Genomic DNA, 144,179 nt, shown 5'->3' with positions numbered 1-144,179 from the left:
CTTAGATGGATTTTCTTGGAACAAATTTCCTCAGTAGCTTTGAAAAAGGAGACAATGAATTACTTAAAAAAAGGGATACTGGTTACCTCATCCAATTATATTAATTAAATTCCGGTATACTTTTGACTTGCAAATAAACTAACTAGGTACCATTTTCCTCAAATGATGCCAAGTCAGTTATAAACAGAGCTATTGTTTATTTCTTTGACTATATTAGATTTTATGTTGGGGATAATTTAGCAGAAGAGTCAAAGAGACCACATTTGATTTGAAAAATAATTAGGCCATTTTTTCATTATGTTTGTAGAATCTAGCAATGATACATTAGAAAAGAGACTTGGGTAATGTCTATTTCATTAACTCTCCAAATAAACGATTGAGGCCGTGGCTCCGAGAAGATCAGGGAGCAGTTGGCATGAAAATCCTCATGAAAGTTTTATATCTAGTTAGGCAGCCCAAATGGGGTTGAGTCGGCCGGAAGACGGTATATTCCTGACTGAAACGTCAAGTGGCAACATGCGATATTCGATGTCGAGCTCCCTGAAAACTTTGATCATCTCTTGCACGACGACCTCCCTCCTCGTCCATCTCTCTCCCATGTTCTGGTGATTCATTCGGTGTTGCAGCCACACCGACACCTTCAGCCTGTTCATGTCCTCCACATCCCTCAACACCACCGTCGGATTTGGGTACCAATGCTCCTTCTTACCCTCCACAAACCTGCGTAGACCAACAATCATCACCATTATAATCAGACCGTCAACATAATTTCATTCAATGACATTCAGATTAATATTTATCGGTTTCTGTTTTTTTTCGTCTCCGCTACGCCAAAGGTTTCCCCCATGTCAATCGTCATTTCATGATATTCAAAATTTATTTCGCCCGGGTTTTTCTTGTTTTGGATCATCCGATGTGCTCTTATCTAAATCTTGGATATAAGTTCATGTTAGACGGTGATTATAACTACTGAGAAATATAATATGGGCTCGGAAAAAAAGTTACGCTTTTATCCTCTCTTTCATGGCGGCCACCTTCTCCACGGGCGTAGAGACGTGGACGCAGAAGTCGATTGAGTCGCCCATGTCCGGACTTCGGTAATAGTTGCTGATCGGCTTGGTGGAGAGAACGCTGTTAGGGTAGGCTATTTTCTGGTTATCATACCTCAAGAACACCGTCGTCAAGATGTTCATCTCCTCCACGATCATCTGAAAAATATACGAATCAGATCTAAGATTTCAGTTCATCTTTCATATTCAATTTTGAATTCACTCACATATTCATGTAAAGTCTATCACCCTGTCCATGTTCATGTTCATGTTCATTCGCATGCTCATGTCCATGTCAGTGTTCAGGCTAATGCGGGTGTTGATTTTCGTGTCCAAGGTCTTTTTATGATTATGCTCAAGGTTATGGTAATGTCGCCGTTCACGGTGGGTTTCTCTTTCATGGTGATGTTTACATGTCTATGTTGATGTTAACTTTATCATCTTGACTCGCGGGTGTTCATGATCGTTTTCATGCAAATGCTCATGAGCATATTCATGTTCTTGTTCACGTTAATGCTGAATTTGATTGTCTTGTTCGTACGAATGCTCATGCCCATGTTGATGTTCGCACCTTGTTCATGGTCACATTCTCTTTCATCTTCATACTTAAGTCGATGTTCATGATAACATGTAGTGTTCGCAATCATTTTCATTTTCGTGCTCATGCAGGTGACCAAGATCATTGTAACCGTTCATGCTCATATTCATGTTCATTTACATATTCATGCCGATATTGATGTTCGTGTCCAAGCTCATGTTCATGCTTTTACGCATGTTCATGTTCATATTCATGTTATTATCACCGTTCATGGCCACGTTCTCTTTCATGTTGATGTTCATTTTATCATGTTCGTGTTGACGTTCATTTTCCTTTTCGTGCTATCATGTTCGCAATGCTGATGCTTATGTTGATGCAGGAGTTCATGCAGATATTCGAATTCATGTTCATGTTCATGGGAAATCATGGTAACCTGAACTCCATCGACTTCGCAGCGATCGCCGACGTCGAAAGGGTGCATGATAAAGAGGAAGATGATGGCCTCGAACGTGGTTTTACAGGTGTTGCCGAAGACAAAGACCACGAGCAATAGCTGGGAGCTGATGAGAACCAGGAAATGGACGGTGGCGATGCCAAGGATGAGCATCCAGATGACGATCACTATGATCCCCACGACCACGTTGACCATTTGATGGAGCTTGTTCACGGCTGTTTTTGTGTCATTCAGCGTCAAGGAGAGAGCCCTCCGCTCCCTGAACGCATTTACCTGAATAGTATCAAAGAACAATAAATATTTACGGAAATAACAAGGTTATAAAACGCCACATAAGATTCAATGGCTGAAAAACTACCCGGAAAATAAGACTATGGAAACACGGGATTATTAAGATAAGAAGTTTAAATGAACGAATAAGTTTCTATAGTCAGAAAAGGAAAAGATTTATTACTCTCCTTCTCTGTTTTTACAGCGCAACCATTAAACACCAATCCTAATTTAGTTCTTTAAAAAAACTTAAATGTTGACTCAAGATTGAAGTTTTTTAGCTAATTCAATTGAAGAATAGACCTAATTTTGACATTTCAACACCGTCATTTTGTAGTTTGTTCCCTCGTGTATATCAGTCGTAATTACTGACTAACATATTACAGATTTATTTTTAATTTTTTTCACTCCAATAAGAAAACTAAATGATAAGAATGGCTGCAAAGAAAAAGATGCATTTCACTTACCACCCAGTCCTTGAGGCACCTCCTGCTAACTCTCTTGCTCTCTTGAGCTCCTTCAAAGAGGCTGAGAGTTTTATATGCTTCTTCTTCCCCCATGAAACGCATCAGGTCTACCAAATAAATGTACCTGGCCAGCAAGTTTTATCGAACCCATACATGAAACAACAGTTAAACGTGACGAACATCGTTAACTTCAGCAATGCCATTATTTCTTCGTCACCGTCAAGATCACCTCCATCATTATCATCGTCCATATCGTCATGATCACCACAATCGTCACCATGATCTTCATTGCCTTCTTCCTCATCGTCATACTCACCATCCTCATCATCGGCACAATCTTCTTCGCCATGATCACCATCATCGTCATCGCGGCAATAATCAATATTGATCATCATCATCGACGGTGACTTTCTGTGATTGGTGCGGTGAAAATGAAAAGGGGGATACAAGGAGGACGAAGAAGATAATTACAACGACAAGGGTGGTGATTACGACGACGGGAAAGAAGATTACGAAGATGAAGTGATAATGGTGATCATCATCATCAACAACGGACTATTCGATTTACGTCGATTTAAACGGTGCAACTCTAGAGAAAAGGGAGGTCGGCATACAACAATGACGAAGAAGAAAACGATGATGATAGGGGCAATGATTACGTCGATTTGGAAGAAGAGAACGAAGATAATGGTGATGATAGTGATCATCGTCATCATCATGAAAAACACAACAGCTAGTATCCGTAAGTGGAGCAAGTCCAGAGAAGGTAGAGGAACACATACTTAGACCCGGGCTTGGCAACGTTGGTGAAGATCTTCTTGGCGGCGGCCTTGGCCTCATACTCGCTGCAAATCTGAGTGGAAGACTCATCCTCGCCACCCGAATCAGTGATGCGCTCGTCCAGCGTGCACAGATTCCCATACCTTACCATGTTCATCAACCTCTTCATATTCCACGCAGAGACGTTCTTCTGGTTAAGCCGATGCAAATGATCAACAGTTATCGCCTCTTCCATCTGCTTACTCGCGTCCTTCCTCGACACAGCATGAGGAAACCGGGTACTCCTCAAGCTCTTCGCCGGCATGGCAGCCGCCCTTAACTCCGGCGGCAGCGCCGCCCCCGCCTCTCTAAACCTCCTCAAATCCGCCATTATCTTCTCCTCCTCCTCCTTCGCGCTCTGCATCTCTATCACCGGCGGACCCGACAACGTCTCGATGACGTACTGGTTAAACAGCGATTCCTGAATCCTGTCGAAGTACGTGCTAACGTGGAAGGACGAGGCCAAGACCTTCACCAGCAGCGTCTTCGCTAACCTCATCGCCGTGCCCACCAGGAGACAGATTAAGACCTTGGTAACGTAGTCCAGCGGCTTCCTCTCCCCCGCCTGCCGCTGCATCTTCCGATCGAAGATGCAGTACCAGGCGATGAGGACGAGCCCAAGCCAGAGGCAGTTCTGGACGGCCCGGCGGACGCCGTAGACGAAGTAGAGGACGCGTTTGCGGAGGAGGAAGTTGCGTTCCACGAAGAAGACGACAACGCGGATGACGCAGCCGGAGGCGAGGCGGCCGCAGATGAGAACGAGGACGAGGAGCTCCCAGCGCCAGAGATGGAGGTTAAGGAAGGTGTGCCGGCGGAGCTGGGGAACGGTGAGGCTGCAGGCGAGCGCGGTTGAGATGAGGACGAGGCTGGCGAATTGGGCGACGGTGACGGGGTCGGATCGCATGGAACGGTATCCATCGGGGATGTCCTCGTCGGCGAACGGGTCGTCGTCTTCGTCGTCCGTTCGTTGGGGGCCGGAGCGAGGAACCTTGCCGGACCGGCGGTCGGGCTCGGCGGGGGCCGGGGCCGGGGCCGGTGGCGGGTCCACGAGTCGGGACCGGGTCTTGGTCCGTAGCACGCTGCGGCTGTGGGCGAAGGAGAAGTTGGAGGTGCATTTGAGGACTTCGGAAGAAGAAGAAGAAGAGGAGGGGTCTTGAAAGGAGACGCGGAGCTCCTTTGACGGGTATTTTGGAGGTTTGGCCTCGGCCGAGTCGATGTTCACGGCGATCATCGGCGGTGGAGGAGCGTCGGAGCGGTTGAAGAGGATGGGCTGCTCTTCCTGCGGGGGGGAGAGTTTCATGGAGCCCTGGGGCTTGAAGGGCCGCCTCAGGGTCCCCATTTTCTTCTTCTTCTTCTTCCTTTTCTCCTTCTCTTTTCTCGCTCTTGTTCTTCCTGTTCTTCTTCTTCTTCTTCTTCTTCTTCTTCTTCTTCTTCTTCTTATTCTACGTATTCTGCGAATTTCTTGTGGCTTCTTCTTCTTCTACGTATTCTGCTAATGTCGTTGTCTCCAAATGGTGACGCAGAACCCAGGAAGAGGGAGATGGGCCTTACTTTCGCCGTCTTTTCTGAGCTTTTCGACGCGTGTTGGTAAATGAAAGGACGGGCTGGCGATCGATTTGAGAGCCCCGATCTTGGATTAATCGGACGATCAGGCCGATCAGGTTGGCCAATCGAACGAGTCTGACCCTTAAGAGTATTATACTTGTCCCATACAGGATACTTGGGTTTTTAATACATTTTTAATTAATAAGTTCCCAAGATTTGAATAGTTTTACTTACTTAACTTAGCCTTGATTCCAGATTTTTTAAAACTATAAATGATACCCAAAATAGTATAGTTGGTGCTATGTAAGTAGAGAACGTCACATCCCTTATGTGACTTATGGGTAGGGAACGGCATGGTCAGGATGTGACGGCCCGGATGTGACGGGACGGATGACGTGTGGTGATGGGTGGAGACGAGACGAGAAGTTCATCGCATCGCCTGTCCTGTCACACGTCCCAGGATTTTGGAAAAATCTGTCACATTTGCATCACGTGTCACCGACTCCATCTTCCCGTCTTTGTCTCATCACCGGACGGCGTCACTGCACATGTGACGGAAATATCTGATCTGAAATTAAAACCCAACTTAAAAAGACCAAATGCTTGGATAGAGAAGCCCAGAACGAAAAGGATGTGGATATCTTAACAGAGTGCTAGATACAGAAACCCAGGTCAAAATCAATCGCTCTGACCTGATGAAGTGATGTTGGTAGGGACAAAATTTAGGCGTCCTCCTGATTCATTCTGCTCCTCACCAAAATGAAGATTATCTTCTTTGAGGAGTAAGGTTTATTCATTTTCAGCCAACAGAAGACGCAGACTGCCGCCAAGGGGACACCATGATTCTGGCCATATCCCCACTATAGCCACAAAATCACCCTTCGATGCCGGCCTTATTGACCGGTTCCATATCTCTCCTGATAACACACTATTGGGCTTGCAAATAAGCCACTGCCTGCAATTATCTGGCTCACTCTATAATCTCAATATCCTTCCTGGTATAAGTATCCCCACACAAGCTGTGGTGGAACAACAAGGAGAGAGAGAGAGACAGAGAGACAGACAGAGACAGAGAAAGAGAGAGAGAGAGAGAGTAATGTAAGAACGAAACAAGAACTGAATAAACGTTAACAATATACCTCGGGTTGGGTGAGTGTTTCCCAAACTGGAAGACCGTTTCGGGAAAGGAAGACCCCCAGAAGGACCAAATATTCCAGAGCAGATCTGGTTCCTGATAAGGAAGCTGACACAGAAGCAACGGTCGACCTCATTCAAAGACTGGAGGACCGTTGCTCCCTACAGATTGCTATTTCAAAAGAGGGCTACAACAGCAACTACTGCTATTTCAACAGAAGAACAACGGTTGGCAAGGAACCAACAATTCAACGGACATATTGATGCACATAAATACCCGTGTAATACCTCAGTTCATTGAGGCTTTTCTTTCTATTATGTCTCCTAGGGCGGCGGCTCCGCCCGTCGCCCTGTCCATCCTCTAATCTCTATCTATCTTCTCTTCAGTTATGCAGCCTGAATGGCTTTTGAGTTAGGATTGTGAGATTGCCCCTCTACCTTCTTCTCTCTTCTTCTCAACTTCCCTCTTCTGGAATACATGGCATCTCACTCTCCTTAACATGGTATCAGAGACACTAGAAGGCCTTAACGCTGACAAGACATAGAAGCTTCCAGAAGAACGTACGGACGCCGCCAACAACGTTAAAATGACACCGCGTCAATATCTGACACGATATTCTCCAGCCTGTGTTGCACTCTCCCAAGACGACAGAAGGCGGCGACGTAGACCTGGCGAAATGCTGGACCTAATTTTCTTTCTGCCGTCTGGATCGACAATGAACCTACGGACAAGGCTGGTCTGTCCAGTCTGCAGCAGTTTGGTGAGCTACGGCACAAAGTCTCAAGCCACAGCAGTTTTCCTTCATCAATATCAACTCTAATCGCCGTAGCTGCATCTGACGACCCCAGCAGAAGTAATATATTGAAGGCTCTCTCTTTATTCGACTAATTCTTTGTGTAGCTCAAATATCGACCTCTCTTCCCTAGCAAGCCCAATGATTATTTCAATCATGGTCTTGAGGGGGTGATAAGGAAGCGACACGATAAGCAGTCGACCTCATTCAAAGACTGGAGGACCGTTGCTCCTACAGATTGCTATTTCAAAAGAGGGCTACAACAGCAACTACTGCTATTTCAACAGAAGAACAACGGTTGGCAAGGAACCAACAATTCAACGGACATATTGATGCACATAAATACCCGTGTAATACCTCAGTTCATTGAGGCTTTTCTTTCTATTATGTCTCCTAGGCGGCGGCTCCGCACGCCGCCCTGTCCATCCTCTAATCTCTATCTATCTTCTCTTCAGTTATGCAGCCTGAATGGCTTTTGAGTTAGGATTGTGAGATTGCCCTCTACCTTCTTCTCTCTTCTTCTCAACTTCCTCTTCTGGAATACATGGCATCTCACTCTCCTTAACATGGTATCAGAGACACTAGAAGGCCTTAACGCTGACAAGACATAGAAGCTTCCAGAAGAACGCATTTGACGCCGCCAACAACGTTAAAATGACACCGTCAATATCTGACACGATATTCTCCAGCCTGTGTTGCACTCTCCCAAGACGCAAGGCGGCGGCGTAGACCTGGCGAAATGCTGGACCTAATTTTCTTTCTGCCGCCTGGATCGACAATGAACCTACGGACAAGGCTGGTCTGTCCAGTCTGCAGCAGTTTGGTGAGCTACGGCACAAAGTCTCGAAGCCACAGCAGTTTTCCTTCATCAATATCAACTCTAACTGCCGTAGCTGCATCTGCGACGACCCCAGCAGAAGTAATATATTGAAGGCTCTCTCTTTTATTCGACTAATTCTTTGTGTAGCTCAAATATCGACCTCTCTTCCCTAGCAAGCCCAATGATTATTTCAATCATGGTCTTGAGGGGGGGTGATAAGGAAGCTGACACAGAAGCAACGGTCGACCTCATTCAAAGACTGGAGGACCGTTGCTCCCTACAGATTGCTATTTCAAAAGAGGGCTACAACAGCAACTACTGCTATTTCAACAGAAGAACAACGGTTGGCAAGGAACCAACAATTCAACGGACATATTGATGCACATAAATACCCGTGTAATACCTCAGTTCATTGAGGCTTTTCTTTCTATTATGTCTCCTAGGGCGGCGGCTCCGCACGTCGCCCTGTCCATCCTCTAATCTCTATCTATCTTCTCTTCAGTTATGCAGCCTGAATGGCTTTTGAGTTAGGATTGTGAGATTGCCCCTCTACCTTCTTCTCTCTTCTTCTCAACTTCCCTCTTCTGGAATACATGGCATCTCACTCTCCTTAACATGGTATCAGAGACACTAGAAGGCCTTAACGCTGACAAGACATAGAAGCTTCCAGAAGAACGTACGGACGCCGCCAACAACGTTAAAATGACACCGCGTCAATATCTGACACGATATTCTCCAGCCTGTGTTGCACTCTCCCAAGACGACAGAAGGCGGCGACGTAGACCTGGCGAAATGCTGGACCTAATTTTCTTTCTGCCGTCTGGATCGACAATGAACCTACGGACAAGGCTGGTCTGTCCAGTCTGCAGCAGTTTGGTGAGCTACGGCACAAAGTCTCGAAGCCACAGCAGTTTTCCTTCATCAATATCAACTCTAACTGCCGTAGCTGCATCTGCGACGACCCCAGCAGAAGTAATATATTGAAGGCTCTCTCTTTTATTCGACTAATTCTTTGTGTAGCTCAAATATCGACCTCTCTTCCCTAGCAAGCCCAATGATTATTTCAATCATGGTCTTGAGGGGGGGTGATAAGGAAGCTGACACAGAAGCAACGGTCGACCTCATTCAAAGACTGGAGGACCGTTGCTCCCTACAGATTGCTATTTCAAAAGAGGGCTACAACAGCAACTACTGCTATTTCAACAGAAGAACAACGGTTGGCAAGGAACCAACAATTCAACGGACATATTGATGCACATAAATACCCGTGTAATACCTCAGTTCATTGAGGCTTTTCTTTCTATTATGTCTCCTAGGGCGGCGGCTCCGCCCGTCGCCCTGTCCATCCTCTAATCTCTATCTATCTTCTCTTCAGTTATGCAGCCTGAATGGCTTTTGAGTTAGGATTGTGAGATTGCCCCTCTACCTTCTTCTCTCTTCTTCTCAACTTCCCTCTTCTGGAATACATGGCATCTCACTTTCCTTAACATTTCCCGCCCATGGTCAGATGACTTCGGGTAGATTTCGTTGACACAACGCAAGGTGGTCTTTCGGATGAGCCGAGCGAAGAACAACGATAGAGAGAAACGCTAGAGAAATGCTAGGAAGGAGAGGACGGACCGTTAGAGAGAAGAAACCATACGATACTTCCAAAAAGTAATCTCCCATTCATCCCCGTTGCCAGAGATATTTAAAGAAGAAGCAAAAATAAAAGTGTAAACAACCGTCTTAAATACTAACCTACTAAGCATGGGGACTTACCAACCGGTAAGGCCCCCATGTAGAGCCTTAGCTCTAGCCGTCTGCGGCGTGTGCGTCACACGCAATATATCAGAGAGAGAGAGGGAGGGAGAGAGAGGAAGGGTGTAAGAGAGAGAGAGAGCAAGAGAGCCAGGCCAAGTTTCTATGGAAGCTGCGTCCATCGTGTTTGCCGCCAAGCCGGCTCCTTTGCTGAGTTATAAGACTCAATGCCCCCCCCCCAACTCTGCAGTAGTCTGCAACAATCGCCCCTCGATGGAAAAATCCCAACCTGAAACAGAGACAAGGCCCAAAACAGAGACAAGGCCGAAAAAATTATTCTCTCCTTTTTCTACTTTCTTCATGCTTTAAAATTTTCATCACAAATTCATCCATGACGTCTGTCCCATCACGTCACACATCCTAGACCCTCTGTCACCATCACATCACCTGTCACGGGCATTCCATCACCGACACCGTCACTATCACGGGACAAACAAACGTCATTTGTCACCATCATGTCATCTGTCACGGATCCATCACCATGACGAATGAAGTGACGGATGACGTTCTTTGTTCCCTACTTACAAGATGTGACAAATGATGAGGATTGCTGACAGATAGAACTTATATAGTTCATCGAGTCCCCTGTCCCATCAAAAAATCCCTGCTTTTTAGAAATCCTTCTCAGTTGAGACACCCATCACAGGCCCCTACGTCCCGTCCTCGTCTTGTCACTAAACGGTGTTCCTATCAATAAGTATATGAATCAGGAGGGAGTGAGAGCAGGAGAGGGTGTGAGGGAGGGATTGTGAGAGGGAGAGGAGAAGATATACAAGTGAGAAGGTGATGCTCAAAGGAGAGAGTGAGAGAGGGATGGACTACAAGAGGGAGAGAGGGAGAGAGACAAAGAGAGATAGAGGGAGAAAGAGAGGAAGGGGAGGCATGACATCTTACAGAGTTGGGCAGTGGCAGTGGAAGTGACTGGCTGCGGTGGTGGCAGTGGTGGTGTTGGTAGTGGGAATCGATTGACAATGGGGGAGAGGAATGGTGTGCAGCATGCATATTGGCTGACCCATTCTTCTCCCACCACGTCATATTAATAATATATATCAAATATATGAACATTCTTCTGTCTGGTTCGACATGCGAACCTGAATTGGACCAAATATCTGGTCAGCCCTACTAAGGCTACGCGACGGACCAGTTTTGTCAGCACCGAACCACTTAGAGAGAGGAAATGAAATGATTTAGAATGTATCACAAATAATAGGAATCCTAAACAAATTCTGTTCAATATCGTCCTTTTTTTCAAACTGTTAACCTTATGAATGAATCTTTTTATTTGCGTGTATATAATTTCAGAAGTCAATCTTTTGCTTTCAATTAAACTCAGTTTTATGATTTCTCGGACGATTTAACTTCTAGGATTTATATAGAGGGATTTCTCTGAGACATAATTTACACCTTGGGCTTTATATAAAGGGATTTTTGCGAGCAAGATGGTCTCTAGTTTGTTTGCATTCTCTCTTGACTAATTGATATCATCATGCAATTTTTTCTCTTGTATTTGTGATATTGAAAAATTTTGTATATATCTTTTTAATTATGAGATATGGTCCACTTATCCCAATCAATGTTGAATTTGACGTGCCCCTTTTTCCTCTTGAAGAAAAAAAGAGAAGAGTCTAGTCTTATGATCTGTAAGTTTCATTAAAAGTATTCCTTTATGTTGGGCAACGTGCATCCTATTAATTATTATTATTATTTTAAACATGTCTTTGATTATTAGGATGCAGATCTGTGCCATTAGTTATTGCCTTAAATTTACATGTTTACTTATTTCATTATGTATTTTATGGTTCACATGGGAATCTGCACCATTATTTATTACCTTTTAAATTGTGTTTCTCCTTATTTCATTTTGTATCTCATTATAAACATGTAATTTGAGAGGAAGTATAGAATAAGTAGTAGTGGTACGATGAAGATTGTAATCACAAATACAAATAACAACTATTTAATAAAAATAAGATGATTCTTACATGAGCGGTAGATATTGGATTGTGAATGAAGCGAGTGAAAATGAGAGGTCAAGCGAGAAACTTAAATTTAAGGGTAAAAATTATGTAGTTGCAAAATTGAGTTTAATAAATAATAATTTTTAAACCTTTACTCATAAAAATAATTTCACTAGTTGGTGATGAGCAATGGTTGTCTCCATAGGGAACGGATGTAAGGGAAGTAGCTCCTCTATAGGGTGAATTTTAGATGACGGGAAGGGATACATATAATGTAAGGCATAGCAGTTGGAGGAAGATAGTGATCAAATATAGGGATAGAAGTAATTTAAGAAGAATGGGAAAACTATCATACGAGTAATGAATCGTGATTGAAGAGAGTGAAAATGAGAGAGAAGGATGAAGAAAGCCGTGATGAAGTATCAGTTTGACTAAATGAGAACTAATATAACGAGAGTCCAACTTAGGGTTTTATAATTTAGATTTTAACATATAAGAGGATGTGAAGGCGAGATGGGATGAAGATGATGGTGTGGGACATAGCGATGAAGGTAGTGAAATAGAAGATGAGTGAAATGAGGGAGGATAGTGATTTAGGTTTTATTAGACAAAAGGATAGGGGAAACATGATGAGATCATGACGTTATAGGTGATTCGTGAGGTGGACGGTAGAGGATGATAGATAGGGATGATGATGGATGTAGACGGATCTGGATGATGGATGATCTACCTAATTGTGAAAAAAAATAACCAAGAGGCCAACTTTAGATCCTTATGTTCCACTAGGATCAAGGCATTTTCCTGATGTAGATTAGCCTTCCCACATCTATGTTGATCTTCTCCAAGCAATCAGATACTGATAAAATAACACACTTGATGAACCTTCAAAACTTCACTTTCTTTCAATCTACCTCTATCGGAGGAAGTGAGCTTGAATATGTTTTTACAAATATCAGGAGGTCAATTTATAGATCCCGCATATGGATGGATAAGATGACATAAAGACGAAGCTACCCTTAAATTTTCAGCTCAATCAGAGGTCTGGAGAGTCAAATATCAAGACTAGAAGTTGGATGATTTCTGGCCTTTGATTTAATCAATTTCTCTCTCCTCGTCCTCGCCAGTTCTGTCATATCATTCTGTTAGGGTTTTTTCCCATCATGGAATTTAATATGATGATTGAATTTGTCCTTGTCATTCATGATGAACGGATCTTGTTGTGCCACTTGTGTCATGTTGGAAAAAAAAACAAAAGAAGTAAATTTTAACTATTTAATATAACGACCCCGCTACGCGAGCAACGGGTTACCCCCGTCGAATCTCGGGCAACCCGTGGAATCTCGCATAGCAGGGTCATTTTTTGTATTTGAAAAAAATGAGGGGCCAGACGTTATTTGTTTCGACATTTTTTCCTCGACGGAGGGAGGCGGCCAGAGGGCGAGGGAGGGAGGGAGGGAGGCGAGGCGACCAGAAGGCGAGGGAGGGAGGGAGGGAGGCGAGGCGACCAGAAGGCGAGGGAGGGAGGGAGGCGAGCAGTGGGCGAGGGAGGGAGGGAGGGCGTGTCCAATTCTTTTTTCCCGCTGTCTTGGTCTGCAATTTGAAGAGCGTGGCGCGCGGAGAAATCTTCTACACTGCACTGCTGTTCTTCGGTAGAGTTGATGGAGTTCAGAGATTCAGAAATCAGCCGCAGGTTTTCGAAGAGGAAGGCTCTGGGCGACGTCAGTAACACGGTTCTTCCTAGATCTATCTCCGTTCCTTGCAGAAATTTCAAAGTAAAGAAGGAAGTGAAGCAAAAACTGTGCGCCGCCACCGCCAACGATGGAGCAGAGGGTAGCATCGTTCCACCGCCAACGAGGAACCCCCCCCCCCTCAATTTCTATCTCAACAGACCCCAAAATTGCCTTAACAGACGCTATTACCATGACGGAAGGAGAAGATTTGCCCCGACCCACTTCGAATTTCTTCCTATTTCTTCAACCCTTTTCATCTTTCTGCGAATCTCCCACCATTCAATGGCTTACCCAGCTTCGTCCACCCAACTCCGCTATGCCCACAATCCCACTTTGCCGGCAAGAACATAGCCAAAATCCCACCAACCCACAAAGCCGGGGCTTCGATTGTATCAAAGAAACCGTCGTCGTCGACGTCGATCGGGATGAAGGTCGTCCTCTCAACGTCGCTCTGAAGGCGCCCTTCAAAATTGGGCCTTTCGAGATGAAGAAATGGGGCAATTTGGCCGCCCGGCGCCGCCTGCGCCGCCCTCGCCGCCTCGTCTCCGGCGCCGCTTGGTTGCGCCCTTGAGCATATCTCTGGGCTTCTTCTTGCCCATTGCTTCGCCACTGTGAGAATAGATCTTCAACTCCTACGATCAGTTCTCCTTTGTTTTGTTCCAATTTCCTTCGTTATTCTTATTAGAACTATGGGATATTTGAATTCTGGGATCATTTTTCTCTATTTAGATATCTTAGATTCCTGGTACAATTCGACTATTTTTTGTTAGTTTTCCTTCGTGGTCCTTATTGGTAGTATATGTCATTTGAATTCTAGGATAATTTTGTTTTTAAAGTCGTTTTCAAGTCTCAAGTCATGTTCGCCTTTGTTTGTTTGAGTTCCCTTCATGGCTTTACTAAAATTTGGTGTCATTTGATTTCCGAGATCATCTTTCTGTATTTAGACGCCTTCGATTCCTAATAGCATTCGCCGTTATGTATTTGAATTTCCCTCTTTTTTTCTTATTGAAAGCATATCATTCAAATTGTAGGAAAATTTATTCATTTAGGCATCTTCAACTCCTAAGATAAATTGAAATTCAAATAAACAAAGGCGAATTTTATAAAGGCATTCTTACTCTTATGCTGGAGTCAGTGGCAATGGCAAGGCCAAGTCAAATTATAAAGTTGTAAGAGACCTTCCTTGTTTGCTCTGAGGCTCATTTCTTGTTCTAAGATTTCTTACCTGAACAAATGCTAAATAATAATTCGTCTTTCATGTTCCAATGTTTATATGTATCCAACTGTGGAAGCCAAAGTCCACGATCTTAATATTGTTGGTTTAAAACATTTTGCTCATTAGGGAAAGATAGGCATTTTTCCGTATTGACCACTGTCACTCTCATATTGCCTTTTAAGACGTTTTGGAAATAAGTTGGATATACAGTAGATAGAGCAAACACAGATGGTAGACAACCGTGGATTTAGGCAGATACACATACCTAATATGTTATTGTTTCAGAAATAATCATTATCTCCTAGAGTGAGAGCATTATAGATTCTAAATACATGATTGTTTCGTATCCGATCACTGATTTCTTGCCTCCATCGAGCAGAGGCTCCCGGAGTCACAGACGAAGCCTGTGAAGTCAGGGATGGAGGTGCCAAAGGAGCAGCTAGAAGACGAGGATGGTGTAGACGAAGCTGAGGATGAGGACGAGGATGGCGAGCATGGGGACACTCTTTGCGGTGACTGTGGCGAGGGCTGCGCAACTTGTCCTCCGTCCTTCGCCTTATGAATGTGGTTTATTTGACTCATCTAGCTCAATGACTGACTCCCACATCCTGTTTGGTTCTGCATTGTCTGCTGACCAATATTCTCGTTGTGAAGTTTTTATCGGTGTTTCAGAAAAAAAAATTTATGTGTGATAAATGAAATTTCAAATATTAAATCTCCGATTGATAATCAGAAAGAGACCGTATCTTGTGCCCCTACAAAAATCTGAATCATGGAAGTAGTTTTACAGAAGATGGATAGGGCATAGGATTCAGGAATCATGAAAGTTGGTTATACTTTGTGAGTACCCTGTGCTTGATTTCTTATAGCTAACGCAAATCCACCAAGGCCTCGTTTCTCAATCTCAACTTATAAGGAAGCTGAGCCCATATAGAGAGAGAGAGAGTTCAAAGATAGAGATGGAGAGAGAGTTTAAAGATAGAGATGGAGCCCATATATTTGATCTCATCAACATCCAAACATATATAACAAATGACCCACTAACATGTGGATCAATTCTACACCCAATTACAACCCAAAATATAATCATCTACAGGTCCATATAGCCCACCAATGCGCTGGCAGCGTTGCCGGTCGAAGACAGCCCGGAGGGATTCGTGTTGGCGCGAGTGTGGTCGAGAAAGAGAGATTTATTCCTCTTCTTGTTGACTCCACTTCGCTCCATCTCAGAAGCCGAATCATCTGGCTTGTGTGGATTGGATTCTGCAGCAGGAAAATTTGCTCAATATAGTAAAAACTTTTTAGGGAGGGAAAGGGAGTGAGAGAGAGCAGACCAGGTTATAGCCTGCGCCCAGGCCAGTGACCAATGTGCAAGCAGACTTGTCCGTGGACGCTCTAATTGAAAACCCTTTCTTCTCAACCTGAAAGGAATGACATGCACTGAAGTTTAGACAGAGAAACATAAATATGAATGAGATAGAAATAGATTAAAATAGAGATATAGAGAGAGAGGAGTCACCTGAGCAGCCCACATAACACATATATGGAGAGAGTGTGTTTAAAGATAAAGGTAGAGAGAGATGAGTAACCTGCTCAGTCTTTCTGACTTCAAGCTGTAGATAGAAGGATAAGATGGATTCATTGTAGGAATTCAGAATATTTATGCAAGTAAGATGGATGCAGAGATAGGAAAATAACAGAGATTACCTCTATCTATTCGACGGAGTTGAACCGAATGCAATCAAATTTTTTACATGTCCTGGCATTGTGCCTTTGCTCGCCGCAGCTAGAGCACGTGACACCCCTCTGCTTATTTTTACTTTGCATCTGTTGTGCCATGCTTTTGTAGCGCTTGTTCCCTACCTTTGGTCGTCCTTTGCAGCGAGCTGTCAACGGATTCCTAACAAAGTCTTCCTCCAGATCAGATAATGCACGGTGCGATGTCTGTATGTGTCTTTCAATAGTTTCCCCTAGAACAGTCATTGATTCCTTGTACAAGTGGAATGTGCTCTCGGTTCCAATTGCTCGTCGTAAAATAGGCTTCGTCAGAGCCGTTAGTTCAGAGAGTCGTTGATCTTCAGACATACCTTCGGAATTGGGTCGCATAGCCAATGCAGTATCGATGAAGACTGACTGATTGTCCACAGTTTCGCAGACCTTTTTCCAGCGACGATTAAACATTGACATAGGGCATGAAAAAATGTTATTGTGGCGAAAACAACACAGCATGTGTCTGCATACAATACCGAGCCAAATCGCCTTCCTGCAGGAGCACGTGCTTTGCTCAATGGTGCCAATGGATAGCCGGCCAACACGAAACTTCTGTGAGAAATCTTTATGACTGACCAAGAAATATCCCTCATCTTTGGAAGCATCTCCAACACAGACATATGAAAGGGACATGCCTGATTCGGCTTTGAGAAGAACCTGGGCATAATTTGTCAGCGTATGAAGGGCGTCATTAATTAGAGGGTCCATTGATGCAAGGGCAAACTTGGTGGAGAGGCTAGCTTGGGACAACTTATCTCGTGATCGTGTTTCGACAGCATCAAAACCATCAATAATACGCAATAGGGACGAAGTCGATAATAACGCGGATTTGATCTGCCCATTGACCATCTCCTGGCGTTGCGTAGAAGACACACCTGCGACGAAGTTGTTATGGGTGTAGGCGAATGCCCACTGCTTCTTTTTTGCCTCGAGAGCTCAAAGATACGATTCTGCCGCTTGCCATTTTGTCTTCAATGTCGAAAATTCCATCTCGAATACATCAATTTCTTCAATAGAGCCGACCCTCCAGAATTCATTCATGAATTCGCTAAGATTGGCCCTCAAAGAGCCAGCTAGAGCACGTGTGATGCTCTGGGAAATGTGGAAGCGGCACAGTAGATGGATTGCATTGGGCCAAATGACCTTAATAGCTCGGGCCAATTCCATATCGCCATCTGTAAACAGGACAATGGGATCGCGATTTGTGTAGTATCGAAATTGCTGAAGCGCCCACGAGTAAGAATCAGACTGATCATTAGACAAGAGACATCCAACGCTCAATACTGTTAATCCGTGGTTATCGATCACTGTGAACAACACCAGCGGCATGCCAAAGCGATTCGTCTTGTATGTAGCATCGATTTGTAAAACATCGTTGAACTGCACATACTTCTCTTTGCCATTAGGTGAAATCCAGAAAACTCGCTCTAGGCGAAGTGTGTCATCGTTCAATTGGAAATTGAAGAACCAACCGTGTTTGGACTTCTCTTTCAATAATTTGACAAAGTCGTTAGTCTCGCGAGATTTGACAGAGGACTTCAGTAACAAATTCTGAACATCTCGTAGTGTCCACGTAACGGCCACATCTGGGAAATGCTCCTGCTCTATCAATGTCTTGATTTGAGAGCAGCTGAGCATGCCAATTTCATTTAACTCTAGCATTTTTTATCGCACTTTGTCCGGAATGAAGCGATTTTTCGACATTTGAGCCAACTCAGCTACAGTAAAAAGGTCGTGATTGTGATGATTATTCATTTGATACACTTCATAGACGCCCGATGCTTGATTCCTCTGCAGCTTAATTACGAACGGACATTGACATTTCAATGTCCGCTTCTCTCTTTGGAACTCTATAGGAACGGATGACTGCTTCGGTAATGCCTGACCACCGCGAAAACAAAGAAATCTAATGAATTGCAACTGTTTCGAACTCTTCTGTCCAAGGGGGCAGTTGGCGTACGCGGTACACTTCTCACCTGCTTCATCGAGTGTTTCAAAGATATCTCCAACGCATACTTTTTCAGTACATGTAACAGCAGTAGACGATGCATGCCAATCACGAGCAATCGATGATTCGCCTATGGGAGCAACATCTAATACTCCCGTGCCAGCACTTGCGTCTTCTGATGTCGTAGCAACCCCAGCCTCAGACCCCTTCATGCTGCAATGTTATATAGTCAATCGTAATCATGTTGGCCTAAGATTGTAGCCCCATTCCAGCAAATTATTACGTTCCACATATACATTCTTCTACTTGAAGAGAAAGGCGAGCAGGGTAAAGATACGAAGGTAGGGAAATCAAATTTGCAATTCTACTTTGGGAATCTTCCAATGAGAGAGATCGATATCGAGATGAGATGGGAGGAACATAATAGAAGAGGCTGCAAAGCTGATGATAACTATACCATTCAGCCAATTTATAAAGGCATAACTAAGAAGTGCGTTCATTTCATATTATGTCAGTCAAAAACGGTGATCCATATTTCTTTTGAATATATATCGGCGATAGTTTTTTTTCAGAAAATGGATGTCAAGTGTTTGTGGATGACATGTTTTCTAATCACTGTCCAAAAAAATTTCGGATTAGTTCATTTGAAGGTACGGTGAAATCCACCATGACCACCAATCTTCAAGTAATGGGGTTCCTGTAGAATCTTTGGTGTAAGTTAGGATGAAGCAGGCAGGATGGACAGCGCTTGAGTTCATGGGGACTCCAAGGCTGTCTTATGGATATCTTTGTTGTGCATCCCTATCTGATAATATCCCAACTTCGAGTCCAAATTAGAAAAATCAGTCATACCATGGACCTTTTCAAATAATTCCTCTACTATGGGAATGGGATGATAATTTGGCATTGTACGCAACTCAAAGCTCTAGAGTCAATGCACGTTCTGAATCCTCCATCTCTCTTTTTGATAATAAAGCAGGTCTAGAAAAGTAGGTGTTAAATGGTCTACAAATATGAGAATCCGGCAGTTCTTGAGTCAGACATTCTATAATGTCTTTATGATCCTGTGAATAACGATAAGGTTGTATGTTGACCGATTGGGTAAGAGAGTGAGAAATAAGATTTGTTAGGGGTCTACAATGAATATAGCTGGATATATGATGGCTATATGCTCTTAATGCCTCGAAGCAATTACGAAATTATAACAGAGAATGGAAGTGCAATTTAGGCCTTGGGAATGATGAGGGGATGAGAAGAGTGTATCACAAATGATGAATACCCTCTTTCTTTGGTGATGCTCCCAAACCCTAATCTCACTTCGTGAGCCCATACATTTTGCATGGGGCTAGGTGTGTTGCAAATGACATAAGGATTGAACATGAGAGGGAAGGAACTCATTTTTTGAGAAGAAAGATATCATAAATTTGGCATTCCAAATGTCTTGTTTCATAATCCTTAGGGTAAGGAGACGAAGTGAAGTACAATAATTTTACGACCTCCGGGTTTATAGTGGCCTCCTATCATATGGACGGGTGGGGAGAGAGGAAAGTGCCAAAAAAAGTACAGCCACAAACTCCCATGGGATGAAGAATCACGGCCGTTGTAAAAAATGTGTCTTTATGTTAGTAGTATTCTAAAGAAAACATGAAAAACCTTTACTCATGTACTTACAAATTTAATAAGATCCAAACAGCAAATCCATTGCGCATGTCCTCCACATGAATAAGTTTTAAGCTACGAAATTTAGAACGAATGCAAGGAACTTCGAAGACACATACTATGAAAATTACCAACACCCCAACTTTGTCAACATGAAACGATCTAAGATTTTGAAATCCATTTTAAGCAAACTGGCAGGCCGAAGACATAAATGGACTTCAGAGTTACTTGCACTATACAATATAAGATTTGTCAAATACCTGGTAGAAGTAGAGCTAGCTGCTCATCAGACACTGCAACTTCAGAATGCACTCCAACTGCCTCAGCAAGCCTTGCAACTAAATGGTGCTTGCTCTGAGAAGAGCAAAAGAAAGGAAAATTGTAGGAGCTTAAAAATCGATCAAAGAAGAACACGCGTACAGAACTTACAAAAAGCTCTTCGCCTCTGTTCACGATGTCATAAAGGAACGAATAACACGTACAATAATCCTCAGGATCGCATATATACTCCTCTTTCCTCCTAGATTCTCTGACGAAATAGCAAGTCAGGTCAATTGCTTTTGAAAAAAAAATCAAAATCATGTCAACAGAAAGGTCTACGCTTCGAAATATCACAAAATCTACATCCTAGTACAAATCTAATCCGATAGGTCGACATCCCGGAATTGTATTCGAACATAAGAAAACCAAAAAATAAGCTGATTATTCTGGAAATGTCTTCGGGCATGAGAACCCCGAAACTAAGATAATCACTCAGAACCACAAGTCAAAACCATCTGAAATAGGAAATATCAGCAAAAACTCAGCCGATGTGATACTTCTCGAGTCTATAATTAAGGCCAGAAACGCTAAATTTTGGAGAAAATAATGAAATCATGAGGCTCATCTTAAGAAATCCCGGCTGTGTAGTTTTCTGAAATAGGAATCACAACTCATAATCATCGGTAAGAATCACAACTCATAATCATCTGAAATAGGAAATATCAGCTAAAACTCCACCGATCTGATAACTCTCGAGGCCAAAATTAAGTCCTAGAACGCTAAAGTTAGCGGAAAATAATGAAATGCCAATCATTTATTGTGAATTAAGGCTACATTTATAAACTAGAGACTGTGGCGTTGTTCCAATACTTGATGATCAAGTTGATGTTTCGAATCTATAATGCCGTTGACAGTTAAGTTAACCTTTTATTGAGCACCCATATTCAGATTATGAAGCTGTTTATGCGACAGGACTAGCCATTCAAGAAATGACGAGGGAATACCAGCTAAAACTCTGCCAATCTGGCGATTTGGGGCACACCTCCGCCATTCTAGAGAATGACGATAGAAATGCACACCTCCGGCGATTTGGGGCAACCGATTTGGATCAACTCCGCCAATCTGATAACTTTCGAAACGCAAACTAGGTTCAGAAACGCCACATTTAGGGGAAAAGATTGAAATGCACACCAGGAAGAGCGAGAGAGGACCCGAGAAGAGCGACCAGCGTAGAGAACCCCGTAGCGTCGAGAACAGATTTGTCAACCCCACAGCTTTCTATCTCAATCTCTCAGTGGAACCTCATTTCGTTGGATTGAAACATGCTTTGGAGGTCGGATCGCCGCAAAAGTTGCCGTCACAGGGTTGATCCAAATCTGCGTAGCTGTGGCCGGGAAAAGAGTGCGCGGGCAAAAATGGCGTAGCGGGACCGCGAAATATTTTGTTTCAAAAAAAACGAAAACCGGTTGCCCCAGATTCGACGGGGGCAACCGGTTGTCTGCGTACCTGTGTCCTTAATATAATTATATTGATCCAGATTTTCAAGTTTGGCGTGGCAACATGTCAGCGCACACCACGCCAATGCACTGCCTTTAAAAATCCATAAGAGGATGACCCGTGTGTGCCATGTGTACACATGCGCGCCATGTGTACATGGGGTCCAATGTGTCTCGTGAGATGTGGGATGAGCCACGGTATTTGACTGGTCAAGGTGTTTAAGAAATCATTTTTTAAAATTTTGAACCTCGGCTTTCACATGGCATTTAATGCAAAAAAATCTCATATTTTTTTCATTGGCCCACGCCACCCTGTGAAAATAAAAAGAGGAGATATTAACAGTTAGTCATAAATGCCATTATGGCCTTTCTAATCGTGATACCATAACGGGTTACATTAATGATTTTTGACGCCAATCATTACTAGGTTTAGCGATTGGTTCTCACCAATCATTAGCCTTGGCCTTTAGTGTATGTTAATCGATGAATCAGACGGTGACAAGTGGCATTGTGGAAATAAAAACCCAAAAAATAAATTAAAAGTCTTATAAAATTAAAGATGGACCCAAAAAATATAAAGAAATATTGATTTCTACTTAGAAAAGTAATATTTTTAGGATTATAATGTCAAAAATTCATGAAAATTCATATTTTGGCTCAAAAATCTTCCAAAATAATATGTAAAAATATGTAAAATTTATAACGTCACTCTAAAAATGAAATTGATAATTTTATGTTTGATAACATGCATTTATAACTGATTTAATGCAAGTAAACATGTAATATGATCAGATTAACTAACTAAAAATGTGTGTTATCATTAAGATGAATAATGGCATGAAGAGGTGACATTAAGACGAGCTTCGAGCTAAGGGGAAATGATGGAATAAAATATGTGATTTAGTTTTAATACTTAAATTGCAGTTTAATATAAGATAGGAGGGTTTGAAGGTGAGATCTGATAAAGTTAACATGATTAGACGTGGTGATGAAGGTTGTGGAAGTAGGAGTTGAGTGATGAATGAGATGGAGGAATATAGTGTATTAGGTTTTCACTAGACAAATAGAGAGTATCATGATGAAGTAGATGATACATGACATGTTGATGATGGATGATGATATATGGTGACTGATTGTTTGTTTAATTGGCTAGGGAATAACAAAAGAGGGGGGGTGAATTAGGTTCTCTATCTATATTATTTTTTTATTTCTAATTCATCTTTGCGTTTTCTACCCGTAGAGGTTACTCTCTCGGTTCCCGCTATCACTGCTGTCCCACAGCCCCACATACTGAGACCATGGATCATCTTTTCTTTCATAGTGAGACATCACTTGAATGCTGGCGCCAAATCACACACCATTGGCGCCCACTAGCTCATGCTACATTGACCCCGTTCGAGAGTTTTGGCAGGGTGTTTCTCTCGCCAACCTACTCTAAATGGAGCCCCATTGAGGAACAATAATTTTTTTTAGACAGCTTAGGAAAATCCTTAATATTGTTCGGAGGTATCTGTCCAGAGGTGATGATGTGCCCTAACCGTGTTTGTGTGAATGGCCCAAAAGCAAATCACTTGGAAATAGGACTGAACAAGGATACCAAGAAAATGAAAAAATCAATGAAGCTTTGTCGTCCTCAACCCCCAAGGCTTCCAGAGAATGACATCACTTGATCTACTTCAACTTGGCCCCCAAATATTCTTCTTATTATCCCCAAAGCCTTAACCTCACTAACCACAAAGATCTATAAATAACAATATATTTCTGAAAAATAAATTTTCCTCAAAAGCACTATGAAAACTCCTTACATAGTATTCAAGACAAGGACCAGTTTCGTGTACTTCAACAAGAATATTTTTAGGTCAGAAATTTATTAATTCAGTTATAAAAATTCATAAATGTAACTATGACTTCCTTGGATTAATACAGCTCTGTTAGTGTTCATTCTTGCTTCAAGTCCTCTTTTCCTCCACATTTTTTATTTGGATGAAATTTCTTGATTTGCATTTGGCCTTTGGTGCTTAAAACTCAAATATCTTTTTGATTCCTGCATCAAACACAATGATCCTACCTGAAACGATTTTGTAACACACTTTCGCACAATCATTATGTCACACAAAGTGTTCAAAATCAAAACAGATAAATCTCCAGAGATCACTCTTTCCACGTTCTTAGTTTACCATTGGATTCCTCTGTGTCCAACTTCAAACCCCTATAACTCTTTTAAAGCTCAACCAAATGATGCAATTTTAAGTGTCTTGGTTTTGCATGGATATTATCAATGATTTGTATGTTGAAAAAAATCTCAAAATCATTATAAAAGTAATGCTAAAGATTGTAAACTTATCACAAGTTTGAGGATGTGTGAATCTCAGAGGCCAGCCTTATTTCCTCTGAATCTTGAGACACCCTGCACCAAAAATCATGATTCCAAGTTATTTGGACTTGGATTGATTTCTAAGTCCATATATACCCTGCACCAAAAACCATAATGCCAAAAAATTCAGCAAAAATCATATTTAGACTCAAAAAATTATATTATTTCAGAATATGGTGTCACAAATTAAAACTATTAAATAATTTATCAAATTCAAAAACAAATTTAATATAATCAAGTTAATCATTTAATATCATCCTAAAAACAAATTTAATCATTTTAGGCTTCATAACACGCGTATATAATCAAGTTAATGTGTATAAACATGTAAATAAGGTCATATAAATCTACCAAAAATGCATACTGCATGAGTCAAAGAATGAGGGTAGCACACTCGATTTAACCTATCATATGATGAGTATCGTTCATGTTTTTAATTATCTTTGCAAGATGGTTTGAAGTAGATAGGCATTTAAATTTTATTGATCATTGAAGAGGGCACTGAGGCACTTAATGGTCCTTCATGTCCACGCACATATCATTTGGGCCAGCTACTCTAGTGCATTAGACAAGTAATCACTTTGATGAAAAAACTATGTAGAATCTTGAAATCTAAAGTAATATGTGAAGACAGCTGGAGCTACATAACTGAAACAGGCTAAAGGTAGCCACTCAGACCAGATGGAAGTCAATGTTGGAGATGTTAGTCAGCGTCAATGCATAAGTGGGTACATAACAAAATTATAGAGGATTCTGAAAGACACATAATAAGAATTATTCCTTGAGAAGAGAAGGCTGAGATCTGGTAAAATATTATTTTAACTATTGATTTATTAAATATTGATGGCTCCATCATCTATGTACTTGAAAATATTTTTTATCATCAATTGCATATGCCAACCCAGTTTGTTGACCAGGGATATGTGCACATTGTGACATGCATCGTGCACAGTAGGGTGTTACTAATGATATTCGTATGCGTTATTCGTAATCGGATACTGTGTTATCCATAGGCAAAAAAATGTAGAAAGCGGACGACATCAGTATTGGATATCGATAACGGATATTGTTATCAATTACTGAATGGATAACGGTTTCGATGTTGACTAGGATATCATAACGGGTAACAGATTACAAACATGGGGCACGGGCCTTAGTAATATTTATTTTATGAAGTTTTATCCAATATCCACTGTAACTTCCTCGATCTTAAAGTTTCACCAATTGTTGCCCATAAGAGCAAGGTGCACCTGTTTGTTTGAGGGCATCTGGAAAATGGCATCCATCAATATTTTTCTGCAGCTTCAGAGGACTTATGACATTTTTTTTCTATTTTCCATTATTTTTATTCCTAATGCTTGGTTATATTTTGCTACTTTTACACTCAGATTTTTTTTCTGAGGCCACAGTAAACAAGCACAAAGGAATATTTCTACAAAATCATACTAAATGTGGAAGTATGAAAGCCATCCTCGAGTTTGAGATGATTTTTAGAAAGTCGTAGACTGCTTGTTGCAGATAATTGATTACAGAACGGTAATGGCCGACGCACAATATAATCATTGATGATCAGTAAATAACTAAACATAAGAAACATCAATGGCTTTCATTTCACAAGCCATCTGTTTCTCCCGTTGTCACTTTTCGGTTATGGCTGTTACCTTTTATAGAGGCTATGGGCAACTTGAAACTCGACAAATTTAATCATTGATGGGGTGAATTTGTAGTGGGTCCAATAGGAGTGGTCAGCCCATGGCTTAGAAAAGGTATCACGACTCACCGGGATGTGTGGCTCTGATATGGGCTCAGTTGGAGTGAAGTACGGGCTTACAAGGATTTGTATCAAACTGGCATCAATAAATTCAATTTGCTCCGATGAGAATTGAGGGGCATTGATAGTGTTGTCTCGATAATTTATACCAAGCCTTCCATTAATATCGCCATCACCTTTAGAGTCAAAGCTGATGATGTGCACAGTTGAGTCTTGTGATTTCTTCGTCAAGCATTGAAGGAGTAGTCGCATACTCCGATGTGGTAGGTGTCAATGTTGTGTTGCTGGTTCATCACCTAACGTCATGGCACCTGTCATAGTCTATATGGGGTGTAATACTCAAATATAAAGTAAGAAGTATCATATGTCAAACAAGTTGCAGACAATGTACTTGTAGTAAGAAAAGAGTTCTGAAAAAAAAGTGTTCTTCATGTTTGGAAAAAGGTTAGATTCATTCACAATGCATCACATACTTTATCTTAAATCCCATGTGATGCAGCATCATAGGCGTCCTACAGCTCCGAAGCTACTGCGACATCTGAAATAAAAGCCATGTCACTTTACCATCCATATGTGTAACATAACTAAAGATAAATTAGAATCATACCTGGTATATCTAGGTCAACATCAATGTCATCGTCAAGATAAATGTTGTACCATTAGTTTTTCCTCCTCTATACCAACACTTTACACAGATAATTGCCTTAGTACTTATCCCCTCCAAACGCGATCTCACGCAAGTGACAATTGCTCTCCCAGCGGAGAACAACCGTTCTGAGGGAGCACTTGTAGCAGACATTGATAAAAATCACGTGCAATTTTTGATAATGCTAGATAGACAAGAACACCCTTAGTACCTCAGCAGGCACGCGCGGAATCTCCCCCTCCTTGGAATGTTGTACATAGGAATGTCTCCAATTCCTCTAAAGGGGAAGCTAGTGAGGTTGTTCTTATGGATGGTTGACTGACCCAAGCCATTGATGGTTGTCGTTGTTGAGGCATGGTTGTGTCGCGTCGGTCATGGGAAGATGCTGATGTAGTAGGGAGAATTCCTTAAACAAAGGATACGGCCTTCAAATAGGATGCGTTGTCTAACATTGACCCCTTGTGAAATGGATCAAGTAATGAGGCAGCTAGGACAATATCATTGTTTTGTCTAGTTTTGACTGCATGGTGACAACTGCATGCAGCAATGATGCTCGTTCATCATGTGTCAGTCTCTTGCCAGTGAACAGCATGGACTCAGCAATCTGCTTCATGATGTCCTCCATGTTGTGCTAATGTACGCATGGAATGTGTCACCTAGCACTGAACCCTATGCTCCTTCCACACAGTCTTCTTCCTAACATGGTCATCATTCTTTTGTTTCTTGATGCATTATCAGTAGTAACCACCCATAACTGCAATGGAAAGCACATTAAACATCACAGCCTACATTGAAAAGTATTAAATACAATAGTCTTAGCATTACTCACCGTCAAGTCGAGTCCATACTCTTCAAGCACCTCTGCAAGGATTTCCGCATAGACTCCCCGTCATGCTTCCCATAGAGCTAGTAAATAGTGTGGACAAGTTCATGATACATCCAAGGAGTGTTGATCTAATGAACTGTTATGCCCAAAAGTCCACAGCCATTTTTTGTCGTCCAACCATTGGTTGTTACTGCCACACAGTTGACATCTATTAATGTGTGAATGATCTCCGCCTTCGTCCTCTCAAATAACTTCATCATCCATGCCTTGATGACTCAGGCACTCAGCGAGGGTACCTCACTCTATGTCGCAAATTGCCATGTATCCTTCCAAGCATCTGTATTAACCCAACGCCATGGCAAGTCTGTGTGACAGAATATCCGACTTATGACATCCTTGGTCTCTTCTGGTGTTCGACTCCTCAATGTCACCTTCCGCCAAAAATATCTGATGTCCCATCATCTGCTAAGTCATCTATACATTGTTGCGTACTTGTGTTGCCCATCAGCCCATCATGTTCTTTTGGATGAATGAATTTGAAATGGCACCAAACGATGCTTGTACTACTGTTTATTGGGCGCTTCAGATGGACCCCCTTTGTCGCATTCTTCGTGTGATAAATTTCACACTCGTATGTTGAATCCTCAACAATTATGAAGTATTTTAATATGGGTGACCATTATGCTCATCCACGGGGCTCTGACGCATTAGCAATATGCTCTGTTAGTAATTCCTCAAATGCCAATTCCTCATCTATTTGGGGCAAAGCTCTCTCCGCCGTTGACATGGTAGCTGCTTGGGTGAAGTGTAAGGTGTATGTGTAATGTACAGATGTTTAAAAAAGGACCCTAAATAGTATTTGAAAAATAAAATATCACCATAAATAAGATTACAAAAATAACATAGACGGTCTACTAATTCCAATGATAACTTCATGTTTGTTTTTAATATGACTTGGACTTTGGAATTTGATGACAGAGCAATCACACCAAAAAATAGATGATGCGTCAACTGTACATAAACATGTATGGACTTTATAGAAAGCTGTGTCAATTGATGGACAAATAGATCATGTGGTATATAGGTACGTAGGGAAGAGGGAGAGATTGTGAATGAATGAAATGGAAAGAATGAGAAATTGCAAGATGAATAGATGATAGAGAGAGAAGCAATGAAAGAGAGTGAGAATGAGAGAGGGAAATGGTGAGAAGGAATGGGACAGTGAAAGATAGAGAGGGAAAGAGTGAGAACTGAGAAGGAAAGAGAGAATGGGTAAGTGAGAGATTGAGAGAGCGAGAAGGTTAAAAGGTTAAAAGGTCTAAACACCTTGTTATGACGAGTCAGTGCTAAAAATATTTACTAAATCAGGTTGTTCAATAGATACAATGTGCCTGATGAATATAACTTTAACGGTTGTGTGATATATACATTCATTAAATAAACTAGTTAAATAACTTTTGAAGATGCACCATAAATCACATGCTCTGCATATAAATCACACCAAGAGTATGAGAGCTCAATCTCAAGAGATTGCGAGAGTCTTTACCAGCTCACGCGGGAGCATGCAATGCAGCATTATGAATAATAAAAAAGATATATAAATAAATACAGATCGATGCATGTTGAACCCTTGTTGAGTGGAGAACATACCTAAAGCAAAGTAGAACCCTACTCGTGGTATTGGTCGGCTCCAACATCTTCAACAGCTCCAACAATTGTCTTCAATAAGAGATCTTCAGCTGCAACACTTCAAGCCCCCAATCTCAACCCTAAATCACAGCTCCTCCAACCCCAACTCGCAGCCCTAAATCACAGCTCCTCCAACCCCAACTCGCAGTCCTAAATCGCAGCTCCTCCAACCCCAAATGGCAGCTCCTGGCATCTAGCTCCAGCTCCTCCACCTTAAAGGCTTAGGCGCACATACTGGGCCAACAAAACATAAAAAACTTTGTTGGTCCATTATGAATATTTTTACCGTTATCCAATATCTGTACATGATATCGGATAACGAAATAATGAAAACTATAATTTCGTTGAATGGAGACAGATAACAGAACCGTAACGGATAATGTCCAGAATTTTTTCTGTATCCAACATTAGAATCCGATAACGGATATCGAATATCGATTACAATAATGTGGATAACGAACAAACGATGAATGAAACAAGATGCGTATTCGGATACCAATGCCCAGTTTCATATCCGTTATCTGCACAGTCACACCCTAATGCATAGGGTCTACGCAACATGTGCATGACCATTGTACCTTCTGCACATGCATATGTGTTTGTATGTCATGGGTATACGTGATATGACATTTAAAATCTATGTTACCTTTTTTCCCTTCCACTATGGATTTTAGGATTTTGTGTGATGTGTAAGAGCATTGGTTTAGGAAGTGAGGATGTCCACAAGATCTAATACCTAGTTTTAGATCATCTCCCTTATTTGTCATTGATGCCTCCAATGCTCTGATGTCTCCAAGTTCCATCAAGATATTCCATATTTTTTCCCTTCTCTAGTTGAATTCCAATTTCAACCAAGTAAACATGATTGTACTAGCTATATCTGTGTTCGCCTTGTTTTTAATATCAAACCCTTTGATTTAGCTCACTGTAATGTGGTGTGACCTTTTTATTTAACTTTTTCATTTAATTAATATAGTTTAATATCATTCATTTTTTTCATAGGTGTACATCTCTGATCATTATTTTAAGTTTGTGTCATCCACCCATAGATTCTACATAATCTTTGATAACACACTCTTTAGTCGGCTAATATGAGCATATTTACATGCTTACTTGTATTCAAATGTTTATGTATTCATGTTATCAATCATAAAACGATTAAATTTATTTTTAGAATTATTTTGGGATTTTTGAATTTTTAGGGAACTTTGACATCATATTCTGAAAGAAAAAAATTGAGGCAGAATATAATTTTTAAGAATTTTTTGACATTAAATTCATAAAGATATAATTTCTAAATCAGAAAATATATTTGGATTGTGTATGATATTTAAAAATTAATTAACATTTTTAGGTTTGATATTCTCACCCTGCCATAGGTCACCATTTAGTTTGTCAAATGGTGACCAATCATCATCTTCTGCAATGATTAACACAGCTAATCATTGCTAAAAGATGTCATTATGTCAACACAAATCCCGATGCCATAATGCTCAATATTTACTATGGTTACCTTAATTTTTTCAGTCACAAGAGTGATGTGGACCAATGAAGAAAAACTACGATAAATGCATTCATGATCACTGGTACATCTTTATTTGAATAATAATGACTTAAATATTTTTTAATCCGTTGAATGCCCAACAATTGGATCACCAACCATGTGGCACACAGAGAGTGCCTCCGCGTATACACACGTCATGCACGTGGACATATAACATCCATGTCTCCATGCATGGATGGCAGATGAGAAGAAATGTGTGTACATTACACACACTAATGTGTTTCAATGTCACACGCTAAATAATTATGTAATTGTACGTCTTTGTCTTTTTTGTGTAGGGACATGTGGCGTTTTGTTAATTGTTGATCAAGAATGGAAAATGACATCAGTGACAATCATTATGGAATAGCAGAGAGGCTTAGTGACAAAACCTGACCTGATACAACAACAACAGCAAGGATGAAGAGAGAGAGAAATATTAGCTCAGTTAAACAAGTAGAATTTGTCCAAATTCAGGGCTTTGTATATGATGATCATGATGGTTGATCGAGCTAAAATTTAAAGGGTATTTTTTTTATTTCTCCGATCTATTTATCCGTGTGAAAAAATTAGATATGTAAGAGTGCTCCCCTATCATTATAAAAATTATCTTTGAACTTACTTCCTACCTTGGTTAGCTGATTAAAAGAAAGTGAGGTTTTAAAGATCCATCAAGTCTTTATTGGAGTCTTGAGTGCATGGAGAAGGTCAACAGAGAAGAGGAGAGGTTTTCTTCAGAAGGAAAATTCTGTGGTCCTGTCAGAATGTAAGGACTTATCATAAGTTCTCTCACCTTACATAAGTTCATCTTTCTATTCATATTCCATTTCACTATCAGCACCATGCCACATTCCATCATTGTCATCTCAGATTGCCATTTTGATCTTCACTCACTCATTAGCCCTAATTCAACCATTTCTTCACTTTCATCCCTCATTCATCTTCACTTCTTGTCATTACGTCTTAATGTTTGCTTCCAGTGTACTCTACTATTTTCAGATGCATTGTTCACATCACTCTATCTGCTACTTGTATTAATATTAATTATGTTATTATTAAATATTACCTATCATCTTTAATTTTCACCATTTCCATCACCTCACTAGCTCCTATTTATATGTACCCCCTCTCATCCCTCATAAATTGGCATTTAGATAGCTTTAAATCCCTAATCATTTTTCCATGTGAAGACTATTTGTATGCATTACTTGATATAGTTATTGTGTATCACTTTTCATAAATTTATTGAAACTCAAAACAATAAGACAATTCACCATAACTGTATGTACTCTAATTATTTTGACAGTAGCCTCATGGTTTGCCAAATATTGCAATGGTATCAATGCACCCCCCTTAGAGATCATCCATCATAATCTTTTCCCAAAAAAATCTTTAGAATGGTTCCGCTGAATATAAATAATTTCATTTTCCTTACCACATCACACATAGTTCTTGATCAAGTGAGTGGATAAATAATAAAAACTTAGGGGTTTGTGCCTTCGTTATAATTTAGACTTAAGAAACAATATTTCATAATAATATTTCCACTTAATAATATAAAAAGAATATAGGGAAAGGAATTGATCTTCTGGGAAGCATTAATCAAATTTCTGAACTTTTTAACTTCTTAAATAAAATAAATAATATCAAAAGTCAAAAATTTTTCAGAATTTATTTTTGAGCAGAAAGGTAAGAAAATTATTAAAATATTTAATATTGAGATTAATAATTCAAATAATTTATTCTTTGTTTAATTTTATAAAGGAGAAAAGCCCATTTTTTGATATTTAGATTAATTTATATAATTAAATTAAATTAAAAAATAATCAATGATCATAAATATTGTATAGATTTTTCTAGGATGTATTGGACTGCTAAAATGCTAGACATTATGTATTTTTTGTTTTTCATTTATTTATGAATGCTAAAAATAAATAAAAATATTTACGGTTTAGGAATGGGCACTAGGTCAAAACAATCCCTTAGAAAAATCCAGACTTGGCCAAATTTTTACCACGCAGGATAACAGCACTGGTACCCTTAACACAAAATAAAATTTGAATGGGATTTGACCATGACTGGGACTGGATTTGAACAGAGATCAAAATGTGATGCAAATTTTGAAGGTTAAATGGATGAATGTTTAATGATACTAGATATAGTGTGTTAGGTTTAGAGTGATGAACTATTGAAATATAGAGAGAGAAAATGGTGGAAAATGGGAAGATAGAAAGAGAAAGTGATGTAAAATAGGATTTGACGGTCTTGCTCTGGTCCTACTTTTTAGCAAAGACCTGAACCTCACCTAAATTTTGGTCTGGTTCTGGTCCATTCATGTACGGTCGCAACTCGGTTCAGACTTGGTCCCAATATGGCCAGGTTGACTAGTAAATGGCAAACTTAAAATATAAAATTTATCTCGATGGTTATGTTGACTATCAACATAACCACCTTTAGAACCAACCGTAAGAATGCCCCTTCGCCTCTCTTACCTTCTTTCCTCCCTCATTCTCAATCTCCCTCTGGGTCTTTCTTCCTATATACCTCTCTTTCTTCATGGAGAATTGTCGGGGTGAATAGAGAAGGAAGAAACATTTAATAGTGAAAGAGGTTTTGATGGGCTCTTGCAGGTCACCTTAGAAGAAGAACTCTTCATCTAGTGGTTGCATGTAGACAGTCAAATATGTTGCAGTTATGTTGAGCTCAATATAGACCTCTCCAACAAGTTGGATTAATATTTTTTAGAATTTTTTAAAGAATAAATAAATATTTAATAATTTACTTCTGGTTCCAGTCTAGTTTGACCCTTGGATCTAAATTTTTCCTACCACCCAATCCACCCTCAAATGGAGGACCTACGGTCACAGTTCAGTCCAACCTGATATGTCCTCAGTCCTAAATGTCCAACCCCCATGTATAATGAAGGAAAAATATAGGAAATGAATGGAATGATCGTGAAAATTTAGATCTAGGTCGAGAAAGTGTTGACCCTCTTGATTTAATCCGCCAATACATCTTCCTAAATTTGTATCCTTAATATTTTTTCCATTATCATGCATTTTTCTATGCAAGAAAAAAGATGAGCCAATGTAAAAGACTTCAAAAATTGCTTCAAACAATTTGAAAAACAAAGATCCTAGAGATCCTTATTCCTTGGGCTACCCATTGCTAGAGCATGTACATAATAAGGTAAATAAAGCAATATACTATTTATGCATAGGGCATGATCTTAAATGCCCTCCTATTTTTTCTCAGTTTTATCTCCATACCGTCCACTTTTCCCATTAGTTGAATTTGAAATTCTAGAACTCCTGCATTTTAAATTCATGATCCTTGTGAAAATGTAAATTAGGGGGAATTTCAGAGGGATCCAGGATGTGGTGCATGATAAACCAGAAATTAGAGTTAAATATGTCATTTAAGGCTTCTAGTTTGTACAACATTTATAATTTTCTTACGAGTATAAAATTAGTAAGGGTCCAATCAACATGGAGCAAGTATTGAATAAGTGAATTCGATCTTTTATTTCTATTTTTTAGCTTTTATATTTATTTTTTAGAATTACATTTAATTTAAAGAAATCAAAGTAGGGAAAAATAATCCAAAATAATTATAGGAAGGTCAAAAAATGTTATTCCTATTTAACCTATTGAAATATTATAGAATAATTTTGAGAAATTTAGTATAATTTTATGATAGAGAACTACCAATTAATTATAAATAAATTTATACGACGGTACTTCTGCAGCACTAGGTGATGATTGATGATGATGTATGTAAGTGGAGTGGAGCGGATGAAACAAATAAAACCACGCATTGCAATGGAGATGATAGTTGATACACTTTGACAAGCGGCACAGGGGGAGCAAGTGATGAGGATTTTATCGTCTCTGGTGTGACGGAGATGGAGGCAGATATGCACCAAAGAATGGTGAAGTTAGAGATGGTGTTTATGATAGTAGAAACATATCCTATGGGTGATGATAACCTAGGAAAAAGAATGAAGAGGTGAGTTGGAAAAAGACAAAGATCATACTAACCTCATCCTCACGTACTCAATAGGTCCAATGGAGCCTTTTATTTACATGTTTTTATATAAATGTCACTCATTTAATCATTTGCTTTTGGAGTACAAGAACATACCTGAATGAGATTTTGAATGAATATATCACTCTGCAAATCATAATTAGGAACAAAATCCAAGGGTTCCCTTTTACAGAGATGGGGAGATCCAAGTTTGGTGGATGAATAGAGGAGGAAAATATGGAACTAGCCTAAAGATTTCAGCCCGAAACTCCTCTGGATCATTAGATATCATCGCCTCAATTTAGAGCAATCTAAGCCATTTGATTTTCTACCTCGTACTTGTATAGAAAATTGTCCATGTGGCACAAACTTCTAATTAGTCGGAGAAGTCAATTAATTCATTGAAAATATTTAAATAAATTTAATTTATATTTTCTGACTTACAAAATTATTTTATTTATGAATTTAACTTGAGAAAATTATATAAAGATACTAGAAAATCCAGAAAAATTATAATATTATTTTAAAATATAATAAATCCCTTAAAATTTTTAAATAAATCTAATTAATTATTTTCTTGTATATAAAATTATTTTATTCTTGAAATATATGTCAAGAAATAGGAATAGGAAGTACATGGATTTATGATGATTTCAATAAAAATAAGCACAAATGTACTTGAAATTATACCTAAACCTAACATGTAATTTACTGTTATTAACACACAGCTCTTTAATTGCTCCTTTGAAGCCAACTGAAACTGCTCCAATTTCGCCCGATAAACAAAATAAATAGCTCTAAAAATCACATGGGATGATCTAACCAATTGATCCTCGTCCAATTTAAGTTTCAATAAATCTCTAGACATATGAATTGAAAATATTGATTGTTAATAAAAACTGCTCGAAATGGAAGCAATCAAGTTAGTTTAAAATGCCCAAAATGTGCATAAGGTGATGTTTATGGAATTTTTCATAAAATATTCATATAATATACTAAATAAAATGAAAAATTGAGTATTAAATGCTTTAAATCATACAAAATCACATAACTATAGATACATTTATCATTTTATCAGTGATCGTCGTATCTTTGAAGTAATGTCCTTCTTATTGAAACCTAACTCTTGTTTTTTAAAAAAAATTATTTAGGAGGAAAAACTATCCTTGATTTACTCCACAACAAACATGCATTGTCGTCACTTCCTCCATAAGTCTTATGATATTTGGCCTTCATTCAATAATAATCATACATCCTATCAAAACTCTGATCCTAATCCCTTAAATTGGTTTTACTCATTGAGTTGTGTATCCATTATACATCTAACTTTTGAATACAAAACCATAAATACAGTCTCTATAGATTTCACATTTTTTGAAGATGCTCACTTCTTTGTTCCCTCCTGACCATTACCATCTCAATCTCCTTACCATTATTTTTTGCCTCCCATCTCTAAAAAAAATTCCATCCTTAGTTTTTTTAAATTTCCATTTCTTATCCTATATTATAATTATGATAAATCATTGAACCAGACAATAAGGTCCTCAACTTTGTCTTAAAGTTTGGAATCAACTACCTCCACAATTCCTATCAACTTTCATCTTCATGTACTCATAATGATTACATATATGTTTGTCTTCTATAATAATGTCCATCTGATATATATATAGCAAATTTTCCTCACCCATTAGCATTGACTCAACCCCAAAGTCATATCACGTAGCTATTCATGTGCACTAACGAAATGTAATGATAGATCAGAAATTCAAGACATTGTGGATCATCACACGTTGGAGTTGGTTCCTCATTCATCTAGTGTAAACATTATTAGTTGTAGATAGGTGTTCATGTTGAGCTATTTATGCATGAATGATAATCCAAAACAATGGTCACATTACCTTGGGTAGAAAAAAAAATTTGTAACAAATTCTAGTAAATAACTTTACGGTACTAATAATATTCATTGATGAATCTCATTTATTAAATATATCAATAAGTAGATTATTAAATTAATGATTATTCAGCCCATTTGGTTGGTTCATAAGTAAACCCCAGGAATGTGCACTAAAATACATAGTGGAGAATATCAACTCCATCATGGAACATTTACCATCACGGGTTATCATGTATGTATACTCCTCTACACAAAGCATTCGAATGACCTAAGGTGTGGCAAATTGATAACTTGAAAGTTATAATATAAAAATAGATGAATTTTACATAAATATATGTGTTCTATTGGCCATATTTGCATGTTATCATAATCAAATGGTCATAATTAGATGGTTTCATGATATGTTTATATTTTTTGAGTATTTTTACATGAGATCTTTAACTTAGTGCATTGAAAGATTAATTTTTTTAGGGCATAAAATTCTGGGCTAAAGGCTGTTAAGGCATTTACTAATTTTTCTGGAATTTTTTATATTTTTTATAATTTTCTGACCAGTATTTAGCCAAGAAATATTTTTTTGAATTAATAGAATATATTTCATGATTTATTTGGCATTTAATAATGCATTATACTGAATTTATGTAAATATCCACGTCAGTTCGCAATATTTGGGTGAATGATTTGCTGCTCCAATCATTTGCAATAGGATACATATGGCATCGTATGTGGCGAATAATGATGATCCTAGGTGGCACGAGGTCCTTTCTGTTTTCTTTTTTATGCAATAAATGCACGCCGCTTCTCGTGACATGTGCGCATTTAAATAAAAATTATGAAGCAGCTCTGATTCATATTGAGCGACATGGGCCTCTCCTAGCCGTTCAAAAGGTATTTCTTTCTCTCTCGTCTAACGTCCAATGATTGTGTTATTTTTTGCGCACAGGCAAAGTGGTTGCATGTGATCCGATGGCAGAGAAAACAAGAAACCTGCTTGGAGGAGAGATAAAAATTGAACCAAGGGCTGAGAATAATTGACATTAAAATGGCTATATCTTGAGATCTACCCATCCGATTGCGCCCAAATTTTGAGGGTAGGTTTGTCTTTTCACCCTCTACGATCCATATGATTGGATTATTAAATAGAGGTCAGGAAAAAGGTTGAAAATACCAAGGAAGCTCTCTCCCAACTAGTTTGGCCAGGAAGGACACATGATCTGCTTCTAAAGTTGACAGTTCTTGATTCAATGATCAAAATTATTAGTTTCTTCACTATTTGAACAACTTCTTGAATGATTTCAAAATGCCAAGGCATGGGCAAAATGTACATGTCCTTGGAAGTGAATTGAATGGTGATTACCATTGCATTTCAGTTTTGATTTAAGATGTTAGTTTAAATTTCCATTTCTAAGTTGTTTCTGACACTATCTGAGACCTTAAATCAATAGATCAAAGTTCAATTTCACCTACAACTACTTTTCCCCAATTTTCCCATTTTCTCTCTATATATTTGGAGATTGATTGTTGAAAAATTCAATTCCATATCTATCATACCTAAATCCAAAATTTCACACAAAAATTCATCCATCTTTAAGTCCAATTTATAAATCAATTGCTTTGCTTAATAAATCCCAATTTAAATACATAAAACATTTTCTTGATAAATCACATTTCATGGCATTATAGTGTTTCAATTTTTTTGACATAGGTACAAAAATAATCATCTCTGTAGTACTCTGACCAAAAATATAAATATCAATATTAAGAGTATAAATGCCTTTTAGTAATCACAAGACAAAATAAAACATAACTAGGGCTCACTAAGTCCCTAATTAATTCATTCTCAAAAATAATTCATAAAAAAATAGAAGGTAAATTTTTTGAGAAGTGCCTCCCTGTGGTTCGACCTCTTTCTCATCCCATACTTTATAATTGTGACTAAGGATAATTAGTACAAATTTATTGTATAAGCCTAATTTGAATTACATTATTAACTGAAATTTATTAGTCAATTTTAGGCTTATCACAAATCATTTGACCCTAATCATTCATTCTACTTAGTTCTAATGCATAATAGTAATCATTGGAGAACATCTTATATAACATATCCACTAACCTGGAAAGGGAATTTAATATGTTAAGTCCATTTCATCTAATACTAAGGATGTACAATGCCATCTCAATCACCTAGTCATCTTCATTGACTCTTTCTCTATTAAACATAAGACTAATTTGAATCATGTGATTAGGAATTTGTTAGACATAATCAACATAAAATCACCCATCCATAAATTGTCTTTGATTTATGGATTTTGAGGATAATTTGTATGATGTTGGAGTGAATCAACATCACTTATAATTGGTATAATGGCATTGAGAGATTCATAATAATCCATTAATTACTTTGTATCCTTACATTAATATCCGTAGGATCTGCCATAATCATCATATAAATGGATTTATTGATGAACTCAAAATTAGGGGTAAAATTATGTTGTTGTGAAGTTGAGTTTAATCAATAACATTTATAAACCTTTACTCATAAAAAATTTAATTAGATCATGATGAGAAAGGGTCTCCACTTGGAACGGATCTTTGGAAAATAGCTATTTCGAAGGATGAATTTCGGAAGGTGAGAAGGATTACTAATAGTGTAAGAGATAGTGAAGGGGCGAAGGTAGTAATAACGATAGGGTAGTAGTAATTAGAGAAGATGAGATGAGTATCATACTAGTAATTGATCGTTATCAAGCGAGTAGGACTAGAGCTTATGGTGAAGGAAGACATGAACAATGGCAGTGAGATGAGATGAGAGTTAACGATAAGACGTAGTTGATTTGGGGTTTACTATTTTAGGGTTTAATGTAATATAAGAGAGTGGGAAGATGAGAGGGGATGAAGATGATGGTGTAAGACATGGTGATGGAGGTAGTGAAAACAAGGTAGAATGAGGAGTGAAATGGGAGAATGTGATTTAGGTTTTCTTCAACAAGTAGGAAGGAGACACATTATGGGATCATGATGGTTTAGGTGACACGTGAATTGGATGATAGATGATGATAGATAGGGATGATAATGGATGAGGATGGATGTTGATGATTGACGGAAGTAATGGATGTTCATGATAGATGGAAGTGATGGATGTTGATCATAGATGAGCTACCTAAATGTGTTGAAAAATGAGCAATGTAAGGCAAGAGGCTAACTTTAGATCCCTTTGTTCTGCCAGGATCAAGGCATTTTCCTGATGCAAATCAGCCTCCCCACTTCTATATTAACTGATAAGTCCAAATTTAGGGGTTTTATGTCGTTGTTTTGATTCAGACTTAGCCAACAATATTTATGAAAATTTTCCACTTAACTACTCCATAATTAATATAGGGCAAGTAAGGGGTTGATCCACAGAGAGGCAGAAATTTAATTTCAGAATTCTTTCTCAAGCTTGGGATGAAGAAAACGATTTTAAACGTGAAAAATACAATTTTTTTGGGATGTTTCTAGATTTTTAGGTAATTTTCATAATTCCGTATGATTAAAATTAAGCCAAAGTACCAGGAGAAACAAAAAATCATATTTTGAAACTAATTTTTCTATTTTCTCTTAGCAAATTAATCAGAAATAAATATTTTTAGAATTTTCTGGAATTAATTTACATAAAAAAACAACTATAAGTATTAAAAATGAGAAATAGAGATTTTTTTTGAAATATTTTAGGTTTCAAAAAGACTTTAAATAGATTATATGACTTTTCTAGATTTTTCCCAAATTTTTTCGGATTTTTTCAATGCAGAAAATAATTTTTCCAATTTTTCTGAATTTTTTTCTATTTTTTACATAATTTTAAATACAAAAATATGAAATTTACCTACTCCGGCGGCGGTGGCGGAGCAGCGGCGGAGCGGAGTGGCGGCGGTGGCGAAGCAGCGGCGGAGCGGAGCGGCGACGGCGGAGGGAAGCGGCGTCGGCGGCGGCGGCAAGCCAAATGGGCCGGCGGACCTGGGTTGGCCCGTAGAGGGCTGGCCTTAGTGGGTCAGCCCACTAAGGTAAGCCCAATTTGGCTAAGTCAAGACTTAGCCAAATTGGGCTTAATCCTTATTGGGCTTAACCCAATGGCCAGGACTTAGCCGATTTGGCTAAGTCCTGCACAGGGTACCCTGTGCCCTGCGGTCCTGTGCGCTGGCTGCGCGCGGACCGGCGGCCAAAGGGCTGCCTCTGCCGCACAGGCACCACACGGCACCGCACGGCACCACACGGTGGCGGCTAGAAGACAGAACTTGTGCTTTGAAAAGATCAAAAAATGATATTTTAATGCGATTTTTTTTTGGGATTCGAAGTAGGGAATGCTTGAGGATCTAGAGAGACATAGGGAGATATTTTAGAGTGAGAAATTTTTTTTCTAGAGAGATAAAATTTCAAAATGAGAGGATAGAGAGAGAAAATGAGGAGATAGAGAGAGAAAATGAAGAGATAGTGTAGAGGGAGTTTGAGAGGGAATTTGAAGGTGCAGATGAAGGAGATTTTTTATGAAATTTTGAGGTGATGAACTGTGGATATGGATGGAGGTCTAGAGAGAGTAAGAACATATTCTAGAGAGAGAAAGGGCCGAAATTAGGAGATAGAGAGAGAAAATGAAGAGAGAGTGTAGAAGGACTTTGAGATAGAATTTGGATATGCAAATGAAGAAGATTTTTTATGAAATTTTTAGGGGAGTAACTATGGATAAAGATGAAGGTCTAGTGAGAGAAAAAAACCTATTTTAGAGAGAGAAAGTAGAGAAAATGAGTGTTTAGAGTGGGAAAGTGATAGATTTTAAGGGTAAATGGATGGGAAATGATGGAAAAGGTAGAAATCTAAGATCCTAAAATCTCAATGCAAGTTTACTGAGCCCTCAATGCTTCCTCTCAAGTATGGATCCTTATTTTTCTCCAGGATCAGGCGTTTTTCAATGCAAACAAGAGACGAGATTAAGAGAAAACTTCAATAAACTTACATTAAGCAGGTTGAACAACCTGGATTCTGAAGAATGCCTTGTCCTGCTGGCCAGCCACTTGCTAGAGCACGTCCAGAATGAGGGAAAATGAGGGAGAAAAAGTATATTTATACATTGTGAGAATTACTAAAAATACCCCTTTGGGCATTATCTATTCTCTTTTCTTGCCATTTTGCCTCTTTTTCTCCATGGGTTGAGAGCTTTGGCTTGATAATTTCCAGTTTGTTTCTTTTGTAATGTGTTTGCAGGCCCAATAGGTAGGTCAGGTCGTGGTCCAAGCCCCTCTGATCTCTCCTTTAAAAGCCCACAATATCGTTTCATCTTTTGCAGCCCATTTTGATAATCACTAAGCTCCCAAAAATCCTCTAATTTTTCTCAGAATGATATCTTCTAATTCCCGTAAATTTCTGCACATTTGTAACAATATAATACTCATCAGTAATCAAACTGATTGACTCCATAGAAGTCAATGAAGTTAGTGAAAAATAATCATATTGTGCAAAAGTTGGAATTATTAGCGAATGCATAACTATTTGGTTAACTCAAACAATAACATGATAAATTATAAATTAATAATACTAAAAGCATCTAAAATGTATACAAATATAGGTTCATTTAGCATGTTATCATTGACCCTCTCTACGCACTCAGAACATCAAGAACACACTTGATGGACCTTCAAAACTTCACTTTCTTTTAGTCTACCTCTCTAGGACAAAGTGAGCTTAAAGATATTTATACAAATTTCGGGGGCTCAATTTATAGATCTAACAATGTGGATGGATAGATGACATACAGAATAATCTACGTTTGAAATTTCATCCCAATAAGTTTGGAAGTTGCATGACTCCTAGTCGTATTGATTTAATCTATCATCCTTGTTAATGTAGTCATGTCGTTACGTTAGGGTTTTGTCTCATCGTTGCATTAAATGCAGTCACTAGCTTGGATTGCCCCGTGTCATTCTCGATCGATGGCTCTTGTTGTGGTATGTGTTGCTTCTGGAAAAGAGAAACATAAAAGGATAATTGTTTAATATTAGCATATACATATTACTAAAGTACTATAGTGTCACATCAGCGTCTAACATGGTGTCACATCAGCAAATCCCACGTCAGCACTTCCTTTAAACTCAATGAAAGAGATACACATATACGCCACATGTACATGTGCACGCCATGTGTACACTTTGTGCGGTGTGGATATTTGGCGCCACGTGCACACATGTAAACCTGTCTCCCGACACATACGACATGGCATTACTTTTTGACCAGTCAACATATTTAAAAAATCAAAATTTTGAATTTTTGGGCCTTGATCTCCGCATCACAATTATTGCAAAAAAGAGTTCATTTTTTATTGGGCCACATCACTCCTGTGATTAAAATGCCATTATGATATCATAAATCTTGATGGCACAACAGCCTGCAATTTATGAATTGTTATCACCAATCATTAAGCTTAATCATTGGTTGGTATGCATTTGACAAATCAAATAGTGACACGTGGCATTGCGGAAAAAAATTCCCAAAAATATTTCACAATTCATATGAAATTAAATATAATCCCAAAAAGATAAAAATAAATATGCATTTTGACTTGGAAAAATCGTATCTTTGCAAATACAATATCAAAAAAAATGGAAAAAATTATATTCTGACTCAAAAAATTATGTTAGTTTCGAATTTGATGTCAAAAATTCATTAAAAGAACTTAAAATTTCATAAAATTCAAAATATCATTCAAAAAATAAATTTTAATCATTTTAAGCTAGATAACACACATATATAAACAACTTAATGCAAAATAAACAAGTAAATTTTTTCAGATTAACCTACTATAAATATGTGCTATTTGTATTCAAGGGCTTCATTATTAACATCACATGAGAATAAAAATGAAGAGGTATTTATTTGAATGAACTTAAATGATACATAGAATTGTGATTGGCTCACAAACCATGCAATATCCATCAGTTCACCCTCTATTATGATTTGAACAACATTGTGAGCAAGGAAAAATCTTGCTCGATTGCTTAGAGGTTCAAAAGATATAGGGTGTATACTATAAATCATACTTGAAGTCATTCTTTGGGATAGAGTTTACATATTTAGGAGGATTATGTAAAAAATATTTAGGAGGAAATCAGTCATCTAGTTAGAAATGAAAAACCCTGGTTTGGGTTACTACTTGAAAAATATCAGCAGTGTGAACATCTATTGGTAAGCTGGAATATTTGATTGTCCAATTGGCCAAAATCATCCACATTATTATAGAGTTTTATGTGTTAGATTTAACAAAATGCTCACCTATAGACGATGCTTATTCTGATTTTCTCTATGCTAGTGATAGAGGCAATCCAAATCCTACTTCTGGATATTATACAAATGTCAATTGAAGCCTCGTTGCCAGCTGTAGCAACAAGCATAATGTGTTGTCTCCATCTACTGTAGAAGTTGAATATTGAACCATGGATGCTACCACATGTTATAGTATATGGACTTAGTCTCTCTTCTTATATAATTGATTATCTTAATGTATTACAATTATTATCATTTGGGGAGCTCATTCACTTTGTGTAATGAGCCCCCCAAGCCTTTCATGGACGCCACATGTCATCCCATCTAAGGAGATTGTCAACATCTTTACCAAAGGCTTGAGTGGATCATCATATGATTTTCTATGCAAGAAGCTCAAAATGTTCAATATACATGCTCTAGCTTCAGGGGGATTGTGACAAGATATCCCTGCATGTTACCCACAAATGCCAAGATCCAATGGCACGGATATTGTGGCATTTTCATGATTTGTAGTTTATCCTCTCCCTTTATTATATAAGGGCACGAGTCCATTATATGTTTCTTGAGATCTTGTGATGATTGAGTTCCATACAGGTCATTAAATTTATACTTGTGGGGGGAAGTCAAGGACCACAATAAAAAAGGCAGTTTTCCTCTTGTCAAAGATACTAGTTTAATATTTTTTATCTTTTCTTTAGTGGTTCCTTAAGCTGTTGGAAATTCTCACAGTTTACATAACATTCATTAGGGCAAAAAATGCAACTACCTGTAAATACATGCATATTAATTCTCTACTATTAGATAAAAATATGTATCTTTCATTAAATAATAGAGAGAAATGAGTGTAACGTTATGAAACAAATTAACCAGCCTTTGGTATGGCATGTGTGCGTGACAAATGCACACAATAGTGCTCAGAAAACCTGCATGCACACCCCTCCCAAGACCTACCATTCTACCCTTGGTGGAGCTTTCAGGAAATGGGACCTCATGCGCAAAGAAAGATGGAGATATGGAATTGTTCAATGTGTCCATGTTTGCAAGAGAACCAAATGAGGATTGTGCAAGACGATGTTATGAGGCATCGTGTTGGTCTGATGACTCAGACACAGAGAGACACGGAGAGAGAGAGAGAGAGGGAAAGAGAGAGAGAGCCTGAGCTCCGGCCACTCAAATTGTCGGTTTTTACCGTTTCACGAAGGGAACATCGTACACTAAAAATTGTCGGAATTTGTTTTTTGATTTTGTCGAAATACGGAAGAGGAGCAACATTGTCCCACACGGAAAAGTTTAAAACATGGCGACGCGCATTGACCTATTTAATCGATTTTGAAGGACGAAAACCATATCTTTGCGCTTGGGGCAATGACGCAGGCAGTGAGGTTATAACCGAGTCGCGTCTATTGCTGGTTGAAAACTATTTCCAAACCCCCTCCTCGGCCCTTCACGGGGCCGTCGAGAATTTCTGGAAGGGCCCCCTCTAACCCAGGGTTAAGGCCTTACAATTCAATTCCCAAAGTTAACAATCAACATTTGTTTATAAATTTGATTTAAACTGTGATAAAAAAAACCTTGTCTTTCTTTGATAGAAAAAAGAAGGGAACGCCAACAACACTGATAACACTTCTGTTTATAAGAGACCCAACAACTCTGTTTATAAAATATTTGGTTAAAAAACCGTTCATATCTTTCTAATAAGGCTCAACACTGGATGGTACTCGTTGAGCCCTACAATTCAATTTCCCATATAATTTGTTGAAGTTTCAAGACATCCGTCCATCGTTCGGGAAAATGACGGCGTCGATTTCATATGAAAAAGGCGACCAAAAAATTGAGTTCTTAAAAGATGTTTTCCGACATGGTTTTTAAGATTGGACACTATAGCCGATATGCCCGATTTTAAAAATCCGACTACTGCTCGAATATTATTTCTAGTAGAGTTACGAACCTGTTACATTACTATATTTAAGAGCATGGAATGTGTGTTATGAATACATTTCTTTTACATGATTTGGGATTTCAATTGTAAGGCCTTAACCCTGGGTTAGAGGGGGCCCTTCCAGAAATTCTCGACGGCCCCGTGAAGGGCCGAGGAGGGGGTTTGGAAATAGTTTTCAACCAGCAATAGACGCGACTCGGTTAAAACCTCACTGCCTGCGTCATTGCCCCAAGCGCAAAGATACTTTGGTCGGCGGCCGAAGAATTCTTTATATTGCCTATCGGTTTGTTGATTCTAAATCCTTCCATATGGGACAATAATAAAACTACAGACAAAAGTGGTGAACCACGACAGTCTTACTGGGCCGGCCCATTCCATTCCGAATAAGAAAGACGGACGGTTTACTGGGCCGGGCCAGTCCATTCCAAATAAGAAAGATGGTCGTTAGTCTTTTCACTGCAATACTTTGGAATTCGCATAAAGAAGAAGATTTCCATGCTGTTCAAACATTTAGTTTGCAGAAACAGTAGCTTTCATCTTGAATCAGCTTGGAGCAAATGAGGAGATTGAAAAAACAAGAAATTACCTGGATAAAAAAGTTAAACCAAGTCTTCTCTCTCTCTCTCCCCCCCCCCTCTCTCTCCCCCCCTCTCTCTCTCTCTCTCTCTCTCTCTCTCTCTCTCTCTCTCTCTCTCTCTCTCTCTCTCTCTCTCTCTCTCTCTCTCTCTCTCTCTCTCTCTCTCTCCCCTCTCTCTCTCTCTCTCTCTCTCTCTCTCTCTCTCTCTCTCTCTCTCTCTCTCTCTCTCTCTCTCTCTCTCTCCCTCTCTCTCTCTCTCTCTCTCTCTCTCTCTCTCTCTCTCTCTATCTCTCTCTCTCTCTCTCTCTCTCTCTCTCTCTCTCTCTCTCTCTCTCTCTCTCTCTCTCTCTCTCTCTCTCTCTCTCTCTCTCTCTCTCTCTCTCTCTCTCCCCCTCTCTCTCTCTCTCTCTCCCTCTCTCCCCCCCCCTCTCTCTCTCTCTCTCTCTCTCTCTCTCTCTCTCTCTCTCTCTGCGCTAGTCTTCGCCTGTTAGAGCCCGATATTGGTTGACAATATCGGGAAGGATGTTGTACCGGACATCTGAAATCTGATATCTGTCTTTACCGATATCTAGATATCATCTGATGATGGTATCATACATTTGTTGCTACAGTACGGATATCTGTTTCTGTTATCCCTCGTGATATCAGCCTCTGTATTTGTCTGAGTTGGACAAAAATTCTGGATATCTGTGTTGGATTTTGGGTTTCTGATATCTGACATATATAGTTTAAACAAACTATCATTTTATTATGAGACATTTAAATATGAAATTAAGCCATAGAAGGCATATTAAACATTGCAGTTGAATTTAATCCATTAATAGTTAAGATAGGCATTCTGACCTTTGTTGACATACAAGTTTGATTATTCTGGCGCGTCTTGTCTATTGTAGTGATTGTCCAACCGATATCCGTCAGATATCCGACATCGGACAACCGATATCTGGGAAAAAACGAAATAGTGTCTGATATCGAATATCGGTCGATATCCGTCCTTTAGGTCTAGACCGATATCGATGACAGATATCGTGGGATATCGGTATCTGGATATCGATATCCGGTATCGACAGGAAAAAATAAATATAATCATCAAATTCAATGACTAATGTACATCGATCGTATGCTTTTGATGTATTTTCAACCTCAGTTAATATGTAGAGTGCAAGAATTTTATTTTCTTCCATGTGGGATAACAGGATTCGGAGTTTACATTAAACTCTGAATCCTGTTATCCCACATGGAAGAAATTATAAAATTTGCTGATGTATATATTAAATGAGTCGGACTATACATTAAATGATACAATAACATTTTAATCTATAGTCGCTATATTTAAAGCTCCTTATATATGTTTGTTATTCAATATATTAACACATCATCCAATAAAGGATTCAAAGTTTGATGTTAAACTCCGAATCCTGTTATCCCATATGGAAGAAATTGAAAAGATTCAGCTGTGTATATTAAACAAGCCACTTAATCAATAAAAAGCTCCCCAATTACCCTTTTTCCCATGTTGATCCATTATAACAGCTGAATAATTATGGTTTAATTATATTTTTAAATATCCTCTTTAACTTGGATATTGAAATCGGATATCCACACCCGATATCTGATATCATCATCCTACTCGAGAGACAAAGGCGGATGATGACATCGAGACGGATACCGATATCAGATATCGGTACTGTAGCAACCGATATCCGATATCGGTATCCGATATCCGGATATCAAAAAAATGGATACCGAAAATTTATTTTCGGTGTCCAGTACAGCATCCGTCCTGATACCGTAATCCGATACCGGTATCGGGACGGGCAAACCCTAATCTATTGTCCTGATACTTTCACGACACATTTTCATTTTAAACTATTTATACTGTTGTTTTTATTTTTATTTTTTCTGTATAGGAGATTTGGTCCTTTGACTTCAAACTGATATCTAGATACCAATTTTTGGTGTGGATTTTGATATCCTAAATCCTTCACTTTGATATCCAATATCCGCCACGTCCTGATCCCTTCAGTCTCCATCTTGGTATCTGATATCGTGTGGATATTCGAAATCCAGTGTCTGGTATCTAAAACCTTCTTGATTTCGTCCCCCTTTCTCTTACTCCTGCTTTCTCGGATGTCACTCCTCTATTTCTTTCTTTCTCTTCTGTTTCTCTATCTCACTTTCTCTCTCCCTTCATCCCTCTCTCTCTTCCCCCCCTATGTCTAAACTCTCTCTCGTCTGCTCTCTGTTGAGTCTTTCTCTCTCTCATTCTCTCTCTCTCCCTTCACCCCTCTTGCTGCTCTCTCTCTCTCTCCCCTCCCCCCTCTTTTTGATGAAGCAATAACCACTAGATGAAATGTATTTTTACAAGATGGCCGGCACTTTAAGAAAAGAAAAGAGAAATTACAAGATGGGCCTCTATCTATCTCGCTTTCTCTCTCTATCTCTAAATACAGTTTTGCAGAAACAGTAAACTAATATTGGAAGATGAATGGACAAATTGATGTATGACCCCAAAATGTAAAATATGTCTCGCTCTATCTCTGGAGACCCATTTCACAGAAACGAACTTCAATTTGTAGGAGAATGGCAAAACTAAGCGCTAATCAATTAATGTGAAATCAAATATGTTGCCTCTCAAGCTCTAAGACCCGTTTTGCAGAAACAGTATCTGAACTTAATTCTGCTTGGGAACTAAAATCTTTCGGTCAGTCTGTCACATATCCTATCTTGAAAAACCCACGTCGCATAACAGTAAATACTATCTTTTTTAAGCATGGGAGGTATTTAGAAAAAAGTGTTCTGGGATCTTTACACTGTCTGTATCTCACCATTTTGCATACTCTTTCACACTTTCTGTCTCCTTACAAACCCACGTCGGAAAAACAGGAAATATATTATGTTAACCTTGGGAATTAAAATTAGGAAGAGAGTGACAAAACTGAGGAGGAACCTGTAAAAAAATCATATGGGATATTTACTATATCTGTCCTTCACCCTTTCTCTCAATCATTCACACACACTCTCTAGAAAGCCATTTAACAGAAACAGTAAATATCTGATATTTATTAATCTTGGGAGGCAAAATATGGAAGAGAATAACATATTTGAGCAAAAACCAAAAAAAAAAGATGTCCAGGGAGCAGAGGTTACATGGAAAGGGGCAGAAGCATCCTCCTCTTGCTCTTCCGGTTCTGCCTCACCCGCTTCACCACTCTCATGGCTGCATACACGAGCACCGCGCCACATAAGAGAAAGAAAGATGCCCAGATGTAGCCCAGATAATACGAGATGCCCGAGAAGATCAAGAATGCAAACATCCACAGCTCCAAGAGCACTGAAATCACCACATCCGACCTGAAATCATCCATTCAAAGCCCCATCACATTTCTCAGAGTCAAACAGAACCAGTTTATTCACTTTTTAGAAGTAAGAATATTATAGTAATATATCTTTCTTAAAGTTCCTATCCCTATAATATGGTAGAAAAATTGAGTTCAGTTTTGTTCTCAATTCTCCCTCTGCCCGACTACCATCTCCTGCTCTATCTTCTCCTATTTCTCTCTCTTCTACACTGGTGTTCTTTGTCAATAATGATGATGATAAGTCATCATTGCACCTGTCCTTCGTCCTCACCAGGATAACGATGGCAATGATGAAATCATCATCGTCTCTTTACCACAGGTAGGATGTCGGTGGCAATGATGATGATGATTATGTTTCGTCATCACATGTAGTTACTCTCTCTCTCTCTCTCTTCACCTCATTCAGATGACGAGATGATAACAAAATCATAATTGTCAATCTGCGACTACGATTATAGTGATGATGATGAAATCATCATAGTCACTCAAGCTGTGGACGATGCCAGGTTCTGGATGACCTGCACCTGAAAATACTATTTCACAATGTATCTACTCGCCATGGAGTTCAGCAGTAAATACAGTTTGGGTTTTCTTGTAATTACAATAGAAAAGAAAACGAAGATGACCTGGTTTGTACCCCCAGAGAAAGAAGAAAAGAGCAAAGCTTGCCATAGGTTGAGAATGATTTGGCAACAGAAGATAGAGAAGAAGAGAGAGAGTGTGAGATGATCATAAATATGAAATGGTGAAATAATCATATTTGATGGCTTCATCTGTCATTTGGGGACGAAAAGAAAGGTTAGGCTTTTCCCTTTGGGTGACTCGAAGTCAGGTTAGATCTTTCCGATTTAGGATTTCTCACAAAGACACAAGAATCTCAAAGTTTAGATCTTCGTTACAGAAGAAGAACACATGAGAATTCACGGCAAAAAAAACCCCAGTGAATATTTCCATAATAATGCCCGACCTCATGTCAGTTTAAATTTCTTCTTCTGATTCTTTCCCATAGCGGAAATTTGAAGTCTGAGGAAGTCTAAATTTAAAATCAGGGACCGGCATTTTTCAGGATAAATTCGGAGCCATGATAAACCAATGAACTATGTAACGATAGAGGATGTCAAAAAATCTTGATGAGAATCCTTTTGAGAAATTCATTTCTCGACACTACATCGTAATGATTTATTTGTTCCTGTAAAATTCAATCTAAAGCGAGAATAACCCAGCGGATCACGGGATTGAGATGATCGGAGATTTGATGCGGAATCAAGAGCGAAAAAACAACAAAAAAAAGACGATCATTGGGTTGCCGCGGAGAATTACTTCGACGGAGCGGTGGCGGCGGTGGAGGAGAAGAAGGAGAAGGAAGCCCAATCGTGCTTGGACCGAATTTGGTACTCCCGCAGTTGCTCTGCCAGATTCGAACGCGTAATCATCTCCGCAATTCCCGCCCCTCTTTTGCGCTCCAAATTCTTCCCCCCGCTTGCCAAGGGGAACGCAGAAGAACACAAGGAACTCCCCGATCTGAAAGATTGTTCATTCCATTGACAGTATGACACCTTCGCGCTGAAAATCAGAACCCCGAGAACGAGAGAAAAAGTTGAATTGAAACTAATAAACAATCAAAAAAGGAAGCTTGATTCCATTAACACTCTTTAAATCGATCGAACTAACTAGATCTAGATCGGACCGAGTCGTTAGATCTGATCAAGAGAACCGTTCGACGATCGATTGGCCGAAACTACTAATCTGATTGATCTGTTTGATCGGATCGGCCCGTTGAGTGGACTGGCCTGATGGGCCCTATTATACCAGTAACATTTCGGTTGCTGATAAATACTGAAAAAATACAAATCTTATGGTAGTATCACTGGTGAATCATTGTGTCATAAACATGGGTAATCATACTAATTGGTTAGATATTTGACTTATAACTTTTGCATGGAAAAAAATTCATTCACCCGTCTAAACTGCCATTAAGAATGGAAAACAAAACTTGGACTGGAGCACACATTGAAATGGAGTGTCCTTGTCAGCCATGGACCGACACGCATATTCCACATCTATAGATTAAAAAAATCTTGTACATTTTTAAACATGTCAGGCTTATCAGATATTGACTTTTCATGTTGACTGACCTATTATGACATTGATGACCTAGTCAAAGAACAAAAAACCATTTTGATGAAAATAATATTTGCGACAAGATAGAGCGCTTCAAGATTATATGATTGGTCCAAAGCGTTCAATTTCAATGGCCAGGATAGATAAACTACATTCCTCAAGTAAATGAAATAAATAAATCATGGAATTGAATCAAGGAGATTTCAGGAAAATCTAATCCAGAGAATGTGATGATTTTCTATAATCAGAAACCCTCAAATTTCTATGAAAAGGTGAAAAGCCTCGTGGGAGAAATTGTAGAACAAAATCTCAAGCCAGAATTTGTAAATGAAATCTCAATAACTGAGATGGAAGATGGGATAGGTGTGGAATATTATCTTTTTCAATGATTTTTCAATGAACTCCTGATTTTTCTTGATTTTATGGTATTTTAACAGAATTTTATGACATTAACTTCATGAATAAAATGATTGTGTAAGTCAAAAAATATTTATTTATATCTATTTTGATGTTTTAAGGCATTTATTAAACTTTTTGAATGATATTCTGATTTTTTGATTTTTTGGTTATTAATGAGATTTCCTATCATTAAATTCATAAAGAAAACTTTATTCTGAATTTATTTTAACAATTTATTGACTTTATTCTCCTAGAGTTGCATAGTATGCTGGCAATCTGACACACAAATCAGAGGAGAGACAAAATTGGATGGCTCAAATTTCTTGAACTTCAAACAATGATATCTAATGATCTAGAAGAAGTTTCAGGTTGAAAATTCGAGGGTAGTTCTATATTTCCCCCTTCTATTCATACACCATCTTATATCTTTAAATAGATCCCCCATCCTTGAAAAAAGGCACATTTGGACTTTTTTGCTAATTACAATTAACATAGTGATTTGTTCATTCCAAATCTCAGTTGGGCCTGTTCTTGCATTGCAATAACGTAGGATTGAAGGAGTGACATTAAGATCAATACACAAAGGCACAGCTAGACTTGTTGGGGATGTGACAACATGGTTAGTGTGATTTTAGTTTTTGTCCAACTCACATAAGTCCCTTTTTGTAGATTATCATCGCCGATAGCCTAGGTTTTGGCTGTCAGACAAGCCACCTCAATATCCGCTGCTCATTGGCACACATCTGCATCCATCTCCATCACAAAGGCCATGGTAAAATCACCATCACTCGCCCTTGTTCGGTTGCTTGTCAACGTGTATCCGCAGTCATCTAGGTTGCAATCAGCAGCATTATCTGTTTCATCCGCTCCATACCACTCACATCCATCACCATCAAACATGACCCAGCGCTCCCAAAGTAATAGCTACAAAATTTTAACTATAATTTCTTTAGTATTTTCAATTATAAGTATTTATACAAAATTCTAAACGTATTCTATAAATTCTGGATAAATTAGGTTGAATAGGATTAATATTTTCTAAATTTCTGAGAAATTAATATTTTCAAATATTCTATACTCGTTTTCTATGAATTTGACCGTTACATGTTCTATGTTCATAAGGAAAAATATAAATTTTCTTATAAACCAGAAGCCTTAAATGATGTATTTAACCCTATTTTATGGTTCCTCAGGTGCTCAAAGATTATTTACTCTTGGGGCTTGTCCACTTTTATGTGAAAAATATAGTCAGAAACATAAATTAGTCATTTTTGAAAAATAAATAAATAGAAATTACTTAACAAATATAATTATGTAAATAAAAAATAAGCTCATTGTAATCCATATATAATATTCTTTACACCTGTCTAAGTTTGCATCCAACACTTTAGTTTAAAAAACATCTCAATGTTTTTGTGTCTAAGTAATTTTATAAGGTAATGATCCCATGTTCTGTAGGGATGAGCCACTCATATGGTGTTTTTCCTGGACATGTTCACATGAAAACATTTTCACTCATTACTGGATTTGAAAAAGAAAATCATTTATATGCATGTGGCAGCACAATGTATATTATTTCTTGTAAGATAAAACTTAAGTAGCTCTTTGACTTCTAACAGGGAGAAACTCCAATCCTCTAAGGCTGTGATGACATCTAAGCCTCAAAAACTGCAGTCAAGAAGTCCATAAATGATGATCAAGGAGTCAGTAATGTTTCTGGTCAAGACATTCTTTCTTGAATGACAATGATGGTTGTCTCTAGATCACCAAGATCACCAAAAGAAATAAAAGATTGGATGAACCACCAACTAGTAGATGGGGCTTATTTTCATACTATGGATTGAGTTGTTGATATTTTCAAGTGTTGATGCATCACCATTCCATATTTTGATTGAATTTGAAATATTAGTTTTCTTTTAAATCTCTATTGGATAATCCATACTTATGATAGTCATGGTTACTTTAGTTTGTATCAAAATGCCATAAAGTTCAAATATTAACGTGTATGTCTCAAGTTACCTCCGAAAACTAGGGGCATGAAGCTTCTTGGAAGATTGGATGCCACTTTTTACTGGTCTCTGGTGAGCTTTCTAAAAATCCTTATTTGCGAGCCCTAGATAAATTCCTCAATTTCCAAAAATTCTTATTTCATAAGAGAATATTGTCTACATTTGATGTTTAGAAGATAAGAATATTGTAAATCTGAGTCAAATATTCCTCAAGCTTATTCTAAACGTAAAGACTAATCCATTTCCATCAAATCACTTCCATCCAAACTTTGAGCTGAAATATATTTTCTTTAAAATTTGGAGTGTAAACTCTTTACATTCAAGTAAATGACAGTATGTGCTCAAATGGTTATGATTTTCATCAATGGAATATTCAGAAGACATTATATTTATCAACATATTTCTATCCATTATAATGTTTTTTTAGTTTGATCTTTGAGTTGAAACATATAATTGTCTGAAGATTGAGTTTAGAAGTAGGCATATACCATATTACATACATTTTTACTATTCAATTGTGATACGTCAGATCAATCTTTAAAAATAAGTGATGTCGGACGTCGTCTCAACGGCGTCCGACCGTCACCGAGGGTAGGGACTCGGTGTCGTATCACTAACTAATCGGGTTACGTCCACGACGTCAACCGATGGATATGCGGAGAACAGAAATACATGTATGACGATAACGAGGACGATGGTTCTACGATGGTACGTGCAATGCGCCGACAAGCTATGAGAGCCAACCCGGAGCGGGGACGGGGTCGCCAAGCTGGGTCGAACCAGCCCTCCAAGTCGTCCGAGGTGGGTCGAGGGCGCGCACGCCGTCGAATGGGGTAACTCCCACTGGAATGCTCACACGCGTCGGGGCGTCCCGACTCGTACCGGACAGGTAAGACGCTCGTCTTTGTTTCGTCGTTCTCTCAATCTGTCCCACTCACCTATCTAACCCGAGCGCGGTGGAGGCAATACGAAAGAATACTGAAGGAAATAAATGACGTAAAGAGGCGAGGGAAAGCAGAGTACCTTCGTCGCGCTGGCGACGGGATCTTCGTACCAACTGGTTCCGGAGGAGGGAGTTGTCGGGTGCGCCGGAGGTTGACTGGTGCGGAGGGGCGGTTGCGCGCAGTCGGCGCGGAGCGGTGCAGGGAGGCGTGGTCGACGGCGAGCAGTGCGGTGGGACGACGTCGCGAGCACGGCGGCGATGTTGCCGCGGTCGGACGACGGCGGTCACGGCTAGCGCGACCCGGAGCGACAGCTTGGTGGCGTGGCGGAAGCGGCGCGGCAGCGGCGGCAGCGGCGGCGGGCGCGGCGCGGCGACGAGGCGGCACGGCGGCAGCGCGGACGGCACGGCGGCGGTGCGGGCGGCGCGGTGACGAGCACGCAGCGGCGCGGCGGCGGCGCGCGGCGCGCGGCGGCGGGCGCGCGGCCGCAGCGGGCGCGTGGTTGGTGCGCGGCGGGCGCGCGGCGCGCGCGCGGTACGCGTCGGCGCGCGGCGGGCGCTGGCGGCGTAGGCGCAGCGCGCGGCGGCAGCAGCGGCAGCGACGACGCAGCGACGGGCGCGACGGCGGCGCGCGGCGGCGGCGCGGCGGCGCGGCGGCGGCGTGGCGCGGCGCGCGGCGCGGGCGCGCGCGGCGCGGCGCGGCGCGCTGGCGGCGGGCGCGGAAGCGGCGGCGGCGCTCCTTCCTCCTTCCTCTCCTTTCTCCTCTTCCTCTCTTCTTCTTCTTCTTTCTCCTCTTCTTCTTCTTTCTTCTATTCTTCTCCACGACCTGACCCTTCTTTCTCAAAATGCCATTCTTCAAAAATTTAGGTCAAGGTAAGGGAAGAGCCCACCTCTTCCCTTATATATGGGTGAAGATGGCCCTTCCTTAAGTCCCATAACACAAAATAAAAGGAGAGAAAATAAGCAAGAAAATAGGAAAGCAGGCTTGTCAGGCCCAACATAAAAAAGGGGAAAGGGTTCCTCCATGGGCCCTTCCCGCTACGACAATACGAATAAAGGGAAAACTATAAGATAAAGTAACTGACTGTAACGGTGTGCTCCGGTGGTCGGCGTCCGCGTCATGCCGAGTAACGGAATGCGGGATCCCGTGTTGCTGCGGCGGCTCGTCGTGGTGGCTGGACTCATCTCGGTGGCGAGCTGGGTAGTGCCGGCTCCTCGGGTGCTGGGTCGGGGAAGTCCTGCTGCTCCTCTGCTGCTGGCTCGATGACGTCCGGTGGTGACGCGCCATCAATAAGACATCTAAGTTTCAGATTTATTATTTGTGGATTTATCAACTGTTATTACGATCTTGTTTGCAACCATCTGAAAATCTATTATGATCTGATTGATCTCCTTCCAACCCCGTTCTTTCTAATATATAAAAAAGAAAGTAACAAAAGGGCTTTTATTTGGTAATTATCCTGTAGTTTTGTTCCTTGAATACAATTTATAAATTCTATAACAATTGTCCCTTTTTAGTTTCACTGAGATATTATTCCTTAAATGTACTAAGCCATGTCGAACTTTTTAGTTGTGAATTTTTTGATACTCAAATAGGCTGGCTATTGAGGAACTGTTAAATCATTTTGGAAAAGTATTGTCATTATGTGAATTAACATTTACCTTGAGATTGACCTGAAGATAACAATAAAAAATGAAAACTGTTGAAACTAAAATGTAATTCATTTTGGAATAGTAATCTCATTAATTTGAATTAAGATTTCCCTGTAGACTCACCTGCATTTGAAGAGGGAAAAAAAAATAGTGTTAGAGAGAGGACAACGTATCATAATTTAAGAGGAAAAATTGGACATTCATCTCCTCATGAAAAAAAAGGAAAAATATTTCCATCTTCAGTAAAAAAGCCCATCAAGACAAAGAAAAGTAGGAAGGAAAAATTATCTTCACTACCCTGCAGACCTTGACAGCAGAGGTCAAGGGGACATTGATTGCGAAGATCAGAAGAGCCAATAATAGAGCAAAAGGTGTGAAGAGTTGTACATATTCTAAGATGGAAGCCATTGAAGCTGACGGATTGTATGATGATGCAACAATCATTGTGAAAAACCTTTGTGAGATAACAAGGGTGTGTGAAAAAAAAGCCTAAGTCAACATGGTTGATACCATAGGTTCCCCCAATGTAATTTATGTACTTGGTGAATGAGAATTTGAGAAGAATATTGCCGAGTCATTTCCCAAACCAAGATAACAATGCATGTGTTACAATATTTGTCCTCTACGTTAATTATTAGATGTTAAAACATAAGCTCATAATAAATTAAAATTAAAAATTTGAAAACCTCATTCAAAACCCCTTCTTAGATGAATCCTTAACCATATAAACTAGTATAGACTATTTTGGTGGAGAGGGATCTTGGATGTTCGTGACCGCAAAGTCATGGTTTTACTTGAGCATCATTATTTCGTCGTATGACTTTATCATTTGCATCTCACAATGAGTAGATCAATGTGTTTCTGTGGGCTTTATTAAATGTCCAAATTTCATAGGCAGAGGAAGTTAACAAAATCAAATCTGACTAAACTATAAAACTAAATATGATCTCATTGATAATGCACTAATCAATAGATTAATATCATGACTTTATATATTTATTTATAATTAAATGATTATATATGCATTTTATCAGGCTTAAAATGATTAAATCTATTCTAATATTCACCAAGAAAATAACTTGAATTTTGAAGAAGATTCTGATAAAAAATAGGAAGACATACTATTTTTAAGTCAAATTATATATATTTTAATAATTTTATGAATTTAAATATATTTTTTGAATAATCTAATGCATGCTACAAATTTTTATGGATTTCTAAAATTTTCGCACCATGCTAGTTATTCAAATAGTGAAAATGGCATGGATGAGATTGTTTCAACTTTAAATTGCAATATCTATCGATCCATTTTGATTTTTGGTCAGAAAATTCGAGCCTAACTTAATCCTTTTGTCCTCTGTCCATCCATATGGTTGGATATACAAATAAACATTCAATTGCTGTACAAATCATCTCAAAATTACTCTTACTTCTAGTAGGCTGAGTGGAAGAAAGTAATTTCATGATCTACTAGGTTGTCTTTACATTCTTTGTTGACTGAGGTTAGAAAGTGAAGGAGAAGTTGACGTAGGACGACTACGGGGTAGGCGAGGAAGGGCGGGACGACAGGATGTACGGGCTAAGGGTAGGATGGGTGTGTGAGGGATAAAACAATCCACAGAAATTCACGGCCGGATTCAGATTTAAAACCGATGAAAATCTGGTGGTGCAGCTCTGACCCTTTCGAGAGCGGGAGTACTGTCTTCCCCCACCGCGACGATGCCTAAGCACTGAAATCAATATCCGAATTCGCGTCGCGAGGAAACACTCGAGAAAGAGGGAGAAGAATTAGAAAATTCAAACCAAATCTAATTCTAACGGCGGTGGAAACTTCTCGAGAAAACACTGAACGAGGAACACTTCGACACCAAAGAGTTCAGGCGTACCTCGACACCGTAGTGCGTGAAGAGGTTGCGGGAAATTCTGATCATGACGAAGCTGGGTGAATTTGGGCGTTGAGCGGCCCACTGGACGAGGGCGATGCTGGGCGTTTCGGGCGTTGAACGGCCCTGGTTGAATGCATATGTCGTGGTCGTAGAGTCAAGCGTGGGCGAACACCCACACACGGAGCGCGCGGAGTGCGCGGAGTGCGCGGAGTGCGCGGAGTGCGGCGGAGTACACCCAGAGCGCGCAGAGCGCGCGCAGCCCAAAACGTCAGACAGCACCGACGACGACCGTCGGCATGGGACGCTCTAGGGGCGGCCTGGGGCGACCTTGGCGGGGCGGCCCTGGGTGGACCTGGCGGTCTGGCTGGACGGCCCCTGGGCGGCCCGTGAGAGCGGCCAAGGGGGCAGCCTAGGGCGCCCTTGGGTGAGAGGGCGGCCCTTGGGCAACCTGGATGGGCGGCCCCTGGTCGGCCTTGGAGTGCGGCCAAGGGGTGGTCACGGGGGCGGCCTTGAGCGGCCAAGGATGGCGGCCTGGTAGGGCGACCACGGGGCAGGTCTGGGGCGACCCTTGAGGGCGAGAACAAGAGAGAGAGGGAAATGGAAGGGAGGGAAGAGGGAGAACGAAATGGAAGAGGGGGAAGAGGCGGTGACCGGCGACACGACGACGGCGACGGTGGTGGCGGCGGCGACGACGACGACGGAGGATAGGGTTTGAAGGTAGAGGATAAGGGAGGCTGGGCAATCCTCCAAGAAGAGTTAAACAAAAACTCGATTCTTGAATTATGATTGCCTAAAAGTTTCTTGAAAACAATGGCCTTTATATAGGCCTTGGAGGAAAGAGAAATTGACGAGAAAGTAAAGACGAGAAAATAAAGACGTGCGCCGTGTCACGCCAAAGGGCAGTTGTGGATCTGCCTTTGGCGTCGTGTCATGACGCGCGTAGAGGCGTGCGCGGGTGGAGACGTGCAAGTTGGCGGTTGTGGCGTGTCGGCTTTAGGGTTGACTCCGGTTGACCGTGGCGAGCTGACTTTGGTTGACTCTGGTTGATCGTGGTCCAAAGCATGCGTGTTGACTCCGGTTGACCGTGGTGACGCGTTCGTCGATGAGATGTTGGCGTCCTCGCCATCAGAAGTGGAGGGCCTCTCTTGCTTTCGCAAAGTGCTTTGATACATGGATGTATGGTGAGTCTTCTTTCACTTACTTTGTCATATTCTTCTCTATGTTGTCCACATTTATTCATCACATCCATTCATCCACATCCATTCATCCACATCCATCACATCACATCCACCCATACTCTTCTATATCCATCTCACCAATAACATCCATACACGCCATCCATCCATATCTAATAATCTGTGATCATCTTTTTCTGGGCCCACTAATTTCATTCATTTAGATCCATACATAATTACTATATATCTATCTTTAATCATCACCCTTCTCATTTCACATTATTCTTATTAGTAAAAAGATATTTTATCATCACCTAAGCACAAAATATATGTTCCAAGTGGAGACAACCTTGCTCATCATTAAATAGTTGGATTGTTTTATGAGTCAAGGTTTTTTAAATTTTCACAGTTTGACTCAAACAATAAATTATTGCCCTAAAATTGAGTTCATTAATCATCACCTCATGTGAAACTGACTTGGTTCACACTTTGCTACTTGGAAGAGTACCATGAAGTCGTTCACATGTCCATACTCCAGAAGTATCCAAGCGATAGTTGTATCTATGAATCTCGCGTTTAACTTCTTTCATTATCCTTGAAGACCTAATCGATCTTCTCAAGTCTCATTAGAAGAGGGAGAAATTTGAGAAAGGGAGAAGACAATTGGGTTGTTTTCCTTATCATCTTCAATTTACGTATATCCATCAACGTTTATGGATTTTGTGTGTAACCGGTTTGGCCTGCGTATCATTTTAATTAATAACTTTAATAGGCCAATAATATTTATTTGCAGACCTTATCAATTAACTATATTAAAATATAGATAAATTAATCAAGGACCCATTTAGCCCAATTGATAGGTTAAGTTTTCCACTAGCGGGATGCCAAGCTACACTTTGTGATACATTGGATTAACATATAGCACAATTCTTTGTTTGTGTGAGTCTCTCGAATGACTTTGGGCATGGTAACCATCAAATCTGTCCTTGCAAGAATTTTGAATGACTTGGGGTATGGTTATGGCTAGAAATCTGCACTGCACACCGAACAAAGAAGAAGAAAAGAAGAATAAAATGAAAAGAAGATGCAAAATATAATAGGAATGAAGAAAATAAAAAAGAAACCAAGAAATCATGATCAAGAAAAAGAAGTGGAGGAACAAAGAGATGAAGAAAAGAAGATCCGATGAGGGTTGATACGGCATTGACTAGGATCCATTATGTGAGGGAGAAGTTGGCAGCGAGATTGGACAGCTCAAATGACCAGAGGTTGGTGGAGAGGATCCAATCTTAGGGGACCTAGTTGGTGTACTCATACTTATATTGTTGGACTGTGATACATCGCTCAGAGGTATCTCGTCCACAGATCGGGACTCAATCTGGTTTGAACAGGTCTTGGATTACTGTCCCCTCGACTAGGAACTCCAATATACACAAAATATGGAAGCATACACTATTGAAGTTGTGGGGTGTGGATCTCCACCATGGCCTCACCAGAATTGCAGTCACCAGAATTGCGGCGTGGATCTTTTCAAAACCACAACTTTACAAACAACACAAAGGCCTATGCGGTGTGCAATTCAACATCACACCACTCTGTGCTTTGATCAAGAAACCACACATCTTACAAAAAAAATCATCCCTCATTTCATGAAATATGATCACAAAATGAAGCACAAAAAACCCGCACTTCTTCAATAAAGTCATGTAATGATGCCATTGTCTCTAAAAAAATTGACCAACTGTTATTTTTTCTTCGCCAAAGCTATGATAGGAGAGACTGTGGAGTATTCCTACAGATTGTATATGCTCCAAGGTGTTTTAATTATCTGGGTTTTTGAAAGGAAACTCATCTATGTTTATATGTTAAGAGTGACTACTTTAGAGAGGAACTAAGAATTTAGAAATTCCAAAGACTTACTGATAGTTGTCAGTTCACTTAAGTGGGGGCAGTGATAACATGATAAATGGACATATATTTTCATACATTTTAGATGTTTTAGTATTATTAATTTATAATTTATCATGTTATTATTTGAATTAACCAAATATTTATGCATTAGCTAGAAATTCCAACTTCTGCACATTATGATTATTTTTCACTATATTCATTGACTTCTATGGAGTCAATCAGTTTGATTACTGATGAGTATTATATTGTTCCAAATGTGCAGAAATTTATGGGAATTAGAAGATACAATTCATAGGAAATTGGAGGATTTTTTGGAGTTTAGTGATTATCAAAATGGGCTGCAAATGATGAAACGGTGTTGTGGGTTTTTAAAGGAGAGATCAGAGGGGCTTGGGCCACGACCTGACCTACCTATTGGGCCTTCAAAAACCTTACAAAAGAAAAAAACTGAAAATTACAAGGCAAAGCTCTCAACCAATGGAGAAAAAGAGGAAAAAATGGCAAGAAAAGAGAATAGATAATGCCCAAAGGGGTATTTTAGTAATTATCCCAATGTATAAATAGACTTTTTCTCCCTCATTTTCCCTCATTCTGGACGTGCTCTAGCAAGTGGCTGGCCAGCAGGACAAGGCATTTTTCAGAATCCAGGTTGTTCAACCTACTTAATGTAAGTTTATTGAAGTTCCCATCCATATACTTTATTGAAATTCCCATCATAAATGTAAGTATACTTGCATTGAGGCCTTAGGATCTTAGATATATACTTTCTCCATCATTTCCCATCCATTTACCCTTAAAATCCATCACTTTCTCACTCTAAACACTCATTTTCTCTACTTTCTCTCTCTAAAATAGGTTTTTTCTCTCATTAGACCTTAATATATATCCCTAGTTACTCCCCTAAAAATTTCATAAAAAATCTTCTTCCTTTGCACATTCAAATTCTATCGCAAACTCCTTCTACATTCTCACTTCATTTTCTCTCTCTATCTCCTCATTTCGGCCCTTTCTCTCCCTAGAATCTGTTCTTTCTCTCTCTAGACCTTCATCCATATCCACAGTTCATCCCCTCAAAATTTCATAAAAAGTATCCTTCATCTACACCTTCAAATTCCCTCTCAAACTCTCTCTACACCATCTCTTCATTTTCTCTCTCTATCTCTTCATTTCCTATCTCTATCCTCTCATTTCGACATTTTATCTCTCTAAAAACATTTATTTCTCCCTCGAAAATATCTCCCTACCTCTCTCTAGATCCTCAAGCATTCCCTACTTCAAATTCCAAAAAAAAATGGCATTAAAATATCATTTTTATCCTTTCAAAACTCAAATTTTCTGTCCTCTAGCCACCACTGTGCAGTGCCCGTGCACAACCAGAGCACACGACCGCAGGGCACAGGGTGGACCTGTGCAGGACTTAGCCAAATCAGCTAAGACCTGACCATTGGGTTAAGCCCAATAAGGCTTAAGCCCATTTGCCTAAGTCTTCACTAAGCCAAATTGGGCTAACCTTAGTGGGCTGACCCACTAAGGCCAGCCCTATACAGGCCACACCAGGCCCACCGGCCCATGTGGCCTGCCGCCGCTGCCCCCGCCGCTCTGCCGCCGCCGCTCCGGCGATCGCCGGAGTAGATAAATACCATATTTTTAGTATTTAAAAATTATTAAACAAATAGAAAAAATCAGAAAAATCAGAAAAATTATTTTCTGCATTTACAAATTCGGAAAAATTAGGAAAACCCCAGAAAATTCATATAATCAATTTACAGTCATTTTAATATTTATAGTGGTTTTTGGTGTAAATTTAATTCCAGAAATTCTAAAAATATTTATTCCTGATTTATTTTGTCAAGAGAAAATAGAAAAAATTAGAGTAAAAATATTATTTTGTGTGTTTCTTTGTATTTTGGCTTCAACTTAAATCATAGGGAATTATGAAAATTACCTAAAAATCTATAAAAATCCCAAAATTGTATTGTTTTACTTTTAAAATCATTGTCTTCACCCCAAGCTTGAGAAAAAATTCTGAAATTTAATTTCTGCCTCTCTGTGGATCAACCCCTTACTTTCCCTATATTAACTATAGAGTATTTAAGTGGAAAAACTTCATAAATATTGTTGTTTAAGTCTGAATCAAAACGGCGACATAAACTCCTAAAGTTGGACTTATTAGGCAGAGAATGAGGGAATGAAGTCATTAACTTTATCAATTGGGTCCTTGCTATTGAACAATAGTGAACAAATACATGAGTGAGCATTAAAGACCAAAAACATGTCCCTATGATGCAAAAGAAAATCAAACATTCACAAACATAATGCGATGAATAAGTTCCTTATCCAGTTGTAAAGGATAAAACCACACCATTTACCTTGGGAAATAGGGCCGAGCTCTTTAGATTGATGTATGGAGATAGGTAACAACAGATAGATATAGAGAGATTAAGCAATTTTATAAATTAGAACTATACATCACATTCCATACATGTAAACATTAAGAGAGAGCATCAATTTTGTAACGATGGCGTTTCTAATTTTTTTGATCGATATTTATCAATCAAAGGATCGTTCTGGCAGAAATCCTGATTGGCAAAAGATAGATTGATCCAGCTTTTACATCGATAAAAATAATAGTTGAAATCAGATTGATCTGAGAATGCAATCTATCCAGTCGATTGAGCAAGATCACGCGGACCAGAAGAAGTGGGCAGAAAGAAAACATTTGCTATTAAAATAAGAATAAACAATACACCGAAAAAATAGAAGAAAACTGCAATAATTACTATCTACAGGGGCGTAAAAACGAAGGAGGGATTAAAAAATGGGGACTGGGTTAAACCCAAGGAAGTGTTGGGGGGAGTCAAGTGTTGACCTCATCAGCAGCAGCAGCGGCGGCGGGTGGAAGAAGGGATAAGGTCAATGCAGAGTAAGGGCGTGGCCATGGCTCGGAGCTCTACCTCGTTGGGGACACGCTCCAGCCCGTCATGGCGAGAGCAGCAGAAGAAGTGGAGATTTCCCCATATGCCTCGGTTGAATGGGTGCACATTTTCTGGCACTTTCCTGCACCGAGAAGACGAAATTCAAACTCAGTAAGATATAAATATTAGAAGAGAGTGAGGGAGAGAGATGCTGGCACATGACAGAATAAGAGAGTTGACTCAGAGAAGCTTCTGAGTGAGAGAGAGAGTTGGTGCAGAAGAGAACTTGTGAGAGTGCTCAGCCAGATCAGAATAATGGAAAGAACAATGACGGAAGGGTCAGCTGGTCGCGGCACACGGGAGAGAAGAAGGGTACAGAGAGAGATTAGGATAATGAAATAAAGAAAGAGAGAGAGGAGGAGAGAGAGAGATTGAGAGAGATGGAGGAGAGAGATTTTAAGAGAATGAGAGATAAAGAGGGAGAGAGAGATTTTAAGAGAGTGAGAGATAAAGAGGGAAAGTGAGGGAGAGATAAATTGAGATAGAGCAAGACCAAGAGAGAGATTTGACTCACTCAAGATATGGGATTCTTCGCCGTCTCACTAGCTCGTAAGTAGTTTGATTTGTCATTAGTAGGTAGCTGCACAGGGAAGAGAGAGAGACTGAGAAGATCAAATGCGCCAAAACCAAAGACTATTATGAAGTTAAAAAAATCGCAATAAGAAAGATCTTGACCTGTGAAATAGCAACAGGAGGAGGAGGAAAATAAAACAAACAACCAAGACGGCGAGGAAGATGATAGCAATTCCCTCCGCCCACCTAAGAACAAATTTCAGGAAAATAGAAACAATGTAGCAGTTAAGGTATAACTTCGTACTCCACTAAATGAAGGTTTTCAAGAGTAAGCACATCCGCCAATGAAATTTCGTACCAAGCCTTTTGGATTTTGGATGTCAGAAAAAAACAGTACAAGACGACCGTCCATGTGCAAAGAACTGTTTCTTCAAAGATATACCACCTACGATACAGCTTCAAAGATTGAAATTTGAAGGAAATTATCTATGACCAGGCTTTTCATGCGTAAAAATGAGAAAATTGCCGAGTACGGAGAAATAGATACCCCGTTTCCCGTTATTAGTTGCTAGTACTCTCTAGCACTTTGGCAATGAATATGCGGCGTACAGAGATTCAAAAGTAGGTGATTCTTCAAAGATTAGGATTCAGCGATCCCATCCAAATGGTTGAATGATAGATCAGCTTGCCGATTCGATTGATCGCTGATTGGTCTTTACCCACATTTGATCCGATGATCAATGGGTCTAGAGATTCAAACTGATTGAATAGGCGGGCCCACTACATTTACAGACATTCGTCACTATCTATCTCCCTCTCTCCATCAACATCTCCATCAATATTGGACTCATCAGCTCATTCACTTAATGGACCGCTTAGGTATGGCTATTCAGATTGGCTGATTGATCATCAAAAACTTCTCTTGATTGGATCAGATCAGCCGGGTCATATCGATCCAATCATCGATCAGGCCCAGCGATCAATTGAATATTTTTAACAAAGCCAACCCCGTCCGTTCTAAATGCTTAATCCTATATATCAAGGATAATTAACCTAGGGATAATGGAATTGGCAAAAAATCGAACCCGAAAGAAAAGAAATATCTAATTCTGTGGTTACTGTTGCAGGAACTATACATGAATGAGAACGAGAAGAAGAGCTTACCAGAAACGACAATGATTCCTAAGACCGATGCAGGTACCTAGCCACAAGCAATGATGGTCGAACTGGAGAACACACTTGTTGCAATCATGACAGTGCTTGGATCGCGGAGGCTGGAAAGTTTACGAATTTTAAATATCTTATCCATAGGTAAGGAAAAAAGGTATATATTTTGAAAGAAAAATAAATCGGCAAATGCAGGTTGAAACATGAGGGCTGCCAATTCATTGTAGGATAATCGAAGTCTGAAATAACATAATTCAACTACAGATGGCCATGAGCATGAATTTTTTGCCAGAAACGCAACTACTGATAGAGTTGTGAGAGTATCACTCTCGAATCTAGCTTTATTTTCAAAATTTTGTCCTCTAGGGGCACTTTCCGTCATTTCATAATTTAGGGAGTGACCCCCTTTACTTGGGATGGCAGCCAAGAAGTAAATCAAAATGTTTTTGGCTCCCGAATCTCTCTCCCATGCGATGCCCATTCTGCTGTTATATCTCTGGTGATCTTTCCGGTTTTCTCCCCCTCCCTCTGAGTTCCTGGCAACAATATTACCGCCGACTCTCCTCCTCTTTCCCTATATTTCCCAATAATAACTCAAGTAATAGTTCTTATCATGTACATTTATTACAGATGTGTATAAGTGAACTAGACCAACGACAAAAAAATTCATTTTGATATACCAACACCACAAATAACTACTGAAATAAACAGAAATCTAGGCAAGTTCTGAAAAATAGGATTGGAAATTTACATGAAAACCCGCAAAGTTTCTGTATTATGAAGTCACTTCATTAATACTTTTTAACATCGTATCATTGTCGATAGAATATTGCATGCATTGAAATCTGGAATATGTATACCTGCACAATGCCACAATGCGCACACGTCCAATGCCTAGCATTATAAGTGAAAATTACCCACATTATTCAGTTTGTAGTTATAGAAGTAAGGAAATGGAATAAGCGTTTCACTAAACAAAATATTCAGATTATACAGGATACCCGATATTTGAAGAGGGGACTACGTATACCAAAGAAAATATGGCTGGATTGCATCACAAAGATGATCTTCCTTAAGGATTTGTGGAGACATACGGATTTGTGAAAATAGGAAACCAGAGGGAAGAGACAAAATTATGAGAAAAAATCAACAGAAAAATACAATCACTAATAGCATTACATAAAATATCCGTCTTCTGTTCATACTTCAACCTTTTGCACAGGAAAGACTCAGGTGTAGTACAGCACATTATTGTCCAAAGGATTATTTGAAACTTTGGGTCTTCCTTCCACACCAAGTTTATATCAAGAAGTTATCAAATATTAATAAGGTATGAAAGAACTACTTTATTGTCACCTGCTCGATACCCAAGGGGGGTAGAGGTCTGCCACTAATTTCGCCCATGCAGAAGAATTCATTCGTGATATGCTCTTCCTCAGATGATAGGACTCTGTTGGAGAAACTGAGCTGGGAGCAGCTTGCCTTTACTTGATCATCGTAATAAAAATGTAGAGATCATAAATAAAAGTATAACAGTGAAATTCTTTCAAATATCATGTTACCAGAAAATCATATACGGGCATTACATTGAGCTCCTACTGGTTGAAATCATAGAGCGGCTTTCACTTCCTGCCTTAATTGCATCAAGCACATACCTGCATTTAAAATGACAAATAGGTCGTTCAAGATCCAGTATCATCTGAAAAATATTTGGCATCTGAAAAAGAGAGTTTCCCCGCCATCGATTACAATGACGGAAATAGAGAATGCATAAAAGAACATTTTTTCTATAACTATTTTAGACTTTGGAATTAGGAATTTTCAGCTAATTGAATTTGAAACTCAAGTCCAACTTGAAATCGAAAAGAAAGAAAACAAGATCAAAGACAAGGGAACGTCTGGATTAGGCTAGAAATGTCAACACATCATTAATTCAACCATTTTCGTTATAACATTCCATAATTAGCATACTAGTTTATCAATATCGTCTTCATCCGATATACTTTTGGTCCGATACAAGAGAACGACTTAAAAAAACAAGCGATAAATCTTCAACGGGAGAAAAGATGTACCCTGGTGAGGAGCCCGCTGTATAAATATATTGAATGAAGACCACCACAAATAGCACAATGTAAGAAAGACTGCACCTGAAACAGTACCAAATGAAGATTTGAAAACAAAATGTGAATCAAGAAAAATGAAGAAACACAGATTTTGAAAGTCTCCCACTTCTTAACGTCGCGTTACTACTAACAAGATCACACTCAGAGAACACGAGGACGAGAAAAAAACAGTGACAAGACAGAAAATTGAACAAAAGAGAAGATAACAGCCTTCAAGAAAGATTAAGTACAAAGGAAATGAACTCATAATTACAAAACCCGTAACAAAATAGAGATAGAGTCATTATGATCGGCAGCGTCCGCATTCTACCAACTGATATACAATCATGTTTAAAGCAGTTAGCGCGTACCAGGCCATCGACCGCGTGCTTCGAAACAATTCTCCATCGACGGCAAACAGAAATCCGACGACGAGCAAATGTATAGACACAAGGGCCAGCTTGAGGATCAGCGAGGATCTCCTCGCTGCACGCAAACAACAAATCAAAGAGAAAGTAATCCCCAAAGATCAAAATTCACCGCAAAACCAACACATTGCGAATTGAAAACGACATATTACCAGGATCGGAGAGGCAAGGGAGGAGATCAGCGCATCGCTCTTCGAGCTGCAAGCGAGGCCACCAGCCGTCCAGCGTCGTCATCGGATGACGCTTACTGCTCTCTGCCGTCCCCCTCCAATGGCGTTAGCGCGACTATGATGAGAGCGTTGAATGGCAGCCCAGGCGGACCGGTCGGTAGTAGGGTTACTCCGCAGGTACAGTGTACCGCCGCCGCTTACAATATCTCGCCGGTCAGCTTACCGCCCTTCGCAATACCCAGCTAGGTACAGCCCACACCGCCCCTTAATGGGCCGACTTCGTCTGGCAGGTTAACCGCACCGCCCTAACGGCTAAGTCACTGTGACAGCGACACGTCAGCCGAAACCTATAAATACCCCCCAAATTGGCGGGAAGACAACAAAGATGGTTGCCGGATTCCGCCGCTCTATCTCCCTCCCCGGCCACAAGGATGGTGCCGCCGCCGCCAAAGTCTTCCCACAGACGGCGAAGCCGCCTCCGGAGCGCTCTGCCAGCCTCCCTTGCCATGCTCACCGTCCCGCCGTCGCCAGGCTCGAGGCGGAGTTCGTCGTCGCCGCCGCTTCGCGCCCCTCGAGCGAGGACCTCCCCGCCAGACTCGCCCACCTTGACAGCCTCCACCAAGCCCTTGCTGAATTCCTCCGCCTCCCGCAGACCCAGGACTCCCTCCGCTGCGGCGGCGCCACCGGCCCTGCCCACTACCTGCTTGATGATTTGCTAGTCTTCGCCGACGCCCTCGGCTCCTTCCGCCTCACCCTCGTTGCTCTCCGGCAGCTGCAGGCGGAGGTGCTCACTGCACTCCGATGGTGCCGCGATGCTGAATTCATCGCCACCTTGGCCCAGTCGCTGCGCCGAGTCGAGAAGGAGCTCGCCGCCACGGCCGCCGCCCTGGAGAAGGTGCAGCCTAAGCCAATTCTCTTGGATTCTGGTTTGGAGCTGGCGGCGATGGTAGGGGAGGCGAGGGCGGTGATGGCAGCAGTGTTCAGGAGCATGGCAGCCGTTGTGGCGCTGGCGGCCGCTGTGGTTGGTTGCAAGTCCTCGTCTTGGAGGAGTTTGAAAAGGAAGCTGCCGCCGAAGGATGCCTCCGTCAAGGGGGGCGATGTGGCGGTACTGGTGATGTTGGGAGAGTGTTTGGTGGCGCTGGAGAGCCCAGCTGATAAGACTTTCAGGAGCGTGGTCAATGCCAGAGTGGCCGTCCTCAACATCTTGACTCCAACATACAATTCTACCCCCTCTTGGACAAGAATTCCATATAAATTATGCGGTTTCTTTAATTTAATTTAACTAATTAACTTTGATCAACATTTAGAAAACCAATGAAATCCTTTTCATTTCTTTATCCTCTTGGGAAATGGAGTACAAAGTTAAGACAGGAGGCAGGGTTTAAAATATCAGCACCTTGACTTTTCCCATAAAGAAATCAAAATAATCTGAACGGCTTTCTTGAATTCAACGCCCCCCAACTAAAATTGATCATAATTCAGAAAACCGATCAAATTCTTTCCATTTCTCTATCCTCTTGGGAAATGGAGTAAAAAGTTAAGCCAGGAGGCATGGTTTAAAATATCAGCACCTTGACTTTTCCCATAAAGGAATCAAAATAATTTTATGGGCTTTCTTGAATTCAACGGCCCCCAACTAAAATTGATCATGATTCATAAAAACGATCAAATTCTTTCCATTTCTCTATCCTCTTGGGAAATGGAGTAAAAAGTTAAGCCAGGAGGCATGGTTTAAAATATCAGCACCTTGACTTTTCCAGTAAATAAATCAAAATAATTTAATGGGCTTTCTTGAATTCAACGCCCGCCCAACTAAAATTGATCATAATTCAGAAAACCGGTCAAATTCTTTCCATTTCTCTATCCTCTTGGGAAATGGGAATAAAAAGTCAACCCGAGAGGCTCAATAAAAAAATCAGTGCGTTGACTTCTCCCTTAAGACATAAGGTGGGAAAGTCAATGCCAAGTGGGAAATCACGATAGTTTATAATCGAGATATGTGGAAAAATCCCATTGAGTCCATGCCAAGTTTACCAAACACATGGCAGATGCTGAGTGAGTCAACGCCAAGTTGTGATGGGCTGCATTTCAATGGATGTGACTACCAAGGCCCACATTTCTCTAGGAATGGAGAACACTCATGCTAAGGCCCAAAACAAGGAAGCTGAAACCCGCCTCATAAATTAAAAAAGATAAGGGTCACACTTCAACTTAACTCCCTTCTTTCAATTGAATTTATGCTGTAAAAGTTTTGACTGCATACAATGTTCATTCTTTTAAATATTTACCTTAGTTTATATACTTATTCTAAGGTTTTGTGCAATTTGATATATTGTAAAATATAAAAATAGATAACCTCTTAATATTGAGTCTTCTGATTTCAAAATTCTTAACCAAATATACAGAATCTCTGGTTTAAACAAAATCTTCATTTCATTGATTTATAATTTATGAATATACTGAGGGGATATCATGTGAATACACTTGACACTTTATTTCCCTCGATAAGAAAGTTCAGTTGGAAATTCCATTGACAACTATAGACACTATCATTTTAGAATGTTTAGATGTACTTAATGACTCAAACTGGAGATAAATATTTACTCAAACAACAAAATTTTAACATTGGACGATGCTAATACACCTGACTTCTACATAAGTCTATCTCCTTTTTATTAACATTTCCACATTTGCACTTATTATATTAGGCATGAATTCTAGGGGACGTGAACAATTCATTTATACCTTTTTCTCTAATTGAGAACCTTAGATTCAAATGTTTCATGTCTGGCTTATTTTTCAGATATTATCCCAAGTCAAAAGTGCATAATAAAGAGCATAATGTACTATGAGAATAAATCACAATTTGAATAGAAATGTATTTTTTTTACTTATCTGAAAGGTATCATATCTACTAAAAGTATGAACTCACATTGAGATACATTGATCTATGACATATAAACTATAGTAGCTGAACCAAATGCTTTAATTCAACAAATAACTATCTATAATTTGTGAAATATAACTTAGAACAAGAGAGTAAAAGTCAATGGCATCAAAAATATGATTACTGGTGATCTGGTGAGATGAAGATAATATTCACAAGAAATAACCTAAATTGATGCAAACTAGTATCTACTAAAAGTATCATATCTACTAAAAGTATGAACTCACATTGAGATACATTGATCTATGACATATAAACTATAGTAGCTGAACCAAATGCTTTAATTCAACAAATAACTATCTATAATTTGTGAAATATAACTTAGAAAAAGAGAGTAAAAGTCAATGGCATCAAAAATATGATTACTGGTGATCTGGTGAGATGAAGATAATATTCACAAGAAATAACCTAAATTGATGCAAAATTGACGCTCCGATATTGACCATTCAATCATCTTAGTGAACTTCTTGATTTACTCGGACTAAAACCATTTAGAATCTCATGATTTAGACTCGTTGGCCATAGTCAAAGTACAACCGTTCGTCCACAAGACGTCTTTTGTGTCTCAAGTCTAAGGACCACTTAAACAACCATGACATGAATTGACCTGATTGACAGTTTGGTATAATACCATTCAGGGATTCATATAGTTCAATTCAGTGAACTCTTTCCACTAAAAATCACCCACTATCTATCCTTAGTGTCTCCACACTAATGGCTACAAGGCCGACCATACTCATCATATGAATGAGGCTAGAGAGTGTTATTCTATCCGGATACTTTGATGTACTTCTCATGTATCCTTCAAATAGGAATGTTTAGAACACATGCTTAAAGACTAGTGATCTCCATATTATGATCTCATTATAATTCACTAAGTCTGATCATGTATTCATGGACTTCATTATAAGCATCACACATGCACCATAATGAATATGTTCTACTAATGAACATCAAACGAGATGTGGAATATGTGATTGGCTTGCCGGCCACACATATTTCCACCAATTCATATTCCACGTCACATCGTCTTATGTGCTCACACCCTTCAAAGTTGCCATATCTGCTTCTAGGAAAAAAGACAAAACAACCTTCTTCATTTATTAATTGATTCTACCATGATGGGGTGTCGCGTTGCCACACGGCATCATGTCATTGAATATTCTCTTTTTATCCTTTTAATAGAATGGCGCACTGACATGTGTCATTCACCTCAGAAAAAAGAAGCAATATTTCCTTGCTGGAGTCTAACGTGGCACATGTTTCTGCCTGTCGCATCTGCAGTTTGTTTGCTTTTTTCTAGTTTTTAATTATTTGCCATGTTACGCATGCATCCTATGTGTATCGCCACAACTTTTGACTTTTCTTTTCTTAATTTTTCCACTTTTTCTTTTGTCGATTCTTATTAACTTTTATTCTATTCCGAATAGGTCATTTTTTTAATTGGTCCACGTCGCCCCCTATGAAAGAATGTCAACCTGTTAGATAAGGACTAGCGGATTATGGCATCGGGATCTGCGATGCCATATTTGCATCATTTCGCAATGATTAGTGCCATTCAACAAATCAAACAGTAACACCTGCGGGGGCATTTTAAATCCAACAAACGGTTAAAATAAATCATTCTTATAAAAGTTCAAAGACATAAAACTATAATAAATATACATTTCAGCTTAGAAAATTTATATCTCTTTGAATATATGTCCAAAAAATAGTATAAATGTATTTTGCATTCTAAAATTCCTTTTTTCATGATATAATGTCAGAGAAATCCTTAAAATTTTACTTAAATTGACAAAAAATCAAATATGAGTCTTAGATTGGATTTAGATCTCTTACACTTGATAACACAAATATATAATTATTTTATTTTAAGGACCCTGCTACACGGGCAACCGGTTGCCCCAAAGGAATCTTGGGCAACCGGGACACATGGAAAAAAGCCACGTGTCTTGCTAGGATTGGGCGTGGAAGCCCGGGAACCCCCAAATACGCTCTCTCTAGAAGTTCCCGGGCAACCCGTAATCCTCTCTCTCTCTCTCTAACTTTACTCTCTCTCTCTCTCTCTGTCTCTCTCTTCCCGGCGATAATTCAATGATTCTCCGGCTTCCGGAAAGCCCTGTTAGCGCATACAATCGCCGCCCCGACCATCAACGCCGAGACACGGCTACTAGGCTACCCGTGTAATATTTTCGTGTTTCCCTTCAAGAATTCTCAAAGCTGTCAACTTCTATGAGCATCTCTAACAGTTTAAGAAGAAGGAGAAGAGGAGCAAGGGATGGGTTCGACCGGGTTGGAATCGACGGTGGAGCAGAGAAAGAAGTGGCGGATGAAGTCGAACAGGGAGTCGGCGAGGCGGTCGAGGATGAAGAAGCAGCAGCACTTGGACGAGCTGGTGAAGGAGGTCGGCTCGCTCGAGGAGGAGAACCGGCGCATCACGGCGCGAGCCAATGGGTGCGCTTGCCCAGCCGCCGGGCTCGAGCGGGAGAACGCCGAGCTGCGCCGGCGGCTCGAGGAGTTGGCTCTGAGGCTCCGCCAGCTGAAACGGGTTTTGCGCGCGGTTCAGGAGCTCAGCGGCGAAGCCATGGACATCGTAGAAGTGCCCAACCCTCAGCTCAGCGGCGAAGCCGTGGCAGCTGCCTTGCGCTTCTCAGCCTATCGCCGCGTCTTCTCGTCTATTGCCGCGGTGAGAAACTTGCGTGTATTATCGCTTTCCTCGTCTGTTTGATCTTGTCTATGCGTTGTGGATGATAATGGGTTTCGATGATGGATGAGGAATTGTGGATTTCTTTTTTTCTGTTTGGGGGTTCCCGGGCTTCCACGCCCAATCCTTGCAATCCTTCCCGGTTGCTCCTCTTCTCCTTCTTCTTAAACTGTTAGAGATGCTCATAGAAGTTGACAGCTTTGAGAATTCTTGAAGGGAAACACGAAAGTATTACACGGGTAGCCTAGTAGCCGTGTCTCGGCGTTGATGGTCGGGGCGGCGATTGTATGCGCTAACAGGGCTTTCCGGAAGCCGGAGAATCATTGAATTATCGCCGGGAAGAGAGAGACAGAGAGAGAGAGAGTAAAGTTAGAGAGAGAGAGAGAGGATTACGGGTTGCCCGGGAAAACTTCCAGAGAGAGCATATTTGGGGGTTCCCGGGCTTCCACGCCCAATCCTTGCAAGACACGTGGCTTTTTTCCCTGTGTCCCGGTTGCCCAAGATTCCATTGGGGCAATCGGTTGCCTGTGTAGCAGGGTCCTTATTTTAATGCATAAAAATGTAAATATCATAAATTTGAAACCAATACTTTGTGTGCTATAACGAAACAACGTACTATCTATAGGCGAAGACAATGTATCTGGAGGTGTGGTGATGTACTTGATAAGCCCAAAATTTTTAGTTTTAATGTTGTTGCTTTAATTCAGACTTAATAAACATTATTTATAATAATTTTTCACTTAAATACTCCATAATAAATATAGAGAGCAGATAGGCAGAAAATTAATTACAAAATTTATCTGAAGCTTGAAATGAAAGAAATGAATTTAAAGATCACGAATATAATTTCTGGGATTTTTCTGGATTTTTAGCTAATTTCTGGATTAAATTAAAGAAGAAACACAAGAAAAAAAACTTGAATAGTTTACACTAATTTCCTGAATTTTAATTCACACCATCAACCAAAAAAAAATATTTTCAGAATTCTTTGGAATTTAATTAAATTTAATTTCAAAACCAGAGTTAGCAGTTTTTTATAAATTTTTTTCATGTTAAAATCAATAAAAATTGATTATGTTAATTTAAGGCTTTCCTTATTTTTTGGAAATATTAGATACATAAAAAATAATTAATCCTAGTTTTTTATAATTTTTATATGCAGAAAAGGATGAAAATACTTGTTTCGGTGATCGCCGGTGGCGTCGGCAGCGAAGCACGGCTGAGCGGCGGCGGAGCATCGCTTTGGGCCTTTCCGATTGCCGGGCCTGGTATGCCCGTGTAGGGCTCCCTATTGGGTGAGCCCAATGGGGCTTGGTCCAATTGAGTCAGGACTTAGCCGATCTGGCTAAGTCCTGAATATGGGACTCTTCTGCCACACGGGTACGCGCTGCCCATGCACGGATCGGTAGGCGAGAGAGTGGTACTACCGCACATGTGGTGCACAAGAGCGCATGGCGGCGGCGACAAGAGCCCAAATCCTGAATTTTTTGCCTTAAATGATGGAATTCAAATGTGATTCCGTTGGGATTTCGAATGGTAAATGAGGGAGGATGTAGAGAGAGAATTTAGAGAGAGACAAGACTGATATAACAAGAGAAAAGTCAAAATGAGCAGATATAGAGAGAAATGAAGAAGGGGTTTAGAAAATGTTTGAGAGGGAATTTGAAGGTGCAAATAACGGAGATTTTTGTGAAATCTTGATGGATTATAATAAGGATATGGATGAAGGTATAGAGAGAGAAATAATTGATTCTAAAAATAACAATTAGGACAAACAAGAATTTAGAGGGAGAAAGTGATGTTTTAAAGCGGAAATGGGTAGATAATGATGAAAAAATGGAACTTAAGATTCCTAAAGCCTAAATGCAAGTCAAGATCTATGTATTTTGCCAGAATCAGGCATTTTTCAATGCGACCAAGAGAAGAGATTCAGTGAAAACTTCAAGAAACTTACATTAAGCAGGTTGAACAACCTAGATTCTGAAAATTCCTTGTACTGCTAGCCAGCCACTTGCTAGAGAAAATCCTGAATGAGGGAAAATGAGGGAGTAAAAAAGTATATGTACATAGGAAGAATTATTAAAATACCACTTTGGGCATTTTCTAATATATTTTCTTGTCATTTTTCTTCTTTTTCTCAATGGGTTGAGAGCTTTCCCTTGTAATCTTTCTTTGTAACTCTTTTGAGAGCCCAATGGGCAGGCCAGGTAGTCGCCTATCTCCTTCATATTTCTCTTTTGAAGGCCCACAACACCCTTTGCTCATTTCAAGCCCCTTTTGAGAATCAATAAACTCTAAAAAATTCTCCAACTCTTGAAGAATTGTATCCTCTCATTCCTGTGCATTTCTGCACATTTAATACTATATAATACTCATAAGTACTAAAACTGCTTGACTTCAAAGAAGTCAAAGTGGTTAGTCAAAAACAACCATATTGTACAAAAAAAAGAATTTCTAGCTAATGCATAAATATTTAGTTAATTCAGATAATAACATGATAAATTCTAGGTTACTAATACCCAATACATCTTAAATGTATGTAAAACACATGCATTTATCCTTTTATCCGTACTCATCACCAATGAGCTTGTCCTAGATAGACACAAGTTGGGTAAAAGCATGAATCGTGTAAGGAGTTGTCTAGGCGGTGGCAACAACGACCAATAGGGAAAATGAAGACTTCTCTTTATCCGAGTCCTAGGGGTAGGCCTCGGAGGCCTGAGGTTCACAGGGACATGGTGGCCCCAATGACAGATCCTGAGAGAAGCAATTGGCTAAGTATCGTTGCAAGGCCCCGAAGTATGCAGCATTCTTACACAGAGGTCCATGTGCTAACTGTGGGGATATGTTTGTGTACTAGACTCATGATAGGAGACCGAGTCCTTTAGTGCGACACTATGAACACGCACTACGTGTGGTGACGTCTGACCCTGACCTTTAAGGCCAATGTTCTTATGGTGTGCATGTTCGTTAGTGCTTAAGTGTGGCGGATCAGGCAAGGCTTGCACGTGCTGGGCGTGCGGGCCATTAAGAGCGCGCGTGCATTTTGGGTGTGCGGGCCGCTGAGAGTGCACACGCATGTGGGATGCGTAGGCTGGGCGGCAGAGGTGCAGGCATTGCGCACGGGAAGGCGTAGGCACGTGAGTGTAGGCGATCAGCGCTACGCGTTTGCAAACCATGTAGTTGTGTGCGCATGTCACACAAACTGTATGTGTGAGGCACTAGGTGGGTGACCTCCCACGAGTAGAATAAGGCATTGGCGCACAGAGAGCACCGAGATGGATGTGGGCATATGGCACCCCAACGGGTAGCATTGGGTGCCCAACGCCCAGCTTGAGACGCTCACCATTGACAGTGCCTGACAAGTGTCAACGCGGGTGCTGGCAGCGTGCGGTGCGTTAAGCTTGGAATGGGTCGGCAGATGGCCGAGCATCATAGTCACAGGTACGAGACACGCTGCCCTCGGGCACGTGTGTAGCAAATGGGCTGGCAGGCGCATGGAGCAACAGGCCTCATGCCGCAAGGCTAACATCACCCAGTGCACAAAAACTTGTCTCATTACTTTGGCATCATTGGTGGTCTTCGCCAATGTAATGGCTACGACTGCAATGTAACCGCTTTTGATATCTAATGCAATGATCCTATTCCTATATGGGGCTGCGTCCCCACTTCTCTTCCAACCCCTTGTACACATTCTTGAGCTATTGCAAGGACTTATGCTACAACAAGGCAAGGCTGCTCAGTAATTTGCTCCAATCCCTGAGGCAGGCACACATCAGATTCGAGCATTTATCCTAGCTTGGGATTGAACCGCGTGACAATCGGGGGTACCCTCCCTTAGATACGCATATGAGGAGCGAAAATAGTTAGGTACTAGGGGTAACCTCCCTAGGGTAGGCTCAAAGGAGCCCAAATTGGCTAAGTAATAGGGATAAATTCCCTATGGTAGGCCTCGGGGCCGAGGCGCAGATAGGTGAATGGATGCCTCGGTTAGGCCTGGGAAGGCCAAAATCATCTAAGTATCGATGATAACCTCTCTAAGGTAGGCCTCGGGCGCAAACTATGCTTTCCATAGTAACATAAAAAGCAAATATCATTGTATTTGTTGTGCTTTCTCATATCATGTTTAGACATCCCTTTAACAACCCCTTCGGTGTGAAATGCTAGAGAAGTTAAAGTTATGAATCTTAATATCAAATTATGAAAATGCAGCGAAGGGATTCGTACAACATGTAAAAATTTTCACAGTAGTATTCTTCTTCTCTCTGTCTATAATTTTCTCTCTCTTCACTTCTACATGCACCTCATTTTTATCTTGTAATCTCCATCAGAAACTAGAAAAAAAATTTCAAAAGATACATGATAAACTTGATGTCATTCCTCTTACTTATTTCACTCATATTTTCATTGGACGTTCATCACGTCCAGAAGCAAGAGGAATACACATTTTGATTTTGACAGAGAGGTATGTCAAATACTTCTGCTGCGTAGGGATTATATAGAGACTAGACCATGTGAACAATAATGGGAGAGAGAGAGGAAATAATGAGTAAAATATATGTATCAGATTCTATTGGAACCATCATATTTCAGGATTAGTATTTAAGGTGGAGTGGAAATTAATGATAGAGGTAATATTAAAATAGAATACTATTTTATAGTATAACGCCTTGCACAACCAGAGGAATAACAGCGTTGGACCAAAGTAATAGAAACAACAGGTACATTCACATGCTTTCCTTATAGTGTGATGGTCAATTGAATGTGGAAACATCATGGATGCCCCTTTTATCAGAAATATAGCTTTTTTTCAACTATACGCTTGGGAATTTTCACAGCATACCCTTTATGACGGTTATTCTTATATTTATAGGCCAATTAAATAAGTGACAATTGTTACAATTTGAAATAATGAAAATTAAATAATAATAAAAAGAAATACTCCATCAGTCAAAATATAGGACTATTGAGAGAAAACGATTCAATATTTTGCACATAAATAAATTTATTCTCCAAAAAAGAATATCTACAAAGGAAATATAACTGACAATTTCCAGTTTAATGGTTTGACTCCAAGTTAGTTTATGAGGATATTTTTTGCCATAATAAATGCAAATTTAAATATATGAAATGCAGTTTCTTATTGTATATAGGGTTCTGGTTTAAACTGTATAGACTTGCTAATTCAGATCACAACACTAAGTTTGGTGTCTACATTGAAGTAAAGATAATTATGAAACTAGCACAAATCAATTATGTAATACAATATATGACATTATAATTTTTTGTGAATATGCCCCAAGGGCTCACTACGCATTGACCTAAGTCATCATGTAGTGAGAAAGGATTAAAGAAGCAATTATAATGTTTTCCATGTTTTGGACACGCCTCAAAACACTAATTTAGTACTTTATACATAATGTTTAATTCTAAAAAATAAAGGAAAATGCACAGGCAAAAATGGATAGAAGGCTACCATTAGTTTAGGCATATAAATAATATCAGATAAGTGAAGTGTGAGTGTATACTAAACCATAACACAGTCTTTGACGAGACTGGTTTTGCCATTATCAATGGAGAAAAGAAGGTAGTTGTCGTTAGCAGATAGGTTCAGCAAGAGGATGTATAGTTGTATAGTTCATTAGCATTCTAATCCCATATTTTTGTAAATTATGGAGCTCAAAATCAAGATCATGACCCAAGGGTAACATAAACTAAAGCAAAGTTAAGAAAAAGAATCTCAAAAATATTTCATTGTGCATAGATTTTAAGTCTATTGTATTATTTTTATGATCATTAATCAGTTAATCCTACTTGTATTAAGTTTTCTTTTTTTCAAAAAATCATTTTTCATGTGCATGAATCATACAAGGAAATGATTTTTATTGTTTCATCGGAAAAAGACAAAATTATGTTCAATTTATCAAGCATAATAATATATTCAATTATTTAATAAATAGTTAATGTATTATCACATAAAAAGAATATTACCAAAAATTGGTTAACACTTTAAATCTTATATGTTTAAAACTAATAATATGCCAACTATTTTTTAATGGATCAAAGTATTCTTTGTAATATTCGAAGGATCTAAAATCATGTCATGTACATGTGAAAGGATATTTAGTGTTAGCCAGAAGTGATGAAAAATGAATGTTTCTTCTTGTTACATGCAGTATACAAAATTCCACATAAATATTTTGATAAAAACTTGATATTAAAATTTTAAAATATTTATATTTAGGTGTTAAGTGTTATATTGAACAATATAAAACTATTCAACATTTATGGAAGAATACTATGTATCATGATTCCATAATTGTTTACAAAATTTAACAGAAGCAAAAATATTATTCATCATGTCTTACAATTACTAATCTATATACATCCATCTGAGGAGGCACAAGATGAATGACAGAAAATTTTGTATAGTTATAATTTGTGATCCTTTGTATGTTTATGGGTACCAACTACTCTTCATAGCCTCTTTAATTACATCCGTAACACTAGTTAGGGCCATTACAGCTTTAAGCCGATGAAGACAATGTTTTAGGTATGAAATTTCAATCCTTACCATATGTGAACATATGGGTAAAGATCTCCCCTTTGTTATCCACAAAATATATCCATATATGATCTTTTAGATTATTATTTAATTATGCACTCCAAGTAACACTCATCTATACTGGAAAAAATGTTACTAGTGAATTTGTTAAAATTGAACTACAAATTATATTTAATTTAATATAAATTTAATTAAACATGAAAATATACTTTTTACTAAAATTTAAAATTAATCGTGCATAAACAAAAATTTACTGTTTAATAAGAGTTAATATCTTCCCTTCTTCTATCTCAAATCATAATCTAGAGGTGTTTATGTTCCTCCACAATACTCCTGATCATAGCTAACTATAGTCCATACTAACAAATAATCTATTTTTATTCCAAAATATTAATCATTAAACATTCTCAGCTCTCCTTAATTTAACCTGGCTCTCTCATTTCCTGTATAGGTTTCTATTTGGTAGTTTAAGTTAATAAGGCGCGACCTAAGGGGGGTGTGAATTAGGTCCCTCAAAATTATTCAATATAATTTAGTTAAGTATGTGAAAGATATTCCAACTATCTTGGGAATACGCTAGATGATAGGGCAGACTCATATATTTTTTGTATACAACTTAGGTTAGTTATTAGTGTTGTTTGGGGATGTCCAGCCTATGTGATAAAATAAATTGATTATATATGTGTGATATCAAGCCTGAAATGATAATATGTTGAATGTTTTGAATTGTTAAGTAGTTTTAATAATTATTTGGCAGAAAATTTAAAAAGAGCATAATTATTTGAGTCAGAATATAAGGTTCCCTGAATACTTTGTCATTATATTCGAAGAGATGTCTTTTAAGTGTAAAATATATATTTATAACGTGTATATGAATAATATAATGGCTCTTTGACTTTCCCAAAATCAAAGTATAGAGAAATTAAAGGGTTGAGTATGATCTGAAATGAAATTTCTATATTTCACAATCAAGAAGGTGTTTCAAGATGAAAGTTTGAATGCAACTTCCTTTTTCCAGCATCTTTACATCCACATGGTTGGATCTTTCAACTCACTTCCACCTAGAGAGGCTGATTGAAAGAGAGTGAGAGCTTGGAAGGTCCATCAAGGTGCTCTTGGTGTTTTGAGTGATTGGGGAAGATCAATAAAGATGTGGAGAGGCTAATCTGCTGAAAAATAGTGATGGAACATAGGCATCTAAGGTTAGTGTATTGCCTTAGTTTGGTTTCTCTCATTCACATATATTTAGTTAGGTCTAAATCTTTATTTGCATCACCATCTCAGTCTCGTCATCATATTTGATCGTCTCACCCTAAAACATCCGTCTCTTTTTTCATTCTCACCACCTTCATCTAATATAAAAACCCTAAATCATCTAGTCCATTGTCCATTTTCTCCATCTCACAACCACCTATCCATTCCTCCATCACATCCATTGGTTAGATCATGATCATATCTTTTTCCACCATTCTGTTTCACCTTCATCCATCCACATTCACTGACATCCACTCACCCATCTCATCATCCTATCTTCTAATTCATCTTTTACCTCTATTAACACTTCACATCTTCATCTTTTATCACCCTCATTTTTAAATAATTACTATCACCCTCTCAACCTGATTGAGAGTTTGTTTAATAGCATTAAGGTTTTCCATTTGGATCAATTTATTGAACTCTTTGTGGGAAAGAGCATCATGCATACTCATGATATCATTGAGGCTATATAGTGAGTTTCTACCATGATGCTTAAGTTTCCTTCTCAAGCATCCTTGTAATAGGAATATTTTAGATGTATGTTAAAACTTTAGAGGTGTATGTATCATGAATTCATCATAATTTACTAATTTATAATAGGTATTAATGGACTCGATTATAAGCACGTGCATGGATTGTAATGAATACATCATATTATTGAACTATGAAAAAAATTTGAAATGTATGATTAACTTACAAGGAGGTAATATTTATGTCAACTTTCAAAGTCTTGCAAAAAATATCCATAGAACCATAACTACCTGAAAAAATAAGGATTTAATGATGATTCTTTGAGATATATTTATTGATACATAAATGGATAAAATGGAAGAGAGAACCAGAAATCATAAATGGAAGGCATGTATAATGAGTGTGTACAGAGATATACAAAGAGATCACTTAATGAATAATCCTGGCTAAGTTAGATCTTAAAGTACCTAATTTAAGACAGGATAATTTTTTTATTTCTAAATATGCCGTTACGTTGGGGTCAATAGTGCCATCTGATGACATAAGTCTACAGCATGTGACAGATTTTGTTTAAGTAATGTAGCTGATGGATATTATGTGGCCGTCAAGCCGATCACACCACCATGTTTATTTAAGTTCATTAAATAAAATGTTACGTTCATTACTGTTGCAAGGCGGTGATTATAATTAAGTCCATGAATACGTGCAACGACCTAGTGAATTATGATGAGATCATAATACAGTGCTCACTAGTCTTAAACATGTATTCTAAATATTCCTATTCCATGGATAGTCAAGATGGACATTGAATTTATAGATAGAATAGCACTAACTGATCCTACTTATACGATAAGTGTAGCTGATCTTGTGTCTATTATTGTGGTGACACTGACAGATAGTGGGTGCTCTTTGGAGAAAGCATTCACTGAATTGATCTGTATGAATCCCTAGATGGTATTATACCTAAACATCAATCAAGTTGATCAATGTCACAATTATATAAGTAATTCAATGACATGATACGCCAAGGCAATATAGTGAATATACAACTACATTTTGACAACGACTTATGAGCCTCTAATCATGCGATTCAAACAAGTCATATCTTAGATGTAGTAAGAAGCTAACGGAGATGATTTAGTGGTCAAGACAGGATCATCCACCTTGGTATAAGAGGAGATTGACTCAAGAAAGACGATGCAAAAAATCCCTGGCCAGGGTAGTGAGAATATTGTACAAGGCATTCTCCACTAGTCCCCGTTATGTATCAGTACGACTCGAATGACGGATTAGGGTTTGACGATTCACCATACTGTAAGTCATTTTTAAGTCTCACCCAAATGATGGGTTATACATATACAATAACCGCTGATGGTAAAGGCTCCAAGAGAGAGTTCAAACACTACTTGGTATCTTCTAGAGCACGAGCTTGGCACCCCACGAGCAGGAAACTTAATTTATTGATTGACTTAAATCGATCATTAATTAATCTATATAGTTGATTAATAAGGTTTGCCAATAATTATTATTGGATCACTAAAGTTATTAACTATAATGATACATGGGCCTAGAGGGTCACACGTATAAGATAATGAGGGCATTGGTGAATATATTTTACTTTGTGTGGGTTTTGACAAAAACTTAAGTAAAATATAAATAGGGAGTGGGCACTCATTTCAAGCACCCAGGCCAGCCAGATTTGAGAGCCCCCCTTACTCTACACTAGTATCTTCTCCTATCAACCAAGCAGAGTGTCTTCATGGTGAGAAGATCTTCAAGATTTTCAAGATTTTCAAATGTCATTGTTACACCATTTAAGCTTTCTAGATATTTGGCTTTTGTGTAAAACTATTACTGATATAATTGATATCTTTTGGAAGACTCTATGTGGTGTAGAATCTCCTAAAATATATCTTTACTTGGGCATGTCCAGCTTCTAAACTTTTGCATTATTTTGTTAGGGTAATTTTTTCCAAATTTTAAAGTTATCCCTTTGAAGTGACTATGATTATAGATGACTCTGAATCTTTACTGATATATACAAAGCTGGATTATAAACTTGAAGCATTATTACTCAAGTATTATGTGTTTTATAATAATATTGTTTATCCCCTTAGAGTTGTTTCTTTGTTTGAGAGAGCTCTATTGCTTGCGGCTCAAATACGACACGCTTTTAAACTCAAAGGTTGAAGAGGATAGTTGTGTGGATGCAGGACTTTTCTGCTTTGACTCAGGTACGTGCAATAGCATTGAGATGAACCCAGAAGTTAGATTTCTATTTCATCTTTGATGTTTTTCAGTTTCATCAATAGAAATATAACACATACTCACATTAGTAAATATAGCTAGTGAGCAGTATGGATGATTCCCAAACGGAATGATTATTAAGTATCAAATATTCTTTGACTACGAATTAAAAGATATGATGAAATAAGAATAGGGAGAGAGAGATGAGAAAATGAAGTTAAAAAAGGTTTTTCTTATGAATAAAAGTAAAATTATTATAGTAAACAGCAGATAGTGGTTATAAAGATATTAGAAGAATGAGCGGGAGCAAAAATAAGTGAAAAGAACGAGATAATAAAGTAAGAAGATTGACATGACATGGTAAAATGAGCAAGTCATATAAGTTGAATGATGAATCAGACGAGGAAGATATTATGGTGTGTAAGGGGTAAAATAAGATTAAAGCCTATCAAGACTTAATTTGATGGTATAGTGGAATAATGATATGGTTATAACTTATTGACGATGCCAAGAAGTAATAATGTTAAGAAAATATATGTACCATTGATCCTTATATGTTGCTCAGTTCACAACACTTGGTAACTGAACGTGAGCTTCCCCTCTTATTACATACCCATGAGAACAAAAATAAGATTGAGGGATCTTAGAAAATGTAGCAAGGAAGCTTAAGGATGCATTGACAAATACCAACACCTCTATTTATAGACCCAAGCTTGCATCCATAAAAAGAGGGGATAAATATGAGGAGAACTTCTAAATTTAAGCTCCATCAGCCTTTTGGATCGTTGTAAACCAAGCTTTGAAATTGGAGAAATACTTCAAAAATTGGATCATCAAGATTATATCATGATACTTAAAAATTAACTCATTATATCAGGCTTCTGGTTGAGTTGGATGAAGGACATTCTTTTCAAGGAAAAGTTAAATCAGATTGTGCCTATTGGACAGCAGTCATAAATATATATAGATATATCAGAAATAATGTTTAATTCAGAGTTCTATGGGTCTAAATTTGGGGTATCTCCGCATTCATTGTAAATCTCCAAGCTTCTAGGCACAACCCCATTCTCTATATCAGTTCTTATCCTAGAGTTAGAATAATACCTGGAATTTTATAAAAATTAACATCTTTTGATACAAAACAATTCGTCAGATCAGGAGAAAAAACACATACTCTTTTTGGGTATCAGAGTAACAAACAAATGTGCATTTAAAAGCTTTCGATTCCAACTTATTCAATCCCACATTAGGCTTGTGGAAAAAACATACCCATCCAAATACCCTTGACTTGAGATTATTCTTTAGATTTACATGATAATAAAATAAACTCATTTTATTAATAGGAGATTCATGATTATTACTAGTCAATGTTAATCTATCGATACAATGGGTGGCATTCATACAGCTTCTCCCCACATATTCTTTGGAGAATTTATGTCAATTAGTAGAGCTCTTGTTTTTGCAATAATGTTAACAATATTTCTTTTAGAAATTTCATTATACTCTGGAATATACATGATGTCTGATGTATAATCCCCTGTATTTTAACGAAATCCATCAATTTCTGATTGAAATAATCCTAAGAAGTATCCGTTTGGAATGCATTTATCTTAGCATTGAATTTTTAAAAAATTCATTTTTAAAAAATTGGAATAATATTTTAAACTTAAAAATTATTTTGAATTAAAAATAACAATGTAAAACATGTATATTCATCAACTACCCCAAGAAACCAGCGATGTTTTTTCAATGAAACATCGAAGGTTGGACCCCATATGTCACTGTTAGTTAGTTAAAATGGTAAATATTTTTTATTCATAAATGGAGGATATCGAGAGTTCTATGGTTTTGAAATTTCACACACATCATAATCAACTTTATTATTTGTTTAATTCAAACATGAAAAAATAAGTTGGAGAACACAAAGTCTCAGATCATGTTCATTCTTCACATTGAGCTCCTATTTTAGGTACGCAACTTGTCTAGTAAGAAAAATATGATAGAGTCCTTAGACCATTTTAGCAAGTCCAATGCTCCATTGGGACTCCACCAAGAATGTTTCATCATTGTCAAAGTCTACAGCATAATGAGAAAAGTTAGCGTATTCCTAAACAGAAATAATAATAATGCACAGTTTATGAATATCCAAATGGGTTAGAATCTGATCTTTCCTATTCCTCCTACTTTTAAAAGTGTTCTGTCAGCTTTTTTAACCTTCTTATTGCCTGGACATGGGGTATAAGATGAAAAAATATCAGATTTTTTGGTCATATGATCTGTAGCACTTGAATCTAGAATCCATGAGTTTTTGTTTTCATGCCTATCAACTATGAAGCACTCGTAAATGTAACACTTACCATAACCAACCATTGATGTCAGAAGATAGTGCTACAGAAATATAACACTCACCATAACCAATCATTGATTTAGAACCAACGATAAACACAGCTTCTGGATTCAGGTTTGAGATTATTTCCTTGATCTTTCCCAATTTTGTCAAACTCACATTCAACCTTTATTGTTGGTTCAGATCAGTTGATGTGACTCCTCCTTGACTGTTAGATTCATTGCCTTCAAATGCAAGTAAACTCTTTCCCTAGTTCTTTAGTGTTTGCACTATATCCCAGCATGTCTCTATATTGTGCCTTCTCTTCTCATAATGTGTACACAAAAGCTTCTCCTTGGGATCATATTGATTTCCTCTTGTATTATTACTTTGGTTCTGATTCTCATATGCCATATTGTGGGGTTTTATGTCCCTAGACTATCCAATAAATTTTGAATTTGAAATGGTTCTGACTCTGTTTTATCAAAACTTTCAATCAAATCTCCTCGTGAATTACAACATATGTGGCATCTTCAGTTGTTGCCTTCTCAGGCCTATTGAAGATTTGGAGTCTAAAGGCCTCAAATTCAAGATTTAGGCCAAGTAAAACAAGTAAACTCAATCTCAAAGGATATATTATCTATCTATTGAGTTAGGGTTTGGAGGCCAATAATTGATAAAAGGATTTCTAATAGTAAAATAGACACATTTTTTGAATTATACTATGCATCATTTTATCAATTTGATCTTTATTTTACTATAAATTTTCCCTGCGTGCATTATTTTTTGAAAATCTTGAACATGATCATTTCTTCTCATTAAAATCTATATAGTACTTGAAGGCCATTTTTATCTAATTCGGAATAAAATTTGAAATTAGTGTGCCCTCGATCTTCTAGTAGATTCAATAAATAAAAATAAATAATTTTTTATAAGTGCCCAGCTGAAGGAGCCGGCAGCACTCAAGCCAGCCGCCAGCCAATGAGCGCAGAATGCTCAAGTTGGCCCGCAACTGGCGAGCATCGCCAGACAAGGAGCCTAACGACTGCACACTAACCACACGGAGAGGTCCCATAGAAGTCCAACAGCAGGTCAATAGAGGCCCACAGAGAAGTATGCAAACCCATGCAACAGAGGTCAAGTAATTTCACAAGAATAAAATAGCATTTATATAGTATGTTGTTTTTTAATTTCTCCAATATAAGATAAATGACAGTTTTTAGCTTTCAGATCCGTGTTGGGCCATGCTCAGAAGTAATAAAAGCTATCACAGCCCAGTGCATTGCTACCTTATGAAATAATAGGAGAAATCGTGACCAGCCTTCAAGTCGACCCAGCATGAAGCTGGTGTCATTTCAGGCCACTTTTTAGTAGGTGAACATGATCTACCCCATCTGATTTTCTTAAGGAATATCGGATAGTTATATCTGTTCATAATTTCTAATCATTTCTTAGTTCTTTTCTAATATTCTGATTGGCTCAGACAGCTCACACGCTGGGGTGGAATTATCAACAATGAAATAACACACGCAAATGCTGACCAGGCAGGCTAACGAGGCGGTTGACTGGGAAGTGTCATGGTGCAAAGGGTGCACCGTTAAGAATGGATCCACAACTACAATTTAATCACAGCCCTTGAACACATTCTAAGAGAAGATCAGACAGCTTGAGGGCACTTCTGTCTTTCTCCACCCCTAAGCTGCGATCCTTGTTGGCCGACAACCGCATCCGGCGACAATGGAACTACATTCTGATCCAATGGCCCCTGCTTGATCCCTTGAGGGGTCAAGAGAACCTCTCTCAACTCTTTAAAGAGGGCTTTTGAAGGCTCTAACATTATCTTCTTGATTAGAAGAAATGAAGATAGCAGAGATCCCTTTCAAAGTTTGAAGCACGCAGTGGCATCCAAACAACTCCAGTTGTGTGCAGACAGCTCAGGGAGGATTATAGGAAGGGAGAAGATGGAAGGATTCTGCGCCAACAAGGAAGAGATGAAAGGAGGAAGAAGCACACCAAAGTTAGTAGGGTGGTGATCGGCATCCCCATCCCTGTTCCTCAATTCAGGGCGGATTCGATAATATTTTTAGCTCGATTCCATTGCAACTGAGTAGGAGAACATCATATATTTGATTCACGGAATTTTCATCACTCAAAAAGTTTGCCTTTATCAAAATTCAACACCATGATTTCATAAACCAATTTGTTGAGCGTCTAGTGCACATTCAAAGTTTCTCATCGATTTATATGAGTCCCTCTCAATTTATCCTTATAAAATATAATATGTATATTAAAATATAACACATCATAGTAAGGCATTACCATATTTTGTCCTCTCTGTTTGATTCTATCTACCATCTCCAATGTATTGACAGAATTACCTAATTCCTCCCCGTTTTCAGCCATAAAAAATTATATAAAAATGGGTATTTACAAATATATATATAGCTACATGGTAATTACAACATCAATAAGTCGTAGCCTACTATTATAATCAACTTAGTAATAATATATATTCATTCTTAACATTCTGATTTGTCTTTATACTTTCTCTTAACCCCCTCTCTTCTCTCATTATCATCCTTTTCACTTAAGCTTTTATAAACTAAAACAAAAGTTAGCTCCTCTATTTATCAAGTTAGATATACTAACTTAGATATTCTTCTCACCTATCTAATTAGTTTTCTTACTAATTAAATAATATATATACTTCCACGTATATTCTCTCCTCCTAATTTTAAATCTAGACATAAATATTTTCTCGCCTATTCCAATATATCATTTAACTTATAAGAATCACTTTACCTTATCTTTAGAATACTTAATCTCTCTGTGTGTTCTCATTCCTACCTCTTACTAAACTAAATACCTCTACAAACTAATTACTTATCTCATATTACTGCAACACCTTATTCCCTATCTAACTAAATCGTAATATCTATTATTATTGTACATATCTCCTATCTAACATACAACTTACTATTAATTAAATAAATAACCTCCTAGCTCCGATTCATAATATTTTATTATTCTACATACTCTATTAATATTTTCTACTTCTTATACTATCCATACTAGTATCATCCATAACTCTTACAGTATCAATACATCTCAACATCATATTTTCTTATTTATCTATAATATCTTTAACTCTTCTTCCTTTGGGAATGCCTTTGGTGAGCTGCTTCCCATAATGCCTTGCAAGAGGGTTCATATTTTAACAATTCCCCAACTCCATGGACCATACCCAAGTAGAAGGGATTCATTGCTGATCCACTTAAGATATGCAGGATCATCAATATTATGATCATCTTTTCTAAGGTTATCCATGAATTTTAGTGCCGATAGTTGATTATACGATCCAGCACAAATTGTATAAATCAATAATATATCCAAATAAGAAGATGAAAGCAAAGAAACTCAAACCTTTATTGCTCTGATACTATGTTAAGAAATTTAGATGATCTTTGTATTATCTCATTTTTGCAGATCTTCAGAAAACAAGGATTCAATAATCTCTTACCTTTGACTTGGCAGATGAACAATGCCTGATCTCTTATGAGAAGAATGATATACCCAGAATGTATCATGTAATTATACACATTTTTAAAGTCATTTTGGGGTAATTTAATGTGTATTGTCTTCAATATTATAAGAATTTTGCATTTCATGCACTAAATAGAGAAAGTGATAAAAAAATGTGTTTGAATGTCATTTTTATACATGTTTAATGTTATTGTTATACATTTTTATCAAGAATCTCTTAATAAAATATATTGAAGTCATTGAAAATTTTTAAGGTTCTATTTAGTATGTTATCCATATTGCAAGGAAGAGGGAATATTATATATATATATATATATATATATATATATATATATATATAATGGATTTATTGGGCCAGCTAGGGGCAAGCGAGTGTGGGGCCGTCAAGCCCGCCCGTAGCCAGCAAGGGGCAGCACCCAACAGGCAAGCCCAGATGGTCACAAAAACACATGGATGGTCTCATAGCACCACATAGAAGAAGCAAGCCCGCAGTACACAAGAGAGGTATGGCCACAATATTTATAGCACGTCATATTTTACCTTTTATGTAGATGGGATTAAAATCCCACCATCTTCTTCATTCCACCTTTGCGCCCGACTGGACCAAGAAGTAACATGATCAACCACGGCCCAATGGGCTGCAATCTCATGTATTTTTTATAAGAACTCATAACTGGTCTTTGAGCTGACCTGGCCAAAGCCCGTGTCATATCGGGTTGAGTTTAAAAAGGCGGATATGATCTCATCAATCCAATCTTCTTAAAGAATATCAAACAATGAGATCTATATTGTTGTATTCAATTGATTTTTAATCTATTTTCTAGGGCTTTTACAGGATGGCGCAAATGACGAGGATGCGTAGCCCCCTTGCGGGCAAACCAGAAGAGATGACGGCGCTGACAGGGCTGACGGGGCACGTTGGCAAGGCAGGATAATGTGGACACTAGGTACACCATTTAATCTGGGTCTACGGCTGTGATTAAATCGTGGCCGTCGGTCCTAGACGATGCCCATCAAACGACCATGGGCAGTTCGGTCCAACACCGCCCCTGGCTGATGGAGCGCGCACAAATGACGAAATGTCATCGGAGCCATCATCATCGACATCAGCATCACCGCCGGTCCGTGTGCAGCCTGACTCGCACACCAAAGCACCGTGAAGATGCTAGGGTTTAAATAGTCCGGGTAGATCACGTCCGAGCATGTATTCGCATTTTCATTATCTATTTTCATTTGTTTAATTTCTTTTTTTGTGTTCGTCACAACGAGTGCACCCTACTCATCGTGACACGTTCGTATCATTTTTTCGTGTTCGTATCCGTCTATATTACTTATTTTGCATCGTTTCAATTTCCCTAGCTTTATCTTTGTTGTAAAAGGGGGGGGGGGTCATCTAATGGGCCTCCCTAATGGACTCCTTGTAAGGGGCCCATCATGGCCTATATAAGGCCATGATGAGCCCCACATCCTTTTTTCAGATCTGGATTTTTTTGTTTGGCAGTTACTCCACGTTCATGTCTCACCAAGAGAAAGAAGAAGGAGAAAGAGAAAGGGAAGAAGGAAAGTTGTGGGAGAAGGAATCTGTTTTGCCTGTCCTCATCATCCGTGGTCCGGTGGATTCGCTCTCAAACTCCTTGTGGACGACCGGTGTAACTCCCAACGGCATTAACGCACGACATTCCCCACGGTGGTCAACCCAACCGTATTCATGGACGATCGCGTGCGCTTGGAATTCTACGGGAGGCACTTTCCCTCGACGGCACTCCATGATGGTGCTTGGATTTTAAGCATATTGATGGTGGCCCTCAGCGTTGGCCAAGCTTGCCGCCAACGAAGGTCGCTCGACTCCTAACTCTGTTGAAAACCAGGACGCTCCGCGGACGTGTTGCCCTCCACCTGGGAGTCACCACGCGTGGTCGTGCCTTCTCTGCCAAGAGTACCAAGTCCCGCTATGTCACCTTTGTTGTGCCTTCTTCGTTAGGCTGCCGCAGGCGCTCTTGCAACACTCGATTGCCTGATCTACGACCCGCAAGCTTGCAACTCTGCACACATTGGTGGTTTATTGTGCGAGGATTCCACCCTTTGGGCTGTTGTGCCCCGCCAGGATGCCGTGTCTTCACATACGGTCGAATACTCTGACGCCAAATGGATTGCCATCCGCCTGCCAGTCCAGCACTTCATCGTGTACTTGATTGTCATCAGTTGTGCCCCTGGTGCATCTTCGTGCTATCGGAGTCAGCACATTGCCGCACCGCACCCGCAATCGTGCCGCCTATTGCTGCTGGCATCCGCCATAATCGTGTCGCCTGCGCCAACCCCCTCTAAGGTCGTGTCTGGCGGTATCGGCCGATCGCTCGAGTCATTTCTCTATGCATGTCTCTCTCTCTTCTTCATCCATACCTCCGCTTCGACTACTTCTCCTACGACGCGGCACCGCAGCCACTCGAGTCGGGCCGTACCCCTCCACAGCACGTCTCTCACTACATCGACTCGAAACGGCATTTGAACCTTTGAAGACACCAACGACGAATGCCGCCATCGACGAGGTACGTTGTTCCCCTTGCTCGTCTGTTATATTACTTTCTACATTATATTTTTTATTGCACTCCACTGCGCTCGGGTTAGTTTAGGTGAGAGAAATTAACAAGAAAACTACATCACGAGTGAATTCCTAGGTACGGGTCGAGCCCATCAGTTACGTGTGAGCCCTACAAAATTATTCCATTCGGCGCCGTAGTAAACTTCATCGCTCTGACGAGGGTTAGAAGGTCACTGTCATCGTCATCGGTCGCCTGCCTTGGAGTTTGGAGCTTGGCGAATTCCGATGACTCGCACTTACACTCCACCAAGGTCAATTGCACTCACGTAGTTACATTCACTTTAGTGAATTACCCATCGGACGACGACATTGACGACGTCCGACATCACTGGTCGTCAACAACACAGACCGTACGGCACTTGTTGGTCGTGGGGGGGGGGGGCGGGGGGGGACCGCCAGGCCATTTAACAGCCTGGGGAGGACCTCCAGGCTCCCCCCCTGCATCGGATTGCCTTGGAGGTCCCTCCCAAGCCATTAAAGGGGCGCCGAAGGCCCCCAATTCTCTTATCTTTTGACCAAAAGCCCTCTGCGGTAGCAGAGATCCTTTACTCGTTTGGAAGCAGACCGCATCGTCGTGACAGCGCCGGCGGCTGTGATTAGTGAGGAAGGCTTCAAGGAAGAGCTAGGAGCGCTTGGCTTCGCATCCGGGCGGAGGAGAAGAACAAGGGAACTCCTAAACCGAAGCTCGGCAGCGCGTATGGGTGCTGCCACTCTCACCTTAAAATCAGGGTGATTCAGGTATTCTTATGAGTCTCTATTGCTGAATTAAACGCTATGAATGTATTAATTTTAGTTAAATCTAGATAGAAATCGAGTTCGGGTTGAAAACTGTTACCGCAATTTCGTTTGGACATTCCATTGAACACCTTGTGTGCTCGATAATTCATCTTCTATTCATATTTATTTGATTGTAGTCAAATTAAATTTACAATAACAATTAAAATTTATTACGCAAGTTGCCTCCATCAAAGAATGCCTCAAACGACTCAAGAAAAGGGCTAGCCTGACAGCAGGAAACAAGAAACTCCTTCCCATTTAATAAACGAAAATGACGGTTTGTGTCTTCATTAGGTACCCAAGGAACCCCCGGGGGAATGTATAAATAAAGTGTCGTTTAAGTTCCAAATAAAAAAAACATTTAACTTTTACATATTATAAATATATCCTAATTAATCTTGACTTCCAGAACCATCCGGCTCCGCAGACGATCCTTATTCGCCGAGCTGTTCTTCTTCTCGACAGCTACCACGCAGTTCATAGTCAATAATTAGATCTGATCAGCGATCCATGGGTCAGCAAATAGACCTACGGCTTGGATCGGGCCATTGATTCAGTCAAGATACGTCCCACGCGATGGATCATCATTCAATCTGATCGCCACCTGGATTGGTGGGTCGCTTGCATCCGCCAGTCAAAATACGATCCGTTCCCAACTGTATCCGATCACCGAACTGTCCGACTTCCCGTGTCATACTATCTTCCTTTATGCTCCCACTTTAAGGCGGCAGGACCAACGCCACAGAACCATTCACCTTCTAGAAATGAAAGAAACTCCTTGGAATCGCAGTTTTATCTTCACGGGTCAATCATGCGAAATTGTGGATCCATGCAACAATTCGCCACATGGAAGAAAACTACAGATTGTGGATCTTGTGATATGGTAAGAGCTCCTACAAAAAATGACGTTGCGTTTTTTCCGCTCGTCGCTGTGAGTGGTTGAAAACGAGAATCATGACATGTTTTTCTTTCACCTGCTTCAAGACGGCAGAGCCACACATAGCCTTGATATATATTTTTTTGCGAGATGCCTACTCGGCTCGACTCAACATGTAAATACAAAGGCACGATACCATCCAGATGCCATTGTCCAATGCCTCTTTTCCAATTATATTGATTTAAAGCTGTCATTTTACTTAAACCCAACCAACTTATTTCAAAGTCAGAGCTGAACACGAAACAGGAACACCAAGGAACGGTGGTGCAACTTATGTTTTATCTTCACGGGTCAATCATGCGAAATTGTGGATCCATGCAACAATTCGCCACATGGAAGAAAACTACAGATTGTGGATCTTGTGATATGGTAAGAGCTCCTACAAAAAATGACGTTGCGTTTTTTCCGCTCGTCGCTGTGAGTGGTTGAAAACGAGAATCATGACATGTTTTTCTTTCACCTGCTTCAAGACGGCAGAGCCACACATAGCCTTGATATATTTTTTTGCGAGATGCCTACTCGGCTCGACTCAACATGTAAATACAAAGGCACGATACCATCCAGATGCCATTGTCCAATGCCTCTTTTCCAATTATATTGATTTAAAGCTGTCATTTTACTTAAACCCAACCAACTTATTTCAAAGTCAGAGCTGAACACGAAACAGGAACACCAAGGAACGGTGGTGCAACTTATGTTTTATCTTCACGGGTCAATCATGCGAAATTGTGGATCCATGCAACAATTCGCCACATGGAAGAAAACTACAGATTGTGGATCTTGTGATATGGTAAGAGCTCCTACAAAAAATGACGTTGCGTTTTTTCCGCTCGTCGCTGTGAGTGGTTGAAAACGAGAATCATGACATGTTTTTCTTTCACCTGCTTCAAGACGGCAGAGCCACACATAGCCTTGATATATATTTTTTTGCGAGATGCCTACTCGGCTCGACTCAACATGTAAATACAAAGGCACGATACCATCCAGATGCCATTGTCCAATGCCTCTTTTCCAATTATATTGATTTAAAGCTGTCATTTTACTTAAACCCAACCAACTTATTTCAAAGTCAGAGCTGAACACGAAACAGGAACACCAAGGAACGGTGGTGCAACTTATGTTTTATCTTCACGGGTCAATCATGCGAAATTGTGGATCCATGCAACAATTCGCCACATGGAAGAAAACTACAGATTGTGGATCTTGTGATATGGTAAGAGCTCCTACAAAAAATGACGTTGCGTTTTTTCCGCTCGTCGCTGTGAGTGGTTGAAAACGAGAATCATGACATGTTTTTCTTTCACCTGCTTCAAGACGGCAGAGCCACACATAGCCTTGATATATATTTTTTTGCGAGATGCCTACTCGGCTCGACTCAACATGTAAATACAAAGGCACGATACCATCCAGATGCCATTGTCCAATGCCTCTTTTCCAATTATATTGATTTAAAGCTGTCATTTTACTTAAACCCAACCAACTTATTTCAAAGTCAGAGCTGAACACGAAACAGGAACACCAAGGAACGGTGGTGCAACTTATGTTTTATCTTCACGGGTCAATCATGCGAAATTGTGGATCCATGCAACAATTCGCCACATGGAAGAAAACTACAGATTGTGGATCTTGTGATATGGTAAGAGCTCCTACAAAAAATGACGTTGCGTTTTTTCCGCTCGTCGCTGTGAGTGGTTGAAAACGAGAATCATGACATGTTTTTCTTTCACCTGCTTCAAGACGGCAGAGCCACACATAGCCTTGATATATATTTTTTTGCGAGATGCCTACTCGGCTCGACTCAACATGTAAATACAAAGGCACGATACCATCCAGATGCCATTGTCCAATGCCTCTTTTCCAATTATATTGATTTAAAGCTGTCATTTTACTTAAACCCAACCAACTTATTTCAAAGTCAGAGCTGAACACGAAACAGGAACACCAAGGAACGGTGGTGCAACTTATGTTTTATCTTCACGGGTCAATCATGCGAAATTGTGGATCCATGCAACAATTCGCCACATGGAAGAAAACTACAGATTGTGGATCTTGTGATATGGTAAGAGCTCCTACAAAAATGACGTTGCGTTTTTTCCGCTCGTCGCTGTGAGTGGTTGAAAACGAGAATCATGACATGTTTTCTTTCACCTGCTTCAAGACGGCAGAGCCGCACGTCGCCTTGGTATATATTTTTTTGCGAGGTGCCTACTCGGCCCGACTCAACATGTAAATACAAAGGCACGATACCATCCAGATGCCATTGTCCAATGCCTCTTTTCCAATTATATTGATTTAAAGCTGTCATTTTACTTAAACCCAACCAACTTATTTCAAAGTCAGAGCTGAACACGAAACAGGAACACCAAGGAACGGTGGTGCAACTTATGTTTTATCTTCACGGGTCAATCATGCGAAATTGTGGATCCATGCAACAATTCGCCACATGGAAGAAAACTACAGATTGTGGATCTTGTGATATGGTAAGAGCTCCTACAAAAAATGACGTTGCGTTTTTTCCGCTCGTCGCTGTGAGTGGTTGAAAACGAGAATCATGACATGTTTTTCTTTCACCTGCTTCAAGACGGCAGAGCCACACATAGCCTTGATATATATTTTTTTGCGAGATGCCTACTCGGCTCGACTCAACATGTAAATACAAAGGCACGATACCATCCAGATGCCATTGTCCAATGCCTCTTTTCCAATTATATTGATTTAAAGCTGTCATTTTACTTAAACCCAACCAACTTATTTCAAAGTCAGAGCTGAACACGAAACAGGAACACCAAGGAACGGTGGTGCAACTTATGTTTTATCTTCACGGGTCAATCATGCGAAATTGTGGATCCATGCAACAATTCGCCACATGGAAGAAAACTACAGATTGTGGATCTTGTGATATGGTAAGAGCTCCTACAAAAAATGACGTTGCGTTTTTTCCGCTCGTCGCTGTGAGTGGTTGAAAACGAGAATCATGACATGTTTTTCTTTCACCTGCTTCAAGACGGCAGAGCCACACATAGCCTTGATATATATTTTTTTGCGAGATGCCTACTCGGCTCGACTCAACATGTAAATACAAAGGCACGATACCATCCAGATGCCATTGTCCAATGCCTCTTTTCCAATTATATTGATTTAAAGCTGTCATTTTACTTAAACCCAACCAACTTATTTCAAAGTCAGAGCTGAACACGAAACAGGAACACCAAGGAACGGTGGTGCAACTTATGTTTTATCTTCACGGGTCAATCATGCGAAATTGTGGATCCATGCAACAATTCGCCACATGGAAGAAAACTACAGATTGTGGATCTTGTGATATGGTAAGAGCTCCTACAAAAAATGACGTTGCGTTTTTTCCGCTCGTCGCTGTGAGTGGTTGAAAACGAGAATCATGACATGTTTTTCTTTCACCTGCTTCAAGACGGCAGAGCCACACATAGCCTTGATATATATTTTTTTGCGAGATGCCTACTCGGCTCGACTCAACATGTAAATACAAAGGCACGATACCATCCAGATGCCATTGTCCAATGCCTCTTTTCCAATTATATTGATTTAAAGCTGTCATTTTACTTAAACCCAACCAACTTATTTCAAAGTCAGAGCTGAACACGAAACAGGAACACCAAGGAACGGTGGTGCAACTTATGTTTTAGGTCAACGCCCACTATCAAACCTACTTTTCTCTCGGCCACCTGTTAAAAAACATTGAAGTCTTGCAAATTTTTCGACCTGGGGCACAAACCCATGATCCCTTGTCACTGTCAACTGCTTTTTAGCTGCAGATCAGACACCCCTCTATTGACATATTGGTAACTAGTTGTCTTGCTGCCTCGTGTCGCTTCACGACCCGTGACTTCTCCATTGGCAGATGCCCCGTTGCGCAGGTTATAAAGGGCCATCACGCCGCCGAGAAAGGGCAAGAGAATAGCGAGCCATGGCTGATGCACTTCGCCTTGCGCTGGAGAAGCTCGTCGATATCTACTCTATCGCAGGAGAGCAACTTCACCAACCGCAGATCCAGCGTGCGCTGAGAAATCAACGTTGCATGGACGACGAGTTCGAAGCTTGCGTTCGGCTTCTAGATGTCTGCGCGGCGGCAAGAGAGGCAGTCTCGTCTCTGAGGCTGCATGCTCAGGATCTGCAGTCGGCGTTTCGGACCAAGAGACGCGTCACTACGGCCACTCTCGCCTACCGTCGTGCGACGAGAGCTGTTCGTGAAGAAGGCGCGAGGTTTTCCAAGATTCTAAAACAGTTGAGGAGGAAGCGCGGCGGTTCCCCTGGCGGCGAGGGCGAGAAGTTTGTACCTGTGATGGGTCTTACCGAGGCCGCCATCGGCGTCTTCTTGTGTCTATCTTCAGTGCTTATGTCTCAAGCGCCGGAGAAGACGAAGAGAGAAGCGACCGTAGAACTCCAGAGACAGCTGCAGAGGTCGGAGAGAGAACTGGACGGTTTGGAGGCGCGGTTGGAGGCGGCGTTTAGGGTTCTCATCCGGCAGAGTGTTCTTCTACTTAACGTTCTCAACTAGGTAGAGAGAGAGACAGAGAGATAGAGAGACAGAGAGAGCGAGAGCTCCATTCCTTGTGTTCCTGTTCCGTCTTGAGCTCTGATTTTGAAATAAGTACATAGAACTAATTGGCTACAGGGCATTGCCAAATGGTTGTTCGATGTTATCTTCTCTTTCACTTGTAGAAGGTTTATGGTTCTGTGGGGTTCGTCCTGCCGCCTTAAAGTAGAAACATAAAGAAGGTTAGTACTATAGATGTGGTCAGACAGTTCGGCGATTTGATTCAATGGGATTGGATCGTGTTTTGATCGTCCGATGCGAATAATCCTTCCGTAGTAACGGAAATCGGATTGAATGATTCGATCGAGCATAATTTCAGAATAACTTCTTAATCAGTGCAAACATATATATAACTATATAATTACACGGATTAAGCTATCATTAATTTATATCCATTAATGTGACTCACTTATGCTGACGGTGGGATTATGACATTTCAAAATAAGTATGTTCATTAAAATTAAATGGGTACATGCTAAGTCTACCTCAACTGTAATGTTGGGATTAATTATGTTTCTCCTCTTTCTAAAACTTGGGGCCAGGTCTTTGGTTTAAGGGACTTGACTTTTCTCTTTTCCCAAAGTTTCTGAAATATGGGACGTCATGGCTAGCAACCCAGCATTCGATCATTCTTGTGCCTCTTTCTTTTTTTCTTGACTATCAGCATTTGACCATTACGTATTTTTTGGTTACATCTTATCACCAGTCATTCAACTGCCTGAATTTTAACTTATACAGTTGGAGATAAAAGCTTCGTATTAACTTCTTTCTCTTTAATGGAACTGTGCCAGACCTAGGTAACCATGACACTGTGACTGGGTGATCCAATCACTAATATCTAGCACAATTATATCTCCTGTATTTTTCATTATCTTTACCTTTTATCTCAATCGTTTATTTTGGATTCGAACAGATCTGGGGGATTTAGTGTGCCATTTAAAGGGGTCATCCCACATGTCCTCTTGATAGTTAGAAGTGTATCCCCCTTACTGACTAACAATATGAATGAGAGGTTATAGTAACGCCCCTATTATATGACTGAGGAAGTGAAGCCATACCGGATGATTCCTTCTTAATCATAATTTGTATGGCATCAGATTGCGAGTACTCCTTTAGAATGCGTCCATAGATCTAGTGCAACCCACAGGCTTTCTCAATTCAGGGGAAAATGTCTGCTTTCTCAGTTCAATGGAAAATGTCTACGATGTATCAGGGGCTTGCACGATGGCACGCCTTCTTACCCATGAATATTTATGAGAAAATTCATCTATTGCTTCCATGTACCCATATAACAACATCCTCGCATCCTATTTAGCCCATCCCAATATCTGTACGCCGTAAAACATACTTAATTATATCATATATTTTCCATTTATGGACGAAAGTTAGTTGGGTTCTTATTTGGACAACGTACAGTGCTAGTGTGCATTTGGACATCTGATATGAAACTCTTAGTCATCAAGTTTTTATCATAACGTAATATGAATGTAACACTGCAGTATCGGTAAACTGGAAAAAAATACGAACAGTGAAACTTACCTCTCATTTATTAAATGTTTCTGTACAGAAGAAATCATGAATTATGTAGTCAATATGTAGAAAAATAGACATAAATTCACGTCTTCTAAATATCTGTTCTATAAAGCTGATTAAATGGGGTAATAGAATCGATTGTATGATATAAATCGTATAAAATAGACACTATTACACAAAATAAAACATTAAATGTTTTCCGAAATTCTTTGATACTGTGGATAAAATGTGGATTTTCATTCATCATTTATCTGTTATTTAAACGGACGACCAACCTGAGGATCTCGCGGAAATTTTGATCATAAGCTATGAGAGATCTATCGGTGTGATCGTGGTCTGATGAAATCCCTAATCCGACAGATCAGATCAGATCAGACTTATCGAATGATAGATTCGTGGAAGAGATCATTTTTTACAGCCATTATTATCGATTATTCCAATCATGATTGGAGCATTTCTTAATTTATACGCGCCATCCGTGCGCGGGGGGCCATGGTTATCTATGTTACAAATGAGACACATTTACTATGAATTGGATGTCCTCTTCAGAATCTTTTCCTAAAAGATTTCTTTGAGAGATTTGCCGGAGATCTCCGATCTGCAGAGAGATAAGCATGAAGATATTGAACTATCTATGCAATAATTAACTTAAATGCAAGCCAGAGCAAGTAGATCTCCGCCAGAGTCAAGAGTAAATCGATGAGAGAACTAGCGTTAAGAACCAGGTTTTAATGAGACGCTGATACGAGAACAAACCACTAGTTTTATAAAAATTACTTCAATGTTCTACTTCTCAAACTTTCTGTCGTCCTAGATCATCAATGCGTTCCACGTCATCTTCACGTTCATCATACCCCTTTCTTTGTGTCATTTCAATTTTATGGACTGTCTCTTAGTGGACCTTTCCATCATGGTTGATCATGATGCGTCCAACCATTCATAAATCAACTTTTTTTATTGGTCGTAATTGCTACATTATGGTTTCCTCCTTTTTTTCTCAGGTCCAACCAATCAATCTTCTACGCATTTCTTTGATACCCAATGTCCACCTCTGAACTGAATAATTTATCTTTTATAGTGTGTGGACATTGGTGTGGTTGTAATCATACGTACGCACGCAGTTTCTTTACTTGATACAAGTGCTATTTTTTTCCTATGTTACTTCTATGTCTGCAGATTTCCTTGATATTATTCTAGTACTGTGTGGTGGACTTCCTATCCCTGTTTCACCTGCATAAACAGTAGGGTGCTACTATTAGTATCTCTGTCCGATATCTGTTGTTGGGTATTGTGGTATCGGCTATCCCAAAAAAACCGGAAACATGTCCTCTGACGGTAATGAATATCTGTAATGGATAAGGATTGGTTAACGTTAACAAGGTTACAATATTGATGTTGGTATGGGTTTATTGATTACGGATACTGATACCATTAAACATGTAATGATAAAAAACACAGTCTTTATGATAACTGTTATGGGATATTGTTTAAAATTATCAACATAGAATGATTTAATGTCAAAATTACTAGTCTAAAATTTATGGGAAATAAATAGATTCATTAATATACATTTTTAATCATTTCAGATAAATTTATGCTATCAGATAAACTTAAAATAAGGGTGATAATTGTTTTGGTCATAAATGACTTGAGTTATTAATATTTAGAAAACATTTATGCAATGGAAAAAAATCAAACGATACTTTGTTGCCCGATAAAAAATGTTTACAATGAAATGAGAGACAATAAAAATATAAAGACATAATAAATGAGGTGCTATAATAAAGATAGGTTTCTAATATATTCACTTATAAAGGCTATTTTAAACAAAGATAGATAAACCAAGAATCCTGGGACAGTGAAACTAATGCCACAGAGTGCTTAATTAAACAATTCATCCACAATCACTTATGTCTCCTTTGTTGAATTGTTCAGTGCTTGGGAAGATGATCTGGCTGACTTGATGCTAGACTTAGGCAACCATCAAGGATGAGAAGTAACAGATCCAAAATATGTTATCAGTCTTCTGATGAAGTATGTGTCAATTCTACGGGAAAGCAGGCTGCCATGCCTAATTGGGATGTAGGGCCCTATCATGGAATATTCCTCAGATAGGTGATGAAGAGAAATTAGGGTGTTATTTTTAAAGTCGTTGTAAATTTAATTTGCCTGAATAAAATAAAATTTTTTCTTGCATAAAAACACTCAAATATGTGATATATTTAGGTCAATTGCATGTGGACTGGCCTTCAAAGATTGATCTAATGTTTGACTTTGGGTTAGTAAAAATAAGATGATAATAAGGATAATAAGATAAATTATTTCTGTGATAGAACAATATAAGGAGTAAGTGATGTTAGGAAATACTAAAATGTGATTCTTGGACATTGGTATATGTATTCTAAGTTGGGAAGTTTTTGTTAAAGATTCTCATGGATGGAAATTTTACTGAATTTTATAAGAGAGCATAAATATAGTGCACCCTCATTTGACACGCATGTGAGTCATTTTGAGTGCCCATCCCATTTGAGAGGAATTTGCACGTCTTCTAGCCTAGTTTGAGGGGGGAAATGGGATATGTGATCTAAAGATTGTGTGGATACATCTGAATGCCACACATTTGAATAGTATGAAGACGCTCATCCATGGAAGTAAGAAATCATGGATTCAATTTGAGCAGAAGAGATACTTTTGGCTCTGCCTTTTTTTGTATTTCATTTATGTCTTCAATACAATATGCCATTATGCAAATTCATTTTGTGTTGATCAAAGAGACTAAAATCTGACATCAAGGAGTGTATCTCTTAATTGTTGATCATTATAAATTGGTCCACACTAACAAAAGTTACAAATTGGTCTACTTTTGATGCGATTTAGATTATGAAAAAATTAGTTTTTAAATGAGCCATTAAATTCCTAATTTATATTAAAAATTTTATTATTTTGTTATGAGTGCCAAGCAAGTAAGGGTAGGAACTTCATAGACAAGTAAATTGTATCTAGTGTTTGCCATGTTTTTACTGAACTTAGATAAAACTACATCAAGTTGATACCTTCAGAATGGGTTTCACGTGTTTACCAAAAGTACAATACAGATTTTGTTCCAAACAATAGACCAGACCAGACCAAAAACCGAACTGAAAAAAGACTAAACATCTATGTTATATAATCTGTCACCGCCAGGAATGGAAGTTTGTTATCTCCACTCATAGACCTCAAGCCCTTTGACCAACTGTGCCACGATAAATTTGTCAAAGAGTAATATACTTCAAAAATATTATCATATGAATAAAATTTTACTTAAAATTTCAGAGTCGAAAGGAAAATGTTTCCCACTTTCTTTGGTTTCTAAGGTAAGATCTTGCCCCGGTCATTGCTCATTGTCGCCACTTACATTGTTTTGTTGTCACCATCTACTGTTGCTGCTCACAATAGTGCTGCCATAAATGTTATCATTTTTCATCTGTTACACCAGCCTCTGGTTGCCCATCCTTTAAAGTATTACCTACTATTGTCCATGGAATTGAGTAGAGACAAGGTATATCACATTTTTATTTATTTAAGTTACTAATGTTGAATTTTGGTTGTATTCTTCCTTACATAGGTCCCATTGTATCATGTACATATCAAAACTAACTTGTCCACGAATGAAGACCAGAATTCTCACGATAAGAGAGTAAGAGAGTAAATGAACGCTTAGCTAGCCTATGACCTATGGCATGAAAATTTTTCAAATGATATTAGGCCTCATGACCAGTACTGATATGCCCTTCTTCATAATTGAAAATCTAAAATTCAAAAAAATGTTTGAGTACTTTGCACAATGTAATTTGAAGCTTCTAAGAGCCAAGACAATACATAGCACAATGGATAAAGAAGAGAAATCACAGTTTAAAGAAGAGCTTAACCATATTAAAAAAGTCTCAATTAGAATGGACACTTGGACTACCACCAACCGTATGCTCATTTATGGGATGACAGTTCATTAGGTTAATGAGGAATGAAAGCTTTACGAACAAGCTTTCAGTATAAAGCACTTAATGAGATCACATAAGGACTCATACTTGGCACCAATATTATACCTAGTTGTGAAATACTACTATTTGATTCACATGGTAAATGATATTTTATTAGCTTCTTCCTCCTAATCATTGAACAATAAAAAATATTTTCCTCATTTTACAGGTATTTTCAATCAACCATCATAATCAGAAATGCTAGTAATAAAATTAAAATGGTTCAAACCTTAGAAAGGCTATTGAAAAATACTGGCTCCAAGTTCAACAACCAGCACCATGCACTGATTATGGATCATATTTTGAACTTATGTATGCAGCAAGGCTTGAAGGAACTAGGCATTTAGTTATAATAGAAGTTTTATTTCATTCATCTTTTGCAACATGTTCTTTTAAATTTTTTAAAGTCACATATAGGGGAAAAAAATATAATTGAAGAGGCTACGATCAACATAAAAGAAGAAACGAAGAAAACATTCCAAGATCATTCAAAGAGATTCTCATGAGAGTTTGAAAACTAGTCGTTGTAATTAGAGCTTCACCGCAACAGCTTCACCGCTATCAAAATATATGTGAGAAATCGTGCATGTAGAAATGTAATCTACTCATTGAAGATGTCTTCACAAGGTGCAACTAGACAAATGATATGATTGAAGCAGCTTAAGAGGAAGAAGAGAACTAGAGAAGATGGCAAGTGACTATCTCAACACCAATAAAGTAAAGATTTCCATCACTAATGAAAATAAGGATTTCATAAAGCTTTTTTCAGGTGAAATTCAAGATTTTCATGACATAAATGAGGTAATTTTGAGGTCCAACTCTGTGACATCATCAACCGTCTACAGAGCTTATGAATTTCTATCAAGAAAGTTGCAAGCATCAATTGAAGGTCTAGGAAACCCTCTTCAAAGTATAATAAGTGTATCCCTAAGCTTTGAACAATCAAATTCACTTAAAAGTGAATCTGTTTCCATGAACAAGAAATTATTGGAGTTTGAGGTCTTATCAAAGACTAAGTAATTGCTATATTTCTCTACAATGTTGGATCCATTTATTCCAATGAGAGAGCAGAACTCTAACATTCAGTCTATACTTTTGTTGCTTGAAAGTATACATACTTTGTCTACTTAAAATTTTCATTCAGCTATTGAAGATAGCTCTGTTCTAAGTATCAAACAATCAATAAGTAATAATTGCATTGATGGAGCTAGAGCAAAAAACACTTCAATGGTACAAATATATAATAGAGATAAAGTAGATTGTTATCTAAGTGAACATCACATTGGTACTAAGGATGATTTACTTGAATAGTGGCATCATATTGGATCAAGAAAATATTTGTGTATTTCTACCCTTGAAAATTATTTTTAATCAATATTTGCATCAAGTGCTCCATCAGAGCATATTTTTTCTCCTGGGTGAGGAATTGTGACATTTAAAAGTGAAAGGTCAACAGAAGAAACAATATCGATTCTGATCATTATGAAATGTTGGGCTCATGAGGACCATCTGAATGATGAGGTAATAGAATATGTGATAACTCCACATTTAGGTTTTAAATGTCGTTGTTTTAATTCAGACTTAACCAACAATATTTACAAAAAAGTTTCCACTTAAATACTGTATAATTAATATAGGGCAAGTAAGGGGTCAATCCACAAAATGGAAAAAATTAAATTACAGAAATTTTCTTAAGCTTGGACTGAAGAACAAGAGTTTAAAAGTGACCAATATAATTTCTAGGATTTCTTCTGTATTTTTAGTTAATTTATATAATTTTATATGATTTAAATTGATCCAGAAATACAAATAAAAATACAAAAGGCATTTTACACTAATTTCCCTAATTTTAATCAACACCCGAAATCAAAAAATAAATATTTTTAGAATTTTATGGAATTTATTTTACAGTAAAACTATTAGAACTATTAAAAAATAAAGGTAGAGATTTTTCAGAATTTTTTTGGGTATTATAATCCCTCAAAATTGATTATATTAATTTTAGGGATTTTTCCTAAATTTTTAGAAATTTTTAAATGCAGAAAATATTTTTCGTAATTTTTCCTATTTTTCTGATTTGTTTTATAATTTTTAAAGGCCAAAAACACAAAAATTACCTGCTCTGGTGATCACCGGCGAGGGGGAGCAGTGGCGGAGCGCCAGTCAGTGGGCCTATTGGATCGGCCATTTGGGCTTGGCCCTAAAAATCCTTGTTTTAAAAAGAGCTAGTTTGACCTAGTCGGACCGGTTCCACTCAGTCAGACCAGTTCGACCCAGTAGACCACCTCCTGGACTTAGCCGATTTTTTGCCCAAGCCCTTAGAGAGGACGCCGCTGTACCCAGCGGTCACAGCTGCAGCGGGCTGTGACAGGCGGACAAATGGGCACATTGCCGCATGCACGCTTTCGTGCAGCGCACGCCACTACACAAGGGCAGCGGAAATGAGAGGAATATGAGATTTAAATGGGAAAAATGATTTTTAATGCGTTCTTTTTAGATTCGATAAGGAAGATGACGGTAAATCTAGTGAAAGATAGGAATGGATTTTAGAGAGAGAAAATGACTGAAATGAAGAGGTAGATAGAGAATATGAAGAAATGGTGTAGGGAGAGTTTGACATGGAATTTGTAGGTGTAGATGAATGAGATTTTTTATGAAAATTTTAGGGGATGAACTAGGAATATTGATTAAGGTCTAAAGAGAAATATTCAATTCTAGAGAGAGAAATTAGGGAAAATGAGTGCTTAGAGTGAGAATGTGATGGATTATAAGGGTGAATAGATGGATAATGATGGATAAAATGTAATTCTAGGTTCCTAAAACTTCAATGCAAGTTTGTTGACCCCTCAATGATTCCTCTCAAGTCTGGATCCTTATAGGTTCCTAAATACTCATTTTTCAATGCAAACAGTAGATGGGATTAATAGAAAACTTCAATAAACTTACATTAAGCAGGTTGAACAACCTGGATTCTGAAATATGCATTGTCCTGCTAGCCAGCCACTTACTGGAGCACGTCCAAAATGAGGGGAAACGATAAAGAAAAGGAATATTTATACATGGGATCAATTACTAAAACCCCTTTAGGCATTTTCTATTATCTTTTCTTGTCATTTTGCCTCTTTTTATCCATAGGTTGAGAGCTTCCCCTTGTGATCTTCAGCTTCTTTCTTTGTATGGCTTTTGAGAGCTCAACGGGCAGGTCAGTTGGTGGCCCATCTTCCTCAGATTTCTCTTTTGAAGGTCCACAACTCCTCTTTTGAAGGTCCCCTTGTGAGAAATTGGGTATGTAGAACTGTAATTTACTCAATGAAGATATCTTCACAAGGTGCAACTCGACAAATGATATGATTGAAGCAACTTAAGAGGAAGAAGAGAAGTAGAGAATATGGCAAGTGAATATCTCATTGAAGAAGACAAGGAAGTTAGTCGAAAAAAACCATAATGTGAAAATTTGAAATTTTTAGCTAATGCATAAATATTTGGTTAGTTCAAATAATAATATCATAAATTCTATATTAATAATACCAAAACATCTAAAATGTATGAAAATATACATGCATTTATCATGTTATCAATATGTAGCAGATGATGATGTAGAGAAACTCAAATGAGTCATATTTTTTATCTGTTTCAAGTGCCATTATTCTTTTTAGAAAAATTATTATTTTGGTTTTGTCTCCTCTTAATTATGGATCACGATCCTTTAGTAAACTCATTATAGGTTGAGAAGATAGATACAATGAGCCATATGTTCTGGTATCCCTTCGGGAAAAACTTAATATATTTAACATCTCAAGAACCTATTTTTCATTAGTACTTTTTTCCTGATGAAGCTTTGAAACAGAAAAGTCATACCAAATTTTTTTACTTAAATTGATTGTATCATTATTTTAATTAATCATTGGACCTAAATTTTACCTATAATTTATTTAACTTTGATTTCGGTTATTTCTTGGTATTCATGAGCAAACTATGGATTCTACCTAATCAAAACCAATATTTAACCGAACCAGAACAGTAGAAAAGTTTAGGTATAGTTGAGGTTTTTGAAAAAAAATGAAATCGAGAACAAAACCGTGATTCCCTATTTGTATCCACTACTTCTACTTCTAGGGTTGTTATATATTCTTTAAAAATTAAATATAATTTACTAAAATATAATAAGTAGAAGTTAACTCAGGTTAATTGCCGTACAATAAGGAAATAGATTTCTTGCTTAACTTATTTTATCCATATTGAATAAACTTTGGATAAATTCTTGGATGGTGAGGAAATCATTTTGGGAATTATAAGATAGAGGTTTAAGACTTAACCTACGTGACTAGTTAGAATTAAAGAGCAAGATGATCTTGGATATTTGACGGGAATCAGTCCGGATTAGATAACTTGAGAAAAGAGGTTTCAATAAATAAAATACTGAATTTTAAGGTTGATAATAAAATTATTAAGTGGATTAAATGAAACTAGATGTTGAGGAAGTCAACATTATTCTTGAGAAGAGTAGCATGTGGATATAATTTGGATTAAAGTGACATGCCAAGAATTATGAAATTAAAATATTAACATTGGGACTGTGAAAGTTTAGATAGATATTTTTATGATATTTCAGGTTATCTCTATATTCAAATGATTGAGATATTTTACTTTGAGAAATGTGAAAGGAATCATCAAGAAATAAAAGGAAAAGTGGAAAAACATAGAGCTTTGTTAAATTTAATTGGGAAGATAATTTTTACTAAGTAAATATTTTAAACTTTTAATCGTGAGAAAACAAGAGATTTTCATTTTATCTGCTATGTTCTTTAGCTTAACAAGATAAAAATACTAGTCCTAACGATATTTTATCCCTCAAAACACTTAATGAGATTTTCCAGTATTTAATTTGATTATGAATCTCCAAATATGTTTCTTGTATATTAATTACAAAATAATATTTGAATATTATGAAAATATGAAAATATAAATAGAATAATTTGTAATATAATACTCCATCCATCAAACACGTGTGTGCTCTACCATCATGACATATTTAAACTTAATTAGTGGAGAAAAACTTAATTACTGATTTTACCACGAAAAACCCATTCGAAAATGTTTCCAACAAGTAATCTATTGTCTCTCATAAGGAAATCCATCAGTTTGTAACTGGCCATTGTTGAATTAGCTAATAATTTGAAATTGAAAAAATATAAGATGAAATTTTATTATCCTTCCTCATAACATTGATAAAATGAAAATCAATAATTCCAGTTCAAAAAAAAACTCAAAGGTTTGGAGTGGAAAGTGAATGACTCTACTGCCAAAAAATGTCTAGTTTTTCATCTTTTAAAACGCCATCAAATTTCAAGAATTGCCAATTTGAAAAAATTAAAAATAAAGGAGCAAATTCAAGTGACGAAACATGTCTGAATAATCATTCTAGAGTGAAGATGGCTCATCGATCTCATCTGAGGTGGCTAATGAAAATTTGCTATTACTTAACTATACACCACACTATTGTAACCAGGTTGAATGAATGAAACATTCATCTTAAGAATATTTAACTTTGAGCTCTGGACCTACTAATTGTCTAATTGGGATGGTTGAAAGCGTTCATGATCTAAAACATAATGTTATAAGAAGTCCTAAATATGTTAATACACTTACTAATGTCGAAAACAACATGCTCATCTATCTGTTCAAAACTCAAGTAAGCTCAGGTGAACAAGATATGCCGTCATTAAGCTTGGACAATAAATGTCAGCTGAGACCATTAAATCTACACATTGAATTCGTTGAACGATTAAATAAAAACACCATCTCAACACAAGATTGTGAATTTGTGTAAAATTAAAAATAAATACCCACGTAAAAATCTGAGTGAATCAAGTTATCTACCTCTTGACAATTAACAAAAACCCACGTGTACAACAGGTGTCATCGTGAGGATCTGAAACCATTAGATCCGTTCAATGACTTCCAGGGAGGGTCAAGCAAGTAAATGATCATCTCAAACAAACGGTTGAGAAATCCCCAGAAACTTAATAAAATACCCAACTGAAAATTATATGATAGAATCCAGCCACCTACCTCCTGACTGCTCCAACTTGCGTACCTGAAAAATATAAATAACCAAGACAAGGAAGGTCAACTTTAAAACCATTAGATTTAAACACAAGGTAGTGAAATGGATCAAATATAATAACATGTTCTGTGAAATCGTACAAGGTGAAGAAGACAAGTCAAGTCTAAAACTATTAGATTTAGAACCAAGGTAGTGAAATGGAACAAATATAATAACATATTCTGTGAAATCTTTCAAGGTGAAGAAGACAAGTCAAGTCTAAAACCATTAGATTCATGCAGAAGGTAGTGAAACCGATCAAATGTAATGACATGTTCTGTGAAATTGTTCAAGGCGAAGAAGAGAAGTCAAGTTTAAAACCATTAGATTTAAGCAGAAGGTAGTGAAATTGATCAAATATAATGACATGTTCTGTAAAATCTTACAGGGGTGAAGCAGAAAAGTCATGAACGAACTCTGGCAGTGGTAAAAGTAAATGGGGAGGAATTGGAGGGGAGAAATGAATAGTGGGGATGGCGGTAGAATCCAAGGCAGACCCGTCACGGTGACGGCGCCGCCAGACGGAGGGCCCGCGGCTGACGCGACGTGGCGGTGAGCGGATACCCAGAACAACGACAGCGCCGCACCCAAAGCGGTGACGCGACTCGTTGGGCGATCAGACAGAAGACAACGTCGGTAGCGAAGTGGAGGCGGTGAGACAGACCTCGACCCGTCCATCGTTGAAAGTGGGCTCGCTTGCGGAGAAGACGCCATAGCCAACTGGGTTTGAAGAGCTTGTCGGGAGGAGACGAGCAGCTCGATTCGAGATCTGGGTACTCGTTCATTCTCTCAGCGGAGCTTCTGATTGAGTCGATTTCTGTGTTGTAGGGTTTCCGCAACCCTAAAATCCCCAAATTTCGTGTCGGGAAGAGACGAGCAGCTCGATTCGAGATCTGGGTATTTGTTCATTCTCTCAGCGGAGCTTCTGATTGAGTGGATTTCCGTGCTCTAGGGTATCCGCACCCCTAAAATCCCCAAATTTCGCGGCTTTCTGGATGTGATTCGAGGTGGGTTTCATGGGTTGCGCCGGCTCCAAGATCGAGGAGAGCGAGGTGGTGGGGCTTTGCCGAGACCGCGCAGATCTCCTCTTGGAAGCCATTAGACTGAGGTACGATCTCGCCGACGCCCACTCGGCTTACATTGTTTCTCTGCAAGACGTCGGCGAAGCTCTACAGAAGTTTTTTGATGGAGATCTTCGCCCTCGTTTTCACCCTTCCCCTGTTATCACCCTCCCTGCTCAGAGAAAGGGCGACCCAATGCCACCTCTGTCACCAAAGCCCGCCATTAATCTCCCATCCACGACTGCCCATCGCCTCTCTAGATCCCACTCTGGCTCTCACCATCAATTTGATCCCTCCGACTCCGATTTCTCCGAGGACGACGATGGGCCCCTTCATTCTCTGACCTCGTCCCCTTTCTACCAGAAGCAGACCCCCATAACCCATGTCAATCTTGCCAAGAAGGTCAATGCAGGGCCCGTTACCTCCTACGAGATGCCCCCCCCTCCGGCGAGCCCCGGGTACGGCTACGGCTACGGCTACCTTCCCCAGAGCTCTGGCTATGGCGGAAGCCCGTACCCGTACCCGTACGCTTCGCCGTACTCCGGCTTCTACGGTAGCTCCCCGCCCGCCGCCACCGCCGCCTCGTCTTCGAAGCAGCCGCCGCCGCCCCTGCCGCCTCCGTCGCCGCCCCAGGTCTCCACCTGGGAGTTTCTGAACCCGTTTGAATCTTACACTAGCTACTACCCATCGTATGCGCCGAGCCAGAATTCGAGTGATCTGCGGGAGGAAGAGGGGATTCCTGATCTCGAAGAAGACGAAACAGAGATCATCAAAGAAGCAATTCTTGACCAGAAGCATGTGTCGCCGGGTTCATCCAGTGGGCACATAGAGATTTCTTCTGCCAAGCCGGCTGATAGTCCAATTCTGATGGAGAAGGCCGAGAAGAGTGCAAGCCGAGCAGATGAAGCTGTGAAGGAAGTGGCAGTAGAAGAGGTTGCCACCCGGAAGCTGGTACAGCATTCGAGAGCTGCCGCCGAGGCTGTGCAGGAGATCAAAGAAAAGTTTATCGTGGCTTCGCAGTCTTGCGAAGCGATCTCTGTGATTCTGGAGGTGGGCAAGCGGCCGAGTCGCCAGATCAGAGATGGAGGTAAGTGGGTTTCTTCGGGTTGCAAGAATATGTTAATGATGTATGCTAAGTATGTAAATTGTTATCACAGGGAGGTCTGCGAAGACGATGGGCCCTGTCTTCCCCTCCATTCATCTCACCTTGTGGACTTGTGCTGGAAATGAAGACCCTGGTGATAACGAAGCGGGCAACGACATCGACGACATGAAAGCCCTCTCGTCGACTCTGCATAAGCTCTATATTTGGGAAAACAAGCTGTATGATGAAGTCAGGGTAAGTGCAGATGCGCCTCGTCTTTGTCAGTAGGGATAATTTTATTTATATGGAAGTGGTTTTTTCTTCTGGTGTAGGTTGAGGAACAGATGAGACTGCTGCATGATCGCAAAGTGCGGCTTTTAATTCGCTTGGATGAGAAGGGCGCCGAGTCTGACAGGATTGGCAGGACCCAAGCCAAGGTGAAGAAGCTGGCAACGAAGATCGGAGTTGCGATTCAAGTGGTGAACACGATCTCAAGGCAGATCAATGTGCTGAGGGATGAGGAGCTATGGCCACAGCTCCATGAACTGATCCAAGGGTATAGACCTTTTCCCCTGTTTCTTCTCAGAACATGAACTTTTGCGCTGATTGGAACCAATCTCGGCATTCTTTGCGCGTTGCAGTCTTGCAAAGATGTGGAGGGCACTGGTGATGTGCCACAAGAGTCAGTTGGAGGCTGTTGCCGAATCAATGAGCTTGGATGCCGCTGCCGCTGCTCGGGGGGATATGGCGAAGGAGCTAGAATTCACACTCCTTGGATGGATTGGGAGATTTTCCTCGTGGTACAATGCCCAGAAGAAATTTGCCATGGCCATGAATTCATGGTTGATGAGGATAATTGAAAAGGAACCGGAGGAGACGGCAGATGGGTTGGCCCCATTCTCCCCAGGAAGACTTGGCGCCCCGCCCGTGTTCGTCATCTGCAACCAATGGTCTCAGGCCATGGAGAGAAACTCCAACATGGAGACGGCGGTGGAGGCAATGAAAACACTGGCTACCTCTGTTCTTCAGTTCTGGGATGGACGACATAAGGCTGATCTGCCAGTGGCGGCCGCGGGGAGTAAGGACCAGGCACGGCTGCTCAGGGCCAGGGAGAAGGAGGAGAGAGAGATTAACAGAGCAAGAGAGAGACTGGACAGGGAATTGATCTCCGTGGGAAATGCAGACGGGCTCCGTCTCTTCAAGGAGTCGGCACCGCTCAGCCTCCATGACGGTCTGCGGCGGGTCTTTGATGCCATGGAAAGGATCTCAGAGTCATCAGTGAGGATGTATGAGGATCTCCTGATTTGCAGCCAAACTGAGCAGGAGAGATACTCCGGGGAATACTAAATGGCGGCGCTTCGGAGTTTATTTTTCATGGATCTCAGAGGAGAACCTCTGCCTCTTCAACAACTGGGAGCAGTGGGGAAGGTTCACATGAGAAGAATGACACTGAGCTTCATCAATGGCTCTGAGGCGTGGCGGGGCTTGATCCATGAATGGTAATGTTGGAAGTGTGCATCGATGGAGACATCTAAAGGGGAATTTTGGATCAAACAAGGTGGATCTGTGAAGATTTTAGGCCAGGTTTGTGACTGAGAATGAAGAAATTCATGTTTGTTTAATCTTGCTGACAAGAGAAGTTTGTTGGTCCTGTTTAATGGGAGGTAAGTTGATGGGAAGGAGCCTAAGAGCTCTTCAACCCGCTTTGAGTTTGATGTGTAATAATAAAGGAAGTGGTTAGCTTCGGCATTTGTACATTAATAATTTATTTTTCACTAATTTCTTCCTTTGCTCGTTTTGGTCTCCATCAGGCTGGTGCCACAGATGCGAGCAGAGAGCAAGTGAACAAAAAAATGAGAATGAGTTATTGAAGTGGGAAATAGAGCAAGTTATCAAGTTTTTTTTCGTTATTTAGCAGCATCAAACCTCATTTGATATTTTTATAAATTTTATGTGTAACGGTAACTTTTTGGGCCACGATGCGAATCTTTAGTATATTCTTCGTTATTACCCTCAGGGGGGAAAAACTGATGTGATATTTTGGCCTCACGTTAACATCACTATTCCTTCACGTGGAGTTCATCCAATAGGGGGCATCGCTTGGGCCAATTTCATCACACTGGGTTCACTCGTGTCGTGGGCGCATCAAATTTAAAACTATGCAGACCACCTTGAAAGAAAGAATGTTATTTCAATTAATAGACATAAATGTTGTCACATCACCTTGTTTGCTCTTGAAGAACAACTAAAAGGGAAGAAACCCAGGTCAGTTTTCCCCATTTTTACTGTGTTTCTGTTCTCCAACTTGCCAGTAGACTACTGATTGATAGAATTATTCTGCAACGGAAGCATACCTAAATCCATCTTAAAGACAGAGGAGTGGGTCTTCTTGATCTTTCCAGTGGAGACTTGTTCCTCTAGTGCAGACAGGACTTGAGGGTCTCAGGCACTACATGATCCAGGGGTCACAATCACTGTATATAAACCCCACATGGGGCATATCATATTACAAAACTACCCATCACCATTTTTGGAACTGACTCAGTTTCTACACATAGTTGCACCCATAGTATCGTGAATAATGCCTTAATCTGAATCTTTGTAAAATGACATAAAATGGAATATTAAAATTTGCGACAACCAATAATGTACTGTGATATATGTGTTTGCCTACAAATAAGATCCAACACTGATCACCCCTCAGATCATTGAATATCATGACAATTTCTTAGGAATCTGGAACTAGCATAATTAAGAATGCAAAGATAAATAGATGTGAAGGCTGCTTTGGCTAAATGATGAAATTGGAATGATATTGATGATGGAGAAATAAGCATTAATGTTGCACAGAAAGTGAAATGATGTTAATGTAACAAGGTATTTAACCATTTTTTCGCACTGTCTCAGCTTGAATAGTTGGATTTGACAAAATTTCTGGTAGGCTTAGAGTTCAATATGATAGTTGGCAGGTTAAGAACCCCAGTGAATAGAAATCCAAACTAACTAATATATTAAGATGTAAGTTCTATCAATTTGATGCCCTATTTCTTTGGTGAAAAAATTCACTGACATCGGATACTGGGTAAAATATCATATTTTGCCACGTTCTTATGTAATGTTCTACATAAGTAAATACGGACTTGGTAATTGACCGGGTAGCTCTATTGGCCAATGGGTAGTTTAAACAAAAAGTTCTGATCCCGACACTCATTATGGCCAATGGGTAGTTTAAAATTTCAGGCAACGAAATGTAAGATTATTTAACTCTAAGGAATGGAGAGAGGAGAGAATATGGTTAACCCAGAAAAATGGAGTAAAGAAGAAAAGAGTGAGGAATACTTTGGAATTTAACCTTTCAGTAGTAAGTAGAAAATTTTCAACACTCTTAAGGTTGATATTTTGACTTGTGACTAGGATCAAACCGACGATACAAGTAAGATTTTGGATCTTGACATTGAAGTAGAAAACTGTATCTTGATACTAAGGACGATGGATCAGGCTGGTGCATCAAAGAACAAAAAGGATAATAAATTGATGATAAAGAATGAATTGGAGATGATGCAAGGAGAATGAAGAATGGAACGGAAATATGATAGTATTTTTTTTCATTGACTGAAATGAATTAGGAACATCTCTGATATCTGGAGACGATACCTAGGGAGGAGGGTTCAACAAAGGAATGCACTTGACCATTCAACATAATAGTTAACATCATCATCATAATTTTTGCTAACATTTACAATCCATTGAATTTATTTCTATTTTTCCTAACAATTTTTGATATTTGAACATTCTACTCTCACCTAGTTTAATCATAATTAAATGCAAAAACTTATAATTCTAATTAAAAAAGGATTATATAATTAAAAAATAGAGAAAACCTTATGATTTGTCATTATGCTCTTAATTAACAGAATAATCACAATTTTTCAAACATGTACAATCCATTGCTTTTATTAAATATTTTGCTTATCATATTTGATATTCGACCATTCGGCACTCATCTAGTTTAGCCATAATTAAAAGAAAAAAGCTTCTCGTTGTAATTAGAATTTGCGCTATATTTGAGTATCTTTGTAAGGCTTAAGCATTTGCACTATATTTGAGACTTTTACCCCACGGAAATCATGAAACATTCTTAAAGGGGGGTGGGGGTATGTCCTCTGTGAATTTCTGAGTGACAAAATAATCCCATATTTTTTAAAAAGCAGGATGTGTTTTGTCAGGTGATCCATACCCAAAGACCCAATGACACTATAGCTAACTTCTCATTAACTTCTCATTAACTTCTCATTAACTAAATACCAATCCCATATGTTTTTTTTGATATGTCTAAATAAAGCCACCATGTTAAATTAATTTATTAAAAGAATGTGAAACTCTATGGATTAATAATAATATTAAATTATGTAGATATGAATAAAATCCTTGAAGTATTTTATATAATCTTAAATGATATTATATTTATAGTGAAGGTCAAAGGTTAGAGCATTTTGTGAAAAATGATTTAGCCTGTAGTTTCATGAATATTCTTACATTCCTGATTCCCTAAATTTCAATATGTCCAATCAGTTTTAATGATGATAATATTCCCCAAAATAACCAAACGTCTATAAATGAAGACATAAATGTTTTTGAATTTCAGTTGATGAAAGTAGCAAATATATTCATGATATTTACTCCTTAACTTTATATTTTAACTCATTTACCTTTCAGTCAAAATTCGACTCTCAATTCAACCAGTAAAATTAAAAGTGCAATGTTAGTATACAGTGACTACATTATTAAATTAATTTAGGGCAGGCAAATATTAAAGGAAAGTATCTTTATTTGTTTGATAACATTTTCTATTTTATTCAATAGTGTTTCTGAAAGATTTAGAAGCTAAATTGAAACATAAATAGGATATTATTTTTCTAATTGATATAGTTTTCAGTAGACATTCAATTTTTTGAATCATTATCAAATTAAAAGTTTATGGACCAATGTAAAGACCACATATTATGAATAGTGTGGTAGTTTTCTTCTCGTTTGTTGGTATAGGGAGAGTTTGTTTAAAGCTGAGATTTCCTCACACTTCCAGTAGCCTATTTATCAAATTTGGTTTTCAGCGTTTTGATCTGTATCTAACTTGTGTGACTTCAAGATTTTTTTTCCTGGTTATCTGTTGTATTTTTATTTCATAATATTTTATCCTTCAGGAAGAAATAATGTTAGAAAAAATAAAATCAGGGATAAAATACAAGGACGCTAATATTATAGCTCTATCACCTCTTCTTCATACACTTACTTCACAAAGAGTGCCAACAGATGAAACCTGAAACACCAAAAGTCTTCATTAAGAAAGATAATGAAAATAAATAGACTTTAGATGAATAAGGATAAGATAAAGATATTACAAATTGAAAGCTAGATATTGGTACATTTACGTCCAATATTTCATATTAAGTGTGAAACCCTAACCTAGGTTAGGAGGAAGAAGATGAGATTGAGAGAAGAAGAATAATCCCATAATAGTGAAGGTACATGAGTTGGGTATATATACCCTAGGAGAGAGAAACGAGAATAAGAGGGTAATGGGCTAAACATAGAGGCCCATTACCCATACAAGATATATCTCACTAACAGCCCCCCGCAAGCGAGGTGTGGATGTCGTCCATTTCGAGCTTGGAGATAGCACGTAGCAGGAGGGGGTTGGAGAGGCCTTTGGTCAGAACATCTGCAGCCTGGTCGGCGGAAGGAACAAACTAGAGGTCAAAGATGCCCTCATCCATCCGCTCCTTGAAGAAGTAGCGGTCACGCTCCATATGCTTGATCCGACCAGTCTGGCCAGGGTTCTTGCCCAAGGCAATAGCCGACTTGTTGACGCACTAGAAGTGAATCGGGCCGGTATACTTGACGCGAAGTTCGCACAAGATCCCGTAGATCCACTGGCCTTCCGACGCCCCATCGGCAAGGGCACGTAATTCTGCCTCGGCGCTGGAGCGGGACACCTTGTCCTGCTTACTACTTTTCCAGCTGACAAGGCCACCAAACACGAAGGCGCAATACCCGGTGGTGGAACGGCAGTCGACGACAGACCCAGCAAAATCAGCATCCGTATAAACCTTCACAGTCAGGTCAGTGCTCCGTGGGAAGAGTAGGCCCTTCCCGGGGCAGCCTTTCAGGTATGCAAGGACCCGATTGGCGGCCTGGCGATGAATCTCATGCGGAGAGTGCATGAACTGGCTGAGAAGGTTGACGGCGAAGCTGATGTCCGGGCGAGTGTGGGTCAAATACAGAAGCTTCCCCACCAGCTGCTGGTACTGGTAGGGGTTGACCGGTGGAGAATCGCCCCCTTCGCCCAACTTCACGTTGGGATCAATGGGCGTCCGGAGAGGAGAGCAATCAGTCATGCCCATCAGTGCCAGGAGATCAACAGCATACTTCTGCTGAGATAGGAAGATGCCGCGAGACGAGTAGGCAACCTCAAGGCCCAAAAAATAGCGGAGAGGGCCGAGTGCCTTAATCTCAAACTCCCGAGCAAGAGCGAGACCGAGGCGAGAGGCTTCAGTAGTGTCGGAGCCAGTAATCAGCATGTCGTCGACGTAGACCACCAGGATGGCAACCCCGGCCGGCCCGTGACGGAAGAAGATCGTAGCATCACCGTTACTCTGAGTGTAACCTTCAGCGCGCATGACGGAAGAGAAGCGTCCAAACCACATCCGCGGAGACTACTTCAGTCCATACAAGGACTTCTGCAATCTGCAGACTGTGCCCGGATGACCGAGGGGATACCCGAGGGGGTGGCTCATGTAGACCTCCTCCTCAAGATCGCCGTGGAGAAAGGCGTTCTTCACGTCAAACTGCCGGATCAACCACCCATGATGAGCGGCGAGTGCCAAAAGGAGACGGACGGATTCCATCTTCGCCACGGGAGAGAAGGTCTCGAAATAGTCGATGCCGTAGGACTGCGTAAAGCCCCGAGCGACAAGCCGAGACTTGCGACGCTTAAGGGAGCCATCCGCACGGTGCTTCGGGGTGTGAACCCACTTGCACCCCACGGCCTTCTTTCCCGGGGGGAGAGGAACGACGTCCCAAGTATGGTTTTTTTTCCAGAGCCCGCATTTCTTCGTCCATAGCCGCCTTCCAATGAGGACAGGCAAGGGCATCGGCCAGGTGGCGCGGGACAGAGACCGAAGTAATGCGGGTCAAGAAGAGACGGTATGAGGGACTCAAGCGGTCGTAGGAGAGGTAATGAGAGAGGGGGTAGAGAGGTGTGCGGGTGCACTGGCGGACGCCTTTGCGAAGAGCGATCAGCCAGTCAAGAGAGTCATCGTCAGCACTAGAGGGGGCCGACGGAGAGGGAGAACCAACGGGAGTAGGAGCGGAAGCAATGGAAGTGGGAGAGGACGACCTGGCAGGAAGAAAGGACTCGGGTGGAGTGGGAAGCAAAGGAGAGGGTTACTCGGGTCCAAAGTGGAAGACAGCTGAGGAGGGGACGACGAGGGAGGAATCACGTCCGTAGGGGAATGACTGGCTGGGGACGCAGCAGGAGGAAAGGGATCTAACAAAGGGGATGAGGAAACCTCGCCAAGCGGAAGGCCGGAAGAGGAGGCGGCGAAGAAAGGTTGAAACTCAGCGAAGGTGACGTTGGCAGACACGAAGAAACGACGAGTGGGAGGGTGATAGCATTTGTACCCCTTTTGGAGAGAGGAGTAGCCGACGAAGACGCACTTGAGGGCACGGGCGTCAAGCTTCGTCAAAGAACGAGGTGATTGAACGGGGTGAGTGAGGACAGCCCGGTTCCCACCATGCCTCTCATAAGATACGAACCGGTGATTGAACGGGGTCATGTGTTCCGTGGCCCCCGTATCAAGCACCCAAGTGGTATTCGACAGGAGAGGAGCGGTGAGAGCCGTATGTCCGCAATACCACGAATCAGAAGTAGAGGCAAGAGGCGCACCGAATGTCCCGAAAGAAGCCATAGGCTGAGTCTGGAGGGCGGTCATCTGCGCAGACAACCGAGCAAGATCCGCCTGTAACTGCTCCATGGTGACGGTGGCACTGCCAGTCGAGGAGAGAGCCGGGGCAGGGACAGCCGCAACATGAGCTTTGGCATCTTTGGCAGCTTGGAGATCAAACTGCTTCTTCTTGCACCGCTTCGCCGTGTGGCGGCGCTTACCGTAGTAAGTACAAACCAGTTTGTCTCGCGGGTCGGCAACCGAGTCCGGGGGAGCAGAGTGGGAAGGCACCGGTGGACGCGGCAGTAACCCAGGCGAGTCCCTAGAGCGGGAGACTAATGCAGTGGAGTCGGCCGGGTTCGCCATGTCGGGACGATCACAGCGAAGACTGCTCTCCAGCTCAATCAGGTCCTTGACCACGGCATCAAACTCCGGGAGAGTGCCCCGGGTGTGCAAAGTGCGACGACGCACCTCGGCATACTCCGGGTTGAGGCGATAGAGGAAGGACAAGAAGCGGAGACGAAGAGCATGACGCCGGTCCACTCCGTGCGGGTCACCAACCGGCATGTAGTAGTCAACCTCCCGCCACAGGGCATTGTGAGCCAAGCTGTAGTCCATGATGGACAGCGTCCCTTGGCGGAGAGCATTCGCACGCTCCACAAGCGAGAAGATGCGCCAGTGGTCGGCATCATGGCCACAGTACTTGTGGGCATAATCCCAAATCTCCTTCAGGGTAGTCAAGTGGAGGAACTTATCGTAGACCGAAGTAGACAGCGTGTGATTCAGCAGCCAGGAGTGGATGAAATTTTGCTCAGCATCAAAGGCACCATAGTGCGGGTCGGTCGGGGCAAGCGGCGGGCATATCAAATGTTTGTGGAGAAGCCTGCCTTTGAGCGTCGACTCCACGAACTTGATCCAGGCCAACAATTGAGGAGCGCTCAAGCGACAGCACTCTGGAGCAGGAGGAAGAGGGAGACCGATCTTCGGAGAAGGGAGGTCTCTCCGAAGTCGGCCGCGTGAAGACGGAGCCTGCACGGGGTTCTCGACGAGGACCCGAGTTGATGGTAGTAGACATGAGGGGCAGGCTGGCGGTTGCTGCTGCGAGAGCGGGCGGCGGCGCGGCGCGCCTAGGGCTGCGGGCGCGGCTGCACGTGGAGAGCGGCGGCGGCGCGGCGCGGCTAGCGGCTGGCGGCTGCTGTGGAGAGCGGGCGGCGGCGCGGGCGGCCTAGGGCTGCGGTTGGCGGCTGCTGCCGCGGAGGGCGGCGGCCTAGGGCTGCGGGCGGCTGCTGCCTACGGAGCGGGCGGCGGCTGCGGCGGCGGCGCCTAGGGCTGCGGCGGCTGCTGCGGAGAGCGGGCGGCTAGGGCTGCGGCTGGCGGCTGCTGCTGCGGAGAGCAGGCGCGGCTGCGGCGCGGCCTAGGGCTGCGGCTGGCGGCCGCTGCTGCGTAAGCGGCGGCGGCTGCAGACAGCGGCTGCTGCGGAGAGCGGCGCGGCGCGCTGGCGGATCGCCGAAAGGAAAGAAGGGAGAAGCAGGCTGGTGAGTCTGCAAGGCAGACAGTGGCAGCCGAAGCAAGGAGGAAGGTCTGGATCAAGAGCTTTGCTCTGATACCATGTGAAACCCTAACCTAGGTTAGGAGGAAGAAGATGAGATTGAGAGAAGAAGAATAATCCCATAATAGTGAAGGTACATGAGTTGGGTATATATACCCTAGGAGAGAGAAACGAGAATAAGAGGGTAATGGGCTAAACATAGAGGCCCATTACCCATACAAGATATATCTCACTAACATTAAGAATGTATGTTTAAATTTTACATTTATTGGAATTTTATTGTGAAGTAAATTTGATATAGAATATTTAGCGTGATATTAAGTAAGAATTGGTAACATAATGTGGTCTATTATTATATTTTAAATCAAAAAAATATTTTGAATTTTTTCATTAAAACTATTTTCAATTACAAATTTATCAAATTGTTTTAATTTAAACTTTTACTATGATAGTTAATTATAAAGACTGAGATAGATGTTTGGTAAGTTGAAGAAGTATGTTCATTGAGTTACGTGATAATTTATGTCTATCTACATCATATCTCATATATAAATTCATATTTGAGTTCTAAAATAATTCATGATTTAATTAAATTTTGATTGAGATAGTAATTGTCACATGTTTGGATTTTGATATAGTGATATACTTTTGCCAAGAGATTTTTTTCCTTTCTTATTTGTATATTTAATATTGATCTAAAATAAGTAATTTGAATTGATTCTTTGATCAACTAAGATGAACTACCTTTCTTCTAACGCATTTCGATTAAAAATATGGCCTATTGAAATGGGATTGAAATGACTATTGAGAAATAAATTTAACTTGATTTAGAATTAAGTGCAATCTGAATTATTTTATACCATGTTTCTCTAGTCTATATCGACTTACTAGGAATACATTTCGTATTTATTCAAAACATCTAGAAAAAAAATCACACTCGTTCTGCGGTTGCATCCATATTGATAAATTGAAATCAGTCAAATAACAGTCTTAACTAAATAAATAAATAACTTATTTTCAAAACTTTAAGTATGAACTTCGTTAATTATAGTTCCAAAACCAATCTACATGTTTCAATAGCATGTTATCCTAGTATAAATTACAGTTTTCAGAGTTTTACCAAATACTCAACTCATATACATCAAATAAATAATTCGTATCAATAATATTTATATTACTTTTTAGTTTAAGTTCGGAATAATATATTGGTATTTTTTTCTCTCTAAGGAAAACTCAGTTTAATCTTTATTTCACCTATTTATTAATTGTCTGAATAATTTATTGATGATTTTTATCCTTCTAAAAAAATTTTGATTCAATATTTCTTTCTCGTATTCATTTTCTGGTTAAAATTTTTATAATAGTTCAATAATCTCTAGGACACAATGCACTGCAACAAAAAATTGACCTTACTTTATTTTTAATATGATCTTTATCTTATTATTGGTCTACTTGAAATCTCATCCATTGGAGAATGACAAAGTAATGATGATGAAAGTAAAAATAAAATACAAATAATATCAATTGGATGCTCAAGGTAAAGTTTAGAGAATAAAGGAATTCTATTGAATCTCATAGGTGGTCACTACTACAGAGAGATGATATTCCTGCTCTTCTCATAATAATTGTGGCATCCCTCGATTCCTCTTAAAGTAAGATTTAAATTTTACATCTATTGTAATTTTTTAGAAAAGTCGTAATTTTATATTGGGTCAAGACAATGTAACTAAATATTTTCTTGGTCAACTAAACAAATGATAATAAATAAGGGATCTATCCATATTCTTATTTGGTTCGCTGTCATGTTTTTATCATTATATATATGTGTATTTCACAGCAAAAATAACCATCAAGACTTCTCAACAATTTTATGACACATTTTTAATATTTTAGTTGAATCTTTGATCACCCTATCAACTATGTGAATGCAAATACCTGTTAAAATTTATAATCCATAAATTACCATTATAAATTTGAGTAATTTTTTGCATATATTTTTTGTATTTTATGTATATTGAATTATTATCATTATTGCTTATGTCTTTCCACACCTATTTTATTTTAAGCAAATCATGAAGATTGATGTATTAAATAATTAATAAAATATGAGATCCAAAACCCCAAATATTTTCACATTACCTTTTTGGTAATATGTTCAATAAAAAATTTAAATAATTCTCTGATTATGGAAAAGTCTACATTAATTATAGTTGATTGAGAGAGAGGGGGATCAAAGAGATAGAGAGAGAACCCGATGGAAAATGCCTTAACGGCTAGGGTTTCTCTATGATCTGTCCTCCCCATAACGTGGGGAGGTACTTATAGGGATTACATAATAGTGGGGGGAGCCCACTAGAGAGAGAGAGAGGAGAGAGTGAGGAGAGAGAAAACTCTAACACTAATACTCTAACACTCGCCCTCAAGCTGGAGCGTGGAGATCAAACATGCCCAGCTTGGATCCCATGGTCTCGTATTCCGGTCCAGGTAGGGCCTTGGTGAAGATGTCTGCCAACTGATGAGCGGAAGCAACGTGTGGGGTACAGATGGTACCGTTCACGATGTACTGTCGGATGAAGTGGCAATCGATCTCAATATGCTTCGTCCTCATATGGAACGTCGCATTACTAGCGATGAAGGTAGCAGCCATGTTATCACAATACATCTTCATTGGCTCTTCGGGCGGAAAGCCAAGCTCGGTGAGGAGTGAACGCAGCCATAACATCTCTGCCGTGGTGTCTGCCATGGCTCGATACTCGGCTTCTGCACTAGAGCGCGATACGATAGACTGCTTCTGGGATCGCCAGGTAACCAGGTTACCCCCAACATTAGTGGCATATCCACCATGAGACTTCCGGTCCTCCTTGTCGCCCGCATATCCGGAGTCAGAGTAGGCCTCGATGCGCAGATGACCCTGTCGTCGATATAGTAGACCTTTCCTAGGAGCTCTCTTGATATACGCCAGAATCCTGTAGACTCCCTCAAGATGGATAGAACGGGGGGCCTGCATGAACTGGCTCAACACGCTAACCGCATAGGAGATGTCCGGGCGAGTCATCGTGAGGAAAATCAGCTTCCCCACAAGTCGATGATAGAGTCATGTGTCCTCAAGAAGTGTCGTGGCATTGTTCCACCAGTCAACATTCAAATCCATAGGCGAAGAGGCCGGCTTGCACCCCAACATCCCTGTCTCCTCCAGTAGGTCAAGTGCGTACTTCCGTTGGCAGATGGCCATCTGCCCCTGACGATAAGCAATCTCAAGTCCGAGGAAGTACCTGGGTGGAGACAGATCCCGTGTCACGAAGTGCTGAGACAGATGCGCCTTGGTTGCAGCAACCGCGGCTTCATCACTACCAGTAATGATGATGTCATCGACATATACGGCTAGGACAACACATCCATGCGGGGTGCGTTTCCGCATAACGGTAGGATCTGAGACGGTGGAGACGAAGCCATAAGAGAAAAGTAGCTGGGAGAACTTGTGGAACCATGCGCGAGGGCTTTGCTTCAAACCATAGATGGCCTTCTTGAGGAGACATACCTCAGACGACTCCCCCTGAGCAACATACCCAGGAGGTTGCTCCATGAACACCTGCTCGTCCAAGTCTCCGTAAAGAAAGGCATTGGAGACATCCAGCTGATGGAGAGGCCAGGACTGATCCAGAGCGATGGAGAAGAGAACACGAATAGAGCTGAGGCGCGCCACAGGAGAGAACGTCTCATGATAGTCAAGACCATAAGCCTGAGAGAAGCCGCGAGCCACGAGGCGCGCCTTGTAGCGAGCGATGGAGCCATCCGGATTGTACTTGAGGGAGTACACCCACTTGCAGGAGACGACATTGGCATCAGTAGGACGAGGAACCAATGTCCAGGTCTCCCGCTGGATGAAGGCAGCATACTCCGCGTCCATCGCCGCTTTCCACGCCGGAACCTGCAAAGCCTCTACATACGACTTGGGAATCGACTCAGTTAGGACGGCAAGGGCAAAGGACTGGTAGGAGGGAGAGAGGCGGGCCGGGGAGACATGGTTTGAAATGGGATGCTGCGTGCACTGCCGAGTGCCCTTGCGATGGGCAATAGGGATGTCGAGATCGGAGCGTGGGAGAGGAGAAGGAGGCGGTGGTGGAGGCGAGGAAACCGGAGGCGATGGGGGCAATGGAGATGACAGGGAAGGTGGAGATGGTTTTGATGATAGGTCGGAGGGTAGTGGTGCAGGGGTGGAGGACGTAGCGGGCAGAGGCGCCGAGAGGGAAGGAGGAAGGGCGGGAATAATGGTGTCGGATACAGGAAGGGAAGAGGGTAAGGAAGATAGTGCGGGCGAGGAGATGTCACCATTAGACTGAGTAGGGGCAAAGTAGGGCACGTCCTCATGAAACGTCACATCAGCAGAGGTAACATAGTGGTGGCGATCGGGAAAGTACACGCGATATCCCTTCTGAGTCCGAGCGTATCCGACAAACACACCTTTTTGCGCGCGAGGAGCCAGCTTGGAGAGTCCCGGCGTATGATCCTGAACAAATGCCGTGCAGCCGAACACCCTCGGGGGTAGAGAGAAGAGATCGACCTCGGGTGTCAGTCTCTGAATGGGAATGTCACCCCCGAGAGCAGCAGAGGGAAGTCGGTTCACCAAGTAAGTGGCGGTCAGTACTGCATCAGACCAGAGGTACTGAGGCACCTTCATAGTAAGTAGCAATGTGCGTACCATTTCCAGGAGGTGCCGATGCTTTCATTCTGCGACTCCATTCTGCTGCGAGGTGTACGGGCAGGTAGTCTGATGAACTATGCCGTGGGTTAGGCAGAGCTCCTCAATCGCCTTCTGAGTGAACTCAAGCGCATTGTCCGTGCGGAGGACTTTCACCTTCGTGTCATACTGGGTAATGATCTCAATGAGGAAGTGCTGGACACGAGAGAGAACCTCCTTCCGACTCTTTAGAATGTATGTCCAACTCGCCCGTGTGTAATCATCGACAAACACAATGTAGTATCTCCCTCCGGTTGGGGATGGAGCCTGTGCGGGGCCCCAGACATCACAGTGGACCAAATCGAACGGACGATGGGAGGGTGGTCCCGTGCGCGATGGATATGATGAGCGATGGTGCTTCCCTAGTTCGCAAGACTCACAATGAAAATCAGATAAGTGTAACCATGGTAAGGTTTCTTTGAGCTTTCCAAAACTGGGATGCCCCAACCAGCAGTGCCACAAAAAGGAGTCATTAAGAGAACTAGAAGAAGCAGAAAGTGCAAAAAGGGCTTGAAGTCCCGAAGAGGGAGAGTCAGCCACCAGTTCGTAGATGCCGCGTCCATTCTCACGGCCCAGTCCAATCCTCTGGCCCGAACCGAGATCCTGGAAGATGCAGTGATGAGGAAAGAAGAATACACCACAGTGGAGTGCCTTAGTGATCGCACTGATGGACAGCAGGTTCGTAGGGAAGTCAGGGATATACAGGACATTCTGCAAAGGGAAGAGGTGGCATGGGACCGGCCAGATCCAAGGACGAGACAAGATCGTCCATCAGCAATACGGACATCAGGAAGGGAGGTTTCGGGACGATAGGAGGTGAGGATAGATGGGGAACCGGTCATATGGGAGGATGCCCCTGAGTCAATAACCCAAGAAGTATTTAGAGGAGCAGGGACAGATGGCGTACCTGGAAAGGATCCACGTCCCCCGGCATATGAGGCTAAGCTGCTAGCCAGTGACGCGAGGCTGGCGGAGGGCGCCGGGGTCGGATAGGGTGATGAGGCCCGTGACGCTTGAATGTAGGCCAGCTCCGAGGGAGATAGTGCGAGGCTGACCGTACCCGCAGCCGAGGAAGTGGTCGAGGAGGATCCGCCAGCGCTAGATGAGGTCGGAGATGCCTTACCTCCAGTGGCAACCAGAGCCCAAGAGGGCTTCCCAAACTCCTTCCAGCACTTCTCAGATGGATGAGACTGTTTCCCGCAATATTTGCAGGGTGGATAGGAGTTCCGGGTCTTCCCGGATGTCGCGCCCTTCCCGGATGCCTTGGGAGCTCCTCCTGATGCAATGAGAGCCGAGGTCTCACTGGGCTGCGCTGTCAGGGAAGGGGGCAGACTGTCCTGCACTCGAAGTGCGGCTGCGAAAATCTCCTCTGTGGGCAATACTCGGGGTCCACCAAGTACCTGTCCTCGAATATCATATCGGCCAGCTCTGGACGTAATCCGCTGAGAAATGCTCCAGCTCGTAGCTCGTCGCGGTAGCGAGTCAATACATCGAGGTCCAGAATCAAAGGCTGATAGACGTCGAGATTAGTGAAGATGGCCTCGAATGCCCCGTAATAGCTCTGTAGGCTCCGGGTCCCCTGGCGACAAGCAAATAGCTCCTCATACAGACGATTGGTCCTGCTCACGTTGCTCTTGTTGGCGTACATCGTCTCCAACTTGAGCCACAGAGCCTGGGCAGGACGAGTCATACTGAGTGGCTCCATGATATGAGTCACCACACTCAAAATAAGCCATGAACATACTGCGGACTCCAGCCTGCTCCACTCCGGGTACTCTGGATCCGATTCCTCGGGAGGAGGATCGGTTAGATGATGCCGAAGGCTGTGAGCGTTGAGGAACTCTAGGAAGGCGCCCCTCCATGGTCCATAGTTTGACCCGTCGAAGACATATGCTGGCTTGGTGAGAGCGGTCACGATGGAGTGCTTCCCTGGATGAGGAGGCGGGCCCGATGACGACTACGTGGCCACGGAGGAGGATGAGATCGCGGTTGACTCGGCCATATTGGCTGATCGGCGAGGGGAGAGAAGATAAGAGGGTTGACCAGCAAGTCAACTCCCACCAGAGAAGGAACCGACGGCGGCTGGAAGTGAACCGGCGGCAGCAGATGAACCAGCGACGGCAGCGATGGACCGGCGGCGAAGACGATGCAGATACCGGCGAAGGCGATGCAGATACCGGAGACGATGCACCAAGTAGGACGCAGAGACGATGCAGATACCAGCGGAGATAGGCGACGCTGCAGGAACCGGCGCTGCAGATTGGCGGCGCTGCAGATGGCGGCGCTGCAGATGGGCGGCGGAGACGATGGACGGCGCTGTAGATGGCGGAGGAGATGATGCAGGAGCCGCCGGCGATGATCGATCCTCTCTCAATCAGCTCTGATACCAAGTTGATTGAGAGAGAGGGGGATCGAAGAGATAGAGAGAGAACCCGATGGAAAATGCCTTAACGGCTAGGGTTTCTCTATGATCTGTCCTCCCCATAACGTGGGGAGGTACTTATAGGGATTACATAATAGTGGGGGGAGCCCACTAGAGAGAGAGAGAGGAGAGAGTGAGGAGAGAGAAAACTCTAACACTAATACTCTAAAAATTATAATTGAAAAGGACATTCCAGTGGAACATGAATCTAGATAAAGAGTTAAATATTTTTATTTATGAATCAATGGTGCCCTCGAAATGACTACAATTTTTGTGTATTTGTTTTCTGTGATATCCTTATATAATCATGATATATTTCAGGGGATTAATGTTGCCAATGTGCGATAAGAAAGTATTTATCATATCTTGATTGACTTGAGCATCCATAAAATATACTATTTTTTCATGAAACTTTACTACATACACCAGGTGGTTAGTGCATTGAACTTTGAAGTCCAATAAAAAGGTAACACACTCTTGGGAGCTGAGTAGGCAGATAATAAATAGAAAAGTAAAATACATTTATTCATCTTTATCATTTTTTTTGCTTAACGCACTCCAATAAAATTGATGAAAATTTTATACTATTTTAAAATATATTTATGAACATTCTTAAATTTTTATCTAATCAGTTATTTCTAATTTCAGTGTTTTATTATATTTCTTTAAGTCTCATATATTATAGTTTTAATTATTTTTGGATTTCATCACATAACATCTATAGCTTTGTTGTTAAATTATTTGTTCTCATTTTATCTAATAATGAATGTGTCAAAGTACAGTTAGTAATGAACTTTGGATATAATTGTCAAAGATATATTACGAAATATTCTCCATAACGGTGATAAAATGTTTTTCACTTAAAATATTTCATTTAATGAAACTTTGTTCTCTTTTCTGGATTGGGGTGTTATTATAGTTTAACATAATATAAAATTGAACACTTCTCCCTAGTTGAAAGTTTTTTTAATCAAAAAATAAAATCAAATTAGAAATATTGAATCGTTGATCAGAAATTGTGATAAAGATATCTTACATTATTATCAAAATTAAACATCATACATGTGCACCATGTACAAAATTCTCAATGTGAACACAATTCATATGTTTATAAATGTATCCAAAAGTGGATTAAATTTTTTTCTAATCAATTAATTTTTTTTAAATTACTGATGTTGAATCAAGACAAAAACTATATACCAGAAGATGGTTCAATTTTTTTCTGAAAAGGCTAAATTAGAAATATTAAATTGAAAGAAGTTTCATTCATTTCCATCATGAGGTCTTATGTGACTTATTTTTAAAAAATAAATATTTTATAAATATAAATTTTAAATATTCTTATTTATTTCATCACTTAAATCTAATTTTAAAAATAAAAAATATAACATGAAATGATTTTATTTCTATTCAGTAAATAAAAAATGATTAATATGTGTAATGTTAAATGCACCATTGAGATCTTTAGTAAACTATATAATTTTTAATGAGGTAGTGCGTTGAGAAAATCTTTCTTCATTGAAACTTTTAGTTAAAGAAATTAATAAGCATGACATCAATAAGAACAAAAGAATCTTTTTATGTATGACTGGAAAATATGATAATTTGTCATTAAGTCTAGGTATTTATGAAGAAAATACTTTTTGTTTGCCACGGTTGATACTTATTGGATATTATGGAATGATATGTTCATCGTGGAATAATTGTTTCTTATTATAAATTTTTTCCTGAAACCTTCCTCATTCCATTTATTCAGTATTATGTTGTCATTGGGTTTTGATTAGTTCTATTATATGGTATCATTTTTGTGAATTTCTAGGTCAGCATAATGCATTGTTGGAACTTACTAGAATGCCAAGTAACTTCATATTCAATAATTTTATTCACAGCTGAACATGAGGGAATTTTATTTTCAACTATACGCTCGATTTGTTTCTCTAAAGATAAAGAAACTCTGGATATTCCTTTATCCAGGCACCTACATTCCAAAAAAATAGAATATATACAAAAATATTTGAATAATCACACATGAATCCAAAAGGTAACATAGAACCTGATGAAGCAAAATGTGTAGAGAGTGAAGCAAAAGGTTACATCGATGCAATGTGCATCAATGAACCATGCAGATGTGCTTTTAGTGCGGAACATACTTGGTAGCTTACATGTCATTTTCTCCTAAACTGACCACAAAGTTATAAGACTAATTTTGCTATAGGAAAGTTAAAATTGCAAAGCATGCCCCGAAATCCAGAAAGTTTGGCTCTGCTAGAAGAATCTTTGGCATTAATCCATAGAACGAGTTACTAAATCCATTAAACCCTTAAGTACACGATACCTCTTGAAGTAGGGAGAATTCAAATGGAAGAAATGTGTTGAAAGAAATGAAATTTTAAATTATATCCTGAAGGGTTACATCGCATGGTTTTATGGAGGAATGGGACTTTCTGGTACAAGTTGAGAAAAAACTCAAATAACTAGTATGGAACTATAAAGGAATGTATGTTTCGCACATCAGACATGAGGAAAGATGTCATAATAGAGTTGATAAATTCGACGTTTGATTATCATCATCTTTAGCAAAACGTGTTTCAAACTGATCTAACACCTCTCACAAATCCTGTTGCAAAATAGATAATTGATAACATGAGACAGAAAAAATGCATGAACAATGGAAGTTCCTTTGCAGGGCTTTATCTTAATTTAGAGGTGGTTGCTCCCTACAAGATTCAGTTCAAATATACTAATGATCTGGATCTCAACGGGAAAATAATGCAAAGTATATTGCTCACGACAACGACACTAATGATCTGCATCTCAACGGGAAAAGAATGAAAAGTATATTGCTCACGACATCGGCCACCACGTTATTTATTTAACTGTCTTCGTAAACATTTACACATAACGATATCTGCCGATGGAGGAAAATTACAGGGATATTCAGGGCAAATACAAGAGGCCCGTTCTCAAGAAACGAAGAGCTCTGCCTTGCCGTCGATGAAGAGGCTCATAAACTCCTCCCCATCAATAGTCTCCTTCTCGATGAGGAGCTGTGCTAGCTTGTGAAGTATGTCAATCTGAGAAGTGATGATGTGCTTGGCACGCGCGTAGGCTGTCTCCACAAGCTCTCGCACCTCGGCGTCGACAACGTCCGCAGTCGCCATGGAATAGTCCTTCTGAGACGACATCTGCGTAGAAATTTAGAGCACCAGGGCGTCACAAAATGCTGAACAAAGGAGAAATCAATGTTCTTTAAGTACTACCTGCTGTCCCAGAAATGGGTTTCCTCCTGGGCCGCCAATGGCGACCTGGCCAATCTTCTTGCTGAAGCCAAACCTCTCCACCATCTGTCTTGCCACCCTCGAGACTTGCATGAAGTCGTTCGAAGCACCTGTGGTGACGTTCTCCAGGCCGAATATTACCTCCTCAGCCACTCTGAAATTCACGTTGGCGCATTTTCAGTAATTTCCCTGGTTTCCTGATAAAAATCTACACCTTGGACTGTGTTAAGAAAAAAAAGGTATCTCCCTTTCTATCAGCTATAGCTTTTTATCGAAACAGATGGCCTGTTGTCATGGTTTATAGAGAGAAAGCTACAGCTTAGACTGTGTTTGTAAACAAAATAGATCTCTTGCTATCATCTATAGCTTTTGATCTTAAGATATGGCTGGTCGTCATGGTTTCAAGAGAGAAAGCTACAGCTAGGACTGTGTTGAGAAATAAAGTAGCTTTCCTTGATATCAGCTATGGCTTTTGATCCTAAGGGATGGCTGGTTGTCATGGCTTCTAGAGAGAAAGCTATAGCTTGAACTATGTTAAGAAATAAAGTAGCTTTCCTTAATTATCAGCTATGGCTTTTGATCCTAAGGCATGGCTAGTTGTCATGGCTTCTAGAGAGAAAGCTATAGCTTGAACTGCGTTAAGAATAAATTAGCTTTCCTTGATATCAGCGATGTCTTTCGATCCGTAGACATAGCTCGTTGTCATAATTTCTAGAGATAAAGCTATAGCCTGGACTGTGTTAAGAAATACAGTAGCGTCCTTGCTATCGTCTATAGCTTTTGATCCTAAGATGTACTCGGTAGTCATGGATTCCAGAGAGAAAGCTATAGTTTTGGACTGTGTTAAGAAATAAAGTAGCGGCCTAGGTATCAGCTCTAGCTTTTGGTTTTAACATAAGGCTGGTTGCCATGGTTTAGAACCTGACCTTCCACCGAGGGCCACGGCCATTTGGTTCTCCAGGTAGCTGCGGCTGTAGAGCCCGGACTCAAGCCTCTCCTCGCTGGGGGCGAAAAAGGTAAGCCCGCCGGCCTGCCCGCGAGGGATGATGGAGATCTTGGCAACAGGGTCGTACTCCGGCATGAGCGCTCCAACGAGAGCATGCCCTGCCTCTGCAATTCCACAAGGAGTATTCCGGTGAAGGGTGTTCGAATTGGAATGCTTACCACTGTGCTAAAAGCGAAAGCTCATAGCAAGTACGTTACTTCTCTTCTCAACATAGAGGAATGAATACCGTGATAGGCGACGAGCTTCTTCTTCTCCTCCGAGACGACGGCGTTCTTCTTTTCTGGGCCGGCGATGATCCTCTCCAGGGCGTCGGATATCTCATCCTTGCTGATTTCCTTCAGGTCCCGTCTCGCCGCGAGGATCGCCGCCTCGTTCATCAGGTTCTGCAGGTCAGCGCCGGTGAATCCTGGCGTCCTCCTTGCGATCTTCTCAAAGTCCACATCCTTGGCCAGTGCCTTCCCTCTGGAGTGCACCTGCGCAGACCCATCTCGGAAACTTCAACTTAGGTGAATAGATGATATATTGATCTATTGATATATATATATATAGAGAGAGAGAGAGTACAGTAGAGAAGGAGAGAGTGAACATAGAGAAATGAAGAGAGAGACGAGTTGAGTAGAGAAGAATAGAGAAAGAGTTGACTTGAGAAGAAGAGAGAGGGGACTTGAGTAGAGAAGGATAGAAGAGAGAGAGGGCCCGAGTAGAGAAGGATAGAAAAGAGAGAGGACTTGAGTAGAGAAGGATAGAAGGGAGAGAGGGATTGAGTAGAGAAGGATAGAAGAGAGAGAGAGGACTTGAGTAGAGAAGGATACAAGAGAGAGCGGACTTGAGTACTTGAGTAGAGGAAGAAAGAGACTACAAAGAATAAGAGATAAAGAGAGCACGCAGAGAGTATGAGAGGCAGAGCGAGAGCGAAGTGGAGGGAGGAGATGGAAAAGAGAGAGACAGATAGAGGAGTGGAGCAGAGAAGTAGAGAGAGAGAGAGGAGTTGAGCAGAAAAGAAGAGAGAGAGTATTTGAGCAGAGACGAAGAGAGAGAGGGAGAGAGACAGACAGAGAGGACACCGTAAAGAAGTTAAACAGAGCGAGAGATAGTAGAGTACAGGAGAAGGGAGAGAGAGGGAGGGAGAGAGAATAGTAAAGAAGATTAGAAACAGAGTGAGAGAAGGGTAGAGGAGAAGAGAGAGCGAGAGAGACAGAGACGAAGTGCAGTAAAGAAGATGAGAAACAGAGAGGCAACAAAAAGAGAGAAAGTGATAGAGAGAGAGAGAGAGAGAGAGAGAGAGAGAGAGAGAGAGAGAGAGAGGACCTGGAGAATCTTCACTCTGCCGGCGACGTCGGGGCGATCAACGGTGACCTGCCTGTCGAACCTACCGGGGCGAAGGAGGGCAGAATCAAGAACATCAGGCCGGTTGGTAGCGGCGAGGACGATGACACCCGTATTCCCAGAGAACCCATCCATCTCCGTAAGAAGCTGATTAATCGTCTGCTCTCTCTCATCATTCCCCCCGCCAAGCCCCGCACCCCTCTGCCTCCCAACCGCGTCAATCTCATCGATAAAAACAATGCAAGGAGCCTTGGCCTTCGCCTTCTCGAATAAATCCCTGACCCTGGAAGCCCCCACGCCAACAAATAACTCCACGAACTCTGAAGCAGCGCAAGAGAAGAAGGGCACCCCGGCCTCTCCAGCCACGGCCCGAGCCAGAAGCGTCTTCCCCGTGCCAGGCGGACCGACCAGCAAACACCCCTTTGGAATCTTCGCTCCGAGAGCAGTGTACTTATCCGGGTTCTTCAAGAAGTCCACCACTTCCTGCAGCTCAAGCTTGGCTTGATCGGCTCCCGCGACGTCAGTGAAGGTGACCCCCGTCTCGGGCACCTCTTGGAACTTGGACTTGGACCGGCCGAAGTCCATGGGTCCGCCGCCGAGTCCACCTGGCCCGCCCGGCCCCGCGCCGCCCTGGCCTCGCCGGAAGAGGAGGAACAGCCCGGAGAAGGCGAGGACGGGGAAGAGAAGGTTGCCGATGAAAGCCAGGAGGTTGTTCCCTTGCTCACCTTCAGACACGGAGATGTCGACTCCGCTCATGGCGAGGATGTCTACCAGGTCGGGGTCGTTGGGCACGACGACGGAGGCGCGCCGCCCGTCGACGGCGGTCAGCTGCAAAACGCTGCCGTCCTTGCTGAAGCGCACCCGCTCGATCTTTCCCTTCTTCACCGCGTTGAGGAACTCGCTGTATCGCCATTGGGAGCTCTCGGGGAGGTCCACGGCGTTGGCCTGCGGCTTGGGCGCGGTTTGAATGGCCTGCGAGAAGGGATTGTTAGCTTGCACGGTGGCCGCGGCCTCGACCGGTGGCGGCGGTGGTGGTGCGGTGTCGATGGCGAAGGCGGGGGAAGAGGACACGGCGGAGAAGAAGATCGCTGCCATGGCCGCGTTCTGGGCCGGGGAAGAAGAAGAAGAAGAAGACGGGAGGAGGAGAGATCGGATAGGCTTAGGCAGGAAACGGAATCGCCGAGTGGAGCCGCCGTTGAAGCGGAGAAGGGTCGGTGAAGGGAGGGATGGCAGCGCCGCCGGCTTTCTGCCGCCGTAGATCGTCGGCGCCGCCGCGATGGTGTGGCTCGTCGACGCCATGGATTTTTGTGAGAAATCTTGTTGTGATTTTTTCTGCGGGGTGTTGGGAAGGAGTAGAACTTGGGTGGGAGTGGGGCCTGGTGTTCTAGGTCCTGGTTATCTCTTCTCCTACGTGGTGCAACGTTGCCCGGATAATCTGTACCGCCATTGGAGGGGAAGAATCTTGTTGGATATTATGGGAGAAAGTTCTGGACGGGATGAAGTGTCCTGGACCGGTGGGCCTGGTCCCGTTTTGGACTGGGTTCTGTAGACCCACTTAATAACGGACCAAATCTTATTCCAAATAAACAGTAAGTGCTGCACGGTACAACCATGAGGAATATCTGTACAGATGGGAAATGAGATCTGAGGTGTAGATGACTGCTGGGTTTTGCAACGGTGTATAGAGTACTGAGTTTATGTTAATGGTTTTGATTGATCAGTAGTCTGTATTTAGATGTCATCGTATGGTTGGTTTTATAATTGGCTGATGAAACTTGACCTATCTCAGATCATTATGGCGATGCCTCAAACAGAGCAGATGAGCAACACATTATATAAACTAATGTTTTTTTGAATTAGTTGGGCTTCGTGGATTATTTGGGGCAGTGTATAACTGATTAAAAGAATTCGAGTTATTTTGTAGAGTAAAGCTCTGACATGTGTTACGTATAAGAGCTAAATATTTTACTTACATGGTTTTGTGCAAATAAGAGTTAAAGCATGAAAAAACCGAATTTTAATGCCCACTTGTTGGCAATTTTATATTGATTTAGAATGAAACAATCACGTTACTAGTTTTTGGGCTTTCAATCAAAACGGGATTAAAATCTAGAACTAAGAAAAAAACTGTCCACATTAAATGATGTGTCAACTATATATTTTTCAACATAAAGAAACAACTAATCTTTTAATGGAAATATATGTGGCTGACAAGCCAATCACGCATCTGATATCATGTTCAGTGTTCATCAATGCAATATATATCAACAATAATGACCGTATGATGCTTATAATGAACCCAATGAAAACATGATCTGACTAAGAAAATTATGATGAGATCACTACCTTTTAAGCAGGTTTTCTAGCTATTCCTATTCCAAGGACATTCAAGAAGGGCATTGAAATATTCACTCATGTGAGAAGTATGGTTGATCTCATAGTCATTAATATGGAGATAATAAGAAATATAGTGGGTGTTATTTAGCATACTGATTTAAGTGAATCTTCATCTCCATTTATTTTGTCACCCGCTCATTTTCATTTTATATTCTGAAATAATTGGATAGTGTTTACGTTGCTCCTAAACACTCATAAAATCACATATCATTCATCGTAACCACTACATGCCTTGTCAGGACGCAAAGCTGGCACTTTCCTCCCCTGTCGCCCACCTAACAGTGTTTCAAGCAAGCTTTCTTCGTCTGATTAAAATCAGAACCTAAATCTATGAATAATATTATACTACATTGTCAATCAGGTTGATTCATATTATGGTTGTTTTAGTAGTCCTTTGACCTAAGACACTTATGATGTCTTGTGGATGAATGGTTGTACTTTGATTATGACCTACAAGTTCCTTAGCATGGAATTCCAACTTGTCTTAACTAGGGTCCACAGAGAATTTCACAAAGATAGTTGAGTCCTTAAAATGGGATCTCTTTCCCCCATTGTAAGATGAGACAACCTAATGAAGATGATGTAATGAAGTCCTTTGCCACAACAATGGAGCACCAAGGGAGATCCCATCTTGACCACTTAATCGCTTTCATGTATTTATTGCTTTAGTTAAGCTAAGACATCTGTGAATCCCTTCATTAGAGACTTCTATGTCTTAGTCAAAACATAGCCATCCATGCAAAAGATATCCTTTATTTCTCAGGTCAAGAAAGCACATATACAAGTGTGACATGAATCAACCTGGTTGACATTTAGGTATAATGTCATTCAAGCATTCGTTCGGATCAATTTTGCAAACATCTTCTATAAGAGAACCCATCGTTTGTCTTGGTGCCCCTACTTTTTGGTTATGTTGCTTTGATTGAATGCTAGAGAATTTTTTTTCTTGCACCAAATGCTATGGATCTCTAAAGTGCAACACATGAAGTGTACATTGTTGGGGGCTTGTTTCACCCTTGCCTTGCTCTCTTGGAAATTCTTCTGAAGCCGTTCATGTTGCTATTCCCTAGAAGTATCCATGAAATCAATGTGCTCTAGAATTTTCACTTCTCCTTCCCCAAATATTGTTTTAAAACACTTGTAGAACTTTTCATCATGAAGAGACTCTTCTTGGATGAATGGAGAATCTGAGGAAGAAGAAAGTGGGGGTTCCCAGCTATATCTTCATGGGGTTCCTGAAGAAGAAAGTGTCCCTACCTCATTTATACTTTACTTAAAATTTTTCACAAAACTTAATTAAGTAAACGTATTTCCACCAATGACCCATAATCTTATGTGTGTGACCCTCTAGGCCAATGTAACATTCTAGTTAATAAATTTAGTTACCCAACAAAAATTATCGAAGACCCCTATTAATTAACTATATCATCATATAGATTAACTAAGAATTTATTGAACCCAATAGATAGGTTAAGTTTCCAAGTCGTGGAATGACAAGCTACACCGTACATTCGAAAAGATACAAAATAGTATTTGAACTCTTTCATCGAACAATTACCATTATCGCTTGATGTATATGTATAATCCTTCATCTACGTGAGACTCTCAAATGATTTAGTCTTAGGTTAATGTTTAAAACCTAATCATCATTCAGTTAGACTTGATGCGTGATAAACGCAAAATTAGGATAAAAACACATTGTTATGAAGTTTAGTTTAATTAATAAAAAATTTAACTTTATTAGTAAAATAATTTTATTATTTAGTCAATAAATATGGTTTCTCTCCACAAGGAACGAATGTTAGGGAAGGAACTCTCTCAATGGAGTGAATTCAAGAAGGTGAGAAGAGTTACATATAGCGTACGAGGTAGTGATTGGGTAATAGTAATAAAAATAGAGGAAGTAGTAGTTTAAGATGATAGAAGAGTATTGTGCTAGTATTACTACTTTATCATTGAGCAGGATGAGAGGATCAAGGTAAACGTGAATGGATGCCTGAGAGGAGGTTAGAGTAAATGACAAGAAGTAATAGCTTTAGGGATTAATAATTTGGGTTTACTAACTTAGGGTTTTATAGAATATTGGATTATGGAGAGATGAGAAGGGACGAAGATGATGGTGTAAGATGTGGTAGTAGGGGTAGTGAGAATGAGATAGATTGATGATTAAAATGGGGGAGATAGTGAAATATATTTTCTTAAATGAAAGGAGAGAGGTTGGTGATGAGACGTAACGGTGTAGGGGACACGTGAAATGAATGGTAGATGAAGATAGATAATAATGATAATGAGTGAGGATGGAAGTGGATGAGTATCGGTGATGGATGATGATGATAACTGAACTACCTAAATGTGTTGAAGAAGAGTCAATGTAAGGCAAGAGATTAATCTTAGATCCCTGTATTCCATCTGGATTGAGGCATCTTCCTGATGAAGATCAACCTCCCCACTTTTGTGTTGAACCTCTCCAAGCACTAGAGGCACCAAGACACCCTTGCTGCACCTTCAAAACTTCACTTTCTTTCAATCTGCCTCTCTAGGAGGGAGTGAGCTCGAAGATTTTTTTCTCAAAGGTCATGGGATTTATAATAGATCAAGCCATATGAATGGATAGAGGACATAAAGTCAAAGCTACCATTAAAATTTCAGCTCAACCAGAGTTTTGAATCCTCAGATATCAAGCTCGGAAGTTGGATGATTCCTAGTTGATTTAATCATAATATTTTTCTCTCCTTATCCTCGTCAGCACCACATATCATTCCATTAGAGTTTTCTCTCATTGTTAAAGGTAATGTGATGATTATTTGATATTTTTCCTCATCATACGCAATGGACAGCTCTCGTTGCGCCATGTATCAACATGGGAAGATGACAAAAAAGAATAATAACAGAATATTATTTAAATATCTTTAATAATAACTATGTCACAGCTGACGTGGTGGGCATCACCTCCAACACATTCCCTTTATAATCTAATAAAAATGTGGCACATACGCGCCACGTGTACATATCCACGCCACATTTAGAAGCGCCGCCATGTGTCATGGGACACGTCGATGCAAACACAAATGTTGACTGGTCAGGGTAAAAAAATTCAAAGCTTGAAAAGTTGAGCCTCACTCTCTGTGTGGCATTTATTGCAAGAAAAAGGGGTCCTTTAGTATTCATCCAGCGTAAATAAAAAATTTCTCCCATCAAAACCTCTCTCTCTATTGAATGTTTCTTCCTTGTCTACTCACCCTGATAGTTCTCTATAAAAGAAGGGAGATGTGGATTGAGAAAGACCTAGGGAGTGGGGAAAGAATGGAAGGCAGAGAAGGATAATTGATTACCAGAAGTTTGAAAGCTCCTTATGTAGGTATTCAATATAACCATCAACATAAATTTACTACTTTGACTATGACATTGACTAGTCAACCTAACTAGACTGGGACTGATTTGGATCAGAATGGGACGAAATAAGAATGGACTGGAACTGGACAAAATTTTAGTTAAGGATTAGGTCTTTGCTAAAAATCCAGACCGGGCCGAGGCAGTCAAACTCTAATTATGATCTCATCACAAGTCTCTACGTGATCTCACGTATTCATGGACTTCATCGTTAACATCACATTAGAATAATAATGAATAAATCATTATGTTAGTTTAGGTGGAAAAGGAATAACCTAAGAGAGGGGGTGAATTAGGTTCTCTATTTGTATTATATTTTTATTTTAATTAGCCTAGGATTTATCTACCTAAGAAATGAGGTAGGGGAAATGAGAGAGATAGTTTTTTTTAGACAACTTAGGCTAATCCTTAATGTTGTTCGAGGGTATCCATCCCGAGATGATGATGTGGCCTAACCAAGTTTGTGTTAATGCTCCCCAAGCAAATCACTTGGAAATAGAGCTGAACAAGAATACCAAGAAAAAATAAAAAGTCGATGAAGCTTTGTCATCCTCAACCCTAAAATCCTTCTTCTTATGTCCCCCAAAGCCTTAACCTGAGTGAGCACAAAGATCTAGAAAAAACAACGTATTCTCCTCAACAGCACTTAGTATTGATGGGTACTCAAAATAGTATTCACGACAATGATCAATTTTAAGTATTTCAACAAGAAAAATTTTATGTCAAAATTTTATCAATTCAAAGATAAAAAATCATAAATATAATTATGACTTTCCTTCAGTAATACCTCCTTGTTTGTGGTCTTTCTTTCATCAGTCCTCTTCTCCTCCAAGTTTTTCTTTGGATAAAATTCTCGATTCACATTTGATTTTTGATGCTTAAAACTCCAATATATTTTTCAATCCTGCACCAAATGCAATGATTCTACCTGGAAAATTTTCGTAAGATAATTTTGTACAATTGTTTTTTTCACAGTAAGTATTCAAAAATAAATCAGAGAAATCTCCAGAGATAAATCTTTCAACGCCCATTGTTTACTGCTCAATTCCTCCGTGTCCAACTTTAAATCCTTGCAACTCTTTCCAAACTCAACAAATGATGCGATTCAAATTTATTTGGTTTCTTATGGATGTTAGCAGAAATTCATGTGTTGAAAAAAGCTCCAAATCAGTATAAAAAATATTCTAAATATTATAAACTTATCACAAGGATGTGCAAAGTTTGGATCCCAGCCTTCTTTTCTTTGAATCTTGAAATGCCCTGCACCAAAAACCACGATTCCAAGTTCTATGAACTTGGATTGATGTTAGAAACAAATAACCTCTTCAAAGAATGCTTAAAAACTGCTTGAAAATTGCTCCAGGAATTGAGAGATCTCTCTAACATTTAGATTGCGATTTTGAAAGGGCAAGGAGAAGAGGGGTTTGAAATTAAGGTTCAAAACTATATATATGGACTTGGAAATCCAAAAGGGCATAATGGTAATTTGTCAAAATTCCAATAGTAATATTCATTCATTATGATTAAGCAATATAAAATAATAATCATTTTATTTTTTATTTTTTATTTTTTATATTTATAATTTTTCCATCAATTCAAAAGACCTTTCAAGAGATAAGAGGAAAAACTACTCGCTATGCTAAGGACTTGAGATTTAAAATAATATTTAACTTTTTGATATATTTACCACATCATTTAAATAAAGATATCACCATTGGATAATAATATCTTCATGTAATTAATTTTCATTAAATCATCAATAAATTCAGCCTTAAATACTCAAAGGTAGTAACTAAGATTTTGAACAAGTTATTCAACAAATCAAATGAAGACAAGCTTACACAAATACCTGAACAGTGATAAAAACTATATTTATTTTCATGTCATAAAATTACAAGTCCTAAATACATGATTTGACTTGTTCAGTATATGGTCAAAATAAGTAACCTTTTAATATATCTAAGGCTCTTATTCTATCTCCACATACATCGGTTAACTACTTGACTGAGGGCCTATTGTGCTTTGATCACAACCCATATTGAGACATGCATCACTTTGAACATTCTTCAAAACACACATTAAAGCATTGTGTTAAAAATACCCTTAAAGCTTAATCTTCACATTCCTTCAGTGAACTTAAGAAAAACATGGTTGTGTGATTGGCTTGGCGGCCACATAATATCCACGATCCTCACTTAGAGCCATTTAATCCATCATCCTTATCATATATGTCATATAGTGATATTTTTTCAAGATAGTTCAATCTCCATCTC

At 39.9% G+C, this 144,179-nt stretch overlaps 9 protein-coding genes, 1 long non-coding RNA gene and 2 other non-coding genes across 13 annotated transcripts; 6 read left to right on the top strand and 6 right to left on the bottom strand.

Moving 5' to 3' along the window:
- Positions 1-389: 389 nt before the first annotated feature.
- LOC144714811 (mechanosensitive ion channel protein 6-like) lies at positions 390-4,936 on the bottom strand. The gene is made up of 5 exons (XM_078589607.1): positions 3,561-4,936; positions 2,779-2,902; positions 2,021-2,314; positions 1,006-1,208; positions 390-720 (listed from the first exon to the last, which is right to left on the bottom strand). The coding sequence occupies exons 1-5, from the start codon at positions 4,934-4,936 to the stop codon at positions 447-449; spliced, it is 2,271 nt and encodes a 756-aa protein (XP_078445733.1). The 3' UTR covers positions 390-446.
- A 40,195-nt stretch (positions 4,937-45,131) lies between these two features.
- On the top strand, positions 45,132-45,283 carry LOC144715362 (U4 spliceosomal RNA). The gene has a single exon (XR_013584594.1). It is a non-coding gene; the product is annotated as a U4 spliceosomal RNA (small nuclear RNA).
- Positions 45,284-45,813: 530 nt separating this feature from the next.
- On the bottom strand, positions 45,814-45,965 carry LOC144715361 (U4 spliceosomal RNA). The gene has a single exon (XR_013584593.1). It is a non-coding gene; the product is annotated as a U4 spliceosomal RNA (small nuclear RNA).
- A 3,376-nt stretch (positions 45,966-49,341) lies between these two features.
- On the bottom strand, positions 49,342-51,441 carry LOC144715260 (uncharacterized). Its single transcript, XM_078590194.1, has 2 exons — positions 50,983-51,441; positions 49,342-49,654 (listed from the first exon to the last, which is right to left on the bottom strand). The coding sequence occupies exons 1-2, from the start codon at positions 51,093-51,095 to the stop codon at positions 49,447-49,449; spliced, it is 321 nt and encodes a 106-aa protein (XP_078446320.1). The 5' UTR covers positions 51,096-51,441; the 3' UTR covers positions 49,342-49,446.
- Positions 51,442-64,459: 13,018 nt separating this feature from the next.
- On the bottom strand, positions 64,460-69,253 carry LOC144715223 (DHHC-type zinc finger family protein). The gene is made up of 11 exons (XM_078590149.1): positions 69,094-69,253; positions 68,885-68,999; positions 68,484-68,558; positions 67,998-68,066; positions 67,768-67,893; positions 67,272-67,305; positions 66,409-66,518; positions 65,603-65,689; positions 65,407-65,490; positions 65,246-65,311; positions 64,460-64,813 (listed from the first exon to the last, which is right to left on the bottom strand). Exons 1-11 carry the CDS (start codon positions 69,173-69,175, stop codon positions 64,630-64,632), a joined length of 1,032 nt encoding a protein of 343 aa, XP_078446275.1. The 5' UTR covers positions 69,176-69,253; the 3' UTR covers positions 64,460-64,629.
- A 243-nt stretch (positions 69,254-69,496) lies between these two features.
- On the top strand, positions 69,497-70,444 carry LOC144715272 (uncharacterized). The gene has a single exon (XM_078590206.1). It carries the CDS (start codon positions 69,497-69,499, stop codon positions 70,391-70,393), a length of 897 nt encoding a protein of 298 aa, XP_078446332.1. The 3' UTR covers positions 70,394-70,444.
- A 3,892-nt stretch (positions 70,445-74,336) lies between these two features.
- On the top strand, positions 74,337-74,786 carry LOC144714810 (bZIP transcription factor 53-like). Its single transcript, XM_078589606.1, has one exon. The coding sequence runs from the start codon at positions 74,337-74,339 to the stop codon at positions 74,784-74,786; it is 450 nt and encodes a 149-aa protein (XP_078445732.1).
- Positions 74,787-94,178: 19,392 nt separating this feature from the next.
- On the top strand, positions 94,179-100,154 carry LOC144715339 (uncharacterized). 2 transcript variants are annotated; one of them, XR_013584580.1, is made up of 2 exons: positions 94,179-94,508; positions 94,957-95,963. XR_013584580.1 is itself a non-coding variant. In XM_078590284.1 (2 exons), exon 2 carries the CDS (start codon positions 99,428-99,430, stop codon positions 100,016-100,018), a length of 591 nt encoding a protein of 196 aa, XP_078446410.1. In that variant the 5' UTR covers positions 94,179-94,508; positions 99,362-99,427; the 3' UTR covers positions 100,019-100,154. The 2 variants fall into 2 exon arrangements, 1 of the variants encoding a protein (XP_078446410.1); XM_078590284.1 differs by lacking the exon at positions 94,957-95,963 and adding an exon at positions 99,362-100,154.
- Positions 97,729-102,751, top strand: LOC144715340 (uncharacterized). Its single transcript, XR_013584581.1, has 2 exons — positions 97,729-98,810; positions 102,592-102,751. It is a non-coding gene; the product is annotated as an uncharacterized LOC144715340 (long non-coding RNA).
- Positions 102,752-112,344: 9,593 nt separating this feature from the next.
- On the top strand, positions 112,345-115,650 carry LOC144714793 (uncharacterized). The gene is made up of 4 exons (XM_078589578.1): positions 112,345-113,860; positions 113,931-114,112; positions 114,190-114,413; positions 114,499-115,650. The coding sequence occupies exons 1-4, from the start codon at positions 112,729-112,731 to the stop codon at positions 115,202-115,204; spliced, it is 2,244 nt and encodes a 747-aa protein (XP_078445704.1). The 5' UTR covers positions 112,345-112,728; the 3' UTR covers positions 115,205-115,650.
- Positions 115,651-128,072: 12,422 nt separating this feature from the next.
- Positions 128,073-130,572, bottom strand: LOC144714809 (uncharacterized). The gene is made up of 6 exons (XM_078589604.1): positions 130,534-130,572; positions 130,131-130,403; positions 129,421-130,044; positions 128,995-129,277; positions 128,468-128,943; positions 128,073-128,354 (listed from the first exon to the last, which is right to left on the bottom strand). The coding sequence occupies exons 1-6, from the start codon at positions 130,570-130,572 to the stop codon at positions 128,073-128,075; spliced, it is 1,977 nt and encodes a 658-aa protein (XP_078445730.1).
- Positions 130,573-133,349: 2,777 nt separating this feature from the next.
- On the bottom strand, positions 133,350-137,476 carry LOC144715139 (ATP-dependent zinc metalloprotease FTSH 1, chloroplastic-like). Its single transcript, XM_078590033.1, has 5 exons — positions 136,102-137,476; positions 135,020-135,266; positions 134,714-134,897; positions 133,770-133,941; positions 133,350-133,694 (listed from the first exon to the last, which is right to left on the bottom strand). Exons 1-5 carry the CDS (start codon positions 137,416-137,418, stop codon positions 133,473-133,475), a joined length of 2,142 nt encoding a protein of 713 aa, XP_078446159.1. The 5' UTR covers positions 137,419-137,476; the 3' UTR covers positions 133,350-133,472.
- Positions 137,477-144,179: the final 6,703 nt, after the last annotated feature.

The sequence above is a fragment of the Wolffia australiana genome, chromosome 18 (genome assembly GCF_029677425.1).
Source record: "Wolffia australiana isolate 7733 chromosome 18, ASM2967742v1".
Lineage (NCBI taxonomy): Eukaryota > Viridiplantae > Streptophyta > Magnoliopsida > Alismatales > Araceae > Wolffia > Wolffia australiana.
Note: the sequence above shows the minus strand (reverse complement) of the source record. Positions and strands in the feature narration are given on the sequence as shown.

Bases quoted from the DNA above. Each gene is read 5' to 3' on its own strand.
- LOC144714811 (XM_078589607.1), bottom strand. From the start codon at position 4,936: ATGGGGACCCTGAGGCGGCCCTTCAAGCCCCAGGGCTCCATGAAACTC. The intron at 1,209-2,020 runs GTTACCATGATT...TATATTTTTCAG, and splicing joins GCGAAGTCGATGGAGTTCAG to ATGATCGTGGAGGAGATGAA. The intron at 721-1,005 runs GTAACTTTTTTT...TGGTCTACGCAG, and splicing joins ATGAAAGAGAGGATAAAAGC to GTTTGTGGAGGGTAAGAAGG.
- LOC144715260 (XM_078590194.1), bottom strand. From the start codon at position 51,095: ATGATTACGCGTTCGAATCTGGCAGAGCAACTGCGGGAGTACCAAATT. The intron at 49,655-50,982 runs GTAATTCTCCGC...GGATGATTTCAG, and splicing joins GCCGCCACCGCTCCGTCGAA to GTCGGATGTGGTGATTTCAG.
- LOC144715223 (XM_078590149.1), bottom strand. From the start codon at position 69,175: ATGACGACGCTGGACGGCTGGTGGCCTCGCTTGCAGCTCGAAGAGCGA. The intron at 68,559-68,884 runs GTACGCGCTAAC...GTACTGTTTCAG, and splicing joins AGCACGCGGTCGATGGCCTG to GTGCAGTCTTTCTTACATTG. The intron at 65,312-65,406 runs GTCAAGATCTTT...TTCCCTGTGCAG, and splicing joins CTCCTGTTGCTATTTCACAG to CTACCTACTAATGACAAATC.
- LOC144715272 (XM_078590206.1), top strand. From the start codon at position 69,497: ATGGTTGCCGGATTCCGCCGCTCTATCTCCCTCCCCGGCCACAAGGAT.
- LOC144714810 (XM_078589606.1), top strand. From the start codon at position 74,337: ATGGGTTCGACCGGGTTGGAATCGACGGTGGAGCAGAGAAAGAAGTGG.
- LOC144715339 (XM_078590284.1), top strand. From the start codon at position 99,428: ATGGCTGATGCACTTCGCCTTGCGCTGGAGAAGCTCGTCGATATCTAC.
- LOC144714793 (XM_078589578.1), top strand. From the start codon at position 112,729: ATGGGTTGCGCCGGCTCCAAGATCGAGGAGAGCGAGGTGGTGGGGCTT. The intron at 114,113-114,189 runs GTAAGTGCAGAT...CTTCTGGTGTAG, and splicing joins AGCTGTATGATGAAGTCAGG to GTTGAGGAACAGATGAGACT. The intron at 114,414-114,498 runs GTATAGACCTTT...TGCGCGTTGCAG, and splicing joins CTCCATGAACTGATCCAAGG to TCTTGCAAAGATGTGGAGGG.
- LOC144714809 (XM_078589604.1), bottom strand. From the start codon at position 130,572: ATGGGGAGGACAGATCATAGAGAAACCCTAGCCGTTAAG. The intron at 130,045-130,130 runs GTCAACCCTCTT...GTGGCCACGTAG, and splicing joins TGGTGGGAGTTGACTTGCTG to TCGTCATCGGGCCCGCCTCC. The intron at 129,278-129,420 runs GTCTGCCCCCTT...TGCGGGAAACAG, and splicing joins CGCACTTCGAGTGCAGGACA to TCTCATCCATCTGAGAAGTG.
- LOC144715139 (XM_078590033.1), bottom strand. From the start codon at position 137,418: ATGGCGTCGACGAGCCACACCATCGCGGCGGCGCCGACGATCTACGGC. The intron at 134,898-135,019 runs GTATTCATTCCT...GTGGAATTGCAG, and splicing joins GAAGCTCGTCGCCTATCACG to AGGCAGGGCATGCTCTCGTT. The intron at 133,942-134,713 runs GTCAGGTTCTAA...CGTGAATTTCAG, and splicing joins GCCGTGGCCCTCGGTGGAAG to AGTGGCTGAGGAGGTAATAT.